The sequence below is a fragment of the Suricata suricatta genome, chromosome 1, assembly GCF_006229205.1.
Source record: "Suricata suricatta isolate VVHF042 chromosome 1, meerkat_22Aug2017_6uvM2_HiC, whole genome shotgun sequence".
Lineage (NCBI taxonomy): Eukaryota > Metazoa > Chordata > Mammalia > Carnivora > Herpestidae > Suricata > Suricata suricatta.
Genome location: NC_043700.1, coordinates 111,959,466 through 112,090,003, shown reverse-complemented (window position 1 = coordinate 112,090,003; position 130,538 = coordinate 111,959,466). Strand labels below are relative to the sequence as shown.

Here is a 130,538-nt window from a genome sequence, read left to right as displayed (position 1 = left end):
CATACTTTCTTATTAAAATACTTAGACAAATATATATTTTGGGAGATCTACTATTAGAGTTCAGTTTTATTCAGTAGAATTGTTTCTGATTTCCAAAATATGAAACATGCTGTGGAACATCTCAGGCAGAATCTTGAAAGTAGTTTGTGAAAGAAAAGTGAATTAGAATTTTCTTCTAAAAACATGTGAGCATTTCCACCAACAGTGAATGAGAATTCTGTGCAGTGTATTTTCAGTTTTTTTTAAATCATAGGATTTTTATAGATGCATACATAGTGGTATCTCATTGTTTCATTTGCATTTCCTAATGATAAAGGATAGCATCTCTTCATATATTTGTTTGTTAAATGTATATCTTCTTTGGTGAGGTATCTGCTCAGATCTTTTGCCTATTTTTGATAATTCCTTTACTGTTGAATTTTAAGAGTTGTATATATATAAATTATATTTGCATTGTATATTTATATTATATATATTTTTAAGAGAGATGTATATATATAGGGACCTGGGTGGCTCAATTGGTTAAGTATCTGACTCTTGATTTTGGCTCAGGTTATGACTTCATAGTTCATGGGATCAAGCCTTGCATCAAACCCCACATTGGGCTCTGCTTGGGATTCTCTCTCTTTCTCTCTCTCTCTCTCTTTCTTTCTCTTTCACTCTCTGAACCTCTTCTGCTTGCACTGTGTCTCAAAATAAATACATAAAATTAAAAAGTTATACATATGTACTTCTGTAAATTTATATATGTATGTATATATATATTTCAATACAAGAATTTGTGTCTGAGTTCTATATTGGATTTATGTTTTGCAAATATTTTCATTCAATATGTGGCTTGTCTTCTCATTCTCTTTACAGTGTCTTTGGCGGAGTAGACATAAAATTTAATAAAATATAACATCAATTTTTGCATTTCATAGATCATGTTTTTGGTGTATGTAAAATCTCTTCACCAAACCCAGGGTCCTGTAGATGTTCTCCTATGTTTTATTCTAGAAATTTTATCATTTTCTATTTAACATTTAAACCTCTGATCAATTTTGAGTTAGTTTTTGTGTACAGTGTAGACTTGTAAATTTTTGACTTAAGCAACCAGGTACATAGTGGTAATGTTTACTAAGATAAGAAAGACAGAGCAAGTCAGTTTTGGAGTTGGAGGTTGAAATCAAAAAGTTCAGGTGTGGACACATTATATGGTTCTATTTAATAAGCATAGTTATGTCAAGTAGGCAGTTGATAGAGAAGACCAATGGATTTCTACATTCCAGTAATACTGGGAAGTCCAGGACCATGATTTATACCTTCACCAGGTATAAACCAGGTATGAACACCAGGTATGAACTCCATCCTTCCTCATCTCTCCTTCCTCCGAATATATATTGAGAAGTTTCCAATTTTCTGTTTTTAGGAATTTTGTGACTTATATAAAGTATACATAGGTTAGAGCCTCTCTTGTCTGAGTCCTATTTTTATGCCTAGTCTGGGCTGGAGACACACTATCTAGTTGGTGAAATTTGACCTTAGTGAGACCTATACAAGCTATGGAGTGAGCAAAGCTTCCAGATACTTTGACACATTTAACCCAGAGATGTAAACTTTTAAAGTTTTGCGGTTCCATCTGCTGGTGAGGGGATGAAAATGGAAGTTCTAGGCAAACCGACCAAGTGCTTTTGGATTAAAATTCTTTCCACCCCAGTGGGATTTGCTTTGACAAATAAAGAGATAACAGGTGTGAAACACTTAGCATTGTACTTGGCATATAGTAAGCACCAGTATTTATTTCTTATAGTTTTATTTAATTATCTCTATTTTATTTTTTAATTTTTATTTAAATTCTACTTAGTTAACATATAGTGTAATACTGGTTTCAAGAATAGAATTTAGTGATTCATCACTTATATAAATAACACCCAGTCTCATCACAACTGCTTCCTTAATACCCATCACCTACACTTGTTAAACTGGTTGATTCTTTCTCCTTCCCCATACATGCAACAATATGCAATCACATATGCAGACCAGTTGTTCAAGTGGAAAAGAATGGCATAATAGATTTCTGATCATTGTAAAGAGTAGAGTGAAAAATACTAAAAGTTTAGCTAATACTAAATCCTAAAAGACATAGCAAAGAGGCTTGCTGTCGGCAACAACTGGGTATTTGAAAAGAAAATTTTGTAAAATCATGGAATTCCCACAGCTCAATTATGAATTAGAAGCCAAATACAATTTCTTTTGCTGTATATGTATTAATTAGAGGGGTACTCTCACTTAATTAATAAAACTGTAATAGATGTTTGTATAGTTGTACCAAAGGCTTGATTTATCACAGCTTTTATTTTCGAGGGGTTATCAGAACAATAAAGGCACTTTAACTACAACTTACACTGTTCCAGGGATACCCATTAATAGATACAGTTTGAGAATAAAAAGATAAATTTCTTACCACTCAGCAAAAGAAGCATTTTACTGAAGAGCTCATCTCATGAATTCCCATGGCTTGAATTTTCTTCTATATCTACCATATTCCAATGTTTATTTCCAGCTGAAGTCTGTTTTCTGAGCTTTATACCTTTATAACTATATACCTAATGAACATCCTCCACTTGAATTTTTACATGCATCGTACACTTAGTCTGTGTAAAATGGAACTCATTACCTTACTTTTTACAGCTGCTCCTCCATGTTCCCTATTTTAGCACGTTGCTTGACCATTGCCATTCAGTTGCTCCAACTGGACACTCATGAGATAGCACTGACTTTCCCTCTCCTTTACATCCATCACTTATTTCTAATTCTTGTGTGGGTTATAAGGCTCTGCATAAAACATCCCTTACCCATATTTCCAGTTAGAATAGACTAAACCACTCTGACAAATAGACCCCTAAACTTAAGAGTTCAAATTTATATCTCAGTCTTATAAGAGTCCAAGTTGATGTTCCAGGTGAGCAGGTGTTCTGTTCCACATTGGAAACCAGGCTGATAATCTCAGCAATCTTTAATACTTGTCTTCCAAGACTATTCTTAACATTGCCTGACAATCATCCTGAAGGAGGAATAAAGAAGATAAAAAGCATGCAGGGGGTATTTTATGGGTAAGGCATCAAAGTGGAACACAATTTCACTGTCACACCAATGGAAAGAACTTAGCCACATATCACCCTTCATTGTGAGGGAGGCTGGGAAATGTAATGAGCTGGACATTCATGTATATGCAATAACCATGAGAGAAGTGGAGAAGAGCTTTGGTGAATCACTAGCAGTCTCAGCTCCATTTATTATTCTTTCCATCTTCCTTCTCTATGGTCCAGAGATACTGGGTTTTAGTTTCTTGATTGTTCTTCTCTTCCCTGAGAGAGTTTTGCTCATGCCATGCTCTCTGCTTTATATGCATTTATCTTTTTCTTCATAGGTAAAAGTTATTATTCAGTCCTAAGATTATGTTTTGTTCCTATGGGAAGTTGTTGTCTCCTTTGTAACACTTGGAGAACTTATAATCACTTTTTTAATGAGTGTCATACTAGAGTGTAAGTTTCAGGAGTAAAGGAACTCTCAGTCTTGCTCTTCACAGAATCCCCAGGGCCAGGTACATAGCAGATGTTTAGTAAATATTTCTTGAATGCATACATGGATGGATGAATGAACAGGTGGGTCAGTGCAAATACTGGTAAATTTAGAGATGAATGGGAAATAAGCTGATACCACTCCAGTGTGACACCTTTGGTTTTTTCTATTAATGCTATCTGCAAAAGCAGGGTAGGTAGTTGCAGAAAGAAAAATTGAGGATATTGGTACTATTTTGGATATATCTACAAAGAAAAATGATGAAAGGAAATTAATAAGAAAAAGAAAAATAATTGTTGAATAATGTTGAATATTTAATTGTGACTGAAAACCATAGCTCTGTAGTGGTAATTAACCCTTATGATTTTCTCTAGCATCTTTTAGTTTCAGAAAAAATGCCCTTTTGAGATGATAATGATTAATAATGGCTATAATTTATATTGATTCATGTATGAGCTTAGCACTTTACATGATGAGGAAACTGAAGATCAGAAACATTTAGGTAAATGGTCTCAGGACATACAATTACCAATCAGGGAGCTTTAGTTTATACCCAGTCTGTCAGAATTCCAGGATAGAGACTGACAAAGCAGGCTGGAAGAAGTGTGAGTGTGACAGGAAATTAACAGTGCTGGGAGTGTCTTTGAAGTGTGGGTCCCTAGGGTCACTTGAGTAGAGAAGTTCTCATGGATGTTTAGTAGAAGAGGAAGAGATAGTGGTAGAGGTATAAAGATAGGTGTGCAAATTATGTTTTCAAAGCTCAGATCAGAAAATGAATTTGGGAAGACGTTGAGGTCTGGAATAGAGACTTTAAGTGTTTTGTCAAAGTGGAATGAGAGTGAAGTTCGCTAGATGGCTGTCCACATGGACATTGTTTTTCTGAATAATGACTGTGGAAAGAAAGACTAATCCAGGTACCAAAGTACTTGATAAATAGGGCATAAAATAAAGAAGTGGGGGTAAGTTGATGACAGTGAAGAAGATGAGGAACACAGTATAGTTTAATTTTCAGAGGCTCACACAAGGAGGGTTTTTGGATGAGTATCAAATGTAGTGAGAATGAAATGTAATGAGAACAAATAATGAGGAGTAAGATGAACATACTTCCTCCCTATATAATTCAGGGAGAATTAACAGTTTCTCTTGAGGACTTACTGAACAAAATTATATCATTAGAGGAGAGCCAGGTTGTATAGTTAGGGCTAAGAGGTGGAGGGAACTATCAAAGTCTAGAGAAGTTTCTTTGAAATGATGAAATTCAATGGAGTTCCAGTAAAAAGAGTAGAGGTAGAATCAGCAAGAGAATGATAGCTCTGGGAAGAAGATATAAATTAGATAGAAGATTTGCAATGTGGATTATAGATCAAGGGCACTAGAAAGGCAAGGAATAGAGAGGAAGATGGGATGTACTTGAGAGTAATAGCCTCAGGGTTCCAGCTGGGGCTTTGAGGGCACGTTGTATTGTTGCTGCTGCACATCTGGATCCAAGCATTCCTGGGAGCTGAAGAACAAGAGATAAATTGTAGTATAATATTAAGGGATACTAGAGTGAGAAAAAACTTGTATAAAAATGCAAATTAAATTTTAAATGAAATTAAAATTTAAAAGGGCATGGTCATTTTGAGGAAAAAATAAAAAAATAGACCATTTTTAAAATAAATTTATCTTTTGTGTTACTCATTGACTTTATAGTGATCAAGGTGGCCTTAATGTTCTCCTCAGCTAGACAAAACTTTAGGCAGGGTTCTCTCTGTCTCTATGCCACTCCCTCTCACTCCCAGCCCTTACACAACCTATACCCTAGAGGACTTTCCCTTCCCTTTTCTTAGAACATTCAATTTAGAATACTTGTAATTATAAATTCTTCCTCTGCTCCTTTGAGACATAATCTTTATTATCTTTTGCTATTTTTATTCACTTTTTAAAATTTTTTACTATTGAGTTATAGTTGACATGCAATGCTATATTAGTTTTAGGTGTGCAATATAGTGATTCAACTACTTTGTATATCAGTGCTCAGTATGATAAGTGTAGTTACTGTCACCATACAATGTTATTAAAATATTATTGATGATAGTCCCTATGCTGTACTTTTCATCTCTGTGACTTAGTTATTTTAAGGAGTAAAGGAACTTTACCTGAAGATTGTATCTCTTAATCCCTTTCACCTATTTTGCCCATTCCCAACCCCTTTCTCCTCTGGCAAAAACCATTTTGTTCTTTATATTTATGAATTTGTTTCTGCCATTTGTTTTTTAGATTACACATATAAGTGAAATCATATGGTATTTGTTTTTCTCTGACTTATTTTACTGACATTAATACCATCTAGGTACATTCATGTTGTGGTAAATGACAAGATTTCATTCTTTTTTAATGGCTGATTAATATTTCATTTTTTCCTCTATATTCAATCTTCTTTATCCATTCATCAATTGATGGACACTTGGGCTGCTTCCATATCTTGGTTATTGTAAACAATGCTGCAGTAAACATAAGGATGCATATATGTTTTCAAATTAGTGTTTTCATTTTATTTAGGTAAATACCTGGTAGTGGAATTAGTGGACCATAGGGTCATTGTGTTTTTAATTTTTTGAGGAACCTCCATATTCTTTTCCGCAATAGCTTTACGTTTATATATACATTCCTACCAACGCTGCACAAGAGTTCCCTTCATCCTCATCAACACTTGTTATTTCTTCTCTTTTTGATACCAGGCATTCTGACTGGTGTGAAGTGAATCTCACTGTAGTTTTGGGTTGCATTTCTCTGATGATGAGTGATGTTAGACATATTTTCGTGTGTATGTTGGCCATCTGTGTGTCTTCTTTGGAAACATGTCTGTTAGTTCCTCTGCCCATTTTTTAATTGGATTGTTGGGTTGTTGTTGTTGTTGTTGTTTTTTGGTGATAAATTGTGTAAGTTCTTTGTTTCTCCATCCCTCCTTCCTTCCCTTCCTCCCTCCCTTCCTTTCTCTTCTAAGATTTTATTTAAATTCAAGTTAACTAACAAATAGTGTAATATTGGTTTCAGGACTCGAATTTAGTGATCGTGACAACACCCTCATCACACCTTGCTCATCACAAGTGCCCTCCTTAATACCCACCACCCATGTAGCCCATTCTGCACCTACCTCCCCTCCAGCAACCCTCAGTTTGTCCTCTATAGTTAAATGTCTCTTATGGTTTTCCTCCCTCTCTGGTTTTATCTTATTTTTCCTTCCTTTCCCCCATGTTGATCTCTTTTGTTTCTTAAATTCCACATATGAGTGAAATCGTGTGGTATTTGTCTTTCTTGGACTTATTTATTTTGTTTAACATAATACACTTTTTAGTTCCATCTACATTGTTGCAAATGGCATGATTTCATTCTTTTGATGGCTGAGTAATATTCCATTATATATATCATATTTATCCATTCATCAGTCAATGGACATTTGGGCTCTTTCAGTAATTTGGCTATTGTTGGTAGTGCTGCTATAAACATTGGGGTGCACGTGCCCCTTCAAATCAGCATTTTTGTATTCTTTAGATAAATACCAAGTAGTGCCATTGCTGGGTCATAAGGTAGTCCTATTTTTATTTTTTTGAGGAAACTCCATACTATTTTTCAGAGTGGCTGCATCAATTTCCATTCCCACCAACAGTGTAAGAGGGTTCCCCTTTCTCTGCTTCCTCGACAACATCTCTTATTTTCTGAGTTGTTAATTTTAGCCATTCTGACTGGTGTCAGAGGGTATCCCATTGTGGTTTTGATGTGTATTTCCCTGATGCTGAGTGATGTTGAGCATTTTTTTGTGTCAGTTAGTCATTTGTATGTAAATTGTATAGGTTCTTTATATATTTTGGATTAACCCCTTATCAGATATATAATTTGCAAATACTTTCTTCCATTCAGTAGGTTGCCTCTTTATTTCCTTCGCTGTGCAAAAGCTTTTATTTTGGTGTAGTCCCAATAGTTTATTTTTACTTTTGTTTCCCTCACCTGAGGAGGTGTAAATCTTTTTAAATGCCTGTTGCCAGTTTTGACGGTACCAGAACTATCTTATTCAAGGACCTGGAAGCCATTTCTTTGAATTGTAACCATTACAGAAGATACTGTCCCCATCTAGTCTCTGTGGGCAGATGGGTGCCTAATTTCAGTGTATACTTTATTCCAAGTTAAAAAACTGTCTCTTGTTGTAAAGATAAGAGAAAAATTTACTTTTTCTTTTGGTGAGGCTGATTAGCAGACACAGAAGACCAGTGTTTTCCCTTTGATTCTGCTAAAAATGGCCTCACCTTTGTTTCAGGGACTTAAGCACAGACTGACTTCCTTGTTACAATACACTTAACTTAAGTCTTCCTTAGTTGTTTAATTTTGTTTGCTGGAATTTTTTCTTGGACAGCAGCTTATAAATCTTTTCGGTCATTACTCTAAACACTGACTTTTCAAAAGTAGATGGTTTCTTAACCAAGGCAGGGAAAAACAACTCAAAATAGCTTAGGAGACTTGATATCTCAAGGAAAAGTGTACAAGCCTGCTAAAATTTCTGGAAGCCATTTTCACAGAAAAACAAGGTAAGTATGTATTCAAGTACGCTTCTTTTCCTGGGCATATAGGAATGCTACAGAATACTCACAAAGGCAAGAATAAACATTTGTCTTTGGATTATCAGTACTGACCTCCCACCATTCAGTGAGTCATCTAATGGGATGATTACACCTTCCCCCAAGTCGGTCTCTTAGAAATTTTGTTGATTTGCCAGCTGAGACCACTGATGGTGCATTATTTCCTTCACAAATCACCCTTACTATTCTGCTTTTCCATAAATGAAAATTCAGGTATTTAGCCACGGCTTGACTGTGACAGCCTTTACTCTGCTTCTAAAAGCAAATTTTGGGGTAATGTATGTTCGAAAATTTATCAAAAGTGTGCCCAATGAGACTGGAGATGGTCATTAGGAATCTTCTTGGTTCTTTGTCTTGGAACATTTGAAAGTGTGATTTTCATATTTTATAGGTCATAAGTGCTAATAAGACAATTTTCATCAATGGACATTAATTTTCTTCTCAAATGTTTTCTTCCATTGAGTTAATGTATATCTGTACTAGATTTTAATAGGGGAATTATTTAATCATCAAGTATTTGTGAACATGTAAGTGGGACTATTGTAATAACTATACTACAAGTAACTATACTATACATTTATAGTACTATACTATAGTATAATTACTTATAGTATAGTTACTTTAGTACTACAGTAGTACTATTATGCTGATATTTCATTACCATCATCCCACATGAAGTGGGAAATCTGGAGGTCAGGGTGCTTGGGATAAGAGCGTCACTCACCTGGCTTCCATGCTTCCATTGGTGAGAATGAAGAGGAGGCCTCACAAATCCAAGATTCTAGTCTCTTCCATTCCAGGCAATTGTAAATTCCATGAGTTTTTTCCCTTCTCCAAATTTAGCTCAAAGAGGAGACTAAGCACCCATTGCACTCCTACTCAAGAGGCCAACCACCATAATGCTCTCTACTTATATGGATTTCTTTCATTTTTATGTAGCTTGAAGTTGTCAAGGGACCTGTTTGCATAGCTCTTATTAAGTTTGATATGCTTCTTATAGTGTTTCTTCCATTTTCTCCAGCACTGAGGCATCAGCACAAATTTCAAGATAGCAGGTAACGGTCTATTCTATTTCTTAATGCACTTCAGTTGTAAATCTGTTCCACCTTATTCTCTAAATAGACAAGCATGCTTAATTTCCACTTCATTTTTTTAAAATAGAAATAATCCACAAAAGGGTAAAACTGTAAAAGAAAAGATAGATAAACAAGGGATTAGAATACAAACTTACACTGAGGCAAAGCAAACCAAATTTAAAACTAAGCCTATCAGTCTACTTGAATAAAATGTCACAGAAGTGATTAAATGTCTAAGAATCAAGGATTAGGTTACAATCTTTAAAAGGCATTGAGATATCATTTTAATTGTTTTTTAATCCTTTCTATCTTTTTCTTTTATTCTGCAGGGTTGAGTTTTACAGAATTTTCCTACAAACCAGAGAGATAATGTACTCAGAGAGGCTAAAAAATCAAACTCTGAGTGTTATCTCCCTAGGAAACCATTTGGAACAAGCTAATGGTCTGTTCTGCCCTAACTGAGAATTTGTTTTGTAGAGAAACTTGAGGGTCAATTTCTAAGGCAAACCTGATTTAAAACCTTTTTGAGGGGTGCCTGGATGGCTCAGTCTCTTGAGCCTCCAAATTCAGTTCAGGCCATGATCTCATAAGTTGTGGGTTCAAGCCCCATTTTGGTGTCTGTGCTGACAGCTCGGAGCCTGAAGCCTGCTTCAGATTCTGTGTCTCCCTCTCTCTCTGCCCTTCCCCCTTTTGCTCTCTCTGTCTTTCTCTCTCTCTTTTAAAAATACATAAATATTAAAAATTTTTAAAATCTATTTGAGAACATTAGCTGCTTTTTGATTCTCTTCAGACTCAAAATGAACTCAAAAAGCCACATTTATTTTCTCTGTAACTGCCTTTCAGATATAATATTTCTATTCTGGTCTTCCCAGTGTTCTGTGAACATGACTACACAGGACAATGGACGCCAATTAGGACTATGTGATGCTGATGTCTGTGTCCAATTGGGATGAGATTTTGACTACTCTGTGTGTGAGCATAAGTTTATTTCTCTTGCATAAATAGCTAGTAGTGGGGTTAGTACCTGTGTTTTTACTTTATGAGAAGTTGCAAACTTTTCCAGAGTGGCTAAGCCTCATGCATATTCTCCATTACTTGGATTGTTTTCTCTGTACCAGTCCTATGCTGATAACCAGGACCTCCCAAGACTAAAAAAAATTATGTTAATGAGGACTATCCTGGCATTGGGATGGAATTAGAAGGAAATAGCTTTCCAGAAATGAGTTCCTTGAGTTTCAAGCAGCATAGATGTGGAATGTATACATCCCTGATTTTCAGGTAGGAGCATAGTCACTGTGTTCAGCATTTAAAAGAATGCTGCTAAATTTCCTTTCATAATCATAAATAGCATATGAAATGTCATCAGGTTCTATGTATTGTTTTTAAACTCACTGTCTCAAGGCTTGGTTCAAGATCCCACCATACATATTTAGCAATAATTAGGGTTTATCTTGGGATTTATTAACCCAAAGCATTCAAATTTGTAATTATAGAAAGAAGTATGCATCATTTATAGCAAGGTTGCTTTGCATGGAGATCCTTTAACTCAAATTAATGGACATTTGTATAATGTTAAACAGTCTTACCATACAAAATAGCTATTTTGTAATTATCTCGTCTCATAGGAAAAGAAAAATTTTGGCTCAAGGTTACTTCTGCTTAGGAATCCTAGCTCTGGAGGTCTTGGGATGCCCGACATGAGGTCTAGACAAATGAGAACTATGTGCCAATTGTTGGAGTTGTGCTCTCATCTATGGGAAAAGGTTGAGAATGACTTCTGCCAAATCCGACCAGAGTTATCCATGAAAAATTGCTGATTAGGGTTTAAGGTATAAACTCAAGGTCATCAGCATCGTAAACCTTTTACTTTTTACTGCAGTTTTCTCCCGATTCTCTATGTTCATTTGAGGCTTCAAATCACTTTGCTCTTGTTGCACTGAAGCCTTTGCCTCTTCTCTCTGTCTCATTCCTTATTTTCCATGTTTGAGGACAGAGCCCAAGTGAAGCTTTGCAGTGAAGCTTCCAGTAGCTCCTCTGAATCATATTAGGAATAATGTATTTTGCAAACTGATTATGTGATCTAATTTTGATATTCATTTAGTGAGATTACTAAGATACTATTAAGATACCATGTAGTAAGAGCACACAAAAGCTATCCATTATGCGCATATAGAACTAAAGAAAGGATACCTGCTTCTAAGATAAATTTTAGCTCTTCTTTCTTTTCTGAATAACAGCAAACTGGATTTGGCAAAAAAAAAATGTTGAGGATAGGAAATATGTCAGTCCCACTTTTGGGTTTTGCTGCATGATATGGATATTTAAGCTTAATAGCTTTCCTTATCTTGACTCATTAGACTTTGTAAGTATCTCTATTCTATCCTTGAAAGTCCATGAGGATTCTAGAAAAGCTACAGACTGGAAATGGCATAGTATTTGGTACTTCATTCTAACTTCAGGCTTTCTGTGGCCACTGTGACTGCCCGATTCCCTTTCTTCTTCTTTGTAACTCTCCTAAAGGTTTTGGCAAACTGCATCTTTACCCCAATCTCTTTATAGTCAGGTTAAGTTTAAATAACAAAAAGCTCTTTTCCCTAGCAATTATTTTCCTGTCTCAAAATTATGTCTAAAAAAAATTATGTCTTTTACAGAATGAGGTTATCTAAGGAAGTATCTGTTAATACATATCAGCTCAGGTCACTATGCATACTTAAGTAGTTTTTTTCCCATAATATTTTATTGTCAAATTGGTTTCCATACAACACCCAGTGCTCTTCCCCTCAAGTGCCCTCCACCATCACCACCACCTCTCTTCCCCCCTCCCCCCTCCCCCCCAACCCTCAGTTCATTCTCAGCATTCAATAGTCTCTCAAGTTCTGCATCCCTCTCTCTCCCCAACTCTCTCTCCCTCCTTCTTAAGAGTGGTAATTAAAGGAGTAAAAACTTTCTGTGAAGAAAATAGTTGCTGAGTTAATTTGATTAAATACAGAGAAATAATTGTGTTTGTTAGTTATTAAGAATTTTAGGTGTTAATTTCCATGTAGTAAAACTATGATTAACCAGAACTGCTTAAAAGGCTATCATATAACTTTTTTAGCAGAAATTGTTTTGGTACAAACTAAGTATAATACTCATCCTAGTGAAACAGCATAGGTTAATCTGTAGAGATCATACATTTTAATTCAGTTTTAGGGCATCCCCAGCAAGATGATTTTGATTAGTCAATATCAGCTTTTTGGCATTAGGTCTGGAATTCAGTGCTCTGAATTTTAAATACCAATAATTTTGTGATTTTTGAAACATCCAGCTTCTCTGCTCTAACTTTTGTTTTTCGGGAGGATAAATTGCTTGGTATAATGATAATCTTTAAATATTATTTTCCTTCAATAAAACTGCTCTCCTGCATGAATAATTATTTTTAATTGGGTGGTTATAGTCTAATACTAACATTGTTTATTTTAGTGCTCAAATTTTTTATCTTTAGCCGTTGGGAGCTTTTTCAGGTTGTCTTCTGTCTATTATTTGAAATATCAAAATTTCCAAGCTCATCTTGAATTTTCCCTGCCTTTACATTAGTATCAGCTATTTTCTAAGAGAAAATAAATTCTTCATTTTAATGAAGAATGATATTTAGAGAGCATTATCTGGGCACTGGGTGTGCTCATTGCTGTTGCTGCTCCTAAGGCCTCTAAATGGACAGAATAAGGAAATACTTGTATGTATATGATTATGTATACACATATATCTGTACTTGTTTGCCTTTGTGTATATATTAAATAAGTATGAATTTATAATAATATATCTAACTCTAATGTAGTACCATAGGGTTCATTCTAGCCTTCCTTCTTGCTTATTTGTAACTTATGTTTTTCTGATAGTGAGTACCCTGACTCTTATTATCTATAGTTTGTTTAATTATTATTTAATCTATTTATATACATACCTATACATGGCATACACACACACACACACACACACACACACACACACACACAGTATAATAGTTTCAGAATTACTAACCTGTATTCTTGCAAGAATCAAATTTGTCATTAAGAATATAGTGTTTAGGGTGACTCAGTTGGTTCAGTATCCAACTCTTGGATTTGGCTCAGGTCATGATCTCATGGTTTGTGGGATCGAGCCCCATGATGGGTTCTGTACTGACAGTGTGGAACCTGGCTGGGATTCTCTCTCTCCTTTTCTTTCTTTCCCTCCCCTGCTCATGTGTGAGTGTACACACACACACACTCTCTCCCTCTCTCTCTTTCTCTCTCTCTCTCTCTCAAAATAAATAAACTTTAAAAAAAGAGTACAGTGTTTATATGTAATTTTGGGGGTCTTTAGTCTTACACTGTCCAGTCAGTACACTGTTTTCCGAAGTTACTTAGATAAGTTTTTTCTCCCCAACCCCTGGATTCCCTTCAGTGAGGTTACACCAGATATTTGTAATGCAGTTAGATTAATTTCACAATCTGCATTCTGTCCTGGGATCTCCTAGAAGACAGTTAATTTTTCAAATTGTATATAGTAAAGTTCATTCTTTGTGGAATACTGGTTTTTTGAGGTGGTAGGGTGACAAAAATGCATAAAGAGATGTATCCATCGCCACAGTACTACACAGGACGGTTCCATTGCCTTAAAATCTCCCTCGTACAGCCCCTTCATAGTGGAAATCTCCCCCTCAACCTCTAGCAATCACTCATCTGTTTTCCATTTCTATGGTTTTGCCTTTTCCAGAATGTCATTCAAATGAAATGATGTCATTTGTAGGTTTGGGGTTTGGCTTCTTCTACTTTGCAAACTGCCTTTAAAATTTCTCCATATTGTTGCAAGAATCAATACTTCATTTCATTTTATTGCTGAATACAGAACTCCATGGATAGATGTACTACAGTTTTTGTTTGTTTCCTTTTACTTTTGTTTTTATTTGTTCATTTACTGTTTTTATGAATTCACCTGTTAAAGGACATCTTGGTTATTTTTAGTTTAGGGCTGAATAAAGCAGCCATAAACATTTGTGTGTAGGTTTTTGTGTGAACCTAAGTTTTCAATTCACTTGTGTAAATGCCTAGGGGTGAAATTTCAGGTTGTTGAACAAAAGTTTGTTTACCTCCATAAGAAATTGTCAAATGGTTTTCCAGAGTGACTGTATCAGTTTGTATGTCTACCAGTAATGAATGAGAGTGCTTTTTGCTATATATTGGCTTTTAAATAAGTTAAAATTCTTTTTATTTTAAACTGTGCACAGTCTCAAAATGACACTGCAACTAAGCTGATATTATAATATTACTTAAAAATAGTTTACTGAGGTGGCTCTATCAGTTAAGCATCAGACTTGGACTTCAGCTCTGGTCTCATGGTTTGTGAGTTCAAGCCTCACTTAGGGCTTTGCCCTGACAGTGCAGAGCCTGCTTGGGATTTTCTCTGTCTCACTCCCCTTCTGTCCCTCCCCCACTTGTGCTCTCAACTGTGTATGCACTCTCTCTCTCTTAAAATAAATAAGTAAACTTTAAAAAATTGAGTAAAATGACACATAACAAGGTAAATTATTAATATCTACAAAACTAAGGGAAAGGTAACTTTTATCATATTTTTGTGTTATTATTTATAGTTTTACCCAGTTTGTTTGGAGTAGGCTTCTCTCTTTTAAAATTAATAATCCATAAGAAAAAGGTTTTGTTTTAAATTTTGGAATTAAATATTTTTAAATCCTAGAACAATAACAGCTCTACATAAAATGTAGAATTTAGAAAAGTTTCTAAAAAATTAAAAACTATTTTTACACAAAAAGATTAAGTGGTAAACTTACTTATTTTATTTCTATGTAGGAAATAATAAGGAAATAAGAAAAATTTGGTGATTTTTAAAATAATGAATTACTGTAGATAATGAAGTTATAGACATTATAGCATGTATAGCCAAAGAACATAGTAGCAATGCATTGGAGGTACTGAGAAAAAAATGAGTTAAATCTGAACATGTACACTTTTATTCCTTAAATTGTACTTTAGAAAGTTCTAGAGCATAACAGAATGCACAAGCATGCTTTTCATTAGCTTTCAGAGTGATGATTTCATCATACATCATGTAGTTTCTGGAATGCTCTACCATGCATTTATGAAGAATGGGAGTGAAAAAGGCAACTTACATTTTAGCTTATTATGAAAATGGTCATGTGTCTGTCCACTGCCATACATTGAGAACTTCTGTATCAGGTTTGACTTGTCACTGACAGGTTGAATTGAAGGAGAAATATAGGAAAGCATAACTAAAAGTTCAAATTCTTAGGTGTCATAATCAGGGAATTTTAGCAAAGTGAGAACATCTTAGTCTTCATTAAATTAATTGAGAGAAAAATTTTTTTTCTTCCAAAATTTTATTTAGCTTCAAACTAGTTACTGTATAGTGTAGCGTTGGTTTAGGAGTAGAATTTAGTGATTCATCACTTACATATAACACCCAGTGCTCATCATAAAAAGTGCCCTCCTTAATATCTATCACCCATTTAGCCCATCCACGCCTCCATCAACCCTCAGTTTGTTCTCTTAATTCTCTTTGTTAAGAGTCTTTTATTGTTTGCTTCCCTCTCTGTTTTTATCTTATTGGCCCATGAACACTTTGATAAACATTTATTATCACAATTTGGTAATGCAGTATAGTTTTATCATCAGTGAGCAGGGAAGCCAATAATCTGTTATCTAAACAGAATGAAAGAGGTGCTACTAATTATTATGTAGAGTGAACAGATGCAAAACAGGTTTGTCCCAGGGGACAAACCAGACTATAAAGTCATCTTATCTTTGAAACATATGTTCTGGAGCTTGGTGGATTTCTAAATCTGTGAACACTGTAGCTTATACATTTCTCACATTAAGACCCAGTAAAGTTTAAATTCCTGAGGGTTGCTGAATTTGTATGACAAATAGCAACATTTAAGCAATGATGAGATTTGAATGCTGAAATTTTGGTTGGCTCACTCAGTAACCAAGTTACTTCTGTGTATCAGTTTTGACAATTGAATCTATTTTATATACGATGGAATTGAATGAAATGAAATAATGAAATGCATTATCTGGTTCTAAATTATATGTAGTTGCTATTAGTATATTCTCTTGACTGTGAAAAGCCTTCTCATCAATGCCCAACATACAAACAGGTGCATACCCTTTATGAAGAGAATAGAAAAATGAATCTATTGCCCAATAACTTACTACTATTGATGTTATTATTTTGGTTATATGTAAATGTAAATATATTAAACAGGAATAGTGTTGACAGTCTTATGAAGAAAAATATTTAAGATTGTATCTTTATAAAGGTATATCTGGTGGCAGAGATGACCAATGAAAAAACATTTGATACAGTTTATCTTTTTTTTTAATCTACTGGTGGCTAAAGACCCAATGCAATTACCTTGAACAGAAACAACAGAATGAAATATTTATGAAGACTGGTTCAGAAAAATCTTTGTGAAGTAGTTACTCTCTTTACCATGTTTTCATTTGGGTTTTGTAATGCTGAGGGATTGTTATGTGTGGTGTTTGTTCTCCTAAGAGGGAAGGAATCCTCTCTGGACAAGCAGAGAGCTGCCACACAAAAATGAAGGAACGATCTCAGAGTGGCCACTGTCTTGCTTTGGGTCGTGTTGAGCTGACTAACCAACCTTACCTTCAGTTGGTAAAGAATGGATTAGAGGAATATTCCACTATTTCCCAAAAGCCATTAAAATGAGTAATTAATATAAATTATTGCAAAGCAGTAGTTTCTGTTTTTATGGCCCTCCATGGATCTGAGGATTCAGTTTCCAAATTGTCTAGGACCCTCACATTGCCTTCTTTCTTATGCTGCATGTCTTTTTGGATATTTCTTCCTGAAATAAGGCTTTCAATGGAGAAAGTAAATTGGTTATCTACAGTTTTTTTTTTTCCTTTTAAATCAGTCAGGTTAATCCAACATTTACTGAAAAACTATTTAAGTGGATTTAAAATGCAATAGCCATTTCTTCCCACAATCCTGAAAGACTATGTTTTCCGGTCACATTCCCCCTAAACTCTCATCACGAAGTTCTCCATCTGCAAAGCACTTTATGCTGCCAGGCTTTGGATTGGGAGCTGCTGAGCTCATTTCTTAAATCATCATCTACCACATCTGAATTCTTTCATAGATTGTCACATTTAAAGCCTTTATAAATAGGTTCTAGCCAGTGTTTTTTTGGTAAAAAGTAATAAACTGTGATAGATGATTATTTGAATATACATGGCATTTAAAAAACTTTTTGTTAAAATTCCATTAAATTAATTCAAAGTACTTATAGTTTGATTGAATCTGTGGAGCTTGTCTTTCTTTTATTCACTGTTATTCCTTTTATTTGTTTAACTGCTTTTTGTCTAAACCTCCTGAAGTTGCTTTCTTTGGGAGCCATTTTATTAATTAATTAATTTAAACTGTTCATTTATTTTTGTGTATGTGTGTGAGAGAGAGAGTGAGGGAGGGGCAGAGAGGGAAGGAGAGAGAGAGAGACTGAATACCAAGCAGGCTCCTTGCTTCATGGAGTCCTACACAGGGCTTCACCCCAGGAAGTCATCCCAGAAATCATAAGATTGCGACCTGAGCCAAATCTAGAGCTGTACACTCACCTGACTTGAGCCATCCCGGTGCCCAGGGAGACATTACCTTTACAATGAGGAAAGGTAGTATGGTGGTTAGGATGTGAGCTCTGAGACCAGACTGCCTAGGTCATGTGAGGATAGTAATTGGGCCTTCCCCATATGGAAATTACAAATGTTAAATAAGTTAATTCACGTAGAGTGCTTAGAATTGTGATTGATATGAAATAAGTATTTAATAAAATTTATTAAGGGCCTACTATAATTCAGGGTTGGTGATAAACACTTAGGGATATAGCTAAACTAAAAAAAGAACACATCCTTACGAACTAAATTTAGGAGGTGAAGTGCACGTTGAAACAACTAAATGGAATGGAATGCAAATGGGAACTGCGTTGTACTGACATCATATTGGTGACAGAGGTGGCATAAATCTGGGGTGGTTCTTCAAAGTCCTTTTAGAAGAGGAGTATTACAACTCCTCTTGAACTTTGGCTATAATGAAGAATCAGCCGGCCTCTGTGACTTTGGGATGACCGAGCAGGTGACATTCAGGGCGGGGGGGGGGGGTTCTCGATTCCCTTGCTGGGGTCATCCCTAGGGGCTTGCCTAGGGTCTGCTTCTCAAGACATTCTAATGATTTAAAAAGTTCAAGGAATTAAATTGCTTTTTACCCAAACTAGGTAGACTAGATTTATATATTTTTTCCAGTAGAACCTTGACCCATACAGTGGCTTATATTATTTTTTTATATCACTTTTTAAGAAATCATACTCCTGACAACTGTCTGCTCGTAATCTTGGTCATCTGTTTACTGTCAATCCACAAATAAAGTAGGCATCACATCTATACTTCTAAAATACCAAGTCCGTTCTTTTCTGGATCATATTTTTAAAGTGTATTTTAAATATACATTAGTATCTATTTGTACATTTCAAAGAACTTAACCTTAATGAACTCCAACTTGCTTAAATGTAAAATATAGACATTAATATCTATTATATATGATATATATAGAATATACATATTATATATGCTGTGAAGAGACAAAATAATTGTTTTCATCAAATGCTTTGAAAACAGCAAAGGATTGTGGTAAACATTAGACACTAAACCTATCTTTTCTATGATCAAATCTTCAAGATTTTTTTGTAGTGAAGCATATAAAAGATACTATTTCTGAGGTCACATAAGTAGCAATAGAATCAGACATAAAAGCACATGCATTAACCTAAATATTTGGTAATCTAAATGGAAATTTAATGCACATCTGTGTTATAGTTTCATTTTTTCCTGTATGCTTGTTTGGAAAAGCATATTAATATAAGCATTATGGTACAGTATGATTTTTTTCTAAATATTGCAAGTCTTTAAATATTTTGCATTTGTTTTCTGATCACTCTAGACATTTTCTTATCTTGAAGTGTTAAAGTAATTCCTCTGAATTTGTATAATTTTCTTGTGTTCTTGTTGTGCGAATTAGTTCTTTTGTGGTGTGAGGTTTTGAAAATATTTTTACGGCCTAAGAATCATCTTAAACATGTTTGTGTGGTTCCTTTAAGATTTATTGTTTTTAACATTTTGTAATGGGCTAAACAGGATTATATTCAAGTCCCTTACTGTTGACCACAGGCAAATGATTTCACTGCTACAAGCACCACAAAGGACTTTCTAAGACTTTTTAAATAAACAGCAAATATGGGGCGCCTGGGTTGCTCAGTCCATTAAGTGTCCTACTTTCACTCAGCGTGATTTCACAGTTCGTGAGTACGAGCCCTGCATTGGGCTCTGTGCTCACAGCTCAGAGCTGGAGCCTGCTTCAGATCTGTGTCTCTTCTCTCTCTCAAAAATAAACATTAAAAAAATTCAAGAAACAGCAAATACAACCAATAATTGAGTTATGACTTAGACTAAAAAAATGGTATCAGTGATCTCAATATCTTCAATATCTTTTATCTCATTTTCAAAAATTTTTTTTCTTTTTCTAATGTAGGTACAGCCATATACATCCTTATTAGCTGTTTTCATTCCAATAGAAAATATATAAGCACCAAGAACCAAATTTGCATGAAACTTGTATTGAATCCCTGTTAGAATATTTAATCACATAATTAGTCACAGATTGACTCAAAATACTTAAGTTATGAGTTCCTTTAAAAGAATACTTTGAAAAGGGGTTTAGATATCCTTTTATTTGGGCAGCATTCAAGGAATGCAAAAACTGTATGTGACAGAGACCAGATATTTTCTTTTAATAGAAATGATTTGTTTCCTTAAAAAAATCAGTAAGACAAAGATAAACAACCACCAGTATATCTACTAGTAAACTTTTTTGTAAAAAACACAATATCCAATAGCTCTAAAATTAGCTTAAAATAACAATTTATTTAGCTCCCATTGCCTCTGGGCTGTTCCAATCTGGTTGGTCTTACTGATCACATTCTACTGCTGATGAGCATTTGAGTTGTTTCTAGCTTGGGGCAATTATAAATAGTACTGGTATAAGCATCTTTTTTAATGTTTATTTTTTAGAGAAAGTGAATAGGAAGAGGGTTAGAGAGAAGGAGACAGAGGATATGAAGTGAGCTCTGGGTTGTCAGCACAGAGCCTGACGTGGGGCTTGAACTCACAAACTGGAGATCATGACCTGAGTCCAAATCAGATGCTTAACTGACTGAGCCACCCAGGTGCTCTGGTATAAGCACTCTTTACAATTATTTTTAAATGTTTATTTATTTTTGAGAGAGAGACAGACAGACAGACAGAATGTTACCAGGACAGGGGCAGAGAGAGAGACACAGAATCTGAAGCAGGCTCCATATTCTGAGCTGTCAGCACAGAGCCCAGTGGGGTGGGGCTTGAAACCACAAACTGTTAGATCATGACCCAAGCCAAAGTCAGAGGCTCAGCCGACTGAGCCAACCAGGCACCCCTTGGTATAAGTATTCTTGAATGCATTTCATGGTACATATATGTGAATATTTTTCAGATATATACCTAGGACTGGAACATTACAGGTTTAAACTGAAAATTAACATCTTTCAAAAACAGTTGTAGTGTATGTTTGAACAAAGTAGTTATAAAAGTTTCAACAGCTGTTTGCTTTCTTTCTTCCAACTTTTTCTACTTCTACTACCAACACACTTTTTTTTTAATATCTCTGTGAACTGGTGCTACCCACAATTGTAAAATGAATCATTTGCCTTCTCAAATTTGGCCATCTTTTAAATATAAATAAATGAGAATTTTTCTGTGGATGAAATCGTTGACTGTGTCAACATTTATCTGTAGTTGAAAACCTTTTAGTTGTGCCTGGAATTTATAAATTCTTTTTTTGGGGATGGTAGTCAATCCATCCATCATCCACCTATTCAGCCATTCATTATTTAGTTCAGTGGGCCCAATGTAATCATAAGAATCTTATTAAAGGCAATATATTTAGTAGTGACAATAACATCATCCCCCTCTGTAATGAGAGCAAAACAAGTATTTCCACTATCATTATTTCTATTAAGTATTTTACTGGAGTTCTTAGCAAGTGTCAAAAAGGTTAGAAATAGAAATGAATGTTAAAGAACTAGGAAAAAATAAAATTGCTGTTGTTTGCAAGTGATATGGTGCTGTTTAGAGAATATCCAAAAGAATCTGTAGACATATTTTTAGAACATATGAGTGAATTAATAAGGCTATTCAGATGCAAAATCAACATACAAATATCAATTTTATTCCAATGTACCAGAAACAGATAGGTATAAAGTAAAATTAAAAATTGATATCATTAATATATTATCTTAAAATGCTTAATATTTATGAATAATTCTAATGATTTCTACACAAAAACTTACAAATTATTATTGAGAAGAGGAAACAAATCTAAAGGAATGGAAGTGTATATGTTCAATAAATGAAAAACTCAATGTTGTTTAGGTGTCAATTTTACTCCCAATTATTCTAATATTCAGCGCAATCTCAACTGAAGGTGAGCAGGTTTTCCTGTTAACAATGACAAGCTAATGCAAAACTTTAATGAATCTAGAGTAACCATGACCATCTTGAATAAAAGGAAGAAAAGGATTGGAGGGATATCGCCTAAAACAAATTGACTTACTAAAAGCAATAGTATTAAGACAGTATGGAACACAGATAAACAAATACACCAATGGAATAGAATAGAATCCAAAAAATACCTACACATATTCATACTGCCAAAAAGTGGCATTTCAATGTAATGAGGCAGGAGAAAGATGGTCTTTTTAATGAGTCGTGTTGAAGTAATTAGATACATGTAAGAAAAAAAAAATCTTGACACCCACTTCACACCATACACAGAAATCATTCCATACAGATTGCAGATCTAAATGTCAAAAGTAAAACAAAAAAGATTCTAAGAGAAATCCACAGAGATTATGTTCGTAAATTTGAAGTAGACAACCATTTCTTTAGAGACACAGAAAGCACTAGCCATAAGGAGAAAGATTGGTAAATAGTAGTATGTTGAAACTAAGAACTATTATTCATCAAAAGATACTAATCAAATGTTAGAAAATTCATGCTATACAGTAGAAGAATGAATTTAAATGCACATAACTTACAAGGCACTCACATTTAAAATATATAGATATCCTACAAATAAAAGAAACAAGTAATCCAATAAAAAATTGAGCATGTGTCTCAAGTAAGCACTTCATAAAAGAATAGATTAATATGACCAATACATTTTTAAAGAGGTGCTCAACTTCACTGGTCCAAAGGAAAGAATTAAAACAATAATATAACTTATTGTTTTGGCAGGGAGCAGGTCAGCTTGTCTGTGAAAAAGACAGACAGCCTAAAAGTTATTGAGGACATGGAACAACTAGTAACAATAGAATAAATTACTGCAACCACTTTTGAAACTTGTTTGGCAGCATCTACTAAGGCTGAGCATACATATGCCCTGCCTCCCAATGACCAGTGCACTAAAGACAAATATAAGAATACCTTATAGCATCACTTTTCGTAATGACCCAATACTGGAAACACCCCAGTGTTCAACCATACACCATAATATGATAACCACATACAATGGAATACTATACCACATTAATCTAACATACCAATTTTCAAATCTCATACAGTAAAAGGAGCTCCCAGTGACTCCTTTCAAATGTTACTTAAAGTTTTGTTTCCAATGTTCAATTTTATTTTTGGTGATAAGCTATGGATTTGATATAGTCTTAGAACAGGAATAGAACAATTTCTGTCGTCATATAATAGATCATGTGTTATACGTTGCAGATGGTGTGAAGGGAAATAATTTGGGGGAAAATGTTCATCTGTTTCTGATAACTGGTTTAAGTATTGTACACAATTTTATAAAAATCATATTTTATATAAAATTAATCTTCCTCTTGTCAACAAAAGTTTGTTAGATGCATGTCATGATCATTTCTCAATAATATAAAATGTGTAGCATTTGTCATTTAAAAGGATGAGACAAGTTGAATTGTGTTTCAGCTTTTTAAAACCACATAATTTTTTTTCTCTCCTGTAATACCAAGCACCTACATAAATTTTCAGTGTAGCATTATAGCACTCTGATTTCTGTGTATTTTTACACAATGTCCTGAGCCTTAAGCATTGTTTGAGAGATAGGATTTGATATAAATAGTAAGATTATAATCCAGTCAAATAAACTGTAAAGGGAAGACTTTTTCTCATAAATGCTTCTAATTAATAGCTTACTTATTTTGCTATAATTTGAAGGATGGATTTTAACTAGAAGCTGGCAAGAAAATTATATAACTTCTATTCAGTCATCTTAAAGAAACTATCTAGCAATTGAATAATCTGAATTCATTGAAGTTTGTGATTCTGATTTTACTTCCTTTTGTGTGTTGTCTCAAATTTTATTAAAAGCTGACTGAAGCAGAGAGTTTTTATTATTAATATTATTATTATTATATTCTGAGAATTGCTTAGAAATTTAAAACTCACAATATCTAACTTAATTCCCAGAAAACCCCTGTGAAATAGTTATCATTCCCATTCTACCAAAGTAAACTAAGTTTCAGAGAGATCATACATTGGGATTTGAATAATGGCCTGTATGAATCCAAACTTTATGCTTTAATAATTGCATTCCTTGGTTTAATTCATTGGTTCTTTTAACAATTAATTTCTCATTATATGTGAGTCATGCCCCTGGATTCTAAGATTGCATTGGTAAATAAACTAAGATTCCTGTTCTCATCAGCTTTCAGTCTGGTAGTAGAGGCAGATATAAAGCAAATGAGGAAATAAATAAACAAGAAAGATATCAAATAGTGATAAATGTATAAAGGAAATTAAAAGAAGATGATGTGATAGAGATTGAGAGATCAGGGAATATACCTAAGAGGAAACAATTGTAACGGACATCTGATTGACAGTAATTAGCCAGCCATGACAAGATCAGAAGGAACTCTTTCCAGGCAGAAAGAATAACTAATGTAAAAGCCCAAAGGCAAGAATCTAGTCCTAGGGACACAGGAAGGTTAATATGGTTGAAGCAGAGTGGGTGATGTAAAAAATAAGGCAAGATGAATCTAGGAGGCAGGCAGAATACAATCATTTAAGACTTTGTAAACTAGGAAAATAATTTATATTTTAAGTGTGATAGAAAAATCATTGAAGTTTTTTTTTTAAACTGGCTGTTGTGTGAATGATGAGTTCTTTATGATCAGAGTAAAGGCTAAGGATCCACCTTGAGGGTCACTGTAGTGATATAGATGAGAGATAATGTTACCTAAATGTATGAAGTAATGCAGATATAAAGAAACAGTTTTTAAGGCAGAGTTGAGAGGACTTTTAAACTGATTAGATTGTGTTGGAGGGAAAGAAAAGAATCAAAGATAGCTAACTGGCTTAAGCAACTTGTTGGATGGTAGCACCATGTACTGAGCTGTAGATCAGAGAAAGATTTAGTTTTAGGAGTGTTATGGCCACCTCCTATTGGTCCCATTGGTGAAGAAAGAATCCTGTGCTGCAAAATCTAGGAGATGGTCAAACACACAACACCTGATACCGTACAGATGAGATTGACAGTGGTTTATTAGTCATGTATCCTCAGCCTAGGGGAAGAGGGCACTGCATGCTGGTCTTGTACTTGAGAGCTGTCTGAACCAGAGGACTGTGGAAGGCAGATCTTGTGGGAACAGGTGGGTGCAGGGCCCACTGGTTCCTGCGGAGGATATGATTAGCTTGCTTGAAGAATTTCAGGGTTAGCAGGGAGGTGAATCTGTCAGGTTGAGGACCAGGTGGTGGGGGGGTGCAGCTGGTCCAACTATTAGGGGAAGTTCCTGGAAGGGGAACCTGTCCCACTGGGTAGGAGCAAGAGGAGGGGGGCTCACAGCTAGACTCTTGGGACCTTGTGAAACTTGAAGACATCAAGACAGCACTTGAAATTTTAGTCCTTATAATACAGGGGAGGCATTGATTCTTTGGGCCATATTATATTTGAGATGTCTCTATGAAGATTCTGTTCACGTGGAAATGTCAAGTTGGATAAACAAAGCTAGAACTGGAGGTAATGAGTTAGGAGATAGGGAAATAGATCTAGAGGTCAGAATTGGAGGTAATGACGTAGGATATGTAACTAGAGATCAGTATTGAAGGTAATGTTAAACGATAGGCCTCGGTGGGAAAATATACAGAAAGAGAAGAGAAAAGGGCCCAGGATTTAGTTCTGGATACATTTCCACATTGATAGGAATATCAAAGAGACCAGGAAGAGTAGCTGGAGAGAGAGGGAGAACACGGGGAGAGTGAAGTACCAAGATCCAAGAGAACTTCAAGAAGGAAGAAGTGATCATACGTGGCAAATGCTCCTGAGTTGTCTTGTAAGATAAGTCATCTTTGGATTTACAGCCTGTAATCTTGAGCAGAGAGTATCTATGGAGTTGTGGGAAATGGGGAGAAAATTGGATGTTATTTGCTGGTCCTCATTTATAGTTCAGTGAAAGCAGTGGTGATCTACTTGTCTCTAGCATTTTGTTATTTAATTTTGATAGCAGCAACAACAAGAAATACCCCATGAGATCTAAGCCACATGCATACAGAAAATAAACATTCATTCTATTTTCCATAGGAAGTTCCTCCTATCTCTCTTTCATGGGGCCACTGTAAGAATTTGTGGGGTGTTTCTTATCTAACAGGGTAAGTACTCATCACCTGAGAAATTGCAATAAGGCAGAGACAGCAACTACCACAAGGCCCTGCCTCCTCTCAGGTCACACTCCCTGAATATCTACGCTGGAGCCTTGCTAACCTTCTAGTTTCACAAACAAGACAGGTTCCTGCTTCAAAATATTTGCATACACTTTTATCTGTGCCTGAAAAAAATAATCTCCCATTTCCTTCTGGATAATCAGGATCATCCTAGGTTTCTGTTTAAATGTCTGTTTCTCAGGAAAACCTCCCTGGTTTCTCGGATTAGGTTATGTTTCCCTGCTAAGCATCCTCCCTGTGATTTTTTCCCTTTACAACTCTTTGATGGTCATAGTTAAATGCATATCTGGGTAATTATTTGAGTGCCATCTCTTCACTTGTGCATGAGTTCTAGAAAGTCCTGATCTCTGTTTTGTTCTTAATGATATTTCCAGTGTTTGGCACAAATCCTGGCGTAGCGTGAATGAACAGTACATATTTTGTTCTCTTCTCAGCCATGAGTAGAAGTAGGAGGGATTCATTTAACAGTAAGGGGGAGGACAAAGCCCATTTCAACTTTTTTATTTTATGTATGCCTAAGATAGCTTATTTGGCTAATTTTTTTGGAATATTAGTATTGTGTATTCAACTTCGCTCTTTAAAAATACATTCAAAATTTGAACTGTCATATTAACTTTAATAATAATAATAATAATTCCAAGGAGGGCCACACTAATTAATATACAATTCTGCAACAAAATATTTCTATCATCTATCTATGTATCATCTATCATCTATTTATTATTCTAACATCACATATATCTCTTAAATAGTAATAAATGACAACTACGAGAAGACATTTTTAGTAATGGGATAATGCCTTAGCGTTACTTCATGCACGATCTTCACTCTGGCTTTGACTCATTCTGAATGAAATGTCATCCATTCCGATCTCTTTATATTTCTTTCTTCCATCTTAAGCCATTTATCTTTCTACTCAAACTTGACCCTTTTCTTTTCCTTCATTTCATCCCTGACCTTAAGAGGTTGGTGTCAGACATCCAGTGAACACATCTGTTTTAAATAGGATGGTAATAAAACAGAGCTGAATATTTCATATTAAAGTCTTCCCGAAATAAAAATAAATTACTGCGTTAATGTTTCTGGGTCAAAATAAAATGTTTTGTACCCAATAAACCCAACGGCTTATACCAATAGTGTAGAATAGTAAAAAAAATTTTTCATTGCTTGTAATGATTCAGAAAATTCACTGCCTACTGAGTTTGGTCTGAAATGTTATAGACAGGAAAGGCCTTGGTCATTTATAATCAGATTAGTGTTCATCCCTAAGACTGATGCACAGCTGGAAGTACCTAAGGAGAATGTGAGGAAGATGTGAGCACTTCTTTGGTTGTGTGAATCTAAATTGGTATTGTAAAAGGTAACTGGCTCTATTTGGAAGAAGTAATTTATTATTCTGCATATTTAAACCTGAAGACAATTTTAGTGTTGCCTAATGATGTACCATTATCTTTACTTACTCTTTTTTTGAAAAAATTTTCGATGTTTATTTATTTTTGAAAGAGAGAGAGAGACAGAGTGCTAGCAGGGGAGGGGCAGAGAAAGAGGGAGACACAGAATCAGAAGCAAGCTCCAGGCTCTGAGCTGTCAACACAGAGCCTGATGCGGGGCTCAAACCCACAAACCATAGATCATGACCTGAGCCAAAGTCGAATGCTCAATGGACTGAGCCACACAGGGGCGTCTATCTTTCTTCACTCTTAATTTTGAAAGTAATTTAGAGTTAGTGGAAAAAAACCTTGTGGATTATTTAGGCCTCCTTGCCTCTGTGCACTCTGTTTTCTATGCTTGACTTTTTCTTCTCTTTGAGAACGCCTATTTATCCTTCAGGATCCAGCTCCAGCATCATCTGTGAGAATTATTCTCAATCCATCTCTTCTTTCATAAGTCTTCCACGTAGGCAGAGGTGCTCTTCTCTGTTCCCATGGCATTTTTACCATATATTTTTTAATAATTGATTGTGTTGTGGTAAAATTGTTGTTAATAAATGACTGGGCTTAACATTTTGAGGATTCAACAAGATAGATGCTACATTTATTAACAGTATCTTAGTCACAGATAAGCATTGCTGTCTCAGGAAATAAAACAGAGAAAACCAATAAAAGAAAATGATTATACAATAGCCTTTGTTGTGATTCTGCGTTCTTCAATTTCCTGAATGATTATTTTTCCATGGGAGAAATTAATGTGCTGGTTAACCAATATTCTGGTATTTTCTCTAGCTCCCTGTGCATTTTGCTAAAATAACTCTCCTGATTTGAAATCAACCCTGGGATACCCTCAGGTTTAGAATAAGAACCAGGACTGAAGTTTATTTTTCAGGACAACTGGGTCTCACGAAATGTCTTAGCATCTTACTGATCAGCATCTTCTCTGAAAACACTATATATTTTGAGATGTTTGGAAGTAGTAGTCCATCTACTTCAAAACTGCCACCTTAAATACATAATATTCACATTTTAAAGACTAAAATATCAAATTATGTCAGGGTTGTTTGTTTCCTAAGATTATTGTCAGAGACAGACATACGCAACCTTTACTTGACCAAGTGCATATAGCTGGATTTCACACTACTAGTCAAAGGCACAGGTAGTTTCTGGAATCAAACTGCCTGGGTTCAAAGTTATGTTTTACAAGTAGCAAGCTGTGATTTGGGCAAGATGTTTAAAATCTCTGTTTTAATTCTCTTACTAAATCAGTTAATTTCTTTATTACTACATAAGATTGTGTGAAAAATTAATAAGCTCTTCATGACTAAAAACATAGACTACGTGCTCTAATTGGTAATAAGGAGGGTGAGGGTGATACAAATTGGTGATGAACTTTATTTACTGAAATAAACATATTAACTTAAAAGAAGTCTCCTAAATTGGGCATGATTTTCTCTTGCCTTCTCACAAATATATGTTGTTCAAAACAGACAAAATAAGAGGAATAGATTGATTATTCTCTAAGTCTACATGGAAAGGAAATCTTCATGTCCTCAGTAAAATATTATGGACTATTGTGAGTGGTCTATGCCATCATAGTCTATATAGTCAGTATATTCTCTGAGGATGATCATAATAATAAACTGAATTATTATTACATAATATACAATTATATTTATGCTAATTATATAATGTTTACATATTTTTAGTTGCTTTCACTTTTATCAATAAAGGTTGTTCTTCAGAGTCTGCTTTTTTGATATCATATGAGGTAGGGGAGTACCTTTTATATTTGACCATGATCTCCATGGACTCTGACAGGCATCAAAAGGAAATAGCTGATTCATGATTGCAGGAGTTCCTTTGATTTCTGAGAGAAATCAGGAGGTGAAATCTGACAGACATTAAGCCATATGAGGAAGCAGTCATATCTAAATTTAAGGTAATAGGTTTTCAGCTTAAAGAGAACAGCTACCTTGTAGACTTTAGTTGTCATACTCAGGGTCAAAAGAACTTGCAAAGAGGTTGCTTAAGTTTGATTCACTAAGAATTTGAACCTCCAAATCTGAAAGAAGATTTCCTATTATCCAAGAACAAAGAAGGATACTTCCTATAAAATCTTTCTTGCATGCATACTCACAAAACTTGGAAACAATTTTTTTCTAAAATATTTAAATCTTCTATATTAAAAGTTCCATTCTTCAAAGTTCATACAAGACTCATTAGAATATTTGTTAATCACCTAAGAAAATACAGCAGCTTTCAGTATGTAATAGTAAATGATTAAATTACAGACCAGACTATTAGGAAAACTCATGTGTAATTGGTAAAAAATAAGTGTAATGATTAATGATTTTGCATATGATGATTTATATTTGCATATAAAGAACAATTTTACTTATTTTAATATCTATAGCTAATAGTAAATAGTAAAGGAAGCTAATGATATCTCATTTTTCCATTTGAGTACACACATATGTTTGTGACGCATGCATTTTTAGATATGACAGCCATCAAAATGTGATACTAAAAGAGTCCATTGCCAGGAGAAGAGGTATAGCCAACATGTACCCTCTAGGATTTCATCATTGCTAAGGATCAGTCCTGGCTGTGTGCTTCCGATTCTTCCCTTTTCTGAATTTGAGTTTGTAATTATGTTTATTCTGTCCCTTCTCCACCATTGTATCCTGGATGTGGAGTGGGGCAGAATGCTTGTCATTTTAGATGGTAGATTGCAGTATCATGAGTAGCCCTATCCATATCAGATGGAGAGGACTGTATACCACCAGGATATCTTGGTCTTTGAGCTGGATGCAGTAACCCGGTGCCATTTTGTAATGTCTACAGTGGAGTGTGTGTGTGTGTGGGGGGCATATTCTGTGTTGAGCACTAATGTTGCACATAGATATTTGATGGTCAGATGGGTAGTCTGTGGCAGAAGCTAGATTTCAATCGAAGAATTATGCTGCCTGGCCACAGTTCAAAGTTGTTGCTAAGAAGCAGCTGCCTAGTCAAAGTCTATATCTCTCTGGCTCCCTTGCTCTAGGTGGTACCATGTGTCTAGTTCTTGTCAGTGGAATATAATTAGGAATCAGGTGTACCTAAGCTTTCCCACATGCCTTGATTCAAGAAAACTCAATCACATTAGAAGCTGAGTTTTGAAATACCAAAGCCACAGAGGAAAAGAGCTTAGTTCATTGAGAACCACATACTCTAAAAGCAAGGATTCTATCTTTGGACTTCATATGAAAAGTAAACTGTTTAAGGTAAAGTTTTTGGCATCATATATTTAATGGATCATTACTCAATGCAAATATGTATTTGCTATTTAAAAGTCAAATTATTAAAAGAAAGAAATTATTTAACTTTTATTTTCTGATGACTTTAAGTTGACTATATGTTTGTAGGACTATTTTCAATTTTTGTCTGTAAATGAATGTGACATCAGATTTTTAAAACTATTCTTCATTTTTTTTATTGAGGTAGTTGTCAACTGTGGTATATTCATCAAAGACATATTTTCCATACTATTATCTTCTTTAAATTGTAGAGGACTAAGAAATCATATGTCCCTCAGGTTCTTCTTAAAGCTTTTGGGTTTGTAGTCAACTATCTCTTTATCATTCCCACTGTAAGCATTTTCAGACCCCACCTTGAGATAACATAAATGTAGGAAAAAAGCAGAGTACGGACTCGGCCAGGGGTGGTATGGGATACAGGGAATGGATGAGATGCAACAGGAAAGACAGAGATGGAATTCCTGTGTAGCAGCAAGGTCTGCTTTGGTGAGTAGGGAGGTAAAATTTCAGAATTTTCTTTGACCAAATAGTCTGGATGACTACTCTTAAGAAACAATGTTATTCTGACCTGTACTGACATGGCCTCGAATGAAAGGATAAATAGTGTTGTGTAGGAAATCTATGCTCTTTTTGATCCCTTGTGCCTTTATTATATAAGCAGAAGAAGTTTAATACCTTAATACCAGCCAAATCCTTTCATTTTTTAGTAATTAGCCACCGTATTTTTTAAGATTGTCATTTTAGCATGATTTCTTTGAATATATAAATATATTTTAAGCTATCCAAATTGTCTTTGAGATATCTGGGCTCTTTTCCTAGTAACCAACATTTTTGAGTCAGTTTCTCTTGCTTAAAACCCTCCTGCTACTTTTCATTGATCCAGGGCCCCCAGTGGACTCCCCACTAGGTCAGTTTCACTTGGTGTCTCTTTGCCACGTTCAGGTTCTCAGTGGCTTCTTGGGTGCTCAGGATTTGTTGCTATTGTGATTGCATATTTTGAAATCAATTAGTTCCTGCAAACTCTCTCCAGCCACTATACCTGTTTATATAAGACTTAATGAGGCTATGTTAAATAAAGTGTCCTTTACTTTTGGGTCTGCCTTTTAGGAATACACAGTTGAAGCTTTACATGTTTTAGTGCTTTCTTTAGCCTGGTGCATAAACATATATGCTCAGGGGATAGTTTTATTAGAATAACATTTGTCCTCCCAGGTCACCTAAGGCCACCCACACAGATCCACTCTTGGGCTATTTGGAGGTTGGAGGCAGAGGGGACCCAATAATTGAGACCTCTGGTACAAATCAGATTTAGCACACAGAACCATATTCTGATGCCTTTTCATTTATACACTAGGATCTTTTTCTATAGCTTTTCCAATACACTTTAAAAGGAACTACAGGTGTCTTGTTATAAACTGAAAAGAACATTTTATTGGTAAAAAGTTACAAATTAATCAAACGAGGTCTTCATCTGGTCCTCCTGAAATCTCAGACTAGGCAGAGTTTCAAGTTCTTTAGGAGGAGATTGGATCATTCATCATTCCTTGTTTGTCTTGTCAGAGTCATAGGACTTATTTTAATTAAACATATGTTTATGATGATAACATTGTACCTAGACAGTAATTATGCTAATTTCCCCTAATAGGGATGTCATCTGCCAATCAATAGCCAAATATTCTAACCTATAAATTGTTCTTTGCAAGCCACAGTAACAATAACCTTGAAAAAAGTGGAGAAATCTCCTGTGAATTCAATTAAAATAGATAGCTTCACCTTTTTCCTCAGAATAATGCTCTTGAGAATTTTGTAAAATATGGTTAAAAATAACCAGAAAAATAAATAAACAGAAAAATAAAGGGAAAATTGCAAACTGTGCAAGTATTTACATAAGTAAGTAAGATATTTACATAACATTTAAATACATTTTCTTTCCCCAAGGCACCTGTAACAGACATCTGTCATTCTTACTGAATACCTAGCGTGTGTGTTTGGGGAATTTCCACCTAGGAGGCAGAGCCTTTCTGCCATTTTAGAGGCAGAAAATCTAATACTAATTTTCAACGGGGCTTGGAGCTAAGGGCAAACACCCAGCCTAGGCTTTGCCAATCGGATGCAGCCACCGTGTGCTTTGGATTGAAAGCTAGTGAAGCAAAGCAGCAGAGATGCAGGAGGACCCATTCCAGTGGAGGTGGTGCTGCAGTGGCCCCAACATGCACTTTCCAGGGGCTAAGGCAGCAACAGTACTAGCAGCAGCACTGGGTGCCTGGTTTTGGTGCTGAAAGTTTTGCAAATGACAGTGATTGTGCTCAGCAGTTCTGGTGGGAGAATTGCTACTTTAAGGGCTCTGAGATGTTCTTTCCTCTATTGCCAGTGATTGCATTGCCCTAGGCCTGTTGTTCCAGCTCTCACAGAGAGTTTGTGAGTTACCTAACAGTGTTTCACAAAATTCTTTTCGACTAAGATTACCTGAATTCATTTCTTTCTTTATTTTTAAAAATTAAAAACAATTTTTTAAATGTTTGTTTTTGAGAGAGAGAGAGAGACAGAGACAGAACACCAGTACGGGTCGGGGGTGGGGGCAGAGAGAGAGGGAGACACAGAATCTGAAGCAGGCCAGGCTTTGAGCTGTCAGCACAGAGTCCGATGTGGGGGTTGAACTCATGAGCTGTGTGATCACGACCTGAGCTGAAGTTGAACGCTTATCCGACCGAGCCACCCAAGTGCCCTTGAGTTAATTTATATTGCTTGAAACTAAAAATACTGAACCAATGGATTACTTTTTATTTTATGATTGGAAACCTATTGCAGCACGCTTCTGAGTCTAGGGTAAATGTTGGGCTGGGATTCTCTGAAGGAAATACTTAAGTGCAATTTCAGGGTTTTTCCGGTTCCTGGACCCAATTCCAACAGGTGTGTGCGCATGCCCGCGTGCAGGTGGGGTTTTCCCACCTAACGCCAAGCAATTCTCAGACACCACGGGGGTGTCTGAGAATTCAACTCAACTCTGAAACTGTCTACATGGAGGTAGCATCAGAATCCACAGGTCAGAGGCTAGGTCCTGTAACACTGACTGCTTCTCCAACTGCCTCCACTTCATACGCTAGTCTCAAGCCAACGGTGCTACTATGTTTCTTACTCTTTGGTGACAGATTGGAGTTTCTAACGACCCTCACCAATTCAAGATGTTAATTGTTGTTACCTATACTTCTGACCAACCCCAGGAGGTTCCCATCACCTCTTCCTGGCACTCAATTACTTTGCTTGAGCAGCTGACAGACACAGAACTCAGAGAAATGTTCATTTACCAGATCACCAGCTTATTTTTAAAGGATATAATTTAGGAAGAGCCAGATGAAGAGGTGCATAGGGCAAGGTGTGAGGAAAGCGTGTGGAGCGTCCATGCCCTCTCAGGGGGGCCACTCGCCGAGTGGAGAATGTGTTCACCAACTTGGAAGTTCTCTGAACCCAGTGCTTTTGTGTTTTTGTGGAGATTTCATTACATAGGCATGATGGATTAAATCATTGGCCATCTACAATTGATTCAACTTCATTCCCTCTCCTCGCTCTAGAGAAGTTCCATCGCTTTAATCATATGGTTAGTTCTCATGGCAACCCGTCCTAATCCTTAGGTGGGGTCCAAAAGTCACTGCATTAACATAACACCTCATTTTTGCTCTCAGAATTTAGGAAATTCCAAGAGGTTTACCTGCTTTGTGCTAGAAATGGGACATATGACCAAATACATATTTCTTATTATAAATCATAATACTTCATAGGATACTGTCCACAATGAAGGCAAACATTATAAAGAAATTCAGTTGCATTTGTAAAAGAAGAAGATCCTGTTAAGTTCTGTTCAACCAACAGTTTTGCTTGCTGATTTGATGGGGTTTTCCCTTTGGGCTCCCTTAATGATATAGGATATTGATATTTCCATTAGATTTGCTCCTTGAAATCCTTATTCCTTTTTGTTGAAACTGTTTTATTGATGTATAATTTATACCTGGTTAAAGCATACAATCCAGTGGTTTTTAAACTATTTATAAAGTTGTGTAGATAACACAAAAATCTATCTTTAGAGCATTCTCATCATTCCCCAAAGAAATCTCATACCTACCAGCAATCACTACCCTTTTCTACTCCTTTCTCTCCCCTCCAGCACTAGGCAGCCAGGGAATAGCAAACATACCTTCTTTCTTTCTGGATAATCTATTCTGTTCATTTCGTATAAGTGGAATCATACAGTTTGTGGTCCTTTATGATTGGCTTCTTTCACTTAGTATAATGATTTTGAGGTTCACCTATGTTTGTAACATAATTATTATTTCATTTCTTTTTATAGATTGCCACATATTTCGTTTTATTGAAATATCATGTTTTGCCTATTCATTTATCAGCTAATAGGCATGTGGGTTGTTTCCACTTTTTGTGAATTATGAATAATTCTTCTATGTGTGTCTGTGTACAAGTTTCATGTAGACATATGTTTTCATTTCTCTTGGGTAGATCCCTAGGAGTGGAACCTATAGAAACTCTATGTTTGACGTTTGGGGGAATTACCCAACTCTTTTCCACAGCAGCTGCGCCATTTTTCACTCAATTAAATTTCAGTGTATCCACTTTCTTGCCAAACTGTGCTGTTGTCTGAATTTTAATTATGGCCATCCTAAGTGGATGTGAAGTGGTATCTCATTGTGGTTTCCTTAGTGACTAATAATGTTGAACATTTTTCATATGCTTATTGGGCATTTTTATACCTTCTTTGGAGAAATGCCAATTGAAGCCCTTCATCCATTTTGTTTTGAAAATTTTTAACATTTTATTTTATTTTTTGAGGGATAGAAAGAGACAGAATGCAAGCAGGAGAGGGGCAGAGAGACGGGGAGACACAGAATCCCAAGCAAGCTTGAGACTCTGAGCTGTCAGCACAGAGCCTGATGTGGAGCTTGGATCCATGGACACTGAAGTTGGATGTTCAAAGAGCTGAGGCACCCAGGTGCCCCACAAATCCTTCACACATTTTTAAATTGAGAGGTTTTCTGTCTTTTGTTGTTGAGTAGCACGAGTTCTTTATATATTTTGAGTATCAAGCCCTTATCAGACATATGATTTGCACATACTTACTCCCATTCTCTAGGTTGTCTTTTTACCTTCTTGAGTATGTCCTTTGGTGCACAAAAGTTTTAAATTTTGCTGAAGTCCATTTTATCTATTTTTTCTTTGCTGTTCATGTGTTTGGTTCATATCTAAGAAACCATTGCTAATTCTAGTGTCATCAAAATTTACCCCTGTGTTTTCTTCTAAGATTTTAATGCTTTAGTGCTTATCTTTGGGTTATCTATGCATTTTGGATTCTGTTTTGTATTTTGTATTGTAATTTTTTGCAACTTTATTCTTCTCTTTTGTGAATCCAATTCTCCTAATTCCCTTTGTTAGAGAGATTATTCTTTCCCCAATTGAATGGTCTTAGCACCCTTGTCAAAGTCTGTTTCTGGATACTTAATTCCATTGGCCCAAGAATATGTCTAGTTTTGTGCCAGTACTATACTGTTTTGATTACTGTACATTTGTACTAAGTTTTGAAATTGCGAAGTATGATTGGAACCCTTCAACTTTGTTGTTCTTTTTCAAGATTGTTTCATCAGTGTGGCAACCCTGCAATTTCCTATGGATTTGAAGATTGACTTTTCCATGTCTGCAAAAAATGCTGTTTATTTTAATAGGGATTCAATTAACTCTTTAGATTGCTTTGGATAGTATTGACATTTTAATACTAAGTTTATTAGTATTTGTTCAACCCATGAACACAGAATATCTTTTCATTTATTAGCTTGCTTTTAACTTCTTTTGGCAACATATTGTTTTCAGTGTATACGGTTTTCACTCCCTTTAGTGATATGGTATTGGATTCAGTTTACTGGGATTCTGTCAAGGATTTTTGTAACTATATTTATAAGGAATATTTGTAATTTTTTTCTTGTGATGTTTTTATCTGACTTTGTTATCAGGTTAATGCTGCCCTCATAGAATGAGCTATAAAAGTAAATCTTCTATTTTTTGAAAGAATTTGAGAAGGCTTGCTGTTATTTCTTCTTTAAATGTTTGTCATCTGGTCTTAGTCTTTTTGTTTTTAGTTTTTCTTTTTACCTATTCCATCTTTTTACTTGTTATAGGTAGTTGAAATGTTCTGTTTCTTCTTGAATAGCCTTGTGTGTATCTAGGAATTTGCATTTCAACTAGATAATCTCATCTAGTATACTTTTATCATACTTCATCACTTTCATTTCTAGTTTTAGTTATTTGCATCTCTCTCTTTTTTTTCTGTCTAGCTAAAATTTTGTCAAATTTGAGGTCATTTCAAAGAACTAAATGTTGGTTTTGTTAATTCTCTCTCTTTTTCTATTCTCTGTTGCTTTGATCTCTTCTCTATCTTTATCAATTTCTTCCTTGTAGTAGTTTGGGGTTAGTTTGTTCTTTTTCTAACTAGAAAGTGTGTAAAGTTGAGCAATTAATTTGAAATATCTCCTCTTTTTTAATGCAAACATTTACATCTGTAAATTTCCTCTGAACACTACTTTCACTGCATCTCATAAGATTTGGAATGAATATGTTTTACTTTTCACTCCTCTCAAGTATTTTCTAATTTGTCTTGTGATTTCTTCTTTGATCTTTTGATTATTTAGCAGCATGTCACTTGATTTCCACATTTAATTTATATCCTGATGGTTTGGATATGTGGTGGTCTGGTCAAGATATCCTGCTTCTTCTTTTTCTCTTCTGTTTATGGTAAGTTGGTAAGATGAGGTAGGGAATACTTGGTTTGTATCTGAGTGGGGTCGAGGAAGTAGATCAGGGAAGATGTCTTTGCAAATCTTGGAAATGGATAGGTAATATGGGTGCCGTTGCTGACACCTGGCACAGGATTGTTCTTGGGCATTCTTCTCAGAGTACATGGGAGAAGACACTGAGAGAGCAGTCTGTGGAGCTGCCCAGGAAACCTACAAAGAAATTTTTCTGCTTCTCTCCCTCATCTATTATCTTTTGAAGTTTATCATTCTTATTTTTCAGTGTAAAGTGGCTGCATATTTCCTACGAAGTGAGTTTAGCTTCACATGTCTAAAGCCGCTACTTCTACTAATTGGCCATTTCTAACCCTTCACCTGCACAGCTTTCCCAACCTGGAGTCCAAGGCCAGATAGCAGATTCCCAGCACACTCTTACACAATCCATGAGATCTTGTGCAGACGCTGGAAATTGCCCATGGCTAAGTGATAGGAGGCTATATGGGTACTTATGCCCTCAAAGAGCTTTGGTTGGGAGCAGAATGATACAGGCATGAAAAAGCTTCTGTAATATTCTCCCCAAGCACACAATGATACTCATGATGTTTTGAACATTTGTTCAATGCTTGGCTCTGCCCTATTCATGCATTAGCTCAATCTTCACATCAGCATTTTGAAGAAATTATTGTTTTCTCTTTTTTTATTGAGGAGTTAAATGAGGCTCAGAGCAGAATCATGTGCCCCAGGTCCTTCAGCTATCAGTTTTAAACTGCTATTAGGTTTTAAACTTGTCTGTCGATTGTTGGAGCCCTGATGTCATGGCTCTAAAATACTATGCAGTATATTCAACTTCATTCTCTTTCCGTTCCACATTCCAATTCACTTGCTCCTGATCTCCACACTGAATATTTTTCTACATTTTGATAACTTTTCTTTCCTTAGATGCTTTTTTCCTGTATCATGTTAACTTAGGGAGACTAGATATATTTAGTGAGAAAAGATAAATAAGGATAGTTCTGAGGGTGAGTGTGTTTAGACATGACAGGACCTTCCATAATATATGTTTTTCGAGCCTATAGGAAAATATTAGGGATGCTTTCATTTTTAATCCTATTTTTAATATTTTAAGGAAAAAAGCAAAAGCAAATCTGTCAGATAATACCACATACACAAAGAGTATGAATATATTAAACCTATTCAGTACAATTACCACAACTTAAAAATACTTTATTCACTCATTACAAACTTTATATTCATTTATTTCTTATATACACAGAATTTTCACCAAGCTGTTTTACAACACACAATCACTGACCTTGTACACAGAACTGCTGTACTTTATTCTTCATTCCTGCTTGGCCCTAAGGGAAATTATTACAATATTATTCGACATGACCAATGTCATGCTTCATTTCCTTAATGTTTGGAATACTATCAGCAACAAGTGGGATCTCAATTAGTTACCATTAAACATGTGAGAAATTGTAACTCTCCTGCCTTTGCATTTGATGGAATCATTGACCAGACACTAATCAGCGGTTTTCTGCTGAAATTCTGCATCAACAAAATTCAAGTTTAAATCAGAGCTGGCCAGCATTGATTTTTCACATTTATTTTGTGCTTCTGAGGTTTGATACTAAGCTTCTTGGCATTCTTCTGTGTGCTTTGTAAGAGTGGAGGTCACTTTGAAGTTGGCCGGATCTCTGTTGATAAGAGATTGGCAGGATCTGGAAAGGAATACAAATTTGGCTGCTGGGTCAGAAATGTCACCAACATGAAATTGGGAGATGGAATAATGTAGCAGCATACTAAGCTTGCTAAGAAAATAAAAGCTTTTGAATTCTACAATAATCATGCTGCTTTAATTTTTCCCTATGCAACTAATTTCATTCCAGATGCAAAATAATGAAAATATAACGTTCATTATTTATTTTTTTGCCTTTAAAAAATTTTTAAATGATGCAAAGCTTTTTGATTCTTTCAGCTTTTTCTCAAAATATTTTGCATTTTTCTGTCACTGATCTAAATCCGAAATATGCTGGGATGTTTTAACTATCTGTCTAGGATTTCTAGCCAGTTGTTTACCTTCAAACAATGAAAAAGATTTGCAGTGAACTTTAACCTCAGAAGGTAAGGTGAATTTTGGAGACAAATTATTCCAACCCCTGACAAATGTGAAAATATCAGCACAGCTTCATTTAAAGTGACCTCTACTGAAAACTATTTCCATGTGTATTATTCTATAATTTTCAGTTCCAGAATTCAGACAAAGGGCTAAAATCTTCTCTCTCTTATACTGTTCTTGTTTTATAATTATTTTTTAAACTATTGACCTTAAAAAGTTCTGTTTTATAAGTTTTCATTTAAGAGTCACAGATAGTGGGTTAATGGTATCAGTTTCCCCTTCTAAGTATTAGAAAAGTATTATCTGGACCTCAGGTATTTCTGTCACACTCAAAGGATGACACTTGCTAAATACAGCAACAACAAAGCTACTGAAAAAGACCAAAAAACAAAAACAAAAACAATAAAATAAGCCAAACAAAACAACAGATTGAAGTAATATTTTTCCTTCGATGTTTTAGCAAATTAAGTTCCTTAGTATAATTGTGTGAAGGCCAAGATTATATTTTTCAACCTGCATTTGGTGGTGGCTGACTACAGTGAGTCTGAGGGCCAAGCTACACATCCATGTTTTGCAGCTGAAGGCAGGCCTGGATATCTAGAATGTTAATTAATGCTAGTCTCATAATCATTTGTAAGTTTAAGGAAATAGTATGTTCTTGAAAATATTGGACTTTTTCTTGACACTTTCACATTGTATGATAAGCATTTACATGTTTTGGCATGAGCATTTAAAAATATTATATTCAACAATGAGATACTAAATAATGATAAATTTGCTTATCCAAAGCATGCACACAAGCTTCATAGTCTATTGAAATATGTGTGGCAACTCTGTAATAACCATTTACTATTTTAGCATTCAATTTTCTATTTAATTCTTTCAAGTCACATATATTGAGATGATTGTATTTGCACATTCATGTGTATGCAAGTTTATTGATTTAATCAGAAGAAATCAGCTTAAATACATGATAGAGTTGTTTAGACTTTCAACACTTTGAAACAATCAAATATTTCTGGCTTTGGGTTCAAAATAAGAAAGAGGATTAGGAAATTTACTCTAGTGGCAGCAATGTACTATGATTTCCTTTTGAAAATTGCTTTTATCTTATTCTTCAAAACAATAGTTGGTTCTCTACCGATGGAGGTTTAACAATCCAGTAAAGCATTACAGGTAATTATTTTAGCTGGACAGCTTTAAAAAAATATAACTGAGTATTTTAACTTTCTGAAAAGTTTATATTGTACATCCACATTCTCAGAAGGTTTCTGCTTTTTAGAAGAAGATTGATATTATCTGTAATTCAAAGAAAGATGATTTATAAGTGCTGAGGTTTAGAAGATAAATCCAATACTTACAATATATCTTATTTTGTATGTCAGTACATTTTTGTTATAGTAAATAGATGCTTCCTTAGGACCATTATCTCACTTCTTTCTAGGGGGTTTCTGAATTATTTTAAAAGACAAAAGGAAAGCTCTCTGTGGAGAAGTGTATATCGTACTCTTGTTTACCTAGTATTAGTTCACATATATCCAAAATATTGTCTTACTTTCTATCCTAACAGTTGAGTTGCCTTTCTACATATGTTTATTGGTATCTACAGGTAGCACATAAACTTTCTTTTTGAAGGATTTTCATTTAAGTATATTTTCTGACTCTCCCCTAGTCCTTACACACTTTTCAACAGGAGGAGAAAGAGGATAAGGATGCTACAGAACTTATAAAGTTGATGTCCAACTTAAGCTTTCTTTTCCTTTGAGTTCTGGGGGAGAAACGCTTCTTTGGTGCTGGTACATGTTCCTGTCTGTGATAATAATTATGAGCGGCTATCTCTAACTCTTGCCTACAAAAATTGGTAACCCTGTTTCAGAGACAGTTGGGATTCTTCCTTTCTTCATTAGAAGGCATCTTTAGTGTTTAATAATCTGCTTATTTTCTTTAAAAATTTTTTTAAAATGTTTCTTTACATTTTAGAGAGACACACAGTGCGAGTGGGAGAGGGGCAGAGAGAGAGAAAGGGAGACACAGAATTTGAAGTGAGCTCCAGGCTCTGAGTTGTCAGCACAGAGCCTGACGTGGGACTCGAACTCATGAACAGTGTGATCATGACCTCAGCTGAAGTCAGATGCTTAACTTACTGAGGCGCCCCTATAATCTGCCTATTTTCTAAAAATTTTTAAATATTTGTGAAAAATAAAGAGGATCATAGGAATTTGCTATGGCCTTTTAAGGCCCTAACTTTGACTATTTCTTAGCTTGGTACTTTAAAATATGTAATGGTCAAAAAGTAAAGGTTTTCTTTTCTTTTGATGCCACTTTCTTAGAAAAAAACGTAAAAAGAATGATATATCAGTTGTATAACACTTTTACTAGATTTCCTTTTCAGTTACATTTCATGGAGAAAAATCTTTAAATCTTTAAAATTTTTCATTCTACCAAATGAGTTCATTTGAGCAAAGATTTTCATTAATTCCTACTCTTTGAGGCTAGTTTTTTCCCCTTCTAATAAGAAAAAAATGAGTCATTTAACTTTTTTCTGTTTTATAGCTAGAGATAAAAATATTTCATTTATATAGATTTTGTTTTTAGTCACTGACAACATTGTGCTTTGAAAGCTTCTTTACTCTCTTGGTAAAATCATATGTCACTTTAGTGTCATAGATACATATGCAACTTTTAAATTTCTTTTATTTTTTAAAAGTTTATGTATTTATTTTGAGAGAGAGAGAAATCATGAGTGCAAGTGGGGGAGGGGCAAAGAGGGAGAGAGGGGGATTTCCAAACAGGCTTCTCACTGTTCATGTGTAGCCTGACTAGGGGCTTGAACTCACTAACAGTGAGATCATGACCTGAGGCAAAATCAAGAGTCAGATGCTTAATTGACTGAACCACCCAGGCGCCCCTTTGTTGCATTTTTTAAATGAGAAAAATGGAACACATTAGAAGTATTTTTCAGATCTATGTTTAGTTTGTTGCATGTAATAATTTAGAATTTTCAAAGCATAAACTGAGAGCCCATTTTACTTTTGAGGGGGTAGATCTCTTAACAGTGTCTTTTTTTACATTTCTATGCTATCTTTCTCTACTGAAGCATAGCTGCTCCACAATTGCCCTTCTTTTTCCAGGGAGTAGCTAGGACACACTGCTAAGCAGGAGAATGGGGACTTATGGCACCATGATGCCCTAACACTACTCTTGCACTTCAGGATTGATTTAGGAATATTCATCCACGGAGGTATAGGGTGAATTTATGAAGCTTGAAGTAGTGGAGGCAGATTTGGAATTCCTGCGGGGGCAGCCACTGAAGCTTGGGTCTCTTGGGGTCGCTCTCTTCTTCCGACTGGATTTGGTGTTGTCCCCATCGCTGGGCTCAAACACCACTGTCATGGACTCCATCCTGGTTACTGTGTACAGGCTGCTTTGCCGAGTCGGGTGAAACCTGGTGGTCTTGAGTTCCAGCTCATCATAGCTAGAAACTTCAATGAAAGGACACCAGCGAAATGCTCTCTTGAAGCCAGCTCGAAATCTGAAGAGAAAGAAGCAGGCCACAGAAAGAAAAAGCCGTATTTTCAAGTGGAAATTTCCTTCAATTGCCACAAAAGCCCTATGTAAGGCAAGTACAGCCAATTTTTTAATTTGAGTTTCTAGTCAAACTCTTAAAATGTATGCCACAGTATTGGTACTAATCATTTAAGTTTTCTTCTTGAATTGAGTCTTAACTTCCTATCAGTGAGAAGCAAGTCATTGAATAGTAAAAGTTGTCCAGCATCAGGTAATCCATGTGCCAAAATAACAGTGTACATTTCTTCAATAATTTTATACATCTGCCTGGGTGTGCTTGAATTAGGCTTGCCAGTTAAGGCACTTAAAAATGATGTGTTTTCAAAATAGCTTCTTTTAGAAATGATTACACATTTATAAATTAAAGCCTCATTCAGTGTTAAATTAATTACTAACCTTGATGGTTTTTATCTAATCATATATGAAAATACAAAATCCTTTGCTTTGTAAACCAGTAAATGAAGTTGATTAAAAATAGAGGTACTTCTTGTGGGGTGGCTTGAATTGATATATGGCTTATGAGGGTAATGAAAGAAAAGAAGAATTAAGTAATTAACAAACTTAAAGCACAGTATAGTGGAGGCCAGCTGGAAAGAGAGCTTAGGATTTAGCTCATAGTTACTTACATGAAGTTCTGTTTCTAGTTGTGCTCAAAACACATTGGTTTATTTTTTTAATTTTTTAAATGTTGACTTATTTTTGAGAGAGAGAGAGAGCACACAAGCATGGGAGAGGCAAAGAGAGAGAGAGAGAGAGAGAGAGAGAGAGAGAGAGAGAATCCAAGGCAGGCTCCAGGCTCTGAGCTGTCTCCAAAGAGCCTGACGTGGGACTCAAACCCAAGAACTGTGAGATCATGACCTGAATCAAAGTCAGATGCTTAACCCACTGAGCCACGCAGGTGCCCCAAACACACTGGTTTATTAAGGCAGTTATCAATCCTAAGGAATTTCACCCTGCCCCTCCATGTTCTGACCATACAACTGAGATGATTTTATCTGGAAACTACATTTCACTACAGATAAATATTGCTTTTTTAAAAGTGTACTTTAAAAGTAGCTTTTCCCTGGGGCACCTGGGTGGCTCAGTAGGTTAAGCCACCAATTCTCAGTTTCGACTTAGGTCATGATTTTGCCGTTTTGTGAGTTTGAGCCCTGCATTGGGCTCTGTGCTAGCAGTGCAGAGCCTGCTTGGGATTCTCTTTCTCTCTCTCCCTGTCCCTCCCCTGCTCATGCTGTCTCTGTCTCTCTCAAAATAAACTTATTTTAAAAAATCAAAAGTAGCTTTTCCCTGACCACCTTCATTTCTTCACAACTCATTTCCACAGAGGCTGCCTCCCCTCTTACTCACTGACCTCATTATATACGAAGGAGGATTGGAATTCCCCTTGCCCAGACTGTTGCTTCTAGAACCCTCACGGCAACATTTCCTATTTTGAAGTCTATTTACAAAACATCCTTATTAATAGAGTCCATTCACATATGCCATCATCTCTCCATCTTATAGAAACTATCTGTCTCTCTCTAAATATAAAATAAAGACATAAAAAATAAAAAAAAAAGAAACTATCTGTTACAGTTCTATGAATTATCTTCATTTCTTTGAAATGGACATTTTTTCCCCTTTACAAACAAAATTCTGAAGCATTTGGAGGCAGAAATAAAAATATCCCAGTTAGAACTTCTAAGCACATTGTTTTGAGACTGTAATTATTAGGTGGGGTATTTCATAAAGTAGGAGGAAATCTAGAAAAAAATCATGCTCTGTACTCCTCCCAGTGAATTTTTCAATTTTCCCTTCTTTTTACATTAAATTTTTTTAAATGTTTCTTTACTTTTGAGAGAGAAACACACAGAGCGCAGAAGGAGAAGGGGCAGAGACAGAGGGAGACATAGAGTCCCAAGCAGGCTCCAGGCTCTGAACTGTCAGCACAGAGGCTGACCAGGATTTGAATCCACAAACCGTGAGACCATGACCTGAGCCAAAGTTGGATGCTTAACCAACTGAACTACCAAGGTGTCCCTTCCTTTGCATTTTTAATTTGCACCAGGAAGGTGGAAAACATTAAATGCTTTCATCTAAGCCAGGAGTGACAAGAAACTTGTATTTGGTAATTTTGCTTTTACCTTTTATTCAAACAGCAGTAGATGATGGGGTTGTACATGGTTGAGCTCATTGCCAGCCAAAAGCTAGCCAGGTAGACCTGCTGGATGTATTTCCATCTATTCAGTTGTTGATAGATCGCTGTGAGGATGAAGTAAATATGATAAGGCAGCCAGCAGATGGCAAAGGTCACCACGACAATTATCATCATTTTTACAACCTAGAAGGAAAGTGAAGAGGTCAGTTCTGGAAAATTTTAAAGTCATTACGTATATTAGTTGCAGTAGCTTACTGCAAATCATATTTTCCTGCCAATATAGTTAAATACATAGCATGCTTAAGGCTTCGTATTAGAAAAGTGGGAGGTGATATGGGGACAGCTGCCTACGGTAAGTCTCAAGAATGCCTGTGAATGTCACTAATCCGTCATTACCCAGCCCACATGCATGGGTGGCACTAACACAAACAGAAACAAACATATCTTAACGGTCTTGAAGAAAAGAAGTGTTTACAAAAATCCAAAGAGCTCAGGGGAGAGAGGAGCAAGATTTGTCTATGCTAGCCTGCACGGTAAAATAGCAGAGGTATTCTACCTAAACAAACTGACTGCTAAGTCACTGTGGGGACAGTTTAGGCTGGGAAGGCTGGGCTGGTTCCTCAGTAGCTGTTACAGCCTGACTATAGCTGAAGACGATTCGGTTTTCTTTGCTCTCACACCATGCTCACGAGGCAAACTTCTGAATATTAATATGGTTTCTCTTGTAATCGATATTGAGAAAGTTTTCTCTGGATAGTGAAGATGAATATTCACATCAGTCTGAGGGAATAACATTAACTTTAAATTTGTAAATCAGCTGGTTTACACATTAGGTCTCTTGGTCAGTATGGATCATTTCCTTGGTTTTCATACCTCTGAAAAAAAATATTCTAGAAAGCCTTGGCTAAAGTAGAATATCAACCTTTTTTTCTCTACCACTAGGCCTTAAGTTCCTAAATGGCAGAGAGAATGTCTTAATTCTCTTAATATTCCCACCATCTAGCACAATCCCAAGTACATAGCTGAACATAAATAATTAGATATAGAATGAATGAAAAATGAATGACAATGTGCAATTTGCAATAGTGGGTTGAATGGGAGGGTGTTTTATGTGTCCCTAAATGAAATAAAATCTCTGCATTGTCTGGGACTATAAGAAAGGTAAACTCAAAGTGGCTTGACTTTGTGTGGAAAAGGAAAGAATACTACTATAGCATGATAACCTTACTGAACATCCTCATTAACAATCTATCTACTAAATTTGTTCACACTTCTTCTGGCAATTTGGAAATAGTAAAATGTTTAAAATAATATATGTTAAGTAAACTAACTTAGAAACTTACCCAAAGTCAGATCAGAACACAAATCAGAGAAAGTACTGACATAAATGGCCTATGAGGCATCTTAGAACTATGGAAACACACTATTTATGGCCTCGACGTGTCATTTCTCTGCAAGTTAGGGATTCAGATGAAATGTTGGCAAGAGATATGATTCTAGAACAAGGCAAATCATGAAGTGGATCACTGTGGAAGGCAAAGCTTTCCCAAGGGCCTCATCCCTCTAACATGCAGGTGACTGGCACTGACCTGGTAGACATCGATCATCAGAGCTAAAGATTCAGGTAGGTCAGTAGCTCACAGAATGTCATCACTGGCTAGACCATCTAAAGCCTTTTACTCAATGCTCTTTACGCAGTATTTTTTCCCCTGAAAATCTGTGTTTAGATTTCTGCATTTGTCTCTCATATTTCTTATTCATATATTTGTGGAATATAAGTAAGAGTCATTTTATATTACAATTCATATTTATACAATGTTTCACATATTTAACAGCTTATTAATTGGTTTTCAATTGTGCTTTAGGAAACTGAGGCAAAGGCCAAGAGATTTGACCACTGTGATTCATGAAACTAGGCTGAAGGATTTTTTAAAATTGTTTAAGCATATATTTTTTATTTTTTTATTTTGAGAAAAGCAGGGGGAGGGACAGTGAGAGGGAGAGACAGAATCTCAAGCAGGCTCCATACTGTCAGTGCAGAGCCTGATGCGGAGCTTGAACTCATGAACTGTGAGATCATGCCCTGAGCCAAAAATCAAGAGTCAGCCAGCCCAGTTAACTGACTGAGCCACCCAGGTGCCCCTAGGCTAGAGTTTTAAAACTAAGGTTCTTAGGTCTTCTCCCCGCCCCCCCGCCCCTACTTACAGTTAACATTTATCGAGTATCTGGTAGGTCTCCAAACCAGCATAGAGAAAAATAATGAATAAGGGACAAATTCCTTATCCTGAAGAAGCTTACAATATAATGGGAAAAAAAGTAAATTGAAAAATGTACGGAAATGTGGCGAATATAAATGTGTATGTAAAATTGAACTAATAGTTATGAGAACTTAGTTTATTATAAGCAAGAATGATTCAGTGCATAGTGACTGTGGGCTCCGGGGATATAAAACGTAATGAAACCAGTGCTACTGCTTTTCTGTCTTGAATATATGAACATCATACTATTCTTTGAATATGATAGGCAAGCTCCTGCTCAAAATCATTCTCCCTCCAGAACATTCTTCCCCTGATTATCCCCACTGGGTAACACCCTCATCTCCTTCACGCCTTTGCACAGCTGTCACTCTCTCTGCGACTCCTATTTTGACCAAAATTTAAAAAATTGCAGTCTGCCTTTCCAGCACCCAACCCCTTATCTTCTTTTCAGTTTTTTATGTTTATTCTTTACTTTCTGTCTCCTCATGCTAGAATATAAAAGAGCAAGAATTTTCTTCTTGCCTTGTTTGCTGATGCATTTCAGATGCATAGGCTGGACCTCACATATAATCAGCTCAAAAATTTTTTGAAATTAATGAATGAAAAGGAATGCAAAAAGAAAGAAACTAGGGGGCATATAGTTGGTTAAGAAATGTCCATAATTTTGTTCAGTCATTGATTTCTGCTATCATTTGTCCTCCAAGTTTAAAATGGGCATGCATATACATAATGAGTGTGACATTTTATTGCTGTTTCATATTTCGAGGCAAACAAATTAAAAAGAGTACAAGCATACAAACAATATAACCAACGTATTATTTTGGGGTGCATGAATGCATTAAATTTTATTTTGAATAAGTGTCAAAGGCAAAAAAATCTGTAATCATGTGAAAAAGGTACAGGCTACTATGTTAGATATGGTATGAACAATATGCATGAACACTTCTTTGAATGCTTTTTTTGCAGGCTGACCAGAAACTCCCTATGCATGAAATTGTTTTCCAATAATAGTTAAAGACCTACAAAGGTTTACAGAGTCTTTTAAGTGATTTCCAACCTCATGGAAGAAGTCCATAATGGGGAAAAATTAAAGTATATGGGGAGAATTAAAATGCCTCTGGAAGAGAAGTTTCAGATAACTTCTAATTCACAAATCTAGAGCCTTATGGACCTTGTTATAAAACATTTCAAAACTTATTTGATGGTGTTTAGGAAAAATCTAAAAGACCCTAAAAGAAAAGATCTTTAAAATGAAACATGGCTATAATAAACTTCATTCATCTATTTCTATAAAATACATTTTGACTGTTGCCTTCAGTCTCTGCTCACAAAACCTTGTGGAATTACTTCTGATACCAAACTTTCAGGACCCAGGTGTAATGTAAATGCAAAAGCAGGCTCTTGGGTGGGAGTAATTGCATTACTTTGTGAAGTGCCATATCATGAAATTGTAATCCTATTCTTCAGATTCCTAAGGAAAAGAGCACTTGGAAGCAATGACAGATGTGCACATGCTGTGGGTAGTTCCTCTGTGTCTCATGGCTGGACAATGGCACTAGCACATAAATACTAGGCAGGAAAGGCTTTTAGTTGGTAGACTTCCCAAAAGTCCTGAAAGTTTCAGGCAAGATAAAGAGACTGGGATAGAGACGATTCAAATCTTTCACCATGTCCTAACAAATTTTTTAATGACTTGATTAAAAGATTGATTGATGTTGAGTATTTCATGAATCTGAGACATGCCCCTGCCTCTGAGACAAGAGGATTTGTTGTTTATGGCAACACGGACAGTCGAGGCTACCCACCACTGTCGGCATAGACACTTCCTAGCAGGGGGAAGAAGAGGTGGGACAACCAAACCTAGGCAGGATTGAAATGCATGTCTTGGTGAAAATAAGCTCTGGGCCCCTTTTCTTAGTGTATCAAAGGGGAAGAAATCTTTGATTTTTGTATCCTGTACAGGTTAGACTGAAATGCCTGTGGCTGCTCTTATCTTTCATACTAAATTAGTGTAGGATGGATGATTTTGAGGTTTAGGTCATAAAAGAAAAAACAAACCATAAGCCTAGGAAATGAAATAAAATACTGCCAACTATAAAAAAAGTCTAGGAGTCATATTCTTCAGTGCAGGACTTATTCTTTCTAAACATCCAAACTGGAAATTACCAATTCCATGTGGCAGAAAGCTTCTTGTTTTGATGAGAACCTCTTCAGAACATATGCTCTGAAGGACCACCCCATGGATTGCACCCTCCCACTTGCCCATGCCATTTGTCTGCACAAATGTTCTAAAATGGACCATAATATTTCTTTCTTTTTTTTTTGAATCTAGATGAATATTTGGATATTCATTTCATTTTTATTTTTTTGAATATAATACAATTTATTTTTTTTAACATATGCAATTATTTTCCATCATTTACAATACAGTAGTTGCAATGACACTCAAAACAGAAAAGCAAAGTAAAAAATCAAAACACCAACTTCTGTTTCATGTAATTAGACTTATACAGAAATTAGAAGGTTAAGTAACACCTAGTTAATCACCTAACTTCACAGCTATCTGAAGTGGCAATCGTTATATAGCAGCTTATCTATGATACATTAAAGATACATGATACCATAATATTTCTTTAAGTCAAAGTTGCAGGCCTGTTTATTCTAACCACATATTAGAAAATTAAAATGATATTCTCAGGAGTAAGATACGGAAAACATTTCAATAAAACCATCAAAATTTAAGGTACCATTTCTTGGGCTACTTAGGCTGAGCTTTTGCTACCTCAGTTTCAAAGACGAGGCTTAAAAAGTTCAGTCTCAAGTAAGAAAATAAGAACTAGCAACAATAGCTGTGTAAAAAGTGCAGGGTGATCCAGAAGCTGAGTTGAATTTTGCTAGTAATTTTAGAATTGGATGAGAATATGAGCATACTGGGCTAGTGTCATCCAAGAAATATGACATTTGTGCAAACTCCAAGTAACTTGTGCATGCAATTAATGTTAGGCTAGAGTAATGCTTATAAGAAATTATGTCAAGAAGATATATTCAGAAAATTTCATCCCAAAGCAGCAGAATACCCATGGGACATTTGAGTGCACATGGAACATTCTCCAAGACAGATCATATACTGGGTCACAAAACAGTCCTCAATGACTATGAAAGCTCTGTTTTCATACCATGCATATTTTCATATCACAATGCTATGAAACTTGAAATCAACCACAAGAAAAAATTTGGAAAGCCTCCAAATGCATGGAGGTTAAAGAATATCCTACTAAAAAAAATGAAAGGGTCAGCAAGTCAATTAAAGAAGAAATTTAAAAAATATATGGAAGCAAATGAAAATGAAAACATGACCGTCCAAACCCTTTGGGATGTAGCAAAGACAATACTAAGGGGAAAATACATTGCAAACCAGGCTTATCTCCAGAAACAAGAAAAAATTCCAAATACAAAATTTAACTGCACACCTAAAAGAACTAGAAACAGAACAGCAAAGAACCCCCAAATCCAACAGAAGAGAAATAATAAAGATTAGAGCAGAAATAAACAATATAGAATAAAAAAAACCCAAAAAAACAAAAAACAAAACAAAACAAAAAACAATATAACAGATCAATGAATCTAAGAGCTGATTTTCAGAAAAACAACAACATAATTGATAACTCCCTAGCCAGACTTCTCAAAAAGAAAAGAGAGAGAACCCAAATTGATAAAATCATTAATGAAAGAGTGTCGGGGGCCGCCTCAGGCAAGGATTATCACTCTCTGGAGAGTGAACCAGTAAACAAGATTTGCATCTGGAGGCTGGAGACTGCCATTTCCTGGTCAAAATAATTTTGGCATCTGTCATGCTGGGCCAGACGTAGAGTGGCCAAGGTGCACAAAAGATCAAAACCGCATTTTGGATTATTCAGCACTAGCTCCCCCTCCCCAGCATTTGCAGAGGCAAGTCTGGGCGCCTCTTTTGATATGCATTTGACTCTGTTTACCTGGTAACCAATCCAGGTCAGTTCTCCACCCCAAAATTCTATATAAGAGGAATTATTTTCTTAATAAAAGAGAGAGGGAAGAAGAAGAATAAAGGAGACAGAGGCTTGATCGGAAACGGTGTGTGCTGTCTTCACTCTCTGCGTCTCTCCCTCCTGCCCTGTTTTTCTCTCCCTCCCTCAGGAAAAGAACCCGCGAGGATTTCCCGCCCTGCTGGCCAGGGCAGGACACGACAAAAGAGGAGAGATCACAACCAACATCACAGAAATACAATTATTAGAGAATACTATGAAATATTATATGCCAACACACTGGACAACCTGGAAGAAATGGGCAAATTTCTAAACACACACACACACACACACACACACACACACACACACTATCAAAACTCAAATTTGAAGAAAAAAAAAGTTGAATAGACCCATAACTAGCAAAGAAATTAAGTCCATTATAAAAAATTTCTCAATAAATAGGGGCACCTGGGTGGCTCAGTTGGTTAAGCATCCAACTTCAGCTCAGGTTATGATATAGTTCATGGGTTCAAGCCCCACATCAGGCCCTGTGCTGGAAGCTCAGAGCCTAGAGCCTGCTTAAGATTTTGTCTCTCCTTCTCCCTCTGCCTCTCCACCTCTTTTGTTCTGCCTCTCTGTCAAAAATAAATATATTTTTTTAACTTAAAAATTCTCCCAACAATTAAAAGTCATGTACCAGATGGCTTCCTAAGGGAATTCTAACATACATTTAAAGCAAAGTTAATACATATCCTTCTCCAGCTGTTCCAAACAATAGAAATGGAAGGAAAGCTTCTGGACTCATTCTAAGAAGCCAGCATTACCTTGATTCCCAAACCAGACAGAGATCCCACTAAAAGGAGAATTACAGGCCAATATCCCTGATGAACATGGATGCAAAAATTCTCAACAAGAATACTAGCAAATTGAATTCAACAGTAATCAAAAGATCAAGTGTAATTCATTCCTGGACTGCAGGCCTGGTTCAATATTCATGAATCAATCAATGTGATATATTACATTAACAGAACAAAGGATAAGAACCATATGATCCTGTCAATAGATGTAAAAAAAGCATTTGATAAAATACAGTATACTTTCTTAATAAAAACCATCAAGATAGTCAAGATAGAAGGAACATATTTTAACATCATAAAAGCCATATATGAAAATCCCATAGCTAATATCATCCTCAGTGGGGAAAAACTGAGAACATTCCCCCTGAGGTCAGGACCACAACAGGAATGTCCACTCTCACTGGTGTTATTTAACATAGTGTTGGAAGTCCTAGCCTCAGCAATCGGACAACAAAAGGAAATAAAGGGCATCAGAATTGGCAAAGAAGAAGTCAAACTTTCACTTTTCGCAGATGACATGATACTCTACATGGAAAACCTGATCGACTCCACCAGAAGCCTTCTAGAACTGATCAATGAATTCAGTAAAGTCGCAGGGTACAAAATCAATGTACAGAAATAGGTTGCATTTCTATACACTAATAAAGAAGCAACAGAAAGAGAAATCAAGAAATTGATCCCATTTACAATTGCACCAAGAACCATAAAATGCCTAGGAATAAACCTAACCAAAGATGTGAAATATCTGTATGCTGAAAACTATAGAAAACTTATGAAAGAAATTGAAGAAGACATGCACACAAAATGGAAAAACATTCCATGCTCATGAATTGAAAGAATAAATATTGTTAAAATGTCAATACTACATAAAGCAATCTACACATTCAATGCAGTCTCAATCAAAATTGCACCAGCATTCTTCTCAAAGCTAAAACAAATAATCCTAAAATTTATATGGAACCACATAAGACCCCAGACAGCCAAAGAGTGTTGAAAAAGAAAAACAAAGCAGGAGACATCACAATCCCAGACTTTAGCCACTACTACAAAGCTGCAATCATCAAGACAGTATGGTATTGGCACAAAAAAAAAAAGACACATAGACCAATGGAACAGAATAGAGAACCCAGAATTGAATCCACAAATGTATGGCCAACTAATCTTTGACAAAGCAGGAAAAATTACCCAATGGGAAAAGGACAGTCTCTTTAGCAAATGGTGCTGGGAGAACTGAACAGGAACATGCAGAAGAAAAACATGGACCACTTTCTTACACTATACACACGAAAGACATGGAAATTATCAAAACCCTAGAGGAGAAGACAGGCAATGATCTTTTTGACTTCATCTGAAATTTCTTACTCAACACATCCGTAAAGGCAAGGGAAACAAAAGCAAAAATGAACTATTGGGACCTCATCAAGATAAGCTTCTGACTGCAAATGAAACAATCAACAAAACTAAAATGCAACTGATAGAATGGGAGAAGATATTTGCAAATGACATATTGGATAAAGGGTTAGTATCCAAAATTTATAAAGAACTTACCAAACTCAATACCCTCCCCCCCAAAAAAAAATCCAGTGAAGAAATGGCAGAAGACACAAAGAGACACTTTTCCAAAAAAAGACATCAAGATGGCCAACAGACACATGAAATGATGCTCAATGTCACTCATCATCAGGGATATACAAATCAAAACCACAATGAGGTACTACCTCACACTGGTGAGACTGGCTAAAATTAACAACTCAGGAGATGATAGAAGCTGGCGAGGATGTGGAGAAATGGGAACCCTCTCACACTGTTGGTGGGAATGCAAACTGATGCAGCCGCTCTGGAAAACAGTGTGGCGTTTCCTCAAAAAATTAAAAATAGAACTACCCTACAACCCAGTAACAGCACTACTGGGAATTTATCCAAAGCATACAGGAGTGCTGATTCATAAGGGCACCTGTACCTCAATGTTTATAGCAGCAATTTCAACAATAGTCAAATAATGGAAAGAGCCCAAATGCCCATTAACTGATGAATGGGTAAAGAATATGTGGTTTATATATACAATGAAATAATACTCGACAATGAGAAGGAATGAAGTCCTGTCATTTGCAACAATGTGGATGGAACTGGAGGGTGTTATGCTTACTGAAATAAGTCAAAGAAAAGCAGATACCATATGTTTTTCCTCATATATGGAACTTGACAAACTTAACAAAAGACCATGGGGGAAGGGAAGGGGAAAAAATAGTTTCAAACAGAGAAGGTGGGAAACTCATAAGAGACTCTTAAATACAGAGAACAAGCTGACGATTGATGTGGGGGAAGGGGGGAAATGGATGATGGACATTGAGAAGGGCACTTGTTGGGATGAGCACGGGGTGTTGTATGTAAGTGATGAATCATGAGAATCTACTTCAGAAATCAAGAGCACACTGTATACAAGTATGTTCGTTAACTTGACAATAAATTATATTAAAAATAAAATAAATTATGTCAAGGGGCTCAGTCAGTTGAGTGTCAGACTCTTGATTTTGGCTCAGGTCATGATCTCCCATTTGTGAGATTGAGCTCCATGATGGGCTCCGTGCTGACAGTGTGGAGCCTGTTGGGATTTCTCTCTCCCTTTCCCTGCACCTTCCCATATGGATGCACTCTCTCTTTCAAAAATAAATAAACTTAAAAAAGATAAGAAATTATCTCAAGCCTAAACAAATGAAAGCAAAACCCCATGTGTGTATGTGTACAAATATGGAAAACATTTCTGTCTGTGTGTGCATGTGTGTGGTAAGTATTGTATTTGGACTCTACTTCTTAACATGTTATTGGTCATGCTTCATTTTTAGTGTGTTTTCATTTATTTCTGCTGGTACCTTAGACTTTGAGAGGAGTGTAAGATTTTAGCCTATGATGATCTGAAGCCAAAGAAAACGATGCAGCCATAAAAGGGAAGATGAGATGAAATTAGAAAAGGAAGTAAATTAAAGCAAGAAAAATGAAGACTGATATTATGAGATCCTGGTTAGAAATAAAAATGTATACAGGCTTCTTATGTACTAAACTGTGTTCCCCCATTTAAAAAATGTATAAGTAATATTTATTTATTTAGTTATAGCTTTATTGAAATATAAACAATATATAATGTGTATGTTTAAAGTGTACAATGTGATAATTTGATGTATTGAGAGGTGATTACCACAATAAGGTCTCTCTCCTAACATATAATTACTGTTTTTGTATTTTTGTGTGTGGTAAGTACATTTAAGATTCATTAACAACTTGCAAGTATATAACCCAGAATAGTTAGCTACAGTCACCATGCTTTCCATCAGATCCTCAGAATGTATTAATTTGATAACTATGTCAGTGGAAGACCTGCAAGAGAGGCATTCCCAGCTGCTTGTGGACAGGTCTCTGGTGGAGTTGGTGATGGGTTAGTAGGATCCAAGTCCCTCTGATAGGTTCTGTTTACCCTGCTTGCTCTTTCCCAATCACTCGCCAGCTTCCTAGTTCTGCAGCTTGTGACCCAGTTCTCTGGGTGGAGAGAGATATAGGCCTTTTTGGCAACACCTCGCAGAGCTGGGACCTTGGATACTTGGTCACTCACATGCTCTCATTTACCCCCTCGGGAAGAATCACCTCTGAGAAAGACTCCACTGGCATTGGGGCTAGGTCACTTTCAGAAAGAGGCAATGTGGATACAAACTGTTTCTTTTATAGCCAAGGGAGCAAGTTCTCAAAGGTATAGAGATGTTTCTGGGACTCTAGGTGGGACCTTGTTTCAGCCTCCTGGATGCAGGCCTGCCTTCTCAAAACGATTCCCCTCTTTCTGGACTGCACCAGAGCTTCACAGTGTCCTATGTGGATCCTTCAACTCCCAAAGAGGCACTTTTGCCTGAATTGTAGCCAAATTGTTATTGAGTAAGGATATGACAAGACATGTCTTATTTGGTCATCTTGCTGATGTCACTTTCCAAAATTCCTTTTGAAGTCTTAATCCCTAGTACCTAGCATGTGACTATATTTGGAGATAAGGTGTTGAAAGAGCTAATTAAGTTAACTGAGTTCATTAGGTTGAGGCTTAAATCAGTATGACTGGTGTTCTTGAAAGAAGTGACTGGAACACTGACACACAGAAGGAAGACCATGGGAAGACAGAGGTTTGCAGACCACTGCAACCCAAGCAGAGTAGCCTGAGAAGAAACCAGCCTTGATGACATCTTCAACACACACTGCTTGCCTCCAAAACTGTGAGAAAATGCATTCCTGTGGTTTGCATTTCTATTGTATTTAGTTATGGTGGCCTGAAAAGACAATTATGGTATTTGAAATGCTGAGGATGCTAGGTGATATGGCTTCACACCAGCAAAACAGGAGGCAGGGTCCCAGAAAATGGAGATTTCTAAAGAGGTTTGGATAGTTTGTTGAATTGCTTTTAGCAATATTAGAAATAGACTAGGATCTTCATTAACATCATTGAGCCTCTCTTAAGTTATATGTGGCCTTCCTGTTTTCTAGGAAGTCAAGAACATAGAAACCTTGCTGAATGAGATGATGGATTTTTCCTGGTTTTTATGCAATTCAAAATCCAGTTGAGTAAGGCAAAACTTCTTTGTTATCACACTTAGGTGTTCACCTCTGAAGGAGCAGGGCCATTATGGCTTGTTAGGTTAGAGGAAGAGAATTAAAATAGAAAATAGCCAGAAAACAATTTCTATGGCTTACAAAAACAGTAGAAGTACATTTCTTTACCAGCGTTTTATGAATATCCAAATAAGAGCAATTTTAACAAAAATGGTTTTTTAAATTTTTTAATGTTTATTTATTTTGGAGAGAGGGAGACAGAGCACAAGCAGGGAAAGGGCAGAGATGATTACATTACAAAAATGTAATAAAAGTATACTATTCACAATATACAGACAAAACATAAAAATACTAATTCATAATGGACTATGAGAAGGTGGTCTGATAATGCTAATGGCATTCGAAGTTCTTTGATAAATATCTTGTGCTCTTACCTATGAGAGGTGCTGGGTTAACATCTTAACTGGAGTGCAGTAAAGAGCCCGTTCCTGACTCTGCATTTCAAATTTCTCTCTTATAAACTCTAGAAGTTACTGCAGTATTTTCAAACTAATCCTGTGCTCTACTTAATGACTTTTCCATCCTTCCTTTCAAACTTGTATTCCCTTATCTTATCCCTCATTACCTGCCTGTGCCAGTTTCTGTGGATACAGTGTGTGCTCCAGAATGCAATGCCCGGCATGAGTGCTGTACGGTGTGCATCGGCCAGGTAGTTCTAACACTCCTTTGCAGACTCAACAAAGGAAAATTGTGCTGATAGCAACACTGTCCTTTGAGAGAGGCAAGGCCACCAGGTGCGGGTAATGCTGATGGATGACTCAGTGGAGTTGTGTTCATTTTTTTAGTAACAGGCTTAGTGCTTTTTATACTCATTTAAAAAAACTTTCAAATGTATGAACTTATCTAACTTTCATGATAAACCTTTGATCATATAGCTTCTTTATTTTACAGATGAGAGACTTAAAAGCAAGGAAGTGGAGTGTTTTCTTGAGATCCCAAAGACAGGTTCAGAGCTAGGACTCCTGGGTCTCTTAGTTCCTCACTGGCTAAGGACTCATTTTGCATTACATTCTGGTTCTCTAGACCTTTAGAAAAATAGCCCTTGCTTCTTTCTGCACTTAGATGCTCGGGGGATATGTAAGTGGAGGGTAGTCAAATAACCATATTTTGCTGAGGATCTACCCACTTGAACTAGATGTGAGATGAGATATTTTCCTAAAGCTGGAAGGTGAAAGAGTGAGAAAAGAAGTTGGAATGGTGGAGTGGGCTGGGAACTAGAGGTTGGAATTTGGTTTGTCTAATGCTATATGAATATGGATAGATTTATGTGCACTAAAACTATGAAATAGGGACTCAGGACTTTAATATTTTATGTGCTCATGTGTACCACTTCCTTCCATACATTTCATTTATGTAGAGCATGTTTAAAGACAAATGGAAAAGAGGTATAGGTTCTTAACCATCCTATATTCTTTATGCCTGGTAGCCAGAAAGCAGGTTTACTGAGAGGACTACTTCAGTCCCAAATAAATAGTTACTGTTAGGATTTGAGATCCTTTGACATTCACAGAAGGGGAGAGAGTGAAGAGGATTTCTGTCTCAATTACCTTTCAGGGGAAGTGAGTATGAAAGAACAAACAGCTGCAATCAGCTGCCACCCTGCTGGCAACGTGGCATAGGGTTATCTCCTGCCAGGAGTTGCAGGGGGAGACCTGGTATCTTGGGAGTGTGGCTGGCTGGGAAAAAAGGCTAGGCTGACATCATTTGCCTAGCCATAGGCTGACTGAGAGGTTTTATGTCTTGCTCTATGTCAACATAACTTGTCCTTTTAAAAACACACTGTTATTAATATATTGTGGTCTGAAATGTTGAACCAGCCAGTGTCTTTAATAAGATATTTTTGCAGTTGGCTTTTTATCTTGAAGGTGCACATACTTTAATTGCTTTTTGAAATCGCATAAATCTAGAATGTTTAAGATTATGCTATTCTCTACCATATCTGATAGAAAATAAGATCAGCCACTGAAAAATAATGTTTTTCTCTATAATATATGACAAACTAAGAAGGCATGGCTCATAAAGAATGTTATTATCTTTTTCTGTGATTACCTTAAAATAAGTCTATGTGATTTGCACATGCTTATCACCTTGCCTAGAATGCCCTGTTCTGATATCTTTCCATGTAAACTTCTTTATGCATCTTTTGGGAGGTGACCTCAAGTTCCCGTCTCTTAGTAGCTTCCCTCAATTCTTCAAGCAAGTAGTGTTAGATGCCTCCTAATTGACTTAGCATATCTTGCTTAGACCTTCTAACACAGACGCATGTTACAGTCAAGTATGTTTCTGTTTCCTTCAGTCCAGATATGGGAATATGCTTTATTTGTTTTTGAGTCTCCAGAACCTGGCATAGTTCTTGACATTGAATATATAATTGCCTGTCAACTGATGGTATCTGATTTTCCCACTCATTTTATGAACACTTCTATTGCAAGAAGCATTATTTATCTTTATTTTACCAGTGTTTTGCCATATTATGCATGTAATAAGATTTCAAAAGTATATATTTTTGAACAAGGAAGGCAGAATTTCTTTTTCTTTTTTCTTTCCCTCCCCTTATGTTGTGCCTTTTATTCCCATGACTTACACATTCCATAACTGGAAGCCTGTATCTCCCTCTCCCCTTCACCTACTTGCCCATTCCTCCTCTCCACCCCCCAACAACCACCAGTTTGTCCTTTGTACTTACAGGTTTGGTTCTATTTCAAAAATATTATTTTTAACTGGATAAAACAAAAATGCATTTTAATATCTTATATCTAAATTAAAATAATTTTTATTGCCACTGACTTTTGTGTTTAGCAAGTTGTTTGAAAAGAATAGCTATTTGAGGGACGGCTGGGTGGATCAGTCAGTTAAGCGGTTGACTTCCACTCATGGTCTTGCAGTTTGTGAGTTCAGGCCCTGCATCAGGCTCTGTGCTGACAGCTGGGAGCCAGGAGCCTGATTCAGATTCTGTGTCTCCCTCTCTCTCTGCCCTCCCCTCCTCACTCTCTGTCTCTCAAAAATAAGTAAATGTAAAGAAATAATAATAAAAGAATAGCTATTTGAACCATCTGATGGCACAGGCTTCAAAGGAAGTCAATTATTTTTGCTTACGTAATTTATTGTCTACTTAGATTATAGTTGTTGTACAATAATGCCATTTTTCTAAAGAAACCAAGGCCCCAGACTCTAAAGATATAGTGCAAAATTAAAAAAGAAAAAAGTTATTGATTTTTACAGCATTTACATCCTATTAATGAGACATTATTAAATAATAAATATAAAAACACTATAAAATTACAAATTATTGTAAATTCTATAGAAAAAATAACCAGGGGCACCTGAGTGGCTCAGTAAGTTAAGCATCTGACCTTAGCTCAGGTCATGGTCTTGCTGTTTCCGATTTTGAGCTCTGCATTGGATTCTGTGCTGACAGCTCAGAGCGTGGAGCCTGTTTCATTTTCTATGTCTCCCTCTCTCACTCTCTCTGTCCTTCCCCTGCTTGCACGCTCTTTCTTTCTTAAAAATAAATAAGCATTAAAAAATTAAAAAGAAAAGAAAAAATAATCATGTCTAGAATTGTAGAATACTATGGAAGGTCTACTTGAAGATGCACTATATTTAAGCTGAAACCCAGAGGATATACAGACAAAAGAATAAAAGGCACATCACTTTAGGCCCTGATAATAGTGTGTAAAGACCAAGAAGTGGCAAAAAGCTTGATGTGTTCAAACAACCAAGAGCCAGTATTACTGGAACATGGTGTATGACGGCAAAGTGGTACAGAACGAAGTTGGCAGAGTAAGACAGCAAGGTTCTGTAGGACCTTGCAGCTTATTTTCAGGGTTTGTGATTTCTTTTATTTATTTTTTGCAATTTATTTTTTTCTTAAGAATATTGGGAAGCTACTGAAAAATTGCAAGCAGATTATGTGAGTTGATTTATATCTTAGTGCAGATTTACTTATTTTGAGAGACAGAGACAGAGAGTATTTTGAGACACCCAGACCTGCATGAGTGGGGGAAGGAGAGAGAGAAGGAGACAGAGAACCTCAAGCAGACTCCACACTTTTAGCTTGAAGCTGAGTTGATTTATATTTTAAAAACATCATTTGTAATATACAACATGGTGGCAATAGTTATTAATACTGTGTTGTATACTAAATGACACTAAAGGAATAGGTTTTAAAAATAATCACAAGAAAAAAAGTATTTTTTTACAAGAATAGCACTTTTAACTATGTGTGAAATAGATGATAACCACACTTAATGTAATGATCATTTTGTAATACATATAAATGCCAAAGCATTATGCTGTGCATTTGAAACTAATATAATGTTATATGTAAATTATATCACATTAAAAATCACTGTGGCTTCTGAGTAAAGAATGAATTTGGGGTGAAAAAAATGCAGACCTGAAAAAGTGAGTTGCAGAGACTGTTGTGGTGGACTTGTTGACCAGGATAGAATCTTGGAGAATTATTTCAATGGAGATAGAAAAAAGTACAGAGACAGGAGATATTTTAGGGAGGAAACCATTACGCTTTAGGAGTGGATCAGGTGAGGGTGAGAGGGCAAGGGGGGTTTAAGAATGACTCTTCTACGGAATTGGATACATGAAGGTGCCATACACTGATATTTGTACGACTGTAAGAAAAGTCAGACATGGAGACCCAGATCAGTGTGTATATATAATTTTAACATACCTGAGATACCCAAAGCAAGGACATCAAGTATGTAACTGATGATATAAACTTAGAGCTCACAGAAGTAGTACTGTTTTATAATATACACTTCAGTCAGTGATCAATAGATGATATTTAATGTCATGGGAATGAATGAACATAGGAATGAATATAGGAATGTAAGAATGAATAAATTACATATATTAAATATATTCATATATATGACTTAATTATATATGTGTGTAAATATATATGTAAATACATATATTTCCTGTTGGTTCTGCTTCTCTGGAGAACAATACTACAGCTATGATATCCATCATACTGCTCAGATCCCTATTATATACTACATATTTCCATATTTTTGGCTCTCCTAGAAGCAGCCAATTTCTGAGCATTTTCATATAAAAATATATTTGATCTAAGGGAGAATACTTTTTTTTCCTGATGATCCCACCCATTCCTCATCAGTGTAGCTAATGGCATTATGACATTGCTTCATAATTATTTCTGCAAATATTATGGAGCACTATATATATGTGGTCTTGCTTCACACAGCTGGGAAGTCTGAGTAACGCCAGGATTGCCCTGTGCAGGCTGGAGACCCAGGAAAGCAGGTGGAGGAAACTGATGCCTCAGGTGATCAGTCACGGAGCAATTCAACTATCCTCTGTTTTTGTTTTTTTTCAAGATCTCAACAGATTGGATGATATTCACCTCCCCTGGGGTGGGCCATCTGCTTTATTCAGTTCACCAATTCAAATGTTAATGTCTTCCAGAAACATCCTCAGAGACACACCCAGATATAATGTTTAAGTAGGTAGCTGGGAATCCTGTGGCCCAGTCAGGTTGATGCATTCAATTGACCATTACAGTAGCGTGGGTTTCATAGGCTCTTGGGTTTAATTTTGATATGCCACCAATAAAGTAGATTAGATATATATCTGTGTTGTTTATTGCATTTTACTTCAATAATGGCTACAGAAACTATTCCCACACACAAACTTATTTTTGTAGAATGTGTCTTGTCTCAGGATAGATTTATTTACACTCTAAGGCAAATATAAGTCAACATATATCCTAGAAACTTGTGCTTTCATCCCTTAATAGCAGCAATGGTAAAAAAAAAAAAAAAGAAAGAAAGAAAGAAAGAGGAAAAGAAAAAGAAATGACTTTTCACTATAAGAAATTAACTCAGAAAATGGTAACAACATGTTGTACATTTGGTTTTATAAGACTATTTAGGAAAAGAGGATAATACATACATGCATACATACACACATACATATCTCAAAAAGTTAAAGGACAAACAGTTTTCTCATTAGTTGAAGGGAAACTGAAATTTGTTGAGAACCTGTTAGGTGAAAAGCACTATGCTACATGCATTATGTGAGTTATGTCAGTTTAGCTAATGCCAATTGGTACATATGGGAGGTGCTTGGCTGTGTTTTAATCACAGTTAAATGTCAAGTAGATATGCATTTCTTTTCTAATAGGGAGTGTTGTCAAGAAGTAGAAGTTGATTCTGGAGATAAGGATAAGTAAGACTTTTTTTTTAAGTTTATTTATTTATTTTGGGAGAGAGGGAATGGGGGAAGGGCAGAGAGAGAAAATGAGAGAGAATCCCAAGCAGAATCCCACACTTTTAGCGCAGAGTCCAACACAGGGCTTGAACTCATGAACCATGAGAACATGACCTGAACTGAAACCAAGAGTCAGATTCTCAAGTGACTGACCCACCCAGGCACTCCAAGAAAATATTCTTGTATACAATATTCTTGTATACAGTAAGTTCTTGGTTATTCAAGTGAATGAATTCATATCGCTAACCTAGACCTCTTCTCTAACCTATTTTTTCTTTCATAATCCTTAGATGTTTTGTATATTTGTGTTTTGATATATTCCTTTACTTCTCAATGGTGACATCTTTTTTAAAAGTTGGAATTTTACTTTTAAAAATCATATATTTAGTCTCATAATTTTAATATCATAATTAAATGATCTTATCTTTTGTGTTTTAATTCATGAAGTAGCTTATTGCTGGTATTCTGCTTCTTGTTTCTAGCAGCTGGTTTCCCTATGATTTGTTTTTATTTCTTTTTTTATTCTTAAAGATTAAAAAAAATTAAACTATCTTTACACTTACCATGGGGCTCAAACTCACAACCCTGAGATCAAGAATCACATACTCTACCAACTGAGCTAGCCAGGCACCCCTGCTTTTATTTTGTCTTTCCAACTCCAGGCTCTGTTCATCCTTGGCTGTGAAGATAAATTAGAGTGTTATATTCAAGCAGCAAATCTACTTATGTGTTCTTGGAACATACAGAAGGCAACGCCCTACACGTACATAATGGGAGCATTAACATTCTCACAGTCTGAGGAATGATGAGGTTGAAGCAGAAAACCCTGAGTCTTTCTTTCCTTGATTGCAGCACCCCTGGGCTTCACACACCCCTCTGAGAGTGGCTCATTGTCCTATCTCAGTTGCCACGGCAAATCCTGTTGGACAAGTCACCAAAATATGTCTTAAATCTCTTTATGTCTTGTCATCTCTATTGCTACAGCTTCTGCAGAAGTTATCATTATCTTTCTTCTGGTTGAATATGATAGTCACCTAACTGGTCTTTACTTCCATAGTTAGAGTGACTTAAAAAGAATAAAATAGATTAACTCTCTAGTTAATCTCTAGCGCATTTTGCTTCTGCCTTGTTCTTTAGTCTTACTCATTGCATAGTCTCCTTGGTTCTTTGTGCTCCAGCATTCATCTTTCTCATCCTTAAACATGTCCAGCTCCTCCTGTTCCAGGTATTACTAACGGTACATTTTTTCATTATTTCATTTATCTAGGGGGTCGCTCTGCTCTGCTTGAATGCAAATCCCATGAGAGTCTTGAACATTATAGTTTTGTTTATCCCTGTATCTCTAGAGTTTAGAAAAATAATACAACACACGATTACTCTTTTTCAGATAAATAAATCTATATGTGAATGGAATCGTATTTAAAATATAATATAAAAAATAAATAAAATACATAAAATAAAGTATAGCATATAATATATTAGAATTTTTTAAAAAATGAAATAATTGACATTCTCATACATAGTCCAAAGCTGTGATAGTCTGAATAAAATATACCTTTATCTTCATACAGATAGAACATTGTAAAGTTTCTCTTTGGATTCTCTCTATATTGCAAAACTAATTAGTATTATATGGATAATTTTGCACTATGTAAAAATGGTCTTTAGTATTGTCATATTTTTAACAGTCATAGATAGTGCTGATGCTAATGAGTCTTCACATATGCAAAGTGGTTATTATTTAGTCTCACAACATGGATATTAAGATCGAAGAATGAATGAAGAGCCAGGAGATAAGAATTCTAGTCACACAGCATCACTAGCAAATTATCTGTGTGATCTTGTACAAGTTATTTAATCTCCCTAAACCTCTGCTTTCTCATATGTAAAATGAGACTAACCTCATAGGATTGTGTTAAAGATTATTTAAAATAAGGCTTTTTAAGCATTTTATGGGGAGAAACTGTCAAAACTACTATTATATTTGAACAGCTAATAATAAAATAATAACTGTTTTAGCTCAGGCTGCTATAAGCTATTATAGATTAAGTGGCTTAAATCACAGACATTTATTTTCTCATAGTTCTAGAAGCTAGAAGTCCAAGATCAGGGTGCCCGTATGGTCAGTTTCTGGTGAAAGCCCACTTCTCTTACTCTGTGCCCACAGGATTTCTTCTTCTTCGCGTGTTCACAAAGACAGCAAGTGAGCCTTCTGGTGTCTCTTCTTATTAGGGCATTAATTTTATTGAATCAGGGCCCAATCCTTATGACCTCATTTAGCCTTAATTATGTACCTATTGGCCCTATCTTTGAATACAATCATATTAGGGTTAGAGCTTCAAAATGTGAATTTTTTGGGGAGGGGCACAATTTGGTCCTTAGCAATAATAAATGTAAGATAGTATATATGTTCATTTATGGATGTGTTTAGTTCTTTTGTTTTCTAGACTTTTCCTTTGAGTTGTTAATTATCTATTGATGTTTCCTAGAAAGTAATGTTTTTCTTTAGATATTGGTTTTAATATTTACATTAATATGTCATGATTCATTGTTTGGCCTAGGAAGAATAATTTCCAAATTTGGAGAGACCCAAAACACAGAATTTATTTAAGGAGTTGCAGAAAGGAATTCTTTCACTGATATTTTAAAAATTTATTAAGTTGGTTCTATTTAGTGTTGAGACCAAAAAATCTTAATCGTTCATCAAATGGCTGCTCAGTGGTGTTATGTTTAAGCACACACTCTCCAGAATTGTTACAAGGAAGTCTTGAAGTCTTCATTGCACAGAAATGTGCTACAGTGTCAAGAGCACTAGACTTTAAGACTTGATTTAAATCTGAGCCTTGTTCATAAACAGCTATGTGACCTTTAGAAAATTACTTAATCTTTCTTCATATCAATAGTGTTACTAGTAAAGACAAGACAAGAACACTCCTCATGCAGGGAATTGGGAAGATTAAATAGAAATGTGAATGCCAGGCTCAGAAGATACCCTGGACATACTGAGATATTCATTTTTATTTTATTCCCAAATCTGACTTATTTATGTGTATATTTTAAATCATTGATACCCTGGTCTAAACTGACTATGAGCATGTCTTTTTTAAAGGCAAAGAAATGCTATGGCGGCAGACTGGGGGATGATGGGTAAAATGCAGACAGGGTACTAGAGAGCCAACATATTTTGTCAGATTTTATAACAGAAAGTGTGCAGACGATAAGAGTTTAAAAAACAGCTCCTTTTTCATCATAGTCCCTATTATATGTGCGTGTATGTGTGTGTCTGTGATTGTGAATGACAGAGACAAAGGTACTGAGAGAGAGAGAATGAAAAAGTGAAAAGTGACATCAAATCCATGGTTTCCATTATAGTTTAAAAAAAATAACAAACCTAATTATTTTATACTTACCCTGGCTTTGTCATTTTTCCAATATAGCATATTTCTATAAAATAACAGGATAACAGGTATCCCTTGAAAACCTATCCTATATGAAATACTATTATATTACCCGGAAAAAAAAGAATAATAAATATTCTGTTGTTGATACTTATTTTAGGTTTATCACTGGAAAATCAGTAATGTGAAACTTACTTAATAAACAATTACACAGTAAAAAGACCATAAAAGTTTTCAAAAAGTTAAAAAACACTTAGACTGTAATGATCATTTAGTTGTTAACTATACGCATAGAGCATAAAATCAATTCAAGACATATAATCTCAGGATTTTTTTCTATTAATAGTTAAGCTTTCAATTGGTTTTTGAAGTTTTTCTGATTAAAAAGAGCATAACCTGTCTATGTATCTACTTCTTTAGATGCATAAATAACTTCTGGGAAAGAATGATATTCTCTGTTCTAATGCTTCCAAAAAATGTATTTTAAAACAGCAAAGTTAAATCTTCCCCATCATGTGTCAGGAAAGTTGGGAGTGATCTAGAAAATTAAGTTTTTTGGAATCAGTTAGACTAGCAATGTCAGAAACTAATGACTTGTGTTAGAGGAAACTCCCAGCTGGGATATTGGAGAGTGTAAAATGAAACATTAGTCCAAGTTTGTGGGCCAGACACAGCACAAAAGATACAGCCAAGAATAAAGGACAGGACATATTATAAAGATATTTCCAATAAAGGAAACATTAATATATTATATACTCTGTATATAATTTATACAAGTATATAGAGAGGGTATATTGTATTACATACAGTGTATAGACAGTAGCTTGTATATGTATACACACAGGTACACACATGTATATGTGTGTGTGCACATAATTCATTTTTCCCAAAAACAATGATAAATTCTTTAAAAAATATAAACAACCATAACAACAGCAAAACTGTTTCATAGCACTGGAGAGTGATCAAAAGGAGGGTGGACCTGGGTGAGACATATATAATCTCAGTTACACACACACACACACACACACACACAACTTTCCTACGTCCTTGGCTGTCCTGCACTCACATGTGCAGGACCAAGGCTATGAACAACTTGGGAGGTGAACAATAGCGGAAATGATGGAAGAGTGGTGAGGTTTTAGCAGTCACTTCTAATGAGGGAGACAGAATTTTAGAGTTTGAATCTCACCAAATTAGATGGTCTCCGTAAACATCTTGGTTTTTTCCGGAAGAGATAGGTCATAAAAGTAAATACTATGCCCACAGTTAAGACATTAAGTCTAAAACTAAGAGCAAAACTAAAATAGACTTACCCTAACAAAGTATAAAACCAACTTGGATATAGTGTATAATAGAAGATGTGCTGATGACCAAGCTGGGATGGGTAGATGGAAACAAAATTCGAGAGGGGCAACATGCAGTTTACAGGCCATAGAAGCCATTCAAGGATTTTATAGGAGACATTAATAAATTCAGATCTTAGATCACTTTGAAGACAGTGTAGAATGGATTTTATCTGAGTGAGACTTAATAGAGGCAGGAGGTTCATTAATAGACAAGTATATAACCTGGGGAGAAATTATGTATATCTAAACAAGAATAGAGCTGGGCTTTATGAAAGAAGGGAATTTGAGTGCTTTCAGAGTTAATTTGAAGGCCCTTGTTATTGATTCTCTTTCAGATGATGAAAGGGAGATGTTACAGATTATTTCTAGGTTTTTTATTGTTGTTGTTTTTTGTTTGTTTTTTTGTTCTGTTTTGTCTGAGCCACTCTATGGCTATAAGTAATATTCTATGAACTGGAGAAGAAAAATTTCAGAAAGAAAGATGATTATTTCATTTTGACTAGCTTATTTTGAAGCATTTTTATACTACACATAGGACTGGAGTGAGAGATGATTAATAGAATTTTAGTCTGGAGCTTAGAGCCTGGACCTCAGAAGAAAAATTTAGATATGGGCATAATGTAAATGTAGATTTGGAAGTAATTTTAAGGTTGTTGATGTAGATGAAATTATCCAAATGGGACTTTATATGAAAGCTATAAAAATAAGAAGGAAGGGCCTCTAGGGTGAAGGGTAGCGTCTTGGAGGTGGTTAGAGGAAGAAAGCCAGATAAAGATTCTGAAGAGGAATGGCCTGAGGTGAGAAAACAGACAAATAATATAGGAGAGGCATGTCACGTGGGAAGTGAGCAGAGATATCTATTGCTTCAATCTGGTCAAGACTGAATATATCCAATGAATTTAGCAACAAAGATGGCAAACATAACTTGAGCAAGAGTAGTCTCAGCAGAATGGTGTGTTGGAAGCCACAAAGCTTTAACAAAAGGAGTAAAAGTTTGGTTAACAAGAGAAAGTGGATGTGAACAACAAGAGATGGAAGAGATGTCAGCATGTTTGAATTTTGAGGGGAATCATAGTAAAGTGAAGGATGGTGTAATTGATGGAAGACTACTCTTGAGAGGGAAGTGCCAAAGATCCAGGGTTCAAGTAATGCGTGTTGAAAGAAGATGAGAACACTGTGGCCAGAGGAAGATCACAGATGCTTGATGAGCGTGCAGACAAGGAACCTTGTGAGCAATCTGTGGTCACTTGAAACCCTAAGACCTGCCCTGAAGTGAATGCAAATAGAATGCTGGGAATTTTTCAGTACAGCAGAAGAGCTGTGTTGCTGTGGAGCTAAGATCAAGGAGCAATTAGACCCAGAAGTGACCATTGTCAAGGCCTTAAGGGAACAGCATTCACCAGCTTTGAGGAACCATACTTCTTAAAATTAAAATGAAATGCATATTAATGTTTTAATCAGAATGAATTGGAGGACAAACATCAGTGGGAATGCTGTAAGGCCATTTGCTGGAACTGCCTGTCTTCAAATGGGAGTATACCTACAATTTTTTTAGGAAAAGGATCCAAGGGGTGCTTGCGTAGCTCAGTTGGTTAAGCAGCCAACTCTTGATTTCGGCACAGGTCATGATCTCACGGTTGGTGAGACTGAGCCTTGCATCGGGCTCTGTGCTGACATCATGGAGACTGCTTGGGATTCTGTCTCTCTCCCACTCTCTGCCCCTCTTCTGCTCACTCTCTCACTGCACCTCTCTTCCATGCATGCACTCTCCCTCTCTTTTGAAAATAAAATAAAAGAGAATTCAAAATGAATAGGCTCATCATTTTTTCCTTAAAATTAATGTAAACAAAACTAGAAGCTAAAAAGAAAAACCCAAACAAACTTTAGAAGCTATTTTTTTCATCCGACTAATATAACCTGGTACTTTAGTTGGATGAAAAAACCTGATTGTGTCTGAGGCTACACATTTCAGTGAGATGAGAATATGATCTGTGTTGTTCAATCATCCAAAGTCAGGGATTCTGTGACCTTCCTCTAAAACTTTTAAGAAATATTAACAACTTCACATGCTGGAACCCCACTCAGTGTATTACAGGTGATCTCCAAGTAAATGCAAGTTGATTTATTCATTGTCTCCCAGCAGTGGAATTAGAGCTCCCTGTACAGAGTCTTTTCTAGTAAAATTCCTGGGTCTGGTAATGAAATGTTCTGTGAAATCTTACAGCTAGAATGAAGACGGGGGTTATGATGAAGACCTGGTGTATTTTTCTCAGTCAAGTGACTGAAGCAGAGTCTTCTAGTCATCATGAAGCTTTGTTTGAAAATAAATCAGTCTGTGGTGTTCAAGCTGGATTAACTGTGGTATATAGGCTTATGACCATCAATCATCAGTTTTCAATTTCCGGTGAGGCACTGTTAATATAAAGGAAATTACTATCTCATACTTGATCATCCGCCTTTTATTCAGTATGGATAGCACTGGAGGACCTGTTCTTTATTCTAATTAATACTGGAGTCTTATTCTTTGGTATGCAACTGCTATTCTATCCATTGTTTTTACTTCTTTTAAGATGTTCTTTTCCTATACAGAATGGATATGTGAAACATGTATATGTTCCTTTAAGGTGTCAGTGAAAATTATTCTTAGCTAGGCTTAGATGGCTTTGGCAAAAGGTTTTAGAAATTCCTATTTCAGAGATTTGTATAATGCTGCCAGATCATGTTGAAGAATGATGAAAAATAATTAGGCAGAAACAATCTGAGGATAATACTGGAGAATAAAAACATAAGAAATATTCACAATGTATGAATTCACCAGTTCTAAATATTTCCAAATAAAAATGGATTTAAGAGAGCTTTGGAAGGAAAATAAGTGATTTTAAAAAATACACAAATTTGCAAATACACTGAGGAAAGAAGTACAGAGAATCATAGTCCTTTAGCATTAGCTACCTATACAAAGGAGTAAAGTCTGAAATCTTTTCAAAAATGAAATGAAAATAAAAAACAGGAGCAGAAAGACATCTGAAAAAATATTTTGAGCAAATAATTAGAATCACATACATAAAGAGTTTGTGCTACGTACTGTGACAGAAAACAATGATGCTGACAAAAGCAACAACATTATCTTTCTATTTGTAATCATCTCCTGACTTGGAGGAAAGCAGTATTGAGAATAAAAAAAGATATATTGTTTGCTGAGAAAGGTAATAGACATAGATGGGAATTTGCCAGTTTGGACTTACTTGAATTATAGGAACAGTGCTACAGTTTGAGCTAAATTTGGGATATGCTAAATTTGTCTTTAAAAATTGTGGGAGAATTGGTCTTTCTGGAGCAGAGCAATGGATCAAGGAGGGGCTGCAAGAGGGAAAGGCAGAAAGGGAGAGGTTAAAGAGGGAGAGAGAGACACGTGCATAATTACCTGGTTGTTGACTTGGGAAGATATGCCAAAGGGGCTTTATGTTTTGAGAGACAAATTCTCACTTTCCACTCATCTACAGTCCTTGGGAAAATTTACATTTTTCATTTAGGACACACAAGAAAAAGTGATATACATGAAGTTACTTAAAAACTAGGTCACATAACTAATGGTCAATGAGGATAGGAGATGGCTGGAAAGTGGCTCTCATTAATCACAGGTGGGAGGGGAAGTAAGTCACAGAACACTGGATTGGGAGGTGCAAGCATGACTGCAAAGATTGTGTAAGGATGGGAATTCAAAATAGCTTTAAAAGGAACTGTTTCTTTGAGGGCAGATAAAAAAAAAAAAAGAGGGCTAGAGGAGAACTGGGCAGTAAAAAGGGCTCTCAAAAGGAAACTACCAAATAAAGATGAAAAAGAGTAAAATGTTCAAGTCAAACAAACACAAAAATGGTTTCAACTTTCTTTCAGCCGACAATAAGGCCGTTGGAAAGAAGCGAAGGTAGCACTAGCCTAGCGTTCATTTGGTACACTCTCAACTTGTTAAGGAAGTTGCATCTTTGTAACAGCGGAAAGAGAAATGCTCCTTGGTACCGGCATGATGCCAGAATCCTGAAATGACTTAATCAGAGGACTCCTTTCTAAAAATTATGAATAACTTGTTTGTTAAGGACTGAATTGTGCCCTCCTCCCAAATTCATGTGTTAAAGTTCTAACCTCCGGTACCCCAGAATGGGACTGAATTTAGAAACAACGTCTTTTTTTTAAAAAAAAAGTATTTTCTTTAATGTTTATTTATTTCTGAGAGAGAGAGAGTGCAAGCTGGGGAAGGGCAGAGAGAGAGAGGGAGACCTGGAATCCGGAATCCAAAGCAAGCTCCAGGCTCTGAGCTGTCAGCATAGAGCGGGGCTCAAAAGCACGAATTGCAAGATCATGACCTGGGCTGAAGTCAAGCTTAACTGACTGAGTCACCCAAGTGCCCCAGAACAGGGTCTTTAAAAAGCTAAATTAGGGTGCAGTGAAGGTCATATGGGTGGATCCCAATATGACTGGTGTCTTTAGATAGGGAGAGAAGTCACAGGAAGATACTAGAGGAAAACAGACATCTACGAGCCAGGGAAAGAGACCTTAAAGAAACCAAACCCTGCCAACACCTTTATCTTCGGAGGCTCTGGAGCCTCGGGAAAATAAATTTCTGTTTGTAAGTCACTTAGTCTGTGGTTGTTTATTACAGCTTCTCTAATAAGTTCATACATTTTCCTTCCGCCTTTCTCCCCCACATCACCTCACTACTCCTAAATCATATCTGGCAGTTATTATGAAAAATAACTGATATGCATATTCTGTTACCTAACCTAGATAATCCACGGTGAGCCCTATACTTACACATGTGGAATTCACATTGCCGCTCCAGTGGCCGAAATGGCTAATTTAACCTGATATCTCTTACTAGTTGCCTCCAGCAGAGAGAGCCCTTGATTCTGAACCCCTGTGACCTAGCTGTCAACTAAAGGGACCCTAAGAAAGAAAATCTCGTTCTTCAATGTATTCTTTGGGTTTTTGGAAGGGAGTTTTCTTTTTTTAGGAAAGAGACTCATAGCTGAGGTCACCAGCTGATGGCATGGGGCAAAATGTGAGGTCTATGGAAATGTTTGCTAGGCTAGCAAGTCTGCTATGGAGATATGCAATACTTAAGTATAAAAGTATACCCTTGCTATCCATCATTCTGTTAACTGAACCTCTATATTATTTTACATGGTCAGGCAACGTATATTTGCAATTGATGAAGTTAGTCCTGCAAAACATTGATGTATTTTTTTCCTTTATGAAAAGAAGCATTTTTTTCTAGCATAGTTTGATGTTAAAGGGATTTAGAGTTATATAATATTATATGCATGATATAAACTCTTTTTACAGACTACACTTCTTAGCTTACTGGAATACTGTATCAAGAATCTGTACAATAGGAGAGTCCTATACCATATTTTACTTGTGGCAGGGTTAAGAAATATATTTATTTAATGAAATATGAAAACTTTTCAAGAACAGTCTAATTCATTCAGGAATAGATAAGTAGACTTCATTTTTAGTGCTGAGGATATTAACATAGTTCTGAAGACATTCACTCTGCAGATTTAAACTAAAATCTTTCCTATGTGCATTGGGATAAGGGGCAAAGTAGCAGGGTAGAGCTCAAGAAGTCTAAATTCCAGACCTCATTCTCCTCTTTAATGATTTTGACTTTTAATAAGTCATATCTGGTGACTTCACATTTTATTATCTATATAATGAGTAGGTAGCTGATTCAAAACCTTATTCTTTCATACATCCGTCCATCCATCCATCCATCCATCCATCCATCCATCCATCCATCCATCCATCCAGAAGCATTATGCTAAGCACTGAGGATACAATAGTGGGTAAGGCATGTCTCCTACTCACTATTCTACAATATATTGGAGGCTTTGCCTGTGGTAAAATGACCCACATTTCTTAGGAACACTGCAAACATAAGCTTAAATTAATCTAATTTTAATCTACCTTATACTTTCAGTACTCTGGTTTCTCTTCAGATCATATAATTTGTTTGTCTTTTTAATTTCTTATTCATTCATTCTCTACTTTTTAGAATACTCTAATAGTTCTTGAACTTAAATACAGCTTAATTCTTAAATGAAATATTGTAAGTGGTTATTAAATAATGTATCATTGTTGACAAAAGTATTTCACTTATGCACACATAGCCTCGCTAAAACTTTTTAAGTTTATATTAAAAACTACTCAAGCAAGGTGAAATCGGAGGACATGTATAGCATTTAGAGAAGGATGTTAGTCTTGGGAAGGGGAAGAGACATTAAAGTTTACAGAGATTTACTTTATCAGATAAGAGGTGGAAAACATTGAAATAAATTCTGACAAGAATCTTGTCAGCCTAAAAGCTGCACTGAAAGTGGAATTAAAAGTCATGAACAAAGAAGAAACTAATACATTAAAGAACAAAGACCAAACTGTTTCCAGATAAGAGATTCCATGTAGAAATATAGAAAATCATGTCAGCACTAAATAAAAAATCTAACAATGGTTTATTTCATTATGAATGGAACATTCAGGGATAATTGAAGGAGGTGAGATGTACTGTGAGTTACATGGACAATAGAATAAGACTGATTTAACTTACGAAGGGAATTTGTTTTTTTAACATTCATGTATTGAGCATTCATTGTAGAAAAAGCTAAATAGGGTTAGAATGGTAACATGAATTATTTCCCAACTTTTAAAAATCTCTTTTACTGACCTTATGCATAATGTACTCTAACTGTATAAAGTGAGACAAGATAGCACAATATTATTTCCTTGACTTTAGTCAAGTTAGTTTAGGATCCAAATCAGATTCCTCTACTTGCTTAATACATAATTTTAAGCAAGGTAAATTCTCTAAGCCATGGTTACATCATCAACTAGGTAGTACCATAGAACCTCAGAGTTAATGAGACCATTAAATGAGAACATACACGTGACTCATGAGTAGGTAGTTGATTCAAAACCTTATTCTTTCATCCATCCATCCATCCATCCATCGATCCATCCATTCATCCATCCATCCATCCATCCGTCCATCTATCCATCCATCAGTGCTTAAGTTTCTGATATTATTATAATTAAAAATACTTAATAAAGACACATTGAGCATCAATGTTATCAAATCTAGATTTTATAATCATAATGGCCACTTATTTAAAAATGAATAAAGTAACAGAGGTCCATGGTAGCTTACTTACTATGAATTTGAATGAGAGTTGAGTCACTTAAAAAATGGCCATGTGGTTTTGTGAGCTCATTGTCTTAGGGTTTAGATTAGCTATATTTGCTTTATTTATTTATTTTTTTTACCACAAGTTTCCCTAAGTTTTAGCTCTTGTTCCAACAAATGTGGTCTTTCGAAATGGAAACTGGAGAAAGTATATAAATACAAGTCAGTACCAATCAATCTGTCACCATGCTGAATAAACGTCTAGAGGCATCCCCTGCTGACAAAGTGTCAGAAGCTGAAGACTACACATGACTATTAACACAGCCTGTATGATAATGATGCAAAATTAAATAGGAATAGAAGAAAACAGGTGATAGTCACTCTCTTCCTTTTGGAAGCATGAAAATAGCTGCATAAATGATTACTTGGCAATTCATCTCTTTCAAAGAATATTTTACTAACCTGTTATTAAGCGGTTACCTCTAGTAAAGAGGAACCATGCTACCTGCATTGGTTGAAAGGTTTTTTAAACTAAATTGGAAATAATAAAAAGTTGAAATAAAATAAATATAAGTAGAAGCAGGTAGTTCTGGCAAAAGGAGTTTTCTCTGCTCCTCTGACTTGGGCTTCATGAAGTTGTTGGTGTAGAGAATGGAAGGAAGGAGCAAGAGAGATGAGCAGAGGAATTTGGGCTCATAATGCTCAGCAGGTCCTTGTGCCTATGTTCACTATCATTATCCTTCAGAGGGTGTGTTAGAATGTTCTTCTTATGAAAATTTTGAATCAGTACAGAATAGATTGATTGAAACTTGTGCTCTTAGATTACAGAGGTATGAAACATTTCCTCCAGTCATAACCTGAGTTGTCATCATCATTAGCACGAGTAAGTGTTGCCTCTGCTGGAACATACCTCCAGCTGTATACAGACCATTTCCACCTTGCTGGATTCTCGTGAAGGGAATTTATCTTCACTCCAAATTGCTGGATATGCTCACAGGCTTTGTATTTTTTGTCAATAGAATCTTAATTTTCTCAGCAATTGAGCCTTTAAATAGAACTTTTAATTTTTTCCCTCTCAGACTTCATATCTAACCAGTCAGCAAACTCCAATGATTATTTTAAGTTTTTCACATTGATCTCTTTCTATTTCACCTTTACCTTCTCTAACTTCAACTCTCTTGCTTAAGTATCTCTAAAGTAAGATAAAACCTCTCCTATATATCCTGGAGCATTATTGTAATTGTAAAGTAAAATAATGTACAGATAATGTGTTATAAAGGTTATGAAATTGAGAAGTTTTTGTCTTGTAGATTCTGAGCTAGTTTCAGATTTCATTATTGCTTCCTTGCCTTACCATCTAGTGTAGTGCTGTGGTATATATAATGACATTATGTATATTTTTTATATGAATACATGTATATATAATAATGGACACAGAACTACTGCAGATAAACATGACCTTGTACTAGAAGCATAAATTGATACATGAAGTATTAATGTTTCCTGTGATTTTCCTACTTGTTTTCTGCTCCATTAGTGTTCCTATGAACACTTGCTTAAGTATATGTCAAAACACGTATTTTTTCTTTCCCCCAACTAGATAGGGCTGGGGGTAGGAGACAGAGGTGAAGGGGTGGCTGAGATCAGAAAGAAAGAAATGTAGGGACTGAAGTGTTATAAATTAGAAGCATCAGTTTTATTTTAATATATTTATATGTATTTTATAAAATAAATATATATTTATATATTTTCTATAAAAGAAGAATCAATTTTATTTTTACGTGGAGGGGACTCCACACTGAACTCACCTTAAGTGTGCATTTTTCCATCCACATATCCCTATATGATACATCCCTGCATGATACATGATGTATCATGATAATATATATGACTTTGGTTGCCTGAGTGGGGTCAGAGGCATGAGAAAAAACTTCGGTGTGTAAATAAAATCAGCTGCACAGAACCCATTAGTGAACATTTTTATATATTTAAAATATATGCCTCTTCAGTTTGGTAACTGCATGCAGTCTTAGTTTACTGATGAATGGTTTATTAAGAATTAATTTTTAAGTTGATTGCTGGTACTAGAAATAAATTTTAAGTTGACTGTTGGTACTGGGAAAGCATTAGTTTTTCAAAACATTGTTATATATTTTGGTTAGTTTAATCTTCAAATACCTTTTAGCTCAGAATATGTCAATAAATATGGGGCACTTGGCTGGCTCAGTTGGAGGAACAAGTGACTGTTGATTCCAGGGTTGTGAGTTCAAGCCCCAATCTGGGTGTATTATTAAATAAATAAAACATAAAAAATGAAGATTTAAAAAAAGAATATAAAAAATAATACAATAATATAATTCAATTGTACTATTAGTAATTAAAAAAAATAGGTAAAGAATTACTTTATTTTATTTACTTTATCCCCCTTGAGCAAAGTACAGAAAAGGTCAGTGTAATAGAGAGGTTAAGAACACGTTCTCTAGAATCAGATTTATTGGTTTCAATCTTTATCATTCAGTAGACTAGGCAATTCCTTAACCTATCTATTGACTGCTTCTTCATCTGTACAATGAAATGATAATAGTTCCTTCCTCACCTGGTGGTCAGAATTCAATTGGCTAATCTATTTAAAGTACCTAAATCAAGTGTCTGGCACATAACAATCACAATAAATTCTTGCTGTTTTTATAAATCTACCATAAGCATTATTCTTTTTATTGGTCTTCATAATTAGGTTTATTTTTGTCTCATGAACAGATGAAAGTAAGTTCAGACTCGAATTGCATATTCATGAGCATTAGGTACCAGACACTTTAATACATATATTATCTTGATTAGTGCTCATCAAAAAGTTTCTATAAGAGAAATAGTATTTTGGTATTTTATAAATGAGAAATGGAGGATAAGAGATTAAGAGTCAGAAAACCAGTACCTGACAAGACAGGAATCAAACCAGCAATCTGACTCCACAGTTCATGTTTTGTTTTGTTTTGTTTTTCCCATTAACACTGCACAAATATGTTACATGTGTCTACATTAGGTATGATGTCAGAAGTGCAAGGAGGTCATGATGGCCCTTTTGTTACAAAGAAATCTTTACTTACGGTTCAAGAAACTTAGCAAAAATAAGTATATATGTGACACAATACAGTTGAAATACACGTGACACACAATAAGAATTGAGAATAGAGAAAAAATATTTCAAATTCCAGAATTCTATAAGCAAAATGTTAAAAGAATATTAGTTTTTGTAAGAATTTAATAGTAGAATTACTAATTTACTTCAATTTACTATATTATCACAGTAAATGGGAGTAAACACTGGTTGTGAAATAAGTAGTTGGTTTATTGTTCTTATGCCTTTTTAGAGCAGCATTGATAAAAATATGGCAGGCACTACTCAGAAGTGCTGACTTGAATTTAATTTTGCATTAAATAAAATAAATTAATTTTCATTTCTTGTTATAGTAGCTGTACTTGGTGTTCATTCATTGGGTCCATGTGGCTAATGATTATCACATTGGGCACAGCCGAAATGGAACATTTTCTTCATTGCAGACATTTCTATTGGACAGCACTATTCTAGAGTAACTTAGGAAGTGTAACAGAATGACCAGGCAGAAGATTTTAATGGGCAAAATATTGACTAAGGGTAGCTGTCAATTCTTTGCATTGAGCGTAATGGAAGGAATGGTTATCTTGCATTCCATAGCACTCAATGAGCTCCATGTGCACAACTACCAGCTGTGTAAGTTTGGGCAACTTTCACCTTCCTAGAGCTTTAGTTTCCTGATTTATTGAATGGAAGGAAACACTTTCCCTGAGGACTACTTACTGGGGACACTATGAAGGTCAGTACAGACAATATATAAGAATGCATCTTGTATAATACAAGTAATAGCCATAAGGTATCATTCTGAAACTGGGTCTTTCAACTAGTTCTCTAAAAGAACACAACCCTAAAAACTTATGTCCACGATTCAAGTCCAAGTTCTGCCACTTACTAGTTTTATAAGTTTCAGACTTGGTTTCATCTTTCTGAAAGGCAAGAAAAATTCACATAGATATTGTGAAAATTAAAAAATATATATGTGAAAGAAAGTCAGTGTAGGTGGGTGGTTGGACGGATGAAAGAAACGGAATTAAGAACACACACACAATGTAGGTCAATATTATGTTTAAAAAAACAAATGGCCAACTTTATACCTCTTTGCTTTGCTACCAGTTATGCTTTCTGATCTCTATCATTCTGGCATATATATCCACAGTAAAGTGCTTAAAGTAAGAGATATCAATTACTGAGAACAGTTGTAGGAACTAGGCACTTTTTGGAGACTTAACATGTATTGCCTCATTTAATCTCTATACAACCACATGCATATGGGTATGCATTATTATTATTTTCACTTCATTTAATAGAGGTTGTAGCCTCTCTGAGGCTCAGATAGGTTATACTGCCCAAGAAATGCCCTAGAGTCAGCATTTGAACTTGGCACACTAAGAATCTTCTGTTCCCAATCAGCACATTCAATTGTCTTAAGTAACATAAAAAAATGCCATTTGTTTATCCACTCATCAACCCTTTCCATTTCTCCTTACTAAATATTTATGTCCAGTTCTCCCTAAGTTAATAAGTGTTATCATATAATTCCAAAAACAAAAATCATTTTTAAATAGACAGAATGTTTTTATAAAATTTTTATGTAAAAGTAAACAAGTAAAAATAGCTAGGAAGATTCTGGAAGGAAAAAAGACAAATGGAGTGGAGAGTTGCCATATTTATTCACAAAGTCAACATTTCAGCAGATTCTCAATGAATCTGAATATTTGCCACAGCTGACATTGCACGGTGAGTTCTCTTTTAGAAAAATGTGCATATATTATATTACTTTATTTTCTCTGGCTGAGTAGCTAAAGGAAGACAATTATAAGGAAAATTTTCAGGTTAATAGTATAAAGTATGATGTAAATATTAAAACACAGAGAAGTAAATGTGCTATCAAATTATTGATTCACCTTGTTTTAATGGAAATTTTCTAGTAGTAAGAGATTTATAGGCTGAATATGAAAAATTGAAAGTAACTCTTTTTCTCCATGTGGGTGAGCCATTGTTATTACTTTGGTTAAATGTCATCACAGAAAATTTTCCATTTATCTTTTTTGTTAAATTAATATATAGGAAAAAACAAGCAGCTCTAGGCTTCTTGGAAACTGATTTCATCCTTAATGTAATTTATTTCAACTCTAAGTCTTGATAAAATCTACACCCATCTTAATAGAAATCACTGATTTATTAAAAGCAGTAAAATGAACCAATTCTGGTTTAAATGTCCAGCATTGAATTCTGCATTCAGTTTTAGGTTCTCCATATTGAAAATGATAGACAATTGCATGAGAAGAAGGAAATACCAAAAAGAATCAAATGCCTGCTAGGTATTAGAACCAAACATGGTGCTAGGTATTAGAACCAAAGACTTTTAATCCCAAATTAAAATTTAATCCCTTCTTCCAATCTCCACAGTCTTCAGTAAACAGCGCCTAATAAAGTTAAAGAGATGTGTCTAAGATTGCATTTTGATAGGGCAATAACTAAAATAGAAATCACTGACATTTCAGTCCCTGCTCTTTCTGGTCAGCCGTGGGATCAAGATCATACAGTGTGGACAACCTATCATGCATAAGGCACTGTGTTCTTGGCCTTCCTAGTTATTAATTCAGTCATCTAATATTCTTTCTCTATCTGTAGACTTATTTATTTGGCCATAGAATTGATATTCATGTTACTAATCAATTCTGAATGAGCTAATACTAAGGGTAGAGCTCTGTGGCAGCTCCTCAAAGCCTCCATTTAGACTAACTTCATCCTCTTCATCAATACACGTGGAGCATCCGAATTCAATCAATATTAATACAATTTGCAACAGGGTCGTTTTTCTTTACCTGATTTATAAGAATCTTACAAGACAGCACTTTTTTCTGATATCAGACCAACTTTGTCAATGGTCTTTCCACAATAGAAACTTTACTAAATCACCTTTGATGAATGAATTAAAGTTGATCAGATATAGTTCTTGTTAGTGGTTTCCATTCTCTATCTAGGCTCATTTATTTTTCTTATAGATGCATTTAATAATTATAATAAAAATATTAGGCTATGTTTTATGTTAAATGCATATATCTATTAATAAGTATAATTTATTTTTTCCATCTTGCTTATCACTGGGCTTCTGGAATTTAAATTTTACATAGTTACTCCAAGGTGCCAGCAGACTCACACATATATTTTGGGATATATTTTGTCATTGCCAAGAATTTACCGTTATTTATAGGGAAATGTCACTACTTTTTTTCACCCACATTGCCAAAAAGTAATCAATAGCAACTCTTCCTTGTTTCCAAAGTGAATGAGTTCAAATCATAGCTGTGTAGATAAGATCCTAACTCAGATAAGCATTACAATGGTTTAAGAGACAGTTATCTTTAGTTTTCTTCTAAAAACTGAAGGAAATGAAAATATATGGACAAGCTGAAAAAAGTCAAAGTATGTTTGATTTTGTTTACCAAAACATCCTAAATATGAGATGTTAGCACCCCCTACTCACTTCTTCTTTAGACTGCATTTGACTTTAATCCAGAATAGCAGTAAAAAAAGAGATTCATGAAATTTTAGGTTCTGATCAGAGCTATCATTCTAGGATAGATTTTTTAAACTGCAAGTGTATTTTAAATCAACTCATGAGTTATGTACTTGATTTTAAATTTTTTAATGATTATTTATATCTGAGAGAGAGCGAGAAAGAGAGAGAGGCAGTATAAGAGAGAGCAAGAGGGGGAAAGCAGACAGAATATGAACCAGGCTCCAGGCTCTGAGCTATCAGCATTGAACCTGACATGACCTGAATGAGATCATGACCTGAGCCCAAGTTGGACACTTAAGTGACTGAGCCACCCAAGTGGCACTGCACTAGATATTAAAATCTGACTTTTTATATGCCAACACAAAGAGATACAGTTTGAAATTTTGGTGTATAATTGTTATGACTTTAAGTAGATTGCTTTCATACATGATATTTTAGCCAGGGTTTTAGCAGGTAGCCAAAATCTGTGACTATATCCACTAGTATGTAGAATACAGTAGACCAGGGTCAGTTATTTTCTTCTAGACAGTAATTTATTCTCACATTGGAATATAAGCATTAGTATAACAAGTTCAGTAAACAGGATAATGTTAGAAAAACATTCTGTCTTAAAATTTGTAAAAAATATTTCAATTTCAATTTTCAATTTGAATATTAAAGCTATGTATGAAGTAGTACACATTTCCTGAAGGAGGGCTTTGGCAAGAATATTAACCAGTAAGTACAAAAATAAATAGAACTAATGAAAGCCAAGACTTTTGGGATTGTGTGATGTTAATCAATGCTTTATAAATTGCTACTATTTGAAAATACTCCTGTTTTAAGTGCTGAGATTCTCAAAAGATACAAAAATGCTGATTTGAAAGGGCACAGGCACCCAATGTTTATCGTAGCACTATCAACAGTAGCCAGATTATGGAAAGAGCCCAGATGTCCATTGACAAATGAATGGATAAAAAAGATGTATATATATATATATATATATACACACCATGGAATACTACTTGGTGATCAAACAGAATGAAATTGCCATTTGCAACAATGAAGATGGAACTAGAATGCATTATGCTGAGTGAAGTAAGTAAGTCAGAACAAGATAAATAAATATCATATGATGTCACTCATAATGTGGAATTTCAGAAACACAACAGATAAACATAGAGAGAGGGGAGGAAAAATAAGAACCAAAAGAGAGAGGAAGGCAAACCATAGGAGACTCTTAACTATAGAGAACAAACTGAGGGTTGCTGGAAGGCCTGTTGGGTGGGGGGATGGGCTACATGGGTGATGGGCATTAAGGAGGCCATTTGGGATCAGCACTGGGTTTTGAGAATATACGTGATGAATCAGTAAATTTTGCCCCTGAAATTATTACTATATTATATATAAACGAACTTGAATTTAAATAATATTAAAAAATTAAAAAATAAAGTGCCAAGATTCTTGTTAACCACTTTATTATATTAAAGGTATGTTATTATTTCAATATGCATATTTAAATAGACTTATATTGAAAGCCAATGGGTATATAACATACAATAATTTAAAATCTAGAACATTTACTATAAATTAAGAATACCTAGTTGTGCAATGAGGTATACAAGGTGCTTTGAGGTTGTAAAATACATTCATATAAGAAAGAGTTTGTTAATGTAATTATTACCATTTTTTTGGAAGACTGGTTCTATATATGTGACTCAAATGTCAGACAATCCTACTGATTACTTCCTAGCATTTAGTAAGTTCTTAGAGCTACCTGATTTTAATACTGATTTTCAGTTTCAACACTCAAGTTTTAATGAGGAAATATTTCCAGAATATTAACTTATTTTTCAAGATTAATAGTTTTTTTTACCTGGTGTTGGCTAGGACTACTGGTATTATTTTCAAACAATATATATATACCTAGGTAGGACCTATGTAAAGATTGAACAGGGAACTTAATCTTCAGTTATCTAAAAGTTTCATATTAGTTTAATTTTTAAATATTAAATTCTCTTTAACTTAGACTTAGTAATTTATTTTACTGGCTGTTCTTCAGAAAATTTAATCAATACTTGAAATTGAGCATAATTTCTACAGATTGGGAAATGAAAGCAATGTTTCTCAACAATTGCAAAGTTTTCAGTAATTTGAATAAAATGTCTTAAGCTTTCATTTATTCTTGTTCATGTCTATTTGGGAGCTCCACTACTCATTTATTACCAGGAGGCTGGCTGAGGGCTGCTTATGGAGTTGTCTTCCCCCATGGTCATGACGAATTTGAACTATTATAACCAGTATTCTCTTGTTTAATCTCTGAAGTCCAATTTATATTACCAAAGATGTATTCTCTAGAAGATAGCATATAATTAAAAATGCTCATTCAGAGCAAGGTTTATATTTTTGACCCAAGTGGTCATATTAAAACATAAAAACCATAAGGGGCGCCTGGGTGGCTCACTTAGTTGAGTGACTTCAGCTGGGGCCATGATCATGGTCTGTGGGTTCGAGCCCCGTGTCAGGCTCTGTGCTGACAGCTTGGAGCCCGGAGTCTGCTTTGGATTCTGTGTCTCCCCCTTTCTCTAACTCTCCCCTGCTTGTGCTGGTATTTCTCTCTCTCAAAAATAAATATACATTAAAAAAACCCCAAAAAATCGGGGCGCCTGGGTGGCTTAGCCAGCTAAACGTCTCACTTCAGCTCGGGTCATGATCTCAAGGTTTGTGGGTTCGAGCCCCGCGTCGGGCTCTGTGCTGACAGCTAGCTCAGAGCCTGGAGCCTGTCCTCGGATTCTGTGTCTCCCTCTCTCCCTGGCCCTCCCCTGCTCGTGCTCTCTTTCTCTGTCTCTCAAAAATAAATTAATAAAGAAAACATTAAAAAATTAAAAACACCAGGAAACATATGTTTACTAGATAAGAAAAACTATATTCCAAACCACATCATACAATATTTTAATTTTAGATGCAAATAAAGAAATTAAGAGAAAAGCCAGCTCAATTTTGAAAATTTAAATTTTTAGACAAAATGAGTGTTACTTCTGAGATACTGATGACCATACTAATAAGTGCCTGTGAAAGAAATCCAAGGACAAACTGATTTATCATGAGAAGTCCATGGCATGAATGTCATTTTGTATTATTTTAGCCCAGAACACACTCTCGAAATGTTCTCGACCTTTTGAAAGGTCACTCTCTCGGCTTGAATGGGTATTTATACCTTGAAATTGAAGAATAATGAAATAAAAATTAAATATTTATGCCTTACTTTTATTAGATATATAAGGGCAAAGACCAAAGCATTCCCTCTTTAGTTTTCCTGCCCCTGAGACTCAAATCAAAAATAAAGAGGAACATTCAGGTTAACTTTTCATTTTGTGCTAGAAAATATTACATATACATGAGAAAAAGAGAACTATAGTCAACAAATACTGGGCTTATTTTAATCTGTTTAGGAGTAAACAGGGAAAAATGTTAAAAAAGAAAAAAAAATGCCTAAGTCATGAGAAGGAAATGAAGAATGGGAAGCCAAGTGGGTGGTACAAAGACAGACATTATTCTGAAATACATATCAACCATTTAATGTGATGATACCCAAAACATAGCTATCAGGAAATAGCACCTGCAAAGAGTATCTTGCAATACGAACAAGACGTTAGAAAGTGAAGATTGAAATTACAAATTAGAAATGGAAACCATTAATTTAAGGTCACCTTGTTGTTGAAATTTTTCTTGGTTTGATTTTTTTTATTATTTGTTTTTATTTTTTAGATACTAAAGACATAGTTTAGTTGTTTGTGCACTTTATTGTTAAGATAATCTTTTGAAAGAGAAATAAATCCATATTATAGGCTGAAATGACTAAATTAATGTGAACTTCATGCTTACTCTTTTATTTCCAAACACTAGAGACCATGGTGAAATATTAACAACGTAAGTCTTATGTTCCACTATTTACCGATAACAGAGGAAAAACGTATCAGTACTAAAATAGAATCAATTTTCTACATTGGATTTTAAAACCTGATTGATCGTTGTTAAGTGAGTGTTTGTAGGTAAGTGGTTTTTAAATTGTTGAGTGTTTTTTAAGGCAAATGTCCATGTAGTTGGTAGTAGTTCTACATAAATAAGTGAATCATAAATGGAATAAATAATAATTGGCATAATCAGGATGACTCTTTTATCTTTGGGAAAGCATCTCTGATTTGCATTAGGAACACATTGACTGGAGAGAGGGACGATGGACTAGATGACTCTAAGATTCTTCTTACCTCCACACATGTTTTAAAAATCTCACTTATTGAGTCACATGATGATAGTAAAAACATCTTAATGAAAAAAATAATCCCAGTAAAATGTCAAGAGAGTAATCTTTAGAGGCTTTTTGTTTAATGAGAATTGTTCAAAAGCAAGCTTTTTCAGGGCACCCAATAAGTTGTAGAAGAGTATTAATGTAGCCCCTCTCTTAACCAGACATCCTTAATGGCTATGTATAGATGGGGATGAGGGAGGGGAGGGGTGGGGTAAGGGGGGAGAGGAGGGGCAGGAGGCATGGGAGAGGGATAGGAAGATAGATAGTAGGAAGCTAACACACACTAAGATCCATGGGATAAAGGAAACTGCTGGAAGATTAGGGGACATCAGGGGCATTCTGTTCATTAAAGGACAAAGAGCTACAGCTGCAGAAATAATCACTGGGCCTTAAAGTGAAATTCCAGAAATTTCAAGTGGAGTAATTGAGAATAGTCTATAAAAGGTAATAAAAGTCCTGTAAGAAAGGAAGTGTCTATTTCAGACTGATTCTGTACACGGATAGTGCTTATAGAAGAGAAAAAGAAATTAAAACAAAAAAGTTGATGAAAAGAAAGAAAACAAGATAAAAAAATAGGAGTAAAGCATTAAATCGTATTATATTAAAATGCCATAAATAGCTTTTTTCCCCTCTGATGGGCCACTTACACAAACGCTGGGTAGGATTATATGAACAGTACCTTTCTTTTAGCCTTTAGTTGCTCATGGTACTTGTCACAGGTGTCTCCTGGGATCTCTCCTCCCCAAAGAGTAATTCCAACAATGGTGTAAGTGACGCCCATGACCAGCAGTGGGAAACAGTACACCAGTATAATGACAGTAATATGGTAACTGCAAGAAATAAAACAAGCAAAACATGGGGAAGAGCATATTGAGATGCAGTATGTGGGGAACTTCGAATTCACTTCCTTTTAAATCGTAATTGAAAATTCCAAAGATTGTTTCCACATTTTCTCCAAGTCCTCATTTCACAAATCTATCCTGCTCTTGTCTACTACAGTCATCCAAATGCTACCAGCTGATCCTTGTCAATCTTTGATTCATGTACAAAAAGTATAGCTGCATTGCGTGCTAATTTAACCTGCCCATGCTCTCCTTGCCTAGAGGTTCTGGACAAATGTCATTTCTCTGCTTGGTAATGGTTGAGCTAACCTAACTAAATTTATCATCAGAGAGAAAGAGATGAGACAGAATCAACAAATCAACTGACAGGTATTTTCTTATATGTAAGATTATTCTATGTACCCCTGCAACATCACTCATATTTGAAATAAATTGTTTTTTATCCAAATAAAAAAAATGTAACTAGATATTCTAAGCCATGTTGGATTCACAAAATATATGACTATAATTTTTAAAAATCAGGAAAGACATTTACATGCATTTCTAATGTTATGACACATTTGATAACATTATTAATTTGGTAAATAACATTCAGGTGTGTTAGTCACATCAGTGTCATGATACTATACATTAGCAAACTAAATTCTACACTTTCATAGATTTCAATCAGAATGATAAGGATGTAGAGGCACCTGGGTGGCTCAGCTAAGCATCTGACTTTTGCTCAGGTCACTATCTCACAGTCAGCACAGATCCTGCTTCTGATCCTTTGTCTCACTCTCTGTCTGCCTCTCCCCTGTCTCTCCTTCTCTCTCAAAAATAATAAGTAAGTATTTTGCTTATTTTAAAAAATGATAAGGATGCAGTTGGAGAGGAATAGGAGGGCAACTGATAATATAACCACACAATTAGAACTTGTATAAAGTCTTGTGTAGCTTCCTCTAAGGAAGACTTTAAAGAAATTAAAGAATTTGGTGCACTAACTTCTCAATACCCATTTCTTCATAAAGGGAATCTTAAACCTCCTTGCCTTCCCATTTCCTGATAGTTTATTAAGTATTGAGTTACAGTCAGTGGGAAGCGATTCATTCAAAAATTTATTTAATTATTATGATTACTTAATTTTGTTATACTGATTTATTAATATCAGAATAGCAGTACTCAGTTTAATAACTGGTGCCTGCTTTTCCTTCAGTAAATACTTCCTAATATTTTTCTTGAAATATCTGGACTCTGAGAAGTCAGAGAAAACAAATACCATATGATTTCACTCATATGTAGAATTTAGAAAAAAACCAAATGAGCAAAAGGAAAAAGAGAGAGAGAGAAATTAAGAAACAGACTCTTAATTGTGGAAAACAAACCGATGGCTACTGGAGGGGAGGTAGGTGAGAAGGGGTGGGTTAAAAAGGTGATGAGGACTAAGGACTTCACTTCTCCTGACGAGCACTGGATGATGTATGGAATTGTTGAATCACTATATTGTACACCTGAAACTAATATAATAATGTACATCAACTAACTGGAATTAAAATAAAAACTTAAAAACAAATCTGGACTTTGGGTAGAGAAGTTTGATAAAATGGCTGCTTTAAAAGATGACCATTATATTAAACGTCCTACTTCTGTGCTAACAGCTCAGAGCATGGAACCTACTTTGTTTTATTCTGTCTCCCTCTCTCTCTGCCCCTTCCCCACTCATGCTCTGTCTCTCTATCTCTCTCTCTCAAAAATAAATAAACATTAAAAAATTTATAAAAGATTACCATTATATTTGTATCATTTGTTATTTTTTAAAGAAAAAAATAGGATACTACATTATATTTTATTGAATTAAATTTAAATTATCAGAATAAAAAATGCAAACAGTTGCCCAATTACTTTTTTCTTTTGCTCTTCTTAAGATGTGTCCAAAATATGAAATACCAACTTCTCACATATAGCATTTATATTTATTTTCCAACCTAGTGTTTATGTTTCTGTAATACTAAAGCAAAGGAGCACCAAGAAACTGCCAGAACTGCCTTTCCCTCTCCAGGGCTTTAAAAGGACAACCAACACCCTTGGGCTTCAGTTCTTCCCTTCCCATTCTTTTCTCAATTTATAACAATCCTGCTTTCCTTTGTGCCTTGCTTTCATCTCCAGGGATTTTTATCACTTTCTCCAGGAAACTCTCTGGAGTTACCCCATATAAAAGCCATCCCCTTTTTCCTATTAGAAACCTTTGTAACTTATAAAACTCATTGACCATATCATATTGTAGTATTTTAAACGTTTTTTCTAAGATTTTTTAAAGTAATCTATACCCCCAGTGTGGGTCTCAAACTCATAATCCCACGGTCAAGAGTTGCTCTTCCAACTAAGCCAACCAGGCACCCCGTGTATCATTATACTTAAATGTTTCTCTTTTCCCAAGTAACATATGAACCCTTGAGGGGAAATGTTTATGTCTTATTTGCTTGATTGTTGCTCCCAACCTATAGTTCTTCAAGTGTTCAATAAATTGAATTGAAAACCACATTAGAGAATTAACTTACGTGAAATGTTGTTTAGGACCCTCTGGCCATTGCACGTAGCAAAGAGTTCGACCTGGCATGACTTTAATTTTGGAGTAAAGACACTGAGGGAAGGCAAGTAGAAATGCTAGAATCCAAATACTTCCAATGACGATCTTGGTTGCTGTGGCAGACAGTCTGGGTTTCAAGGGATCAATAATGGCCATATACCTATATAAAAACAAACAAAACCATTTTGTGGGTTCTCTTGCTAGCAGAGGTAAAAATGGAGTTTTGAAGGAGTTATCTGTCTCTGGTAAGCAGGTTGATGAGGATTTTGCTTTATAGAGGCTGCATAGAATGATAATCATGGGATAGTATTAAGAATCAGGCAGATTGAGGTTCAAATCCTATTCTGTCACTTATTCAAACTTTTTGAAACTCAGCTTCATTATTTTAAAAATAGAAATAAGAACATCCACCTCATGGGGTGAAGCCAAGATCAATAAAAATACTGTAAGTGAAAGCTATTGATTATTTGGTGCTGTGCCTTGCACATTATTAGAATTCATAAATGTCTGCTGAATGGAACTGGAAGAGTGCATAGTAAGTGCTTAAAAATATGAGTTCTATACCTCAAGACCTCCAGTTTTCTTCTGTATGTTTAACTTTTTAGAAAAAAATTCTAGAGAACTAATATGTCTAATATCTATCTGATTGACAAAAATGAGGAATCCCCATAAAGGATATCATCAACAACTCCATTTAAAAATATTGAGACAAGTTCAGGATTGAATAAATCAAGTTTGACTGAGGCTATGCCTTGCTATTACCTCTGAAATTGAATTCATGGTTTACCATGAAAATCTTTGTAGTGCCTATGTAACTATGTATAACATAATGGTTACAGACAAATATATTTGAGGCTCTCAAAACCACACATGATTTTAAGAAATTGGAAACTCTGAACATGGTAACAAAAATGAAGTTGTATTCAGTTAGTAAAATATGAACAATATGTCTGGGAGAATTAATTTATAGTTTCAAATTGTCAAATACTGGCTATTTGAGGAGAATGTTAACTATAACTTATACAGAAAATTAATTATATTTTTACATTTCTATCAACAAAGTATTGTTGAAATTGTTTTTGCTATTGACCATTATGGGTTTCTCAAGTATATTTTGATTTATACAAAATTTTAAAAGGCAACAATATAAATAAAGAATGTTACTTAAGTCCAAAACATCTTAATCTTAAGAATAAATATTTCAATATAAGAATAATTTTTTAAAAATTTGTTTATTGCTCTTTGTTTTGTTACTATTAGGCAGAACTGGACCATTCATAGATAATATTAGAACATATTTCTGTATGACTCATCATATTAACTTTAGTTGAAATTTACTTAAAGGAAATATCCTTAATTTATTATGTATGACAACTAGGAGATAAAAATAAAAGTTAGGTCTGAAAAAAAATCATAAAAAAGTGTCATAGTTTTGGAAAATAAGGTGAACCACACAATGAAAATAAAATGCCTAATTTTGAAATTGAGAATTGTTTTCTAATTTACCTCTTATGCTTATGCTGGTAAATAATAGCAACACTTACAGACTGTCATCCACGAACAGGCAAGTTATTATATACATTATATATACTAAACATCCAAAACAGTCTAATCGACAATAATAATATTATTATTTCTATTTTACATAAAAGGAAACAAGCGTAAAGACATTAAGTAGATTGCTCAAAATGACCCAGATGGTTAAGAGCTGGAATTCTAAACAGTTCTGCTAGTCTTCAAAGTCCATATGGATACAGATGGAAGACTTTGAATGTGGAGGTTCATATAAGGAATTGTGGAAGAGAAAGAAAAATATATAAGGTAGATGCTACCCAAAGGATTCCATTTTGGTTCTGAATACAAAAGCGTCTGTGTGCAATATTAAAGACAAAAGACAAGCATAGAAAGGCAATAATTATAGTTGGGTATTTCTGTTTCCACTGCTGTTGATAATGACTCTCCACAGTATTTCTCTCATTATATTGACTTGTTGCTTAGTGGGCATTTCTAGAGTCAAGCACAGCACTTATCAATAAATTTTGTTGTACTGAACTGAATATTCCTCAACTCTATCATATCTTTTGCTTTTTATGAATGCAGTTCGGATGTTTAGAGAGTTGATATTTTGAGACTAAAAAGAGAATTTGAGTGACATGAGCAGGGTTAAAATCCCGTACAACTATTACAGCACAGATAATTCAAAATAAGGTACAAGTTGCTTATTGATTTTGTTGGTGAATTACTCTGTACTACAGAAATTATTTCTTAACAGATAGAATATTGTTTTATTTGAATTATATGAAGACAATCAATTTATGTTCTCATTAACACTTCAGTGAAGACAGAAATTTAGGAACTTCAAGCTGACATTTTTGTCATTTCTGGTCTGATGTGTTATTCATTCAACCAAACATTTACTGAATGCCTTCTGTGGCATTCCAAACACTATCATGAAACAACAGTGAGAAGAAATTACCTTCACAGAGCTCACAGTCTAGTGAAGTAGATAGATACTAGCCAAAGAACCTAAAATAAACAAAATTACAAATATGATATGTGTTAAAAAGGAATATATAACCATGTGAATGCATTTCCTGGGAAAAACATATTTATCTTGTGACTCAGTCTTCCCTAAGACAAGTCATTCTGGGTCGAAATTTGGAAAGGTAACTCGGCAAGGTGGTAGAAGAGTGAGGGTTGCCAGGAAGATTTCTGGAAGAACAAACGACATGTGAAAAACTCCTATGTAAAAGGTGAGTTTTTATTGGTTGAATTGTGTCTCTCTAAAAAAGGTATGTTTAAGTCCTGAGCCCCAGCACCACAGAATGTGACCTTAACCCAATATGACTGATTTAAAAGAGAAATTTGGGAACAGAGAGAAGCATATGGAGAATGCCACATGAAGATGGAGGACGGAATGATACATCTAAAAGCCAAAGTATGCCAAAAACTCCCAGCAAACCACAAAAAGCTAAAAGGAAGCCAGGAAGCATTTTTTACAGTTTTCTGAGGGAGCATGGCTCTTGCCAACCCCATGATTTCAGACTTCCAGCTTCCAGAACTCTCAAGACAGTAAAATTCTCTTGTTTCAAGTCACTGTGTGGCACTTTGGTACAACAGGTCTAAGGAAACTAAAGCAAAGGGTAAGGATGGGGGAAGAACTGTGCCCTTGAATAGAGACTGCGTGTAATGGAAACACAGTGAGTGAAGGAGGGAGTGGTCTGAGATAGGGTTGTAGAGCAGGTTGTAGGTTTTTTGTCCTATGGCAAGTAATCAAGGTGATCAGTCAAAGGAGGAGAATAATTAGATTTTAGTGAGGAGATTTCTAGTATGAACTGAAGGAGGGAAAATAATGAAAGCAGTGGGAATAAGTAAACTGGCTGTTGTTTTGTTTTGGGTGAGAGATGATTGGTGCCTGGAATAAGATGTTACCGGGGAGATTAAATCACAGTAATAGTTTGAGGAAAATAAAGGAATGTTAAAACACTGTAGAAAGGAAGAGCCAGTTGGCCAAAGAAGTAGGTACAGTTGCCAGGCACTGCTGAGAAGACTAATTTGAAATCGGTAATTAGGAATTCATTGGGGCATCAATATTTCCTATTCTGTGACCTTCTCCAGCAATAATAATTTGCTCAAAAGTAGGCATGAAAAAAGTGGATCCTTAGTCTCATCCAAATGAATATCCTCTGGACCCTGAGAAAAAATAATCCAATCGTAGATATAATATCACTCAAATGATTGCCAGTACTTTATTTCTCCTTTAAAGAAATATGCATCTTTGATATGATCACGTTAGCTTTTCCTAGGTTTTTGACTGAGGTTCTCACTACCATTTTTCCTTACCTAAACAGTTTCTCAAATACAGTAGTCTCCTTAGGATGATCATTTCATGTAATAGCTAAGATTGGATTCTTCACTCTTTCAATTAACATATCACTTAAACAAGTTTAATATCACTTTTTATGATCTTTTATAGAGTCTGAAATTCTCAGAAGCATCCATTGAAAGCTCCTATTTTAAATGCCATTTTTAAATCAATTTTCCTTTCCATTCTAAGACAAGACCACGTTCCTTTCCACTTACTTTTCTGATATAACTGATGGGTCTTTTCTGGTTTTTTGATGTCTAAAATAGAATATTTTGACATAACTTTACTAACTTTCAATAAGAAGCCTTTTCCATTTTGCAATTGTTCTTGCTATCTAGTATAATTCTTCCTTTTGTCAGCATCTGTAGTAAGCTCTGTTTCTGGATCTTTATATGCTTCTACACATTTTAAAATTTTGGTGTGAAAGGCAGAGTGCAGCCTTCAGACATGCACTTGATTAACAATGCAAAGAATATTTGCCTCAAATGATACAGATTTTGCTGTTTTCCAGTTTGTTTCTGGCCACAGTAGACAATATTTTAGTCTGTAAAGCCCACATATATACTGATGCCTGCCTGTTGTCTGTGTGAAATAAGGATTGGTTATAACAGCTGCTCATGACCCCTACAGTTTCAACTTCTGGCCTTTGGTGCTAAGCATTTTCTGCTTTGAAAAATCACTAGAGAGAAATAGAACCTTTTTTCTAATGGCATTTTGTAGACAAATTTTATTTAGTGCTTTTTCATAAGTATTTTAAATCAGAGTGAGCCAGTTAATTAATTTGTCATAAATATTGTCTCAGTGAATTTTGAAGGGAACGAGTATTTATTAAAATAAGTTTATATAGGGGCACCTGGGTGACTTAGTCAGTTAGGTGTCCAGCTTCAGCTCAGGTCATAATCTCACAGTTTGTGAGTTCGAGCCCCACATCAGGCTCTGTGCTGACAGACAGCTCAGGGCCTGGAGCCTGTTTCTGATTCTGTGTTTCCCTCTCTCTGCTCCTCCTCTGTCTCTCTTTCAAAAATAAATAAACCTTAAGAAAAAAATTTTAAAAATAAGCTTATATATACATACATTCAAATATATAAACACATATAATAGGAACTTCAGAATATTATCAAGCAAGAAACAAATAACTTATTTACTCAGATTTTTTTTATTTTTATAAGTAAAATTTATAAACTGGCCCTTGAGGAAAATTATACTTAAAAAATAAAGTTTCAGAGGCGCCTGGGTGGTTCAGTTGGTTAAGTGCTGGATTCCTGATTTCGGTTCAGGTCATGATTTCAGATTTCCTGAGATTAAGTCCTCCCTTAGGCTCCATGCTTACAGCACAGGGCGTGCTTGGGGTTCTCTCTCTCCCTCTCTCTCTGCCCCTTCCCCACTTGAGTGTATGCATGCATGTTTGTGCTTTCTCCTTCTTTTTCAAAATAAATAATTAAAACTTAAAAAATTTTTAAAAATAAAAATGAGTTTCAGAGTAGTGAAAGTACTTGACTTTCATTGTATATACTTTCACTTTAAATTCAGCAATTAGTTTTACCTATTCATTTTTGAATATCAGCTATTTGTTTTCCATTATTTCTCAAATGCTTTTTTCCCAAGATTTTATTATATTCATTGGCTATATTGATAAATAAAATAGATATGATTCCTACTCTTGTAGAATTCAGAGTCTAAGAGAAAAAGACGTTATTCAAATAATCACAAAGTATGTAAGAAATTACTACCTAAATATGCTTTGGGAAACATTGCCTGTTGAATATTTGGTTAAACTTTCCAAGGAGCTTTATTTTAATGGCCTGTATGAGTTCAGCACCAACTCCTATGATTTCTAAGTGAAATACAGTTTAACCTACTTGGTACCCTCTGTTTTTGTTCTTGAATCTGCATAAAATACATTCATATCACCCATTATGAACCTGAATGCGACATTGTATTGTCATATGATTTCCACAACAAATCCAATTATATAAAGCATTTCAGATTTCAAAATTGTATTAGATTTAGGAGTTTAGGGGAGGGGAGAATACACCACCAGTCTTCATCCTGTGATTCTAAAATTGACTTTTCTTTGATTTGTTTTATTTGCTTTATATTCTGCAATTTTTAAAGAACTCTATATGTACCATGGGTGACCCTGTCACTTACAACCCCTTGAGAAGTTTAACCCAGTTCAGCATTTCTGTCAGCAGGCTAGTCTATCTAGGCCAATCCTTTGGGAAGTCTGCAAAATAAAATTATCTCCACTGTGTATACAGTGTTATGAAGACATGTACTCATATGTACATGTAATCATAAAGCATAAAACAGGCATTTTTAACCTAGTCTGGGGTATGGCACCACATCAGACTGCTTTCTGAGGTAAATAGTGGCACATAACAGCTCCACTAGATTATCTTTAAAATCTAGAAATGCTGACACCCATCAAGCAGGAGGATTTCCAAGTCTTTGAGTATTTATATTGTGATGTTGTAAGGGCTTACTTAATTGTGCAAATGGAAGAAAACAGGTAATAAATAACCTTTAAACTTGGATAATAAAGATGGAAAATGAAGGCTTTTTCATATCTTATTTTTCTTTTTAATTATATTTTCATTATATCTTATTAAGGTAATTTGTGTTCAAATTATTCAATGATAGGGTACGATAGGAAAGCAATTTAAACGTTTCTTCTACTCATCCATTCAGCCAGTCATACAAGAAATATGTAGAGAGTGCCAACTATATGCAGTCATTATCCTAGATGCTATGAATATTGTAGGAAACAAAATAGATACTAGTAAATACTTTGAAGAAAAATGAAGCAGAAAATGTGGATATAAAGTAACATGAGGCTACTCTTAAATGGTGATCACTCAGTTCACACACGAGATACACTGAGAAAATGAACATGTAGCTATTCACTTCTTTGTAAGAGTTGCTTCTTTGTTCTTTTACAACGGACTTGTAAATTAAGATAATTTTTTTCTTGCTAGTCTTTATTCTTTATGGGTCATAGCTTTATGGGTCCAAGTCTTCCTGAATATGCCAACAAGTTAGAAACTTAAGTAAGAGTGAATAATTCCTTTTTTAAAAAAAATTTTAATGCTTATTTATTTTTGAGAGAGAGAAAGAGACAGAGACAGAGCATAAGCAGGGGAGAGAAAGAGAAGGAGACACAGAATCTGAAACAGGCTCCAGACTCTAAGCTATCAGCACGGAGCCCAATGTGGGGCTCAACCTTGGGAACAGTGAGATCATGACCTGAGCTGAAGACAGACGCTTAAAACTGACCGAGCCACCCAGGTACCCCAAAATTGGAGAATTCTTAAGAGGAAACAAAAGACTAAAATTGACTCACTACATGTAGAAAATCTGAGTATATGTATAACAAATAAAGATATAAAATTAGAAATTAAAAATCTTCCCATAAAGAAAAATCAGAATCAGATTGTTTCTACGATGAATTTGCTTTAACATTTAATGAAGAAATATTAAGAATGCTTCACAAACTCTTCCAGTAAAAGAGAAGAAAACACTTTCTCCTTTCATTGAGTAAGGGTATTGTTACCATGACACTAGAGCCAAAGAGAGGAAAAGGTACAAATTTCCAGTTATAAAGTAAGTTAAGTCATGGGGATGTGGTGTATATCATGGTTACTCTAGTTTATACTGTTTTTACTGTTGAAAGTTGTTAACAGAATAGATCTTAAAAGTACTCATCATAAGAAAACTATTTTAGCTGTGTGGTGATGGATGGTAACTAGGCTTATTGTGGCAATAATTTTACAATTTATACAAATATCAAAATATTATATTGTATATTCAAAACTAATATAATGTTATATGCCAGTTATTTCAGAAACATACAAAAATTGTTATCCATCATGGAAAAGTGGGTATTATTTTGGAAATTCAAGTTTGATCTGAAAATAAATTAATTAATATATCATAGTAACAGGATAAGGAACAAAGACAACATGATCATACCAACAGAAGCAGAAAATAATTTGCCAAAATCAAAAATCTTTTCAGAATAACAACTCTCCACACATGAGGGAATATAAAGGAACTTCTTCAACTTGATAAAATGCATTGATGAAAAATCTATGATTGACATCATACTTGATTGTTAGAAACTTAATTCTTTCTCCCCATAATCTGGAACAAGGCAAGGATGTCCCATTTCATCAGTTCCATTAAAAGTTGTACCAGAGTTCTAGCCAGGGTAATCAATCAGGCAAATGCCAAACAAACAAAAATAAAAGAAAAAATAAAGAAGAGAAAAAAAAAGAAATAAAAGTCATCCAAATTGAAAAGGAGAAAGTAATGTCTTAGTTAGCAGATGGCATGATTTTCCATAGTGAAAATCCTAAGGAATCTACAAAAAACAAAACTCTTTATAATTAACAAGTGCAGCAAGGTCACAGGATACAAGTTCAATCAATTGCATTTCTACATACCTGCTATGAATAACCTCAGAATGAACTTTGAAAAATTCTACTCAGCAGCACCAAAAATGAAACCATTATTACACACATATTAACTATCTTGGATTTAAATAAATAAATAAATAAATAAAAAGTTGATCCTAAAAACAATTTGGAAATGCAAATCTCCTAGAATAGTCAAAACAATTTTGAAAAATAAGGACAAAATTGAAGGACTTATACTTCCATATTTTAAATTCTGTAACAAAGTTATGGTAATCATAAGATAGTATAGTACTGGTGGAAAAATAAACATATCAATCAAAAATAAACAATCAACTTATTGGTTGATTTTTGACACATGTACCAAAGCAATGAGGGGAACTATAGTCTTTTCAAAAGCAGTACTGGGACAATCAGATATTTGCACAAAAAAAGATGATTTGTCCTGTTATCTCACACTTTACACAAAAATCATTTCCAAATGGATCATATACAAATGTAAGGTCTAAAGCTATAAAACTATAAAAAAACTCCACAGAACTGAATCTTCAGTACCTTGAGGTAATTAATGATTTGTTAGAACTGACCACAAAAGCACAATGAAGGGAAAAAATGATATATTGTACTTCCAGAAAATTAAAAATTTTTGCTCTTCAAATACATCATGAAGGGAAAAGCAAGCCAGGGAGAAAATATATGCAAATAATACATCCAACTAAGGACTTGTGCCTAAAATACACCAATACTCCTACCATTTAATAAGAAAATATATAACCCAATTTAAAAACAGAGAAAACAGGGGCACTGGGTGGCTCAGTGGATTGAGTGTCTGAGTCTTGATCTGCACTTGGGTCATGAGCTTATGACTCATTCGTGAGTCTGAGCTTTGCGTTGGGCTCTGCACTGACAGCGTGGAGCTTGCTTAGAATTCTCTCTCTCTTGGTCTCTCTGCCCCTTCCCTGCTTGCTCATGTTTTTCTCTCTCTCTTAAAATAAATAAATAAATAAAACTTTAAAAAATAAAATAAAAACAGAGAAAACAATTTGAAGTCTACACAAAAGACCTGATATTGTATGATTCCATTTATACCAAATTCCAGAAGAGTAAATCTATAGCAGGAGAAAATAGCACAGTGGTTGTCTAGGTCTGGGTGTGGAACAAGGAGTGACTGCAGTTAGAGTGACGCTTTTCTTTGGGGTAATGAAAATGTTCTAAAATTAGATTGTGTTAAAAACCTATGAATAATTATTGAATTGTGTACTTAAAATGAGTGTATTTTATGGAATATAAATTATGATTCAATTAGGCTATTAAAAATAATATCTCAACCGTAAGAAAACAATTCAATTTAAAAATGAGCAAATGGCTTGAACTTCACCAATGAAGAAATAAATATTAATGACAAGCACATGAATATGTCCAACATAATATGCATTAGTGAAATGTGAATTAAACCCGCCTTGAGATATCACCACACACACACTGGCATTGCTAAAATCAAAACAAAAATACTGACAATATCAATTGCTGATCAGAATCCGCAATAAGTAGGACTCTCATATACTGCTGATATGAAAACAAAATGATACTATGTTTCTACAGCCACTGTAGGAAACAGTTTCACAGTTTTTTCTCTTTTTTACTGAAGTCTAGTTGGCATACAATATTATATTAGTTTCAGGTGTACGTCATGGTTATTTCACATTTATATACACCGCAAAATGCTCACCAAGATGAGTGTCGTTATGCTCTGTCACCATACAACATTATTACAATATTATTGACTATATTCCCTCTGTTGTGCTTCACATTCTCATAACTTATTCATTTTACAACTGGAAGTTTGTACATCTTAATCCCCTTCATCTATCTTGCTCATCCCCTTTGGCAACCATCAATTTGTTCTCTATTTATGAGCCTGTTTCTGTTTTGCTTGTTTTATCTTTTAGATTCCACATATAAGTGAAATAATATGATATTTGTCTTTCTCTGTTTGACTGCTTTACTTAGCATAATACCCTTTAGGTTCATCCATGTTGTTGCAAATGGTACGTTTTCATTCTTTTTCTTCCCCCCCCCTTTTTACAGCTGAGTAATATTCCATTGTATACATATACCACATCTTCTTTATCCATTCATCTATTGATGAACTCTTAGGTTACTTTTATATCTTGGCTATTATAAATAACGCTGCAATGAACATAAAGGTACATGTTTATTTTTTTTCAAATTAGTGTTTTTGTTTTCTTTGGATAAATACCCAGAAATGGAATTGCTGGATCATATGGTAGTTCTACTTTTGATTTTTTGAGATGCTTCCATACTGTTTTCTATAGTGGCCATTCCAATTTACATTTCAACCAACAGTGTACAAGGGTTCCCTTTTCTCCACGCCCTCACTAACACTTGTTATTTCTTATGTTTTTGATTACAGTCATTGGACAGGAATGAGGTGACATCACAATTCCTTACAAAATTAAATACCCATTTATCATAGGTGCAGCGATGACACTTTTGGTTATTTACCCTAGAGATATGCAAGCTTTTGTTCACACTCATTTCTGTGCATGGGTGTTTGTAGCCGCTATATTCATAATTGCTCAAAACTAGGAACAAGACAAATATTTTTCCAACAGTGGATGAACAAACAAACTTTGGTACATCCACACAATGCAATATCCTCAGCAATAAAAAGGAGCAGGCTTTTGAAGCACTCCAAAACTTAGATAAATCTCAGAGATGGTTAGTGAAAGTATTCAGTGTCAAAGCTTATATATTGTATGGTTATGAACAAACTACAGTGATGGATGATAAATCAGTGATTATCATGACTTAGGCCAGGGAGAGAGTATGAATACAAAGTTATAGCCTGACAGAAAAAATTATTTTGTGTTCTGATTGTGGTGGTTGTTAAATGAATCCATATGTGCATTAGAAATCCTATATTTGTATATCAATTAAACTGTTTACTGCATGTTAATTTTGAAGTGAAATAAAGTTACATAGTGGGAATTTAGATTCTCATGCCTGATTGAAATAAAATTTCTAATAATATTAGATATTCTTGGTATAAAAATATTTGCACAGAGAGGGTTATCATGTAAACATTAACTTCCTCAGAAAAGATTGGCTGTAAAAGTATCACAAGCATTAGACTTTAAAGCATGAAGTGATACTAAAGATAAGAATGGACATTTCATAATGATAAAAATATAAAGTCAACAGGAAAGCATAACGAACCCTAGATTTGTGTTCACATTGCTATAAAATATGCAGAGCAAAATGGACAGAACTAAAATGAGAAATACATTCCCATAGTTGGACTATCACATACTTCTCTCAGTAGCTGATAGAACAGAAAACAAAACAACTATAACAAAACCTAGTAAAGATGAGGAAGATTTGCACATGATTAATGAACTTGATATAACTACAGAGGAGACTTTATCACATCGGACAATGTCAACAACTCTCTCCATCTCCATTTATTTTGAATCTTTATATATGTGGTGCTTGTAGGATTTTTTTTAACAACCTATCAGAGTGGTTTTCCCTAAAAATTAAGAAATCAAGTAGAGGACTCATATCCAAATAGCAGACGAATAGGAACTACTGTACAAAAGGTCATTAGATATCCTTTTCTTATCCAACTCCAGATATTTGCAGGAACAGGTCCATGTAAAGGAATTCAGAATGAGTTCTGAGGAACTGGTTATAGCAAAGGCAGAACCATTGCCCAGGCTTCTGTAGAGTAAATCAACAAAATAACAGAGTAATGAGAAAGCATATGAACATTCAGGGCTCAATACAAAATGAAACTGTGAAAAAACCATCTTATCCTGCTTTATCGAAAGTTACAATTTTTCCACAGATACTAGGATATACTAAGAAAATACAAATTCCCCACAATCCTGCTATTAAGAGACAGCATTGATATATATCCTGGTTTATTTCTCATTTCCTTTTTACTACTTTATTTATGCTTATGTGAATTTATGCATATATCATTATATCATTATATTTTGTATATATTTCAATAATTACTTACATTCTCTTTAACTAATCTTTGAATATAAATATTTTCAAAACATTATTATTAATCACCACATAATAGTCTAAAACATGCATAAGAAACTCTATTTCTGACCTATTTTAATATGAAAAAAATCACATGAATCATTCTTTGCGACTTTCCTTCTATGGATAGAGACCTAGAAGTAAAATTGTTTTGTCTAAAGTAATGAACAATTTCAGCATATACATTATCAAATTGATTTCTCAAAAGGTTGCTCTGATTTCTATTTCTACCTGCTTCTCTCATTAGCACTGTATTAATATGAAATATTTTTATGTGAATGTGCATTTTTTAAATTATTGTGAAGATAGATATATTTTTCATTTGTTTATGTAAGAGTTATATTCTTTTAAAAATTTTCATGGTTTGCTTTTTGCATTAATATTATCTTATTGATTTATCAGAGGTCATCATAAGTAAAAGTTATTAACCCTGTGTCTATCACTTATGTTGAAAATAACTATAATAGTTTGCTTGCTATTTAATTATTCTTTAGATTTTATGGTTAAACTGTATAACGTTTTGGTTATACAATTTTTTACCATCAAATCAACTGGTAACTCTGTATTCTTCTGCTGCCCTGATTCTTAGAATTTTTTTCCTAGCTAAGATTATTTAATGATAATATTTTGTTTTTTCATGGCTTCTTATATTTTAACTATTTAGTCTATCTGACATTTATATTAGCAGATAATATTAGTATTTAGTCTATCTGATATTATATTAGTGTAAAGTAAGACTCTAACTTGTTTTTTTCCCAAATAATTAGATACATTCTGAATTTCTTATTTTAACTAATTATACTTTTTTTATTGGCTTGGGTTTTTTTCTTTGTATAATCTCATATGTATAGGAATTTCATTACATACACTATCAGCCTGACTCGGTTCTTGTTCGAGTTTCAAATTTTCTCATTTATTGTAATTTAAAGTATTTTTTCATTCTCATTAGCAATTTCTCTCATTATTCTTTTTATTATTAGCAAACATTTCTGATTAGTGTAAGCAATTTATTCTCAAAAAATTATAGTAGGCTATTTTAGATTCTATTCAACTTGCACTGTGGTTTTACTAGAATTACACTGAGCCTTAAAACGATGTATACATTGTTTTATTGTTTACTTATTCTTACTATCTATTTTCTGCTTTCAAGTGTGTGTGTGTGTGTGTGTGTGTGTGTGTGTGTAAAGTTTATTTCATGTAGTTCTTACATACTGCATTTAGGGATAAATATTTATCATGTTAAGAAAATATCATATATTGCAATTCACCAAGAATTGTATTAGGAATGTGTATTGAGTTATAGTGCATGCATTTCAAAATCTATTTAGATGATAACTGGCTTTTTCTTTTTTGACATCATATATAAATAGTTTCTGGTATTCAGCTGTTCTTATTTATCCGGTTGTTTTCCCTTGCAGATGTTTCCTTTCTCCCATTTTCCTTTTCCATTCTATTTGCAAAGCTATATAATTTGTATCTCTGACAAAGTTACTTTTTTAAAGTTTCATTTAAATTCTATTAGTCAACATACAGAGTAATATTAGTTTCAGGTAAACAATACAGTGTCTCGACACTTACATATGACACTTGGTGCTCATCACAAGTGCATCCTCATTCCCATCACCTGTTTAACCCAAGCCCCACTCATCACCTCTCTGGTAATGTTCTTTACAGTTAAGAGACTGTTGCTTGGTTTGCCTCTCTTTTCCCTTTGCCTGCTTGTTTTGTTTCTTAAATTCCATATATGAGTGAAATCATATGGTAATTGTCTTTCTCTGACTGAATTATTTCACTTAATATAATACATTTTAGCTCCATCCATATCATTGCAAATGGCAAGATTTCATTCCTTTTTATGGCTGAGTAATATATTAGTTTTATTTGGTGAATAGAATGGTCTATAATGTATCAACTAGTGAAATAATGTGCAAATGTCTGGGAGAAAAGTGTTTATTATCAAACTTAGGCAATTAGGTTGTGATATTTGGCATCCAAGCAATTATCACTTTGCAAAGTTTAGAGGAACATCATATTGACCATGCAAGTTGAAACTGCAGGGTATTTTAATAATCAATGAGAAAGATGATGAATTTTCTGTGACCTTGAAAAATTTCTGTCAAAAATTTTAAAACTTTTACTCCCAGTAACATATATATAAGGAAATGAAAAAATAGTAAAATTAATACTTCATACAGTGTAACTTTAAACATTAAAATGTTAAAAATTAATTTTTTGTAAAAAAAAATAAGCATAGTGGGACTTCTGGTTTCTGGTTCTGTATGGAGAGAGACTGGAAGTTGCTACTCCATTCTAACAAGTAAAACAGTGCACAAACTGAAAAATCAACAACTTTTCTTGGATCTGTAAGAGAAGAGAGGATGCAGTGCCCTGCAGATTGGTAAAATAGGCAAATATCTGAGCAGAGTCTCACAAGCAAAAACTCTATCAGAACTAGTATTGGGTAGGAAAACCTGAGCTGTAGTAGATGAATTGCTGGAGGCCCAAAGTGGCCATGACTGAGAGTTAAAGACTTCCCTTATGATTGGGTCCCCCACAATATCCCCAGATTTATGTCCAGGAATTTGACCATGTTACCACATTAATTATTGGAGGAACACCTCCTTATTCTCTGGCAGGAAAAGGGACCATTATGAAATGTATCAAAGACTGTTCTTCTTAGTAAGGCCTGCCCTCAGGGGAAATAAGTTAGCCAGAGTCTAATCATACAGAGTACTATCAGAGTCCAACTGTCCTAGAGGAAGCATATAGCCAAGTCCAGCCCCAGATAGCATTTCCAAATAGGCGAGGAGAAGTATCATGCTCTAACCCACTCTAGCCATCCTGGCCCACCTAAGGGGGTATTAAAAAAAAAAGAAAACAGAAAAACACTTCTGAAGTTCACAGGCCAGAGGCATATGCTCACTCACACTGAGACCATGATACGCCCTAGAATACCTGACCTTCCCTCACACTTCACCATCACATTACAGTTAATATGACTTAGTTACTGAAATTTTAGCCATGTTCTTGAGAGGGCTGATATTATAGAACAAAATCTGGTAATGAAATTTGTGCCAAGTATAAAACTGGTAATCTCTTTATGCAAATATTTATTATTTATTTATGTATTTAATCCTTAACATGTATTCTATTTGTGAGGTGCTAAAGCTATAAAATTGGTATCTATTTATATGTCTCTAAGCAGATCTGTTTTGTTCCTATTCATTGAAGATATTTATCAGCAATGGTTCTGTGACTAGTGAATAAGGATTGCCACTAATTTCTTGGATAGGAAAAATATTTAACCTATTATTTTTTACTTTATTATTTTTTTGAGAGAGGGGGAGGGCATTTATTTATTTATTGTTTTTAAGAGAGAGAGAGAGGGCATAAGTGAACAAGGGACAGAGAGAAGGAGAGAGAGAATCCCAAGAGGGGCAGAGAAAAAAAGTGGGACTCACCTGAAGTGGGGCTTATGCTCACCCCCAGCAGGACTGGAGCTCATCAAGTGCAGTTCAAGCTTACTTGATGTGGGACTCAAACTCAAGAACTGTGAGATCATGATGTGGGCTGAAGTCAGATGCTTAATTGAACCACCCAGGTGCCCGAAATCTATTATTTTTTAAAATATTGGATTATACCTGTTTTGTTGGATTCTGAAATACTAGAGCCTGCAACATGAAATTATGAATATGTAAATCTTTCTTGAAAAGATCTTGAAAATATTTTGAATTAAGGAGTAAAATATTTTAAGCTTTGAAAACATGATGCATAGCTTAAGAATTCTGAATCCATTTTACACCACGTAGTTAGCTTATTAGGAGAAACTACCTGCATATATCCATTCAATTTGAAGGTGTAAAAATCAATACACATGGTACTATGCTCTCTTTCAAACTCAATAGGTTAAATCATCTGAGAATTCTGAACTGATTAATAGTACTTATCCAACGTAAAGACTCAATTTTGTGAGTATTTCATTTTCTTCAAAATTGTTCCTTATGCCTATTTGAAAATCTCCAAGTCTTTTTCTTCATAGGTAATTCAGCTTAATATTATAATCATGCATTAGGTTGGTAGAGTATTTAAAAATTTTTAGTTAAATATTAACTACTCATAGTCAGTTTATTAGAAGATATTTTCTATTTGTTTTTATAATATATTTTAAAATGCTTCTACAATTTTGATTATTTTCTGCTCTAACACTCTACATGTGCTTTTCCTTATGATGTGTTCTCATGGTTACCAAGAACGTTGTTATCTAGTCATTCCCTGAAATACAGACCTAATCTGGTCCTCACGGAATTTAAAACCCAATGTGGGGCTTCAACTCACAAACCATGAGATTATGACCTGAATTGAAGCCAGGAAAGATAGACAAAAACCAATAAGCAATAAAGCTGAGCTAATTATATGGTTTTTTAGAAGGTGATACATGTGATAAAGGAAGAATAAAACAATTTTAAGTACAGTAGTCACGGTTCAAAAGCAGTACAGGGAATGAACAATGTGGCTATCTGGAGAATGTGTATTTCACATAAATGCAAGGTCCTGGGGACACCTGGGTAGCTCAGTTGTTTAAGAGTCGACTCTTGATTTCATCTCAGAGAACCATGATCTCATGGTTCTTGGGATTGAGCCCTGCATCAATTTCTGCACTAGCAGTGTGGAGCCTTCTTGGAATTCTCTCTCTCTCGCTTTCAAAAATAAAGAAACTTAAAAAAAGAGAATGTAAGAACCGGAAGTTGAAATATGCCTAGTATATTGCTGAAATAGAGGAGACTAGTGATGGTAGAGCAAGTTGCAGGAGATAGGATCAAAGAGTAACAAAGGACCAGTCACTACAAATTCTTGTATGAACTTTGATTTTTACCCTGAGAACTGGGGAACCACTGGAGAATTTGTTGAAGGGGGAATGATCAGATTCATTACTAACAGGTGTACTCTGGTGGTTGCATCTAGAACAAACCAGGGGAACAAGAGTGAGAGTAGGAAAATGGGTTAGGTGAGACAAGAATTGACTCAGATGAGGGAGGTAGCAGTAGACATCTTAAGAAGTGATTAAATTCTACATATATTTGGAAAATAAAGGTGCTAGATTTGCTGATGGATTGGATATGGAGTATGAAATAAGAGATAAGGCAAGAATACTTCCAAGAATTTTGAACTGAGGCTCAGAGGTGTGTAGGAGTTAAGTTTGGAGGAATATCAGGAACTCAATTTGGGTGTAAATTCTGGGGATATCTCAGTATCAGTAAAGTCTGAGATGTCTGTTAGACATCTAAATGGTGAAGTTGAATAGGTTATTGGATTTAAAATTCTTAAATACAGTTGAAGGGTTCAAGATAGATCTATTAATTGGTTTCATTAGGGTATTGGCCATATCTATCTTGTTTATTCCAATGTGCACCATACCTATACAATGTTTAGTATTTGGAAGGTACTCAAGAAATATCTGCTGAATGTGTGACTACAAATATAGTGAGTCATGTGCTGGTAAATGTTTAACTACAAGCACTCTGAGGGGAAAAACATCAAACAGAACAAAACTTCTGATCTCTAGTGATTTCAGATTTTCAAAGTGTAAATTCCTACCATGATTTCAAGCTACAAAAACAACATCACTAAATGCAGAGTTGGGGAGAAATGCGTGCAATTTATTACCTATATTCAGCTCTGGAACACAGAGCTTACTTTTGCTTAATGAGATAATTATATGCATATTTTCCTTACTTTACCAGGGTGCATAAAAGAGAATTTTAACCTTGCTACTTGGACAGATGGGAAGGAGAAATATCTCATGATTTTTAAAAAAGCTCAAAATGGAGGCTTTAAGCAAATATTTAAAAACCTATGTCATACACCAAACTAAATTTATCCTTGTACCTTTAGCCAGGCTTTTAAATTTTTTCACACAGCTGAGATGTCATTATACAATTCCTGGGAAAAATACTTCACAGCCTATGAAATAATGTATTATAATGCTAACAGTACTCTCTTGCCAGAGATTTCTTCATAAATTTGAATTCAGCCTAGAAACTGTGTTTAATAATGTTGCCATAACACAGCTACCAGAATGTCTGTAGAAAGGTTAATCAAGTTGTTCTATTCTGCGTATACCTTAGAGTCACTATTAGTCCTTAAAAATATGTATTTTAATTAATATTTAAAAATTTGTATTGTGGTAAAATATATATAACATTACCATTTTAACTATTTTTAAAAGTTTATTTATTTTGAGAAAGAAAGGGAAAGAGAGAGAGAGAGAGAGAGAGAGAGAGAGAGAGAGAGAGAGAGAATCCCAAGAAGGCTCCATGCTATCAGAGTAGAGCCCAATGTGGGGTTTCAACTCATAAACCATGAGATTATGATCTGAGCTGAAACCAAGAGTCAGATGCTTAACCGACTAAGCCACTCAGGCACCCCCATTTTCTCTGTTTTTAAGTGTACAGCTCAGGTATTAAGTATATTCATATTGTTGTGCAGCCTTCACCACCATCCATCTCCAGAAATTTAATTAATTATTTGTTTCATGTAAAAGAAGTGTATTTTGTTATAGATAATTAAAAAAAGAAAAGTACAAAGCAAAATAAAATTACTGATAGTCTCACCATTCAAAGCAAGTCAATATTACTGCACGTATAGAATTATATCAGACTGTTAAATCCATAAGTCTAAAAATTCTTCATGTGTTAGAGATCCTGCTGAGTGTAAAATGGGATTCAGACTCTGACTGTGTCTAATGAAGTGGTGGGTCTGAAAACCCCAATTGTCTATTTTGAAGCATTTATTTAATGTACCAGTGATCAAACCTCAACAAAAATGATTTATGCTCTGAGTGATGAGGCACGAGGAAGAGGAGGTCTGGACAATTCCTCATCCTGGACATACCACTTATTGCTGAGCCCCAGGGACAGAGAGTTGCAAGTAGAAGATGAAGGAGTATTAGTCATTAAGAGATTGTTAAGGGAGCACAGATTGGGGAAAAGATCATTCTTCCAAGTTCTCTTTTCAAAACAAATAATCATAACAAAAATTTCAAGCCAAGGGTAAAGTTTGTGACTTACGAGTTTTGCAGATTTAGATGCAATTTGCCTGTAACAACTATCTGGAGTAGGACATGGCTTCCCCCTTCAGAGGAACGGTCATGCTCTGGGCCAGTGTGAGGACACTGCTCTTTCTTTTCTTTTTTCGCTAGTGGGGGATGCGGAGACTAGAAATGCTAAAGAGGACCACTGGTGAACTGTTGTCAGACCTCCCTAGGGACTCTGAAATCATTGGAGACTAGCATGAAGTGGTTTATAAGTAAAAGTTATAAAATTTAAAAAAATCGGATATTTATGCTAATGTTACCACAATGTATACATGTGTACCTGGAGACTTGAGAGGATTGCTGTTGTGTTCAAACATGTGATTTTTAAATTTCTACATGGAATTTCATTTTTTAGATGCCTCATTATTTATCTGATCATATCTTTTGTTGGGATTTTAATGGTTTCAATTCTTTGAATTTTGGTTTAAAAATATCCTTGAATATATTGGTAAATTGAACTCTTGAAATTTTTTAACAAAATATACACAACTATTAGGCTACATCATATAAAATAGTAATTGACATTTTAAATTATAAAAAATGGCAATTTCATAAGGTTCAACCTAAAAGTATGTGTAAAAATGCCCTGTTCACTACAAACATATCAATGTCTGCCAGTGTTAATAGATAAATATTTATATTTCATTACTTTAATTTCCATTTGTTTAATTACTGTCCTAATTTATTTATTCAGCAGTCTGGATTGTGTGCTTACTGTGTGCAAAGCAGTATGACAGGCACAAAGATACAAAGAACAGTAAGATCAGAATCAAACCTGTCTTCATGGAGTCTACAGTCTATTAGAGGAACTTATTAATCACATATTGTCAAATATAAATATGAAATTTAATATAGGAAAAGTGCCATGACTGACATGTGCTTAGAGAGTCTATAAAGGGACATCTATTAAATTGGGAGGCTCATTGAAGGTTTCCCTGTAGAAGTGACAGTTGAGCTCTTATCTAATAAAAGAGTACATTTAACTTATGAGGAATTGGCAGAAGGGAATTTGAAATGGTAAACTGTGTTCTAAGACCTTGTTGCAAAAATATAGCATCATACATTCAAGAGCTTGAAAGAGGATAGGAGTGGCTGGCACAGAGATTAGGCCAGTTGAGTTATGGTAGGAGATGAAGCTGGACAGGTAAGGAATCAGTCGTTATTGTCTGGGTTAAGCATATTCTTTTTCTCACATAAGCAATGGGAAAACATGGTAGGATTGCAAGCAGCGGTGAAAAATCATGGTCTTAGATATGTTTTGAAAGCATCATTCTTTGTTAAAACAGAACCATGATGGCAGCTTGGACTTGGAAAATGCGGATAGAGACAGAGACAAAGTAATAGATTTGGGAGCTATTTGAACAACTGAATGGATGCTTGTGCTGTGTGTTGAAATGGGGAACACTGGAAAAGGAAACGGTTTAGGGGGTAAGAGAACATGTTTGGTGGAATTTAAGGAGCTTTGCAGACATCCAGGTGAAAATCTCAGGGAGGTAATTGAATATACATGACCAGAGCTTGAAGAAAGTTTAGATATAGAATTTTCAATTGTGAGCCATTTACTTTTTGAGTTCCAAACCAAATATATGTATTATCTATTAAAAATTAGAAAACATTATAGTGTAAGATAAATTTCGAATTATCATATCAAATAATGTCTAAGATATATAATTTGTTCAATAAATGTTTAGTAGTTTGTTAAATTAAAAGTGACATAACAATTTTGGGCACCTGGTTCAGTCAGATGTCTGACTTAGGCTCAGGTCATGATATCACGATTTGTGGGTTCTGTGCTGACAGCTGGAGCCTGGAGCTTGCTTCAGATTCTTTCTCCCTCTCTCTGTCCCTCCCCTGCTCGTGCTCTGTCTCTCTCTCAAAAATAAATAAATATTAATTTTTTAATGACATAATAATGTGATGTTATTTTAGTAGTTTAGGGAAGAACATCTATATTTATGCATGTATATAATTTACTATGCACCAGAGGGTGTGTAAATATATATATATTCATACATATATGTGAGATATATATATAAATACATCACAAAAATGAGAGTTGGATTTTTGGAATTTTGCACTGTGCATATGTGCCCCTTAAAATGAATGAATGACAAAATACATTGCAATAAAAGACTGATACAAAGGATAGATAAGGATCAGAGATTGGGGGCTGAAATGAAGATTTGGAGAATTTTAACTATATATTACAACTTTGAGTTAACTGCTTTTCAAGGTATATCCAAAGTTCAGGTGAGGAAAATACTTCTGGAAGGAATGTGCTGTATCTTTTCTTGTAATTTCTTCAGTGCATCAAATCTGGCCACCTGGAAACTGTTCAAATAGAGATTTGGTACCCTGAACACTTCATTCACTAAATTTTGCTTTGACACCTGCCTCTAGCTCACCCAGAGGAATACTTAACAAACACCTGTAGAGAAACTGCTTTTGCATTTGTGACAGTGTGGTTGAGGACATTGTCCTCTTTATTACCCATACAAAGAATTTCTTGAAACTCAATACTAGATATCTGTTAGCCCTTAAGGGATGTGTATGTATTGTTTTTATAGACAATATAAACTATATTACTAATTGTATTCTTTTGCATGTGTATCAAAAGGCCAGTTGAATTATGGTATGAGATGAAGTTGGACAGGTCAAGGAATCAGTCATTATTGTCTGGGTTAAGAATATTCTTAACATACTTGAAGTTCAACTTTCATAAATGATTAGGACTCTCTGTCCATGTTATAACTTCATCCTTATTTTGTTTGTATTTTCGATCTTCATTTTCTCTAGTCTTAATTTTTCATTCATTTATATTTGTCTACTGTATAGATTGTTATGTTTCTTTATAAAGAAAACCAATTCAATAATAGCAAAATATGGTACTATTTATTCAAAAATGAAAAATAAAGCCATGGGTTTAGATGAATTTAATTGGGGAGAGAGAATAAAGTTAGGACAAAATCAGGCCCAGGATTTAGCATTGAGGAACTTACGTATTTAATCACTACACAGAGGCAGAGAATCAGAAATACAAGCATGGAAGACAGGCCAAGGAGGAAGGAGAGGACCAGGAATATCGGAAGCTAAGAAGCAGTAGCCACGTGATAGCATACTACTGAAAAATCAAGGAAGTTGGAGACTGAAATGCCCTCTGGGTTTCACAACAAGCAAATAGCAGGTGAAGAAATAGAGATACAGAATGTAAGCCGCCCATAACTTTATGTTTGTTAGACATTTTAATTTTTCTTTTATCACTCTGTTTATGTCTTTCATTCTTTTTACATTAGTGTTATAACTTCTTATTAGTGTGCAAGAATGTGTTACATGTTTAAGGTCTTGTTTTTACACTAGGTCTGTTAAATATTCTGCAAACTGTTATTCAACATATGCTTTCCTGTTATGGTGAATGTAACCTTAATATCAACTGGAGTTCTGCTAGTTATATAAGAGTGCTTGTGACGACGTGCTATGATGATCTGATGTTTTACCCATTCGAATGATGTACATTTATTGTTTTCACTATGTGCTCATGACTGATTTTATAAGAACTTGCACTCTAGGGGCTCCTGAGTTTCTGACTGCCTGAGTTCAGGATCTCATTGTTGGTCTGTTCGAACCCCATGTTGGGTTCTGTGCTGACAACTCAGAGCCTGAAGCCTGCTTCAGATTCTTTCTCCCTCTCTCTCTGCCCCTCCTCCACTCATGCTCTGTCTCTGTCTCTCTCTCTCAAAAGTAAAGAACATAAAAAAAATTTAAAAAGTAATAATTATCCATGCCAGCTGTGTCCTTGGATTTCAAGAATATAAAGTTATTTTTTGTTATCTTGTTAATGTTTTTGGACTATTAAATAAAACATAATGAAGGTTTCCAGGTAAGAAACAGTGAATGTCATTTTAAAAGTTTTTTAATTAAATATTCCAATCAATACTGGCCTATGAGCTTGGAAATTGCCGTTTACTATCTTACTAAACCTTCATAGAGTTTCTAACTTAATCCTAAAAATGCTCTTAGAAAATGGAAGAAAATATTTTGTTTTTTAATATTCCCATATATCAAGTGGCATATGTCATAAATGAATAAAGTGACTATATTTTTATATTATATTAATTTTCTAATATCTACATTCTCAATGAAAACAAAGGCAATATATATGTAAGATGCATTTATTATACATGTAAGTGATATAATATATATAGTTATATAGTTTATATGGTATAAATAAGCACTAAATTCTAATTTAAATGCAGGTAATAATTTTGTCTAATTAAACTCCTCAATCATCAGAACTCCTCAGGAGCCATAACGGTGTAGAGGCTGAGAAAAGCACAGGCCCTTCAGTGGATCACAGTGGTTTGAATCTTGGCTTTATCGTGTGATCTTGGGAAAGCTTAGCATCTTTTAGATAAATGTTATGTTTAAATGTTAAAATTCAAAATGGCCAATTTGGGAGGGATGGTGAAGAGACACAGTGACCTTACTGGCACATAATTCCACTATGTGTGTATCTGTGCGTGTGTGTGTTATGAGTGTGTAGCGATGCTGAAGTAGCCCTCCGGGCAAGAGGGAATTGTGTAAAACTGGATGGTTTCTGAGCCAACACAAATAGTTTTGCAGAGATTTCTAATAAAGCAGAAGGTAACGTGTCTCAGGATAAGACACCTGTGACCTCACATTCAGATCTTTAGTAGAGATACTAATATTATACAAAATTTAAAAAAAGGTGGAGGTTGAAAGCAAGCAATTCTCTCAGTGTAGAATGAGTACCAAACACTTAAAGAAAAATGAGATGCTTTTTACTCAACAAAACGTATGACCATTACTTTGAAGTTCTCCATTTATGAAATACAGTTGTTCATTAAGGGAATATCTACAATCAGGTCTAAAATTTCCAAGATAGGAGGTTGCAAGCATGTTTCTGCAGCTGAAGAAAAGCCATTGGTGCCTGAGTCAAAGCTGAAATAGTTGTCAAGCTCAGAGGATCTTTTGATTTTATGCAGAGGGAAAGAATGAGTTAAATATGTTTTCTATTGAAGCTGGGAAAATGCAATTCAGTTTATATTAAATGAGGATAGAAAACACAATTCAATAAGACAAGTATTCCCATTGCAGTTTAAATGATGTATTCCTTTATCAATAAGGACTAATTAGGGAACTAATAACCTTTGTTGATTATTCCAATAAAGCATCAATTATACAGGAACATATAATTTCTGTGAGTACATACCATTACCTATGTTCTACATGAAGTGGGGAGTCCATTTAACCATAACCAAAGGTGCCATGACTCACTGAAATATCTCACAGGAGGTCAACCATGTAAACTTGAATCTATAAAGTAACTGCAGATACCACAGGACTACTTTTTCCAGTTCATGTTTGATAAGACACTAGTGCAGAAAGATTCCATGGAGCAGTAATCTTTGGAAATTTTAATAACTTATAATTCTATAGTCTGTAATTCTAAACATTATCTTAGGGAGGTTTTTTTTATATTTCTGTATTTCTTTTCATCAATGGTCTGCCTAAAGTATTACTATAAATAACAGTTTTTAAAAAGATTTTCAGAATCTGAGCTGGGCATGCTTCAAAGTTTATTGCATATTGCATGCTCCATAAATTTTGTATTGTTTGGTGATTAAATAATGTTTTCTACTAAAGAAATAGTAAAGAATGAATAGTGAAATATCCATTCATTTCAAACCAGTGACTGCAATAGCATTACATTATCAATTAAAATAACTCCAAGGCCACTTCAGATTTTGTATAAATGGAAGAATATCCCTTTTTACCCCTTAGACATGAAATATCAATTTCACACACACTAAATTTTCATCAAATTTCATAATGAATTATTAACATTTCAAAAAGAATATTCAAGAGAATTTTATAACATGATATGCTAACCCCCTCCTGATCACATTAAAAATCATAAGTAATGAAAAAAATAAAGGAAAAGAACCCCAAACAAAAAAAGATGCTCAACACAAAGGAACATTCGTTTCTATCTTGGTGGAGCAAGATTAGAGGCAATTTCTCTTGATCCTCAATGTGGAGCTGATTTTTCAGTTCCTGCTTTATGCTCACTTCTGACCCCACCAAAGTGAAAGGGAGAGATCCATGTGGAAGATCAGAGATAAAGGAAAGACTAGCAATTCCAGAGGCTTTTGAAAAATGCGACTTTGTGCTTCTTTATCCTCGTTAGTAGCAACCAATCATTGCTCCTTCAATTTAATCCTCTAAGCCTAGCATGTAAAAATAATTCTTCAAAATTTATATTTTCAATATCATTGTGCTCACTGTTTCAAAATAGTAAATACAGAGGATAGATCTACGGCAAGAATTGGTTTTTGTCTTATTTTTTCTCATAGTAGTGGTTTAATGTAGTGAGAATATGAAGTCTCATTTTATTTTAAAATAGTTCTGCTAATAAAGAAAGAAGCACACTCTTCTTTTCACAGTTGAGGACACATCACCCCCGTGCATCCCCTATGAAGCTGCCAGTCACAGAACAGGAACTGGGATCAACTGGTATTGTTGATTGTTTAGAATAATATTGAATTAAAGTACAAACAGCTTTCAGTAATAGGTAGGGGGTTACCATTGTCTTAACACAAGTATGCATAGTTCACAATGTTCCATAAGAGAAAGCAAATGCACACAGACACTTTAAAAACTTAGATATGAGAAAAATATTGGCGCTTCTTTTAATTGCTTAAGAGTCTCAGAATCCCGACTGCAGATGGGGGAACATTCTTAAAAATTACCTTAAATAGCTATATATAAAGTTCTGTGTCTTATTTTATAACCATTTATTTTTTGGGATTTTTACTCCATTATCTGAAACATTTGGTTGTATGCAGTCTTCCAGGCACAAGATGTACCCAGCTTATAGCCTCCTTAGATTATTAAAAATGAAATCTAACCCAAGACACTAGAAATTTCCAGCATACAGCAACCTTCTGGAGGAGCATTATTACATCTGATGGATGCTCCATGACTGGGAGACCAAACCACTATTGGCTTTGAGCAAGGATAGGGAATAGGATGGGTGGGGATGAGGACCAGCAGACCAGACAGAGGAAGGCAGGGTGAAGGGTGACTCATCGTCCATTTCTATGACGGAGTCATGACTAACAGAGAGAAGGAAGACCAGAAGTACATTTTACAGAGAATGTAAGTTTTGCAGCAATTGCTTGAAGCCATTTGGGAAAGCTTACTAGTATTGTTTCTAGCTGAGTTTGTCCTACTTGGAATGACAGACTTTACCTATCTCCCTCATTAGTCTTCTCCGTCGCTCCAGATCCTATTAACAGAGATCAGGGGGTTGGAGGAGAGTGGAGGAAGCAGAAACTGGCTCAGCCAGTTGGGGGACTACCAATGTGTTAGTGACTTCTTTCTCCAAGAGCTCTTTCCTAGTCCCTTTCCTTTTATCAAATCCATCTTGTCACCATGTCATTGGTCACCTTGTCCCACTGCCCAGCTTTTCTCTCTCCCTTCTCCCTCCTTGCTCCCTATTCTCTCCTCACCTGTCCACCGCGATGGCCGTCATAGAGTAGATGCTGGCGAACACCGCTGTGATGGGAAAGAAGTTCTGGAAGCGACAATAGTTGGCGCCGAAGTACCACTCGCTGTGCAGCGCATAGATGAAGTTGACCAAGGTGTTGAAGGCAGCCATAGAGGCGTCGGAGAAAGCCAGGTTCACGAGGAAGTAGTTGGTAACGGTCCTCATTCGTTTGTGGGCCAGGATGATCCAGATGACAATGAGATTCCCGAACACCGCCACCGCCACCACCACGCCGTATGCTAGGGACCAGAGCGCGATGCGCCAGGATGGCTGCACGAACTGGTTGGTGAGATTGGCCCGGGGCTGCGAAGGCGCCGGGGAGGCCGCGGGCAGTCCCAGAGCAGAGGCGGAGGCCGAGAGGTTGCCTGCTTGGACTAGCAGGTGCAGCCACTCAGGCTCAGCCACCCCAGGGGCGACCCCTGCCGCGAGCGCAGCGCTCAGGTTCCCGGGGTCCGCGCCCGCGGTGCTGGCGCGGTCCGTCCAGTTCGCTGCTGCGGGGAGAGACCCCATCGAGGCGAGTCTGCAGCCCCGATCTCCCCCCTCACTGACGCCAGCCGAAGTTCTTCTCTGCTTCCTGGTCTCTTTGCCGCTGGGCGGCCTTCAGCCCCCCGCCAGGAAGCAAGGTAGAGAGGCAGCCGCCAGCCCTAGATGGTGAAGAAATGCTTTGAGCCCACAGGTGATGGGTAACAGGGGAGGCACTTTCTCCGAGGAGTTTGCGGCTCTCGGAGGCAGGAAGGATTGAGACAGCTGAGAAGGGATTTGTTAGGAGCTGTCACCAGCGGGGAACTCTCCAGAATCGCCCTAGCGCGAGGTCCCGGAACGGGCAGGAGTCCTGAGGTTCAGGCGCTGCAGCAGGCTTTATAGTCTCTTAACAGTCCCTGCTTCGGTGACGTTGTGGGGGCCGCAGCGCTGACGAACCCCTTCGAGGGCTACGATTGCGCTCCTTCACCCCCCCTCCCCCCGCCCCAGACTCGGCTTTTGCATTTCATTCATTCGCTGTAGCCACGCAGCAGGAGCTTCGTGGGGTGAGAGCTCCGGAAAGGCTGCACCTCCTCAGCTGTCACTAAAATCTGTACAAGATTGTTTTTCTTTCCTCTTTTAATTTCAAGACATTTTTCTGAGGTCTGTGTTCTCAGTCATTTATGATGGGCTGCTCTTTTCTAAGCCAATTAAGCCATTCACCCCTAAGACGAAGGCAGGATGCGGAGAGATTTGTCAGAAAGAGCTGGGGTGGGTATAACCTGCCACAGGCTGGGGGCACAGCTAGACGCGCATTTTGTTAGGTGTCCCTGGCTTCTGGAATTTCTCTCCACTTGCTGCTTGTGTGTTTGTGCTCTCACTTATCAGATCCCTTTTCCTCTCGCTCCCGTTAGCAAAGTCTACCCGTTTCTCCTCTTCTAATCTCTGTCACCAGAAACCGGTCCCTTCCGCCTTCCTCCTTTGCAGAGGTTATGGTTTCTCCTGGATGGTTCTGCTCATATTGGAAAGCGGATAGATCAGGATAGATCTGGGGGTAGATCAGAATTCCTGAGATGTAGATTTCCTTGAAATAGGATGAGGAGACTTGCCTCTTTACATTTCTCTGTTGCGAACATATCTTGTAAGCAACTTAAACACATCCATTTGGTTATACGGTTTTGGACATTTGGCACCTTAGTTTTCGGACCTGACATGAGGACACATTGATAAGGATGAATGACAGTAACCTGAGTTTTCTGCGCAGACCAGAGGGCCTGACTTCTGAGCTTTGGATGAGAGCATGTGAGCAGCAGGGCTCTGCAGAGTTCAAGCAAGAGGAAGCAGTTGTGCTTAGATGGCTGTTACAGGCAGCTTATCAGTATGTTCCAGAGCAGAAACTCTTCTTTATTACTTCATTGGGGTCAGGAATAAAGGGATTTAGGGTTAAACATATTTTAGCAACTCCCCCAAAACACTGAACTCTTTGAACCTCAGTTTCCTCATTTGAAAATGAATATTTAAAAAAATCAAATTTACAGAGTTATTATGGAGCAAGTAGTTTCAATAGACTTTCAACAACAGGGGGCAAGAGGGAGACCTTAATAAATGTTAGCACCCTTTGCTCTTGTTATTATTGCTCATTTGGTCTCAACATTTTCAAGTAAAATAGACTAGCATAGCAAGTTCTGCTTGTTTCAAGAAAAGGAACTGTGTGTCTTGTGAACATTCTGTATTCTTTAGTTTCCTGGTGCAGAACACATTTCTCAAAAACTGCAGTGATTATTGGTTTTTTAAAAACTTTTTTTAATGTTTATTTTTTAAGAGACAGAGTACAAGTGGAGGAGGGGCAGAGAGAGAGGGAGACACGAAATCCGAAGCAAAGCTGTCAGCACAGAGCCTGATGCCAGGCTTGAACCCATGAACCAGGAAAGATCATGACCTGAGCTGAGGTCAGAAGCTTGACGGACCGAGCCATCCGGGTGCCTCACTTCAGTGACTTTTGTACAAATGGACCTAGGATGACTAGTAAAGAATACTGTTTTCCTTACTGTAGTTTTTATGACAAACAAGGTAGTGTATAGAAATAATTTGAAGCAACCTGATAATAAATATATTGATAAAACTTTGCTTCAAAATAAGTGTGTGCTGAAAATGATAATTATCAAAAGTTATTATTAACTATTTCTTCTCAGTAAGGCCTATGGAAATATGTGATAAATCATAAGTGAACTTGATAGAGATTCCACGTGTCCTGCTTACTAATCCCAAACTAAACCATTCTTTTGAAAGGCAGATCATTTCTTTCTGCCAACTCACCACTTAGAAATTACTTGAATTACAAATGAAAACCTCTTTCTTCTCTAATCAAATCAAGGAAGAAATAAAAAAATTTTTTTTTTGTATGACATGCACCATTCATCAAATAAGTCATGTGGCGACTTGGTAATTGTGCATATTGTGATCAAATATTTAAAGTTGTGAAATTGCCTACTTGTGTAGAAATCCATTCAGTTTACTCTGTTGCTTTACTTTTCCACACAGAGTATTATTTCTGTGATTCTGTCTTTATTGGACTTTCCCATGAGTGGAAATGATATGAAAAATAGTGATAATGATGGAATTCAAAGTACTTAACAATAAAAGGAGTTTAATGAGTTCTTTCAGAGGAAGAGAGGAATGCAGGACATGGCTTTTCTTTTAGAGCTGCTGTCCATAGAATCTATCTGTATCCCAGTAGAGGATTTATTGTTCTTATTGCTCCGTCATTCCCTCCATTGGTATTGCGTATACTTCCATCAAGGAGCTGTGCCAAGTACTAGGGATGTGGCAGGTAAAACTAAAGATATAAGCCAGATATGAACCCTGTCCTCACTGAGTCTGCAGTCCAGCAGCACTATTAACATTAGAGCAAGTGTTATGAACAGTGGAATAGGAAGGCACACAGAAAAATGGGAGAGTGCAACTGACCAGGGAGACCTATTCACTGGATTCCGGATTCTGCCAACTTCTCTTATAGAATTTCTTTGTGAGGAAAAGATATCTGTTTACTGTAATATTATTTACAATAGTCAAGATATGGAAGCAACCTAACTGTCCATCAAGAGAAGAATGGATAAAGAAGATGTGGTATATACATTCAATGGACTATTACTCAGGCATAAAAAATGAGAACTGGCCATTTGCAACAACATGGATGGACTTAGAGTGTATTATGACAAGTGAAATGAGTCAGAGAAAGAAAAATACCATATAATTTCACTTATATGTGGAATCTAAAAAACAAAACAAAACAACAAACATGCAGAAGCAGACCCATATGTATAGAGAACAAATTGGTGGTTGCTGGTGGGGAAAGGGGAGGATGGGCAAAGTGGGTGAAGGGTAGTGGGAGATACAGGCTTCCAGTTATGGAATGAGTAAGCCACACAGGGATGAAAGGTACAGTATAGAAAATATAATCAATGGTATTGTTAAGAGTGTATATGGTAAGAGATGGTAGCCACACTGGTGGTGAGCATAGCAAAATATAAGAGTTGTGGAACCACTACGTTGTATACCTGAAATTAACATTGTGTGTCAACTACACTTCAGTTAATAAAAGTTTCTTTGTTATGATGAAATCAAATGCCAAAAAGTAGACTTATCAGAAGATTATGCCTTGAAAAATGGAAAGGTTTAGAAGATAATGGCTAAGAAAGTTAGCCTTCTTTCTAAGATAATTTGATGAATAATATGCTCATTATAGCTCCACAAATTGAATCCTGCCTCTACCTGAGTACACTCTGCAGGTTTCCTAATTCCTATCTCTTGTACTATAGAAGTCTGAAAGTCTTAGCCTGGGACTCCCAGGGGAAGGAGAAGGGACAGAGGAAATGTTAACATACCAGAAGGCAGCTCCGAAGATCCTTTACTCTTACATTCAAAACTTGGGAGTGTGGCTTTTCTGTCCTTTTTCTCCTCCTCAGTGCTGCTCAAGCTGCACCATGCTAGCTCAGACCTCTGGGTGCCTGCTAAACTAGCACCACCATGGTCTCTCTCCAGCTGCTGTCTAGGATCATCTACCAGGACTTCATCAGTCATGATGAGATGTTCTCTGACATCTACAAGATTCAGGAGATTGTGGACGCGCTGTGTCAGGGGGTGGAAGGGAAGATGGTCAGGAAGACAGTGGGTAATATTGGTGACTCACTCACTGGTGGAAACGCTTTTACTGTAAGGCCCCAAGGGTGAAGGCACTGGAAGCACAGTAATCACTGGTTTTGATCTTGTCATGGACCATCACTTATAAGAAACCAGATTCGCAACAGAAGCCTATAAGAAGTCTATCAAAGATTACATGAAATCAATCAAAGGCAAACTTGAACAATGGAGGCCAGAAAAATAAAATCTTTTATGACAGGGACTGCAGAACAGGTCAGCCGTATCCTAGCTAATTTCAAAAGCTACCAATTCTTTATTGGTGAAAACATGGGTCCTGATGGCATGATTGCCCTGATGGACTGCCACAGCTGGTGTGATCTTTAAGGATGGTTTATTTTTTTAATTTTTTAAAAAATTTTAATGTTTATTTATTTCTGAGAGAGAAACAGAGTGCTAATGGAGGAGGGGCAGAGAGAGAGGGAGACACAGAATCCAAAGCAGGCTCCAGGCTCTGGGCTGTCAGCACAAAGCCTGATGTGGGGTTCAAGCTCACAAACTATGAGATCATGACCTGAGCTGAAGTCAGGCGGTTAACCGATTGAGTCAACCAGGCGCCTCTAGGAATGAAAAAATGTTAATGAATTTGGCTGTTACTTTGGATGTATCGCCTCTTGTCATAACTGGTTAATGCTCTTCTTCCACACAGCACCAGAACTTAGACGGATGGGACTGATGTCATCCTGAGCTCTTCAGTTATTCTGACCTTGATTTATTTGGAGTGGAGGCATTGTTGTTAAGGAAAAAAACATGTCATGTAGGTTGTCAAAAAATGCATTTAAACCGATGTGAGAGAATGCCTTTTAGTTTAATACATATTTAAATCCATCTTGTGTAGTGTCCTGGAGAAGCTAAAGCCTGGTTGTAGACTACTGCTAGAGAGCATACACTGCCTGCAGGTCACTTCTACAGTGAGAACTACCTCTGGGCCTGAAATATAACAAAAGAACAATACAAGAAGCAAAAGCCTTAATTCTGAGTTCAAGTAAAGGGAAAGACCATGCTCAAAGCTGTGCCAACATTTGAAGTGGATTCCTTATACATTTCATCACTTACAAACAGAAGTAGTTAACTCTGGAAGAAATTTCCAAAAGAATAAAAAAAGACTAATATAGTAGGGAAAAAAAAACAAACCCTCAGGAATGTGTTTGAGCACATTTAAAACCTATGCAAATGCAAGAGGATGCTAGGAAATAAGTCAAGCATGGTATCATGGGAGGGAGATGTTAATCAATTTTATATAATAGTGATTAAATCTTGGTTTGTCTGCATAAATGTTAATATAAAGTATGATCTCTTAGATGAATGTTTTTTATTCCTAATGACCAAGAAATGTTTACCTATTTTATTATGCTAAACAATTATATTTCTTTCAAATTTTATTTGTTCTTCATAATTTTGCTTAGAAGACACGTTGGTATTGTGCCTCAGTACTTAGCTAAACTTATAATGATAGAATAGAAACTGATGACGTGCTTATTTCTCTCTTTTCTCCTCTTTTTTTCTCTCTTACAACTTAAGGAAACAGTATCGCATATTTCATACTTGTATTTTTATTTTAACAGTCCTATTAAAAATAAACACAACAGGATAGAATTTCAGGTATTAGTGCTGCCCAGTGGAGGAATTATTTTCAGAAAGATCTTGTCAGAATTCCAGATTTCTCTGACAACAACCTTCTCTATGACAGTTCTCCCACACTTCTGGTTTCAATATGTTCAGTGTTCCCACTGCGCTGTGTCGAGATTTTTTGTTCTAATGAATTTCAGGTCTGATAGTCCACATTTTGACTCCTGCTTTGCACTTTTTTCCTTTGTTATTTCATCACAGCTGCTTTGCAATTACATTGGGTCATTTCCACTCTCTGAGTTGTGGCCTCTTACAGTCAGTTTACTGAGTATTGTTGGTAATCAATCAATAACCATCAATCAATACAACTCCACTCAATTGTGTAGACAGGTGCTACTTGAAAATTCTTGCTCTCTACCAGACACCCTTTTCATGTGGGTCTGTGATCAGTTTCCATTTCCCTGAATCCCAAGTTACCTTCAGTGTTCTTTCTCCATCTCCATCACCCTTCTCCTGCTCAGCAAGTTGTCTCCAATTTAGCTGAAAAAATTTAAGAACATCAGCCAAGAATTTCTGTGTATTTCATCCATCTTTTCATCATTTGTTATCATTGTTATCATCTTGGTGAAAGTGGTTTATCTTTTCCTAGAACCCACTCTTTTTTTTCCCCAATTTTTAATGTTTATTTATGAGAGAAAGAGAGAGAGAGAGAGAGAGAGAGAGAGAGAATGAGCAGGGGAGGGGCAGAGAGAAACGGAGACACAGAATCAGTAGCAGGCTCTAGGCTCTGAGCTGTTAGCACAAAGCCCGATGCGGGGCTGGAACCCACAAGAATCCACAAGCCGTGAAATCATGATCTGAGCTGACGTCTGATGCATAACCTACTTAGCCACCCTCCTAGAACCCATTCTTTCATCTGTGCTACCTGTTCTTTCAACCTCTCTTTTTTTTCTGTAGATTTGAAGCATATCTAAGAATCTACATTAATATAGCCCTTTTCTGACCCACATTTTCTTTTAGTTACTTTTCTCTCTTTCTAATCCCAAGTGATCTTCTTTAACAAAATATCTATAAACATCAAACAAAATATTTTAAAAAGGGGGGGTGCCTGGGTGGCTCAGTCGGTTCAGACTTTGGCTCAGGTCATGATCTCACAGTCCGTGGGCTCGAGCCCCGCATCGGGCTCTGTGCTGACAGCTCAGAGCCTGGAGCCTGCCTCAGAATCTGCATCTCCCTCTCTTTCTCTCTCTGCCCCTCCCCCACTCACACTCTGTCTCTGTCTCTCTCTCAAAAGTAAATAAATATTAAAAAATATTTTTAAAAATTAAGAAATCAAAAGATCTAAACTCAGTATTTTTACTTCCTCACTCACAATAATATTCTTAAGTATTAAATATTAATACTCTTGTCAATGCACTGTCCTATCAATTATCTGCACGTTAAACTAAACTGTTACTTTAGGCCTTAACTTCCTTGACCTCTCTGTAGTACTGGCATTTGACATGTATATTAGTTTCCTAGGGCTGTAATAACATATTACCAGAAAGTGGGTGGATAAAGACAACAGGAATTTATTCTCTCACGGTTTGGGGGGACTAGAAGCCTGAGGTTAGGATTTGGCAAGGTTGGTTCTTTTTGAAGACTCTGAAGGAGGGTCTATCCTATGCCTCCTTCCTAATGTCTTTTGGTTCCTGGCAGTCTTTGGTGTTCCTGAACTTTTAGATGCATCACTCCAATTCTGTCTCTGTCATCACATGATGTTCCTTGTGTGTCTGTATATCACTTTTCTTTGTCTAAATTAACCTCTTATTATAATGAAATTAGTCATTGCATTAGGGTGAACCCCAAACCAGTATACTTTGTCTTAACTTAATTACATCTGCAAAGGCTCTATTTCCAAATAAGGTCATATTCACAAGTACTAGGAGTTAAGACTTGAATATATTTGTGCGGGGGCATGCGGGGAGACATGAATGTTGAAGGTCATATTTAAGGAAAGTTTTAAATTGGAGACTAACAGCTCATCTGTTGTATATAGATTTGCAAATCAAGTGCTGGGTGGGAAGCAATGAGTAAAGAGACTTTGAGAAAAGATACCATGAATCCCTCCCCCCTTCAAAATAATAAGTGGTTTTAAAACAATGGCCCTTGGAGCACCTGGGTGGCTCAGTGGGTTGAGCATCTGACTTCAGCTCAGGTCAAGATTTCGTGGTTTGTGGGTTGGAGCCCGATGTCTGGCTCTGTGTGTCAGCTTGGAGCTTGGGGCCCACTTTGAATTCTGTCTCTATCTCTCTCTCTGCCCCTTCCCTGCTCAGTCTCTGTCTCTGTCTCTCAAAAATAAATGTTAAAAAATGAAAAAATAATAAAACAATGGCCCTCAATGAAGTGTATGAATTTTTAAAAAGTGAAAAATGGAATGATGTAAAGTAATATATTCAAGAATCTTAATAATCTCACTCTTCAAGTCTAATAATTTCACTCCTAGTGATTTGATCTAAGGAAGTAATCAGAAATTCAGACAAAAATTTATGTACAAAGATGTATATTGGAGCTATATTTATGAGATCAAAAATATAGAAGACATAAATATAAAATAATTTTGGCATATCCAGAAAATGAATCCTAGTATTTTCTGTTTTTAAATTTTTTTAACATTTATTTATTTTTGAGAGACAGAAAGAGACAGGTCATGAGCAGGGGAGGGGCAGACAGAGAGGGACACACAGAATCTGAAGCAGGCTCCAGGTTCTGAGCTGTCAGCACAGAGCCTGACATGGGGCTCGAACCCACGAACTGTGAGATCATGACCTGAGCTGAAGTCGGACACTCAATTGACTGAACCACTCAGGCACCCCACTAGTATCTTCAAAGATCGGCTTTTGTCCTATCATGAGAAGAGCAAGTTCTGAATGTTCTAAAATTAAGTAGAAGTGATGGTGCACAACACTGTGAATGTACTAAAAGCTACTTAATTGTACACTTTAAAATGATTTAAATGGTGTATTTTGTGTTATGTCAAATTCACCTAAAACAGAAAAGAGTTCCTAAAAAGATCAAAGAACTGAGTTCAGAAGGATTCATCATGTCACAATCAAGATTTATGCAAAAGAATAAAATGAAGACAATTAAAGGGAAGTTACAAGATCACTGGAATTCTAGATAAGGAAATAATATTATATGCAACAGGCAAAAAAGTCAAATCACCTGTAAATTTAATAAATAACCTGGTCTTGAAATTTTACACATTATCTGCTGGCAGAGAGTTGAGAAATTCTTAGAAGTTCCTAGGAAAGAAAAATGTATTCCAAAAAATGTATCTGATCAATTAAACTTTTTCAAATATAAAACTGTCAGAAAGATATTTTCAAATAATCAGAGGTTCAGATACTATAGCACTAATGATGAACAATACTCCAGCAAGCCAATCAACAAAAAAACAAGCAAGCAAAGAGACTATGTCCACCCGGGGGACCACGTGGAGATGGCCGAGCAGCTGGGCATGAAGCTCCCACCGGGGACAGGGCCTCCACTCCCAGAGCACCATGGAGGACGGCGCCAGCTCCGCATCCTCCTCCTCCCAGTTGGAGACCCCTGAGCCAGGTGGGAATTGCCATCCAGTCATGCGGGATGGTGGGCACTCAAGTTGCCGGTGTGAAGAGACTATAAATAGACCTAATGGTATTTAACAATTCCACGCAGCTTTCTGTCCCGTGCAGTAATTAAATAAGGCAGAGATTTGAAAAAAAGAAAAAACACCAAAAACCTAGCCAATGAAGGTGGACTGGAGTAGCTATCATTTGAAGACTCAAGCCATGAACCAGAGTTGGGTATGAACCACAGTGATCAGTTGAAGTGATCTACATACTCACCACCAATGTCTCTAAACATATGCGTGCACAACATAGTCACATCATCACATAAGTCACATTACATAAGGAGTAGCTACTACAGTTTGTATGCAAGAGAAAAATCACATTATCAGAGTTGCCCTAAAGAATTCTCTATATCATCTATAAAGTATGATATATGCACACACCATATTTCCTAAGTAACAAAATAGCTAGTCTTCAAATTGGAATCTATTGCTGATTCTTCAGTTTAGCGCAAGATAAACTATTAGATTGTATTCAGAGTCCAGATAGTATACAGTATGCATTTTAAACACTAGTATAATACTTAGTTGTACAGAAGTTTTACACAAAGAGAGATGAGAATGAAGAATGCCTGAATTGAGATTTATTTCTCTTATCTCCTCTTCTCACTGGGACTGTACTAAATCATGAAAATGGAAAGTATATTAGCTGAAAATGTAAATTATTTCTCTTCTTCCTTTGTTTCTCCTTACCTATTTCCTTCCTTATTTCCCAAGTATATTTGTAGGAATTTTACAAAATTAATGCATGTATGATATAACTCCATAGACTTATACAGTAATGATAATTTTGCTACCTGCATTTATATCCTAAAGTAATTTGGAGATTATTTAAAAAGAAACAAAAAATATTCATACAAATTCATTAAACAAATTCTAGTCACATCAATATTTGTTTCCTTTTTTGTCAAAGAGGAGGAAAAGTGTCTACTCAGGTAAGTATTGGGGTGGTAGGTAGGTCAGACATCTGTTGGTTATCTACAAATACTGGTATTGCCTATGTTGATTTAAGAGATACAGGTGACATAATTAAGAGGAAAGTTCATCTTTCAAGATTCATTGAAGTGTCTATTACATAAATTAAAAACTGCTAAGTATGTGTGTGAGTGGAGGTAGTTAGATAATTCAGCTTTTCTTTAGTTCTCAAAATAAGAGCTCCCTGGAGAATTCCTATCTGTTAATTAAATCAAAGTTAATCAGTGCAGTTATACGATTCCATGATTGGTATATAATTTCCGTGCCACACATTCACTTACTATGATTTAAAGAAGGAATCAAAAATTAGCGTGTACAGGAGTGCTGATATTTATGTATGCTTCATTTTGGTTGGTATACTTTTTTAATTTCAAACATTATCACTGCATAAACTACACAAGAATGGAAATATATCAAAGAGAAAATAGGTAAAATTTGCTCATAATAGTGCACAAAATTTTCTGAATACATATTTATTCCAAATGTTCTTATGTCTAAGAAGAACATAATCTATAGAACAGAATATGCCTAATCTGTATGTGTGTATTTATGTATAGATTATATATATTGCATTATTGCACTAATATGTTATATACATTTAATATACTAAAAAACAAAAAAGAAAGATAAGGCTATTGATAATAGTTTTAAAAATATATATATACAGGGGAGGAGTTAAGATGGCAGAGAAGTAGGGGGACCACGGACTTTCCTTGTCCCTCAAACACAGCAGTATTGGTAACACCCAGGAAATAGTTCAGCAGAGCAGAAGGATCTCCACAATTGGAGGGAGACAGCTTGGCAGATGCGAGGTGCATGGATGGAAGTGAGGGAGAGAAAAACGGTAGAGCCATGGAGGGAAGGGACAAAAGGAGAGACAAAAGGGAGAGAACGAGAGGGGTTGAGAAAGCGTGGCATGGAACTACCATAAGAGGAAAACCTCCCTGGACCATGGACTGTGGAATGAGAAGTACTGAGTGTCCCAATTCTTTTTTGCAAACAGCTTTTGGAGCTCAAACTTTGAGGTTTTGGAAGTTCAAGACTTTCTCTGGAGCATGTACATTCCTAGAAGGGAGCTGGCTCTGGAGTGCATAACATGGTGTAGACATATCTGGAGTGCACTCTCAAATACAGAAAGCAGTCTTCTTCCTGGGGTACTTTTGGAAGAGGGTTTATTGCCTCTCTAAGGACAAAAGACCCTGCAGGTGCCACCCAAAGGCCTTTCCTCAGCAGGTAGAGAGGCTCTACTCCTGAAGAGGGGAGTGGATCCATGCTGGATCCTTTAAGACTTTGGGCTTTGACTTTGGGCCAAATATGCCAAGGAGAAGGCAAAGGATAGTTGTGGCACAGGGCAAGCTGAGGCTGTCACTATTCTGTGAGGGCTACCTGAACAGTGGGTAGAGAGATTCCCCCATTTGGGGATGAAAGATTGGGGTGATGCCATTTCTGCCCCAACACCAATACTGAGGGACTTCAGAGAGCAACACAGCCATTCCCATTAGGGGCGGGTGTAACCAAACCCTGCCCCGCAGTGCCTGGCAACTGCTTATTTACAGGGGCAAGACTGACTGAGCCTATGCAGCTGGCCTCTCCTCCAGACCATTACAGCCACCGCGTCCTAGGCAGTAACAGACAACTCTTCCTTTTTTTTCTTTCTTTCCTCCTTCTTCTTTCTTTTCTTTTAGAAGCAGGCACATAGTTTCTGATTTGTTTTCTGTCGTTTCATCTTTCCTTTTTCTTTCTCTTGGATCAGGAGTTTTTAATTCTTTTCTTTTTCTTCTTTTCTCTTCTGCTTTTTGTTTTCTTTCTTTTTCCTTGGAATCAGCCTTATAGTTTTTTGGTTCCGTGTGTGTGTGTGTGTGTGTGTGTGTGTGTGTGTGTGTGTTCCCTTTCCTTTTCTCTTTTTATGGGATTAGGCTTCCCCCTCCCCTACCCCTTTGTTCTCTAGGGTTACTTCAACAAACAAATCAAAGGATACCTAGTTAAAGGTCCAAACACTCCACCACTGCAAGCAAGGGGGAGCTCTGCAGAGGACTGACCAGTGAGAAAGAGCAACCTGAAGGCAACAGCAGAGTGCACACAGCATAGACCAGAAACACTTCCTGGAGTGTCAGGCCCTGGACAAGATATGACCCCTTTTTAATTCAATAGTACACTCTGGTGCAAGAAATATAACAAGATTTTAAAACACGCAAAGGACAAAAACTTAGCCAAAATAATGAGAAGAGGAAATTTTCCCCAAAAGAAAGGTCATGAAGAAATCACAGCTGGGGGTCAGGGGGTGGGGGGGCTAGGGTGCAGTTGGCCTGGCTCAGTCAGTTAAGGGACTCAGATCATGGTCTCATGGTTGTGAGTTTGAGCCCTGAGTCAGGCTCTGCACTGCACTCACAATTCAGAGCCTGGAGCCCTTATCAGATTCTGTGTCTCCCTCTCTCTCTGCCCCTCCCCTGCTCATGATCTGTCTCTCTTTCCTTCAAAAATAAATAAACATTAAAAAAATTTAAAGAAATCACAGCCAGAGACCTGCTCAAAACAAATATAAGCAATATATCTGAACAAGAATTTAGAATAATTAACACCTTAGGAAACAACAGATGTTGGTGAGGCTGTGGGGAAAGGGGAACCCTTTCGCACTGTTGATGGGAATGCAAATGCATGCAGCCACTCTGAAAAACAGTATGGAGGTTCCTCAAAAAATTACAAATAAAACTACCCTACAAACCAGCAATTGTACTACAGGGTGTTTATCCAAAGAATTAAAAAAATGCTGACTTGAAGGGGTGTATACACACCAATGTTTATACCAGCACTATCAACAGTAGCCAAATTATGGAAAGGACCCAAATGTTCATCAAATGATGAATGGATAAAGAAGATGTGGTGTATATATATGATGGAATACTACATGGCAATCAAAAAGAATGAAATTTTGCCATTTGCAACAGTGTGG

The 130,538-nt window shown here is 35.6% G+C and overlaps 1 protein-coding gene and 1 pseudogene across 1 annotated transcript; one reads left to right on the top strand and one right to left on the bottom strand.

Annotated features, from left to right (window-relative positions):
* Nucleotides 1-42,961: 42,961 nt before the first annotated feature.
* Nucleotides 42,962-117,246, bottom strand: TACR3 (tachykinin receptor 3). The gene is made up of 5 exons (XM_029920546.1): nucleotides 116,699-117,246; nucleotides 89,685-89,873; nucleotides 86,985-87,135; nucleotides 45,433-45,629; nucleotides 42,962-43,274 (listed from the first exon to the last, which is right to left on the bottom strand). The coding sequence occupies exons 1-5, from the start codon at nucleotides 117,244-117,246 to the stop codon at nucleotides 42,962-42,964; spliced, it is 1,398 nt and encodes a 465-aa protein (XP_029776406.1).
* A 3,975-nt stretch (nucleotides 117,247-121,221) lies between these two features.
* On the top strand, nucleotides 121,222-121,719 carry LOC115301500 (annotated as a pseudogene).
* Nucleotides 121,720-130,538: the final 8,819 nt, after the last annotated feature.

Coding starts and splice junctions, on each gene's coding strand:
- TACR3 (XM_029920546.1), bottom strand. CDS start 117,246: ATGGGGTCTCTCCCCGCAGCAGCGAACTGGACGGACCGCGCCAGCACC. Junction 89,874..116,698: donor ACGGCCATCGCGGTGGACAG/GTGAGGAGAGAA, acceptor GTTTTTATATAG/GTATATGGCCATTATTGATC. Junction 45,630..86,984: donor AACTAAAGGCTAAAAGAAAG/GTACTGTTCATA, acceptor CTTTCCTTCTAG/GTTGTAAAAATGATGATAAT.